The sequence below is a fragment of the Lonchura striata genome, chromosome 2 (genome assembly GCF_050655825.1).
Source record: "Lonchura striata isolate lonStrDom1 chromosome 2, ASM5065582v1, whole genome shotgun sequence".
NCBI lineage: Eukaryota > Metazoa > Chordata > Aves > Passeriformes > Estrildidae > Lonchura > Lonchura striata.
This window is the reverse complement of record NC_140704.1, coordinates 30,910,374-31,039,772: the sequence shown is the minus strand read 5'-3', so window position 1 is coordinate 31,039,772 and position 129,399 is coordinate 30,910,374. Positions and strand designations below refer to the sequence as shown.

The 129,399-nt window shown below is 38.1% G+C and overlaps 2 protein-coding genes across 6 annotated transcripts; both read left to right on the top strand.

Moving 5' to 3' along the window:
* Positions 1 to 78,562: 78,562 nt before the first annotated feature.
* LOC146768170 (uncharacterized) lies at positions 78,563 to 86,943 on the top strand. The gene is made up of 2 exons (XM_085573134.1): positions 78,563 to 78,969; positions 85,159 to 86,943. Exon 2 carries the CDS (start codon positions 85,166 to 85,168, stop codon positions 86,522 to 86,524), a length of 1,359 nt encoding a protein of 452 aa, XP_085429260.1. The 5' UTR covers positions 78,563 to 78,969; positions 85,159 to 85,165; the 3' UTR covers positions 86,525 to 86,943.
* Positions 86,944 to 104,620: 17,677 nt separating this feature from the next.
* Positions 104,621 to 124,385, top strand: TMEM196 (transmembrane protein 196). 5 transcript variants are annotated; one of them, XM_021538271.3, is made up of 5 exons: positions 104,623 to 105,003; positions 117,185 to 117,241; positions 119,079 to 119,333; positions 121,223 to 121,296; positions 123,554 to 124,385. In XM_021538271.3, the coding sequence occupies exons 1-5, from the start codon at positions 104,845 to 104,847 to the stop codon at positions 123,558 to 123,560; spliced, it is 552 nt and encodes a 183-aa protein (XP_021393946.1). In that variant the 5' UTR covers positions 104,623 to 104,844; the 3' UTR covers positions 123,561 to 124,385. The 5 variants fall into 5 exon arrangements, with proteins under 5 accessions (XP_021393949.1, XP_021393946.1, XP_021393945.1 ...); XM_021538270.3 differs by having other exon boundaries at positions 104,625 to 105,009; XM_021538272.3 differs by having other exon boundaries at positions 104,626 to 104,991.
* Positions 124,386 to 129,399: the final 5,014 nt, after the last annotated feature.

Sequence of the window (129,399 nt, the reverse complement as noted above, 5' to 3'; positions counted from 1 at the left end):
AATTGGGTTTGTACATATTGAATATACTGTTTTTAGGGAATATATGACTATTGCCAATAACAATTATTTTAAAAAAGTGAAATTCTGTTTGATTACTTAAAAATACAATAAGTACTGCAATTACCTGAACTATCACATTACCAGCAGAAACCATTAAGTGCTACATTTACTTTTTCCCTGATCTGTTTTTCAATTGTACCTTAATTAAAAATAAAGTTAATTTAAAGGATACTGTCAGTCTCTCCACTTTTTATTTGCACCAGTGTTCCTACCAGCAAATAATGAACTGTATTAAAAGAGAACATATTTTAAAAACTGATGTATCTCCTACTAATCATTGCTCAGATTTATTGTAATACAGTGTGCTGGAATATATTATGAAGGCAGGAGCAGTCAGAAAACCTGGCTGAGCTTATCTTGTAGGAGAAAACGTGGGGGTTCATTTTCAGGAATAACCTAGCAACGAAGAAAAACCCACTGCTGAGGTTGTGAGGGCTCCACTTTTAAAATGCCACACACCTGGCTGACCCCACTGTAAAGCACAGGAATAGGGTTGATGACCTTTTAAAATGCCTTCCAATCCTATTTTTCCATAATCCTATAATTTCATGACATATGATTCTGCAAAATGTATTGACCGGTCTTTTAGATTATTTAAAATGAGCCAAAATACTCTGGAGTAAACATCCACTTGCCTCTAATCCAAGAACTAAATTTTTGTTTTCCAAAGCTGTATTCATTATATAAGCAGACAATTTGAGTGATTAGGAAAAGACTTTCCAACAGCATTTTCCCAGCTAACTCTGAAGAGAAGCTACAGTTTAGGCAGGGGAAGGGAAAAACTGTTTATGTAACAAAATTCAAAAGAACATTAGAGCAGGTTGCTGTGATTTTCCAGATGTAATATTAAGAAAAAGGAATCAAGGGTCACAATATGGGTTTTTTGCAAGCCCATTGGCTGGTATTTTTGAAGAGTGAGAGGTTACACATAATTATTTCTGTGGACTGCTCTCTCTATACTTATACCGCTGCTGTCTCTTAGATGTCCAACTCCTACATTTTTAATTCCTCTGTGATGAGAATATATTCCTATTATAAATATCATAGATCTGATACGCCTGGATGGATTCATTGCTGGATTTCCTAGATGCCACAATGAACAGCAACCATAAGATACAAGGAAGACTAGTTCCTCAGTAATACAGGCAATTGTTAAGTGAAGTTTTCATAATTTAAGCTTTCTAATCTGTGCCTAATTTTCATATTCAGATCTTCTTTGACCACTGTGTTACACATCTTTCTACAACTATTTTATAGCTCAGATAATCTCTATGCAGAGAAACTCCTTTATCAGTGCTGGCATGTCATGGCACAGTTATAGGGTGGGTTGTGACCAGAATTGATGTGGACACATAAAGAACATTAAAAGCTCTATTGCATGCCTTACAGACATTTTGATTTCATGCAAGATTACTGATGTGCCTGGCTACCTACCATTTCTGATCAGTTAGTTGGTAACATGTCACTGGGAGATGGTGAGTTAGTCTCAGTTTGAGTTAGCCTCAGTTACAGATGTGTAAGCTAGTACTTGGATGTCCCACATGGATATGAAATGAATACAGAAAGTTGCATTGCACTCCCCAGGATCATATTCCTTACACTTTATACTCATTCTCCATACTGGCCTGAACTGTCTAGCAGTGAGCACTGGAAGACAGATCAAAGCTTAGATCCAAGGACAACCAAAACCAGCTTGTTTCTCCAATATGATGGGCATCTGTACAAGAATGGAAAATATTTGTGCAAGGGACAGAGATTTATGGGATACTTCTATCTTTTCCAGAGTGCCTATGCATAATATGACCAAAAATAAAATAAAAACTGAATCTAAAAAGAACACCAAAACCATTCCCCCAACCCTCTTAGAAAAAGTACAGAAAAAAAAATCTGTCAAACTCCAACTTTATATTATTCAATACTTATGCAGGGACAATTAAGCTGCAGAACAAGCTGCAGTTAAGATATTATTTGATATGAAACACTTTGGGTATCAAGCTCAGCAGTTTTCATTAGGAAGGATTTCTCAAGCTGCAGAAAATTTTTTTAGTCAAAACTATTGACCTATTACAGATACTGTTTTTCTTGTACTTTGGACATTCAGGTGAGAAGTAAGAAACTTTGGGTTCAAAGCTAGAAGTGTCATAAATCAGACCAGGAAATCTGAGTTGTATTGCCCGTTCCATGCTTTCATGACTCACGTGCAGCCCAAGTTTCCTTACTGGGTATTCTGGATTAGATTTGATAATCCAGTTTTTCAGAAGTGGGAGAGAGCCCTTAGGAGTGTTTTGCTTTCATCCTGTTGCAGATCAGTATTGCTGATCAGTTGCTGATCTAGAAAATAAATTTTCTGGAACTGTCATATAATCTGTAAGGCAGAAATAACATTATGCCAATAGCAGCAGGAAAAGTAAAGGTGAGAACATTTAGCAGTATAAAATTCAGATCTGGGTGATGCCCCTGCCCTCCACTGTATGATGCTGAGTAGCTTGGACAAGAGTTTTTAGTGAAAACCCCAACTGTAGTACTTGCTGGATCCTGCAGGCTGAGTGATGGCCTTGGGCATACCAGATAAAAGAACAATTCTCCTGTATTTTTGTGCAAAATGCCAAATACATCTGTGCTCTTCAGGTTTGTTGTCTATGGTAGACCATTTTTCCAGTCAGATTATCAGACACTGCATAAAGCAATATGTTATTTTAATGGATTCTGCACCACATTAATGATAGTTTTTCAGCTGCATAGAGGTTGTTCTGTGCCAATATTCTAATTTGCTAAATTTGTCATTTCATAGCCACAGTAAGGCACAAAGGCATGCTTCAATTTTTTTTCATTTTCTCAGGTGGTACATTTCTGCAGTGCTGAAATTAAAGCCTTCATTGTTTTTAGCTTTTTTGTTTTCTGAGAGTATGAGCAAAGAATATAGACTGTAGATTAAAGATTTCAGTAGTTTGAAGTCATGTTGCTATGTTGCATCTCCTACTTGAAAATAAACTGAAAGCTTTAAAGCCAACATTTTGTACCTGATATCTCACTGACACATCTTATCTCAAATTTTCATGGTTTCCTAGCCATTAGAGTAAAAAAGAAAATTGATACAAAGTCATTACCCCCTTCAGTGTTAGAAAATAAGCCCATTATCATAGGTCACTTAGCAGCTAAAATCAATACAGCACTAACTAAGAAAAATTTGAACATCTAAACTCTGAAAAAAAAGTCAGAATAAACTACCATTTCCCAAGCAGCCAAACATTATTGCATCTGTGGGAAATCAGGAACGTCTTTGTGCTTAAAAATCAATGATGTGGGTACTTGAGCTTGAACTCAGCATAGAATCATCTTGAAAGAAATGTCATTAATATAAAAATAAATCTATTAATTATTTCTACAAGTCAGATGAAAAATCCTAACAAATTCCTCTGCTGGAGTGTGCAATCATATATATTGCTGTGATAAAAGACAGGACACTGATCTCAAGTGCTCTAAGTGGGCAAGGTGAAGAAATGGGTAATTTTATTTTGCTTCCTTGGCTTTTTCAGTAAAGCTGGAAAAGCCTCTTCTGTAATCATGAGAAACCAGCTACACAACAAGGTGACCCTGTTTGAACACCCCTTTCATCTACTTAGTGCTATAATGAAAGACATCCTTTAACAGGATGGAGTCTTTCAGTCAATACCCAGGACCTGTCTCAAAGCATAACAAACACTTCTCAGACTTCTAAATAGATAAAAAACTATATTACACTTATAGGAAAAGAAATTATCTTTCATAATTAAGTGTGTAATTTTGGTACTGATTTAAAGAAAAAAAAAACATGTTCATATTAATGAAGTAATAGTTCTCCCAAAAGAGAGAAGGCTTTTCTGTAGGAAATTATGTTCCCTACAAGCTGTAGACTTATCACTGGCTTCAGGTATTTAAGCAACAACCTCTAAAATAAACTTTACAAAACGAACATAGATTTTAAAAACCCTTCTAAAAAAATTTCATACAACTATTTTTAAAAATACTGTATGGAAACTTATAAATAAAGGCTTAAAATAAGAATTTGGCAGAATTGGACTTATTAAACATTTTATCAGGGTACTAGTCCTAGCATCTAAAACCAAGTCTAAAAGATGTGCATGCAACTTGAGTTGATATTAATATTATTTTTTCCTATAGCAAGTGAACAATCCAGTAACTATAAGTTAGTCATAAATTGGATCTGTTAACCATGTTACATTGATCTTAACTTTGAATAGCATATCTTGCCCTGCATCTCAGAAAGTCAACATTGTAGATAAAAAGAAACCTTATTGTTTAATCATTCCCATTAAAAATTTTTTAAAGGAACATCCCCTTTGTACCTGCTATTCTCTTTGAATTGCTCCATCTTTTTCCAGACAGCTCTGCTAATTAATGCATAATGAAAACAATAGCAAGTGCCTTTTTCCAGCATGGAAAATAAACAATCTTAAATCTCCAATTTCTTTTGCTGCCTTTTGATTTACCTCTTTTTAATTATTATTTCATCATTTTTTCATGGTAAAGAAATGTAATAAAATCTCCTTAAAACACTTCTTGTTATTTGTTTGCATCACCACTGGGCTTGTTACTGGTATATGAAGAAGAAAAAATGGACATCCTCTATATTACATTGTGACTCCAAATGCCATAATGAAACCCCAAAATTATTAATATAATGTTTCTATCACTGCTTTTAACCTTTCAGTTACAGACAGTGAATTCTGTTTATACAAGTCCTTGAGACTTAAAGAAAATACTGTGCTTAAATCTTGTTTTTCCCCAGTGAAATGCACGTCTGAAAATTGCTAAGCATTTTGCAGCTGATAAAACAAGTAACTCCTGAATTAATCTCAATTTATTTTGTGCACTGACACTTCTTGCTGTGTGTTCTGAGAGTCAACCACTTAACTGAATTTCCTTCTTTTTGAAATAAGTCTGATGGGGGTTTCTCAAGGTTACAACAGTGGTCCCAAGTTACAAGGCACTGTAGAAGAACTACAGGTCTGTATTTTACAGGAGGACAAGATCATGATTTCTCTCAGTTTACAAGTAATTCCATGAATCAAAGTGCTTTGTGCAATCCTGAAATGAAAAATGCTACATAAAAAAAAAGGTTTTATTATGAGGTTTTGCCTCAAAGCTGTTAAAAGCTCATATTTCTTTTGGATAGAAGTGGTTATGGGATTTTAGCTATAATGCAAAAGTAAATGCCTTGCACTCTGTTGAGTTTAATATTGGCTGGTTGGAACTGGCATAGCTTCCTCATAAACCACAGTGACCTCCAGAAGAATTATTTGCTCAGTGATAAGTTTGAAAGATCTGTACAAGTGGACTTATATATATCACACTGGGACTTTAGCAATATATACTGACATTTCCCATAGAAAATAAGATGGAATGGGGACATATAAGAATTTGACCTTTACCAATACTTCAGAAGTATTATTTCAAGTATTGGTCATAAATCACATGCATTTGATGTAAGTGAATTTGTCTATAGGCTCCAAACCCATGGAACTTCAAATGGACTCCACATTCCATAAATGTTTGCTGGTGTATAGACACCAACAAAATGAAGTGAACATCACGCTAATATTAAGGACACATTGATTCTATCATGTTATTTTAGCCCAATTATTTTTGGACGGGAAGTTTATTGGAACAGACTTGTTTTGTTTAGACAAAACAATAAGGTTCATATTTTCCTTCTGGGACAATTGATATATGAAAGCTCTGAAGTGCTGCTGAGCAAAGTAAAGGTATATTTTCTTGGATGCTATAAAACTGTCAGTTCTGGCTGAGATGTTTCTGATAGTCTAACTACTGAATGTTAACTTTTCAAATACCATCCTGATATTCTGCATGATCTGACTTGCCTTAATTATCAAAATCTCCAGTGTTTCAGTAAAGCATTACAATAACGGAGGTCTAAATAATCAATCTACTTTTTAATGCAACACCTCCACATACATCTATAATTCATCTAAAAGATTTCTGTAAAAGTTTATGAGATTTATGGTGACAGTAGCTGAAGGCTTCAGTTTCAGTTTCAAGAAAACCCATAATCCCGTACCCTGGCTCTGAAGGGTTTGTACCTGGGCATGAGCTGGAGTCCAAGTGCCCATGGAGCTGGGGCAGGGAGCCCTGGCTGTGCTGCCACACTGGCCTCCCAGCCCAGATGCTGCAGGGTCACAGGCCTTGTGGCCCACAGTGTTCTCCCTCTTCTGTCGAGGTAAACACAAACCATCCTTAAAAAAAAAAAAAAAAAATCTAAGTATGCCACAGTACATATTTTCCTTCTAGGAGCTATGTGCAAGGCTGGCCATTCTGCAAAGGGTTTTCACAGCAAGAAGGAGGCATGGAAAACAAGATGTGTATTCATATTGCAGCTTTCTCACTCTAAATTTACTTCATCGCCCAGGAGCTGTTTCTACATACATACATTGCTTTTAAATATTGCTTGCAAATATAGTAGGAGAGATTGCTATGTTAGTATCTTAGCATAGCAAAGTGAGGGAGAAGCTCCATGTGTCAAGGGTGCAGAAATTGCTGTCCCATTTCTCAGGTGCTGTCTCACTGTTAAATGAACAACCAGTATGCTCCAACACTAACCACGTGGGAAAAGCTGGAGGTAGAGCCAGGAATCTGAAAGTCCTGCAGAAAAAGGACTTCTTGTTGTGGGAGGTTAAAAATAAGCAAATGTATCAACTACAAAAAAATAGCACCAGTTAAAACTCATCCTAGAGCAGCAATTAATGTTCCTTTCTGAGGGTCGCTGCGGGCTGGGTAATGTGTTGCTGGTGTAGCCCGTGCCAGGTGTCCCTGGGCAGCAGTGGACTGTGGGCAGTGGGGAGGACCAGACACTGCCTGGGTGAGAGTGGGGGAGTAGCCTGAGAGCCACTGCCTGCCCGGGACTCCCCACACCAAACCACCCTCCAGGGTTAGTGTTTCTGCAGCAGCACAGTTTGATCATCTAAAAACGATGGGATGGAAATTACATGCCCAAAACCAGTAACACCACTGTCACTTTAGCCAGAAGATTTTTAAAACATTTCTGTTCAAGATACCTACATTATTCATGCCAAGTTAGGGCATTATAAGCTATATAAAAATTTTAAAGTATGAGTTATAAATTTCTGTGACCCTTTGTGCCCCAGTGCCTCTGCCATAAGCTAGGCTTTCTGAGGACTGAATTTAAATATAAGGTAAGGTAGCTGTGGAGACTGAAACCTGACTTATTTTTTATTATTCAAGAGAATTCCATAATTGATCTCTTAGGGGATTGGGAAAGCAAGGATTACCTATTTTTGAGGCAGTGCCTACTGTGCTGAGGTCCTAGAGATCTTTCTCTGCCATAGTTTTGTTTTGCTACTTCTTTATAAGGTGTTGTGAAGCTTTTGAATAGTAACCCCTGCATAATGATCTCCCCAGTGGCTCTGTCTCTCCTGGGTTACAAAGGCAGTGCTGGCATTGCCGCAGGGTCCTCTGCGAGCTCTTCACTTCTCAAGTCCTTGTGAACACTTTGTAGTTTAGTCACCTTTTCTCCTAAGCTCCACCAGGAGTTTTTAAAAATATCCCTCATAAAGTTTTACACCGATTCAGCATCAGGTCTGCAAGTAACAAGGACCTGCATTTGTGGAAAAAAAAAAAAAAAAAAAAAAATCCTAGCACCTTTCAGTACCAGTTTTTTACCTTTTTTTTTTTTTTTCCCAAATGTTAGAATTAGTGGCTGCTTTCTGCAGAATTTACTATTTGTGACTTTTGTTGGAAAACCACTTTGTTTTTCTGTAGCTTTCATATATATTCATGCAGACTGCACTAAGATATTTTTTTGAAAATAAAGGAGCAATTAAGCCAAACATATTTATATGAAAAATTCTATTTTCTGGTAATAGCACATGGATCAGTTGAGAAAAAGTTGGTCAAAATGATCAGCTGGGACAAAGCTTGTGACTTTATCCATTTACTAAAGCCTCCACTTGTTTATTCAAATGGTGAAACAAGGCTTCCTTGTATGTGTGTTGCAGGATTAGCAGTGTATTTTAAAGGTAGGTCTAGATTCATACATAGCAGTCCCTTGCTAGTTGTAAAAGTGACTTTAGAAAAATAGCTGTTTTAAATCAGCCTGCTGGCCACTGTTCATTAACAGTAAGGAATGCTGATATTCCACTTGTCCCTTTGTAAATCAGTTCCTTTTATATCATGAGCTCCTTCCTTCTTTTCCTCCCTCATAATTTTCCCTTTAATTTCTGCTGGTTGTTCTGGAATAGCAAGCCAAATTTGTTTCTTATTTCTGCACAATGCTATATCCAGACTGAACAAGAAAAAGGTAATTGAGGAAAGAGGATGAAAGCGCAAAGCTGGTGAGGTGTCCCAGGGGCAGACTCTCTCCAGAGGGACTTGTGATATTTTTTCATAAAGTGTGACATTATGTTCACTCTTTCCCCCTTTACATTTCCACAAATACACTCTAGATTTACTGTTTAAGTCACAAAATATTTCCTTTCCCATGGCCAATATTTCTTGAATGTTAATGTTTCAACATTTTTCTTCTCAGCTGTGCAATGAGCATTTTCCTTTGAAAACTTTCTCTGACCCACCTGTAAGGACACCCTGGAGTGTCCCATCTCTAGATTTACATTTCTTACCATTTCAATTATATTCTGCTCACAGACAGTATGCATGTTTCCTGGCCATTTTCTATTTATGAGAAGTGAACAAACATCTTTCTCCAATTACAGCTTAAGTCCATTGTTAGAACAAGCCTGATTAGATAATCAAAACTTGAATTACACAGGAAAGGGGGATGAAAAAATGGAAGTGAATAGGAAAAGGGAAAAAACACACAGGAAATATGAGGAAAAAAAATTCAAAATGAAAAAGTGAAAATAATTATGAAATGGAAAGAAGGCAAACCTCCAACATATTTTGATTTTCAATGGAATAAGAACACAGGTCTGACCCAAAAAGCCTACTGACCAATGTTATGCAAATTCTAAACCCTCTGCATTCCATGATAGAAGGCTTATGGAAAAACCATTTCTAAGTGATTTTCTAGTACATGACAAACACTGTTACAATTAGACTATAAAATCTACATTTACTTCTGCTGCTTCAACAAACAGTTTGAGGAGTTCAAATCTGTGGTTACTGAGTTGTTGGTGAAGATTGAAACTTTATGAGGAAGAAATGTTTAGATTACATTATGTTGCATCATATACTTCCCTAATGACTGTTTAAAAAAAAAAGAAAAAAATATCTGGCAAGATGAAGGAGAAAGTCATGAACTGTTAAGTCTAAATCTTTCCTGCACTGCCATGGCTTGGTCACTGTCCAGCTACCAGCCAGCAGTAATTTAATACTGAAATGAGGTTGTTTGTACTTGTTGAATATACTGTTTGAAAACCCTCTTGGTATTATAAAGCGGCAGACAGCTACTGGTGAGGTTGAGAAACCCTGCTGTTCCTGGAGTCTGCAGGAGGGCAAGGAAATTCGGGGAAGGCTGTCATTCTAATTTTAGAATGACAGTGGTTGAAACAGAATAATCCCCTTGCTACCCTTGAGCAGCGTGGACTCTTTGCCAGTACAAGGTAAGCTTTGCCATAACATGCCGCCTGGAGCTGGGAGAAAGCACTGGAGGAGATAAAGCCTCAGTGTTGGTTTTAGAAAGAAGGAATATTAACTCAAATGTAAGATTCTAACCCCCAAAAATCTGTGCTGTATTCTGAAACTTCATGGTTAGAGGGCAAAAATGAAAGCAGAGATGAAATATCCCAGCCTTGTAACCTAGGAAGTGAGGAAAGGATATGACGGTGGAAAACCTAAATTTATCTGGTTTTGTTTGTATAAATATAATAATTATTTTTAAAATTCAGGGATGGAATAATACATTCCCATATCCCCATGGAGCATGCATCTTAAACAAGGTCTTTTCTCTATCAATTAGGTGCCCTACGTAATTAGCCTGCCGAGTCATTCATGCAGGCATTCTTAAAAAATAATTTAATTCTGGTTTCTAAATCTGATAGAGGAATTCCCCTCCAAACTTGGAATTTTCCGTCTTTGACGTTTTTAGAGCAGGTTGGGATCCTTTCTCACCTTTCTCCACCCAGGAGACATTTCCCACCTACTTGTGGCATTCAAAGTTTAATAATTAGGATGAGGGAAGTTGTAGAAAATTATTACAGGGAGTCTGTCAAAACTTACTATAGCTGGACAGTGTTTATATAGTGTGGTATTTTGCACTTCCCACTGCTTTATTTCTGTGAAGTAGTAAAACATCTCCATCTAAAACATCCCTTGGAGCAGAAATTTTTTTTTGCAACATGGCAGCCTCTCTTTGCCTTGTGTCAGCAACAAGAGTTCTGACTTCTCTGTGTTAATAAGCTCTCTGATACTGATACTGCTGAAGAGGACTACTTGGATTTTCTCAGTTTTCCTTTCCTTCCAACACCTTAATGTTTTTTTTTTTTTCTTTCAGACATCTGTACCCTAGTTTTTTATACTTAAAAATACTTACATTGTTATAGATAGAGTATTTTTGGTCAAGAGCAAGGAGCTAATCTGACAAACATAATGCATTTTCATTTCATTCAGTTTCTGAAACATCTAATGGCATTAATTTTCACAAACGTATCCCTGCGTTACCTGGTTAATCCATATTTTATGCTAAGTCTTATAATTAAAGACTGACTTAATAAGAAGTAGTGATCTAAGGGTTAGGGTTAGGGTTTAAAGAAATTTTCAACAGTTGCCAGTGTTCTTTCACTGACCACAGTGACAAAAATGACAGTAGAGGCACAGTGCTCTTTTGCCTAATGCAAAAGGTCTGTGTTTAGAAAACATGCCACAATCCAAAATGAAAATAAGAAATCCAGAGCCTCAAAAGAGCCCTAAACTCCACCAGACAAAAAGCAGTCTTATTAAGAAAAAAACCCAAATAATTCTGAACCTCAAGTTACTTTTTAGTTTGAAGGCTTCTGGTTTTATTTCCAAAAATGTAAAGTGAACTCAGAATAACTTTTCAAACTTTACCATGCAGTCAAAGCCTAGAGATTTCACCTAAATGAAAGCAGACAGTCTTACAATCACCAATCTTCAAGAGACAGGTCATTTACTTAAACAGCAAATGTCAGGAGACTTCATCTTAAAATCACAAAATTGCAGAAAGGCACGTTCCCTGCAAATCAAACCTATAGAGTTCTGGCACATTTGGGTTCAATCGTTTTTATTTTTAGCACAAATCCATTTCAAAAAATAGCTTTAAGAGTATCAGAATAAAAATCACACGTCAAAAGGATAAGATTGGTGTGGAGGCCCATGGCAAACTTGGAAACTTTGCTTACCATCAGGGATGTGGAACAAGGGTACAGCTGTGCTATTGGGGGCTACCGCTGCAGCTCCTCATGTGGGGCAAGGTGGGAGCAGCAGGGTGTCTCAATAGCACCCAGAGCTTTGAATACTGCTGAAGAAGTATTATATATTTTTGGAAAACTTTAAAACTGTTGAAGGACTTTTCAAATACTGGAACTGCCTGAGACTGGAAATTCCCCAAAAGTGAGTTGATGGTAGGCAGTAATGATCAGGTAATTAATAACCTTGAGCATGACTGGGAGAATGTCAATAAACCTTGTGTTTAAAGGGAGATACTAAACCAGATAAGTGCAGGAAATACTATTAATGCTCAATAATATTTATGTTCTCCACAGACATTAGATTTCCCTAAATCAAATTGTGTAGAAAATGACTACTATATTACTTCAGTTACAGTAGCCATTCTAGTTTGACAAGTGCATAAAACACAATAAAAGGCTATAGTAATTTGTAAATTCCAACCAAGTCCCTTGTATGAAATTTATAGTTTTGAATACTGTGAGGAAATAAAATAAATCTGTACAGAAGAAAAAAATCTATTCTCCCTTGAGAGAAAAGTGGACCTATTAACTTACATTCAATATTGCTGCAAAAAAGCTCTACCTTTTTGCTTTCTTCTATAATTCAGCAGACTCCTTTGTACTGCAGCTTCCAAATTTCCATAGCAGAGTGCAACAACCAACAACAGGAGTTTATGCTTCCGTTGCTCATTGTCATGTGTTGCAACTTGTCTATGATTTGCATTAATTAAAATGCCAGAGGTTTGCCACGATGTAGGCAAGCAGTATTGTCTGGACTCAAAGAAAACCCCACCAAACGCCAAAGCAAAATCTCCTGCTGGCTTGCCTTAGTAGATCTTTTTATTTCTGTGCCATAGACACAAGCTGGTCTGTGCATCTTGGTATAGGCTTGGTAAATGTGAAATTTAGGCAAGGTAATTTTGATTTTTTTTTTGTACCTTGGGAGAAGTATATTCTTTCTAATTTTTTATTTTAAAGCAGGATTTACTGATACCATCCAGCTGTTTTGCTGTGAAGACAAAATTTGGAGCATCATAGTAAGTTAACTCACAAGCCAATGAGTTCCTACACATGAAAAAAACTATCCAGCTGACTTAATGTAAGACAAATATCCTTGTTCCACTAGCATGTAATCTTGGTACTACAGCCACAAAATGAAGGCAACGATCAACAATAGGCTATTTTGCACATTTCCCTTCTTAGAATGCTGCTGTGTATGCTGCTGAGGTCACTTTGCTCCAGATGAATAAACATGGATATGTTTAATACCTCTGGTTTGATAACAACAGATGTTGTTCTAATTAGAATCTACTAGGTTTTGCTGTCTGTTTATACTCCTTGATAAGTTTCTTACCAGAAATATTCAAGATACTGGAGTGTCTTGGAACAGTTATATATGAGACAAATTATGCAGAATTTAGAAGACACAGCACTGATACATTCAGTTGTATGTGGCAGAGATGGGAACTTATGTGGAGCATAAATCTTTTGTAAATAACAGATTTTCTTCAAGAAATGGTTAGACCACTTCTCTGAACTGATGCCTTAAGTTTAACTTTCATATTTTTCAAATTTTGTAGTGCATTAGTACATAACTCTGAACTGCATGTAAAGTGTTGGCAATTTCTCTTCATAGTTTAGTTAGACAAATCCCTTTCCAGCCTGAGAACCAAGGACATCATTGCAGCTTCAGGCCAAAAAGTATAAAAACAACAAATTGAGGTGAGCAATCTGGGAGGATGTGACTTCATAGCCTGAAGCTGTAATTGGACAATTAACCCCAATAGGTAAATACACCAAAACTTATAAAAGTGTGAAAACTCGTGACCCGTTGTCAATCTTGGGTGTATCCTTTGAAGGCCTTTTTAATAAATACCTACTTTATTTCTTTACCAGTGTCTAGACTCTGTTCTAAGTCTAGCCTCTGTTCATAAGGCATCAGGACCATTGATTAGAAAAATATAAGCACTGTTTCTTCACTTACTTTATTTGTTAGTCCGAAAAGGTCTTGCAGGGTTTTAAAGCCATCCACCATAAAGTATACTGGTTATATGTAGTAAGAGAAAAAGAAACACAAGGAATTTTATGCTATAATTTGAAATATACCTTTTTGTGTACATTATCTGCTGATTCCAAGGTGTCAAGATGACCTTGCGTTCAAAACTCTTCATAAAGCTTATACTGGTTATTCTACTGTTGATTGCAAATCATTTCTTTGTTTTTCAATGCTTTGCTGTAGTAGTATCAGAATGCCCATTACAGCAAGTCCTGGATGAAATGTTAAGAGAGCCTAACAGGTCAGAAAGCATATGGAGTGCAGAGCCTGACATTTCTAGCCATAAGACGACTTTCTTCCTATTGGACATTATTTTCAGGACACTAGTGAAAAGAATTAAATCTAGAGAAGATTTTTGTTAGAGTCTGCTGAAGCCCCCTAATGGATCTAGAAATCTTAGTGTTTTAAAAACACCTATCCCCATCCTAATTAAGGTAGAAAATATAGTAGCTTTCCATATTGTGAAAAGCTTTGGAGTTCTGTAGAAAAAGAATAAAATAAAAATTCAAAAATGAAATAGGCAATCAGCAGCAGCAGCAGCAGCAAAACCCTAAACCAAACTGCCAACAAAGTCTTCTTTGAAAGTTATGATCTGAGGCAGACATATACTGCCCAGAATTTTTACTGCATAGTACGGTACACAGGCTTCATTTTCTTCCTGTTTGTAACACAATGCTGTCCCTGGAATTCCAAAACTGTGAAATCAAAAACCAAGGATTGCTTTGAAGCGGTGCAGTGCACAATGACAGCATCCTGTTGGAACTAGTGGATTTTTATTCTTCTCACTGATTTTAAGGGCCTGTCATCATTTCATCCAGAGGTTTGTATTAAAATACACCAATATTCCCAGCTCTCAAAAGGGCAAATGAGAATTTTAAAAACTGGAGAGAAACACAGCATTTTCTATGTGAATGGTGGGCATCTCGTCTCCCTCCCTTCCCGACAGATCTGCTCTCTCCAGGTGGGAGAGGCTCTGGCCAGGGGGATTTGCTCACCATGCTGAACAGCTCTCTCTGCCAGCCACAGATGACTCATGTGCCCTGAAGGAGCCCCAGCCTGACATCTCTGTGCAGATGTCCCAGCCACTGAACATTAGGGTTCTGCACTCTTTGCAGCCCTCAAATTTAACACCCAAGCTAAAAAAGCACTCATGATCATGCTTTTCATCAACTGCATAGGTACTGACTTTTCCTAATTAGAGGATGAATGCATAAAAAGTGACCCTTCCAGTCTCCTGAGGGCATTATTACAGCAAAAGCTACTATCTAAATCTAGAAATCTATTTCTATTTTAAATATATATTATTTCTCTGACCCCTCCCACACTGCTTTCCAGATGAAATCAAAAAGCCTCTTAACTGGTTTTTCCTGATTTCCTTGAAAATAAAGGGTTAGATTTGAATTTGAAGCTAGTTCCAATTCTGAGTAAGAAGATTTAAGTCATTGGAGACAAGGTAGATTATTGCTCATATCCTTTTATGAACAGGCAGAGCATGAAAAGACATTTCTATACAGCAAATCCACGTAATAAACTCTTCTTTTTGACAACACACATTGCTTCAGTCCCTTGGATTACTGGCTTGTGTGACCTCAGCCACACACACACACACACACACACACACACACACACACACACACACACACACACACACACACGACAGAGCCCAAAATAGAACAAGAAGATGAGTCATGATGTTCAGGAAGGATTTCAAAACAAATGGACCTATTTACTTGTGCATCTGTCTCTCAAAGCTGGTACTGTTTTACAATGGTATTATTGATTTGTTCTCATTATCTGCATTTGAGAGGTTAGTTTGCTTTTGTTTTTGACTGGGGGGGAATTTGCATTAGGCAATTAAAATAGCAGTTTAGTTCTTCAGAGGAAGCATTTCAGGAATAAATATGACACACACATTTTGGATGATCTAAAATGGTAGCATCATAACTAAGATATCCTCAGCACTGTAGGAACTGTGCTTCTTTCTGCCAAATGCCATGCAATTGTATAGCAGTTTATTTCAGTATTAGGATATATATGAAATAAAATGCTTTTATTTTGTCATTGCATGAGGGATGCTCCATGCTTTCACAGATTCACAACACTGCTATTTGGTATACATCCTAACAATGTCATATTCATTATTATATTTACTTAATATTATAATTTCTGTAGGACTAAAAGAAAAGGTCCAGTCACAAAGTGAGATTATGAATGTTTGTATGAAAATATTTTTCGGGTAGACAGAGACCTGTTTTACTACAAGTCCCACTGCCTTCCAAAAGGTAAAAAACAATTGTCAGCCAGATTCTCAACTCTTTCTTTTGAACTAGCACTATTTTACTTTGACTAAAAATTATCTTGTATATCTTGTAAATAGAATTATTATTCTGAGATGGTTCTTGCATTTGACTGCCAAACTCATAATGTTTCATCAAGCCTAATTATCTCCTTAATATCTCCTACTTTAATACAAAAGCAAGATGATGCTTTAATTTTTTATTACTTTTATTATTATTATTTTTTAATAAGTTCACCCCTAAAGCATTGAGCAACTGCTCTTGGCATGATAAACCGTGCATTAACTTCAGTGGAATCTGGATCAGACCCTAAAAGCAAAAGATAATTACTACATAAATCTCAGGACCTTGTTAGCTACCTTCCAGTGTAGCTAACTAAAATGGCAACATTTCTGCAAGGATGTTATAGATCTAATTATTTATTATGGATTCATGTTAGCATTGCCCCATATGAAAGATTCACCATTTGTATGATAGAAAATGAGAGGCAAACAAACCTCCAGTGGACAAAGTAGTAAGAGCTAACATTTACAGCTGATGTTTATCACATGTAAGCCTTTCCAGAAATCAGCAGGTTGAAATTAAAATAGAACATAAATAATTGCTTTGCTTCATTAATGAAAGAAATAATGAAGGAAGGCTTATACCAGTACTGCTTGAACCATGGACTGAATATCACCAGGAATTATCTATTTCCTTCACAAAGGCTTGAGCGAAGGGTCAAAATTTCATAAGTCCTTCATTCAAGAAAATATTAATGAGAAGAATTTACCTCTAAAATATGTCAATGTCACAAAAGGCACTGGCTGATTTTTATTTGATGTGCAATCTAACGTACAGCCAGCAGGCAGCAGAGTGACTTCAGAGGGACTGTGATTCACTGAAATTAAACTGAGTTTTAATAATCATCTCTGAGAGCTTTTGCTTATGGAATTTAGCATTTGCATTTGGATTAATGCTGTTTAATTTACTAAGAAGATATTTATATTTCTGAATTATGCTGACCAATAACTGAGTTGATACAGACCTTGTTTGTAAAAGGCTTCATTCTGACTCCCTTAGGGTATTTCAGACTCCCAACAGGCAACAAAAAAGCCCAAATAAACAGTCTGAATACTGATACAAATACACATTACTGAATATTGTATACAAACATACATATATCACTGATTACAATAAAATAATAAAACCCCCCTTTTGTTAATATATTCAACTAGCAATTGTTTCCTTTACTAAAAATCACTTGTTTCCACACTCAGCTTAAGGACTCCTGAATTTTTTAAACAAACCCAAATATCACCAGTATAAAATGATGATCAATAAAAAACATCATAAACCCCTCATTTATATTGGTAGATGTAGTCATAAAAATCATCATTTTTGACTCTTTTTGTGTTTTGATTTAACCAGTGAAGTCATAGGTGAGCTTGCAGAATGCAGTGGTTCATTCTAAAAATAGGACTTTGGTAAAGACAGCTTTAGTTCACTCAGCAGGCTATGCCTGTTACTAAGCAAACTTATTAACAGGTAATGTTTTGAACCCTTCTCTTGCTCCTTTTATCTCTGGAAATTTATGCTGCTTATTTTTACAGGTATAGAGTTAGAAAATTTCTATTGCATTTCATCGATTTTTTTAATAGCAGACTAGTTGACTTCACAGTGTTTTAAATAATATTTTACTAACCTATCTATAGATGAAGTGCTTACCTTTCCTTTTCCTTTGAGTAAATTTCCATGGAAACTGAACCCATTGTATCCTTCTGGTGGCTGCAGTTCTTGTCTACCTGAGATAGCACTTTGATTAAATGTGTTTTCATAGTTAACTAGTTAAAACCATTATGAGGCTTCTCCAAAGTCATTTCAAAATAATGTTTTAATGTTTTGAATTAAATTTAACATATGTGCATGGAGAAAAAGAAATAGTATTTTTTGACCTAGGTCAATGCTACTACTGCTCCACTATTTCAGTGCAATTACAGAATTTCAGCAATACGTGATGGACTGAGATCTATCATCAGCTCTTGATACAAACAGCTATGATGTTAGCTCCCTACTTTATTAATTGTGCCTTTTTTGGTGCCAACTGCTCCCACAACATGTTTTCCCAATCCTCATTCTCCAAGGCTCATCCTCTAACTTGTAGACATCACCAGAAAAAAAACCAAAAAAACAAAACAAAAAAAAAAAACCAAAACAAAACAAAAAAAAAAAACAACCAAAAAAACCCAAAAAAACCAAACCAAACAAACAAAAAACAAAACAAACAAACAAAAAAAACTTTATACAGCAATTTTTCCAAACCATAACAGGCTGCTGCAATTTTCCAGTAATGTTCCATTTTAGAATGTACAGGTCCTGCTATGAAAGGAGCAAGATGTTCTGATGATGGTGGAAAGAATTTCATTATAGGTACACAGTCTAGGAAGGACAAAAATAATCTGTGAATGGCATTTATGTTGTGGGATTAATAGACTTGTGATAGATGCCACAACACCCCAATAACTAAATTTAATGATGATAACTTTTTTATTTTTTTTGCCAATGGAGCCAACCCCTCTACTCCAGAAAGGTAAATTAATTATAATCCTAAATAGTAGATTTTTTTAAGAAGTCTACGACAGGAACTTTTACACAATAAATTTCATCTATTTCTTCCTAGTCTAAGTCCTCACAGGCACAATTTTAATTGTACATTTCCATGAAGAATTGGGGCAGGGTGGCAGAGTGTCTGTGTGTGAGCATTCTTGTGTGAGGATTGAGGAAGTAACAACTTTCCTTATGCATAAGGAATGACAATTAGAAGTTACACAGTTTTCAAAAGTAGGCAATAATAAACTGATTTTAAAAATCTCAGAGTTTTCCACCATAGTCCCCTCCCTAGGTCTTAAAAGTGTAGCAAGAATTAGTCTCTTCCAGTTTGCATACTGGTCACTGAAGCTGGTCATGAAATCATAGAATCTGTGGGTTGGAAAGGACCTTCCAGATCATGTAGTACCAACTTCTTTAACATGGGATGTTTAGCAAGAAAGAATGAGCTTCAAGATTAAAAAAAAAAAAAAATGCATTAGAGGTCCTGGTGAGAAACTGGTATCTGTGCTATAGTGTGAGCTAACCCTACACCCCTTGAGTTCCAGGGCAGGAGCAATGCCATCATGAAGCCTGGATCCCTTACCACTATAGAACTGGAGCTACAAATCTGCTGTTAGATTGGTCATGGAGAAGGCAGATAATGCCATTTTATTGATCTATCTTTTCATGCTACTCATTAATAACAACTGTATGACTTTGAGACAGTCTACTTCTGGACACAAATGGTGTAGATTCCCATGTGCTACATGCTACAGGAAACCCTCAGTTATACAACTGGGAAATCCTGATCTTAAAGGTCTCTGTCACCCACTGGAGATAACTGATAGTGACTAAAGGCAACAAAATTATGAACTTTCTAAAGCCAGGTGTTGTCTCTAGGTACACATGGACAGTTTTTCTTTCTAATAGTCAAGGAGCAGCAAGGGCAGGTACTGCTCCACAGCCAGAGGGAGCAGGGATTGGGGAAAAGCCCACAGTGTCTGAGCATAGAGAGCAGGTCTTGGATGATAGCAAGATCATTCAATAGTCCAGTCATTATCCATCTAGTGCATAGGGATGAGGCAGGTCTGAGGACAAGCCAGAAAGTCTTCAGTGAGTCATGGTGCTGTGCTTGATTTGACTGGGGTATAATTAATTTGCTTCGTAGTGGTTATTAGGACACAGCTGGGACAGCTGACTCTAATTGGCCAAAGGAATATTTCATGCCAGATGGTGTCATGCTCCTCAAATAAATCAGGGGGAAGAAGATAGGGGGAAGATTTGCAGTGATAGAGTTTGTTTTCCCAAGTAGCCATTATATGTGACAGAGACCTGCTTCCCTAGGATTGGCCAAACACCTGCCTCCCCGTGGAAAGCAGTGAATAATTCCTTGCTTTGCTTTGCCTATTAATCTTTATTTCAACCCACAAGTGTTCTTACTTTTATCCTTCTGATTCTCTTCCCCATCCCACTGGAGGGGAAAAGAGCAAAAATCTGCATGGTGTTTAGTTGCCAGCTGGGGTTAAACCACAAAAGAGGATCAGAGCAAGGCAGATAAAAGAACATTCACAGAGAAGGCTGCACTTTAGCTCAAGAGCAGCCCCTGAACAAAGTGGGCTGGGGGGTAAAAATGGAGAAAAAGCTCTCACAAGGCTTCTTGGCAGAGCATTCTCCAAGTGTTCAAGGCTTGACACTGGCACCTTTACCTCTGTGCATGCTATGTCCAGGCAGCCAAACCCAGTGTGCTTAGTGCTCTAACACTTGTGGCAGCCGCTAATGGAGCAGGTATCCATATTTATTTTGAGGAAGGACAAGGACAGCCAGATGCTTAGGGATTGTCATCTCAAAGATGTCTCAGATTCTGGAAGTTATATACACCTGCCTCTGAATAAGTGCTTTTGTCCTAGAAGTCATACTTTTCAGATTTTAAAATTTGATCCAGTGTGATGTGTTGGTTCTTGGAAACCAGCCTGTACCTGCCTTGTTAGCTGTGTCCTCAAAGTCCAATAGTAAATCTTTCTGCAGCAAAGCTAAACATACAGGCGTAGTGCAAGAATATATCAGTGCACTGTCCCTACAAGGCTAAATAACTTGTGCAGATAAATAAGGATCTGTGGAGAGGATTAAACAGAAGAGAAGCATGAAATCACTGGAGTCCATACAAACCTGAGAGTTCTGGTACTGACATAGAATAGAGAGGGATGGAACCTCAAGAAGCAGTAACTTCTTTGTTCTTAGTCTTCTTCAGAAAAGGATCTGTTTAGCTCATCCCTGGGTGAAGTCCAGGTATGCGTTAGCATTCACCAAGTGGATAAACTGGGTCCTAGAAGGTCAGTGCAAAATATGCACAGCTTGGATAAGTACACCTCTATAATGTGTAGGTAATGTTCTGGCAGAGAATGAAAATGACAAAAGAATAGAAATTTTAAATAGAAAGAATGCAGAGTCAGAGTATAATCTATATATAGTGTGATTTTATTACAAAATAGCATTTACTGCTTTTGGTTAAAAGAAATCTCAGATAAGAACCTCCAGTCTGCTAAAACATTTGCAGTCTTTGTTAGTAAGGACAAAAGTGAATAAAAAGACATAAAAGACAAGACAAAGACTGCTTGGTATGATTTAATGTCCTGAAAGCATGAAATTAATGTTATGCTTCTTTGGAAAATGAACCAAACTAATAAACAAAACACAACAACAAAAAAAAAGGAAAAACAAAGCTCCACAAAACCCAACACTTGCAAACAGTAGTGAGTCACAATAGGTTGCCCCAGGGTCTCGTAGGGCTGTTACTCCAAACAAACAATGTTGTCAGAAACTTGTGACATCTTCCTCAAATCTGAAATGCCATGGAATCTCCCACTTTACTTGAGAGTCACTGCTAACAACTGACAGAGACACCAGATCTGAGTTGAAATAAGTGGACTTGGGAGTGGTCTGAAGATGTACCAGAGGAGATTTAGGTTAGATATTAAGGAAAGGTTCTTTACCCAGGGTGTGGTTGAGCTCTGGAATGGGCTCCCCAAAGAAATGGTCGCAGCACCAAGCCTGACAGAATTCAAGTCTTTGTGCAATGCTCTCAGACACATGGTGTGACTCTTGGGATGTTCTGTGCAGGGCTCGGAGGTGGACTTGATGATCCTTATGGGTTCCTTCTAGCTCAGAGTATTCTATGATTCTATGACTTTCCATCTCCTGATAAAGTTGGAAATAACAGCAGACCAGCTCTTTTTTGTGAACTCTGCATGCCTAAGGCCGGATCCCTTGGGAGATAACTGAATCCTATAGATAATTTGGTAAGAACTAAAATTAATTATAAATAATTCATAAATTTTGGGGTTTGAATCTTAATACTCTATCTTCAAAAGAAATGCATGGCATCAGGGTGCCAAGTGGTAAGAATAACTCTTGTATCAAATGTGATGCAACACTTGTGCTCATGGATAGTTCAGCACAATATAAAGCAGTTTATTAAAACCCTGATATAATTAATGATCATTAATCAATTCTCTTTAGACTACATATTCACTGTCTTAAGCACCTTCAAAGCTCTTAAGTCACTTTTATAAAATTATAACAGTAACTGTAATTATTTGAGGGTACTGTAGAAAACTGGATAGGGATGATGGTTAGAGGGACTCTAGACTTTGTGTTTGGTCATTGTCTGGCCTCTCAACTGGAAAAGTGCCATCAGGAAGGGCAAAAGTGGCTTCAAAGAAATACACCTTTCCTAGGTGTATTTATAGTGGCTCATACTAGCCACACCATCCCATTACATCCCTTACATCCTGTTATTCTTCATGATTTTTGTTTACCAGTAATTCGAACCACAGGAAGAGTCCAATCTAATTCCTACTCTTTCACATGTGCAGCACAAAATCTTCACTTAAAGATGGAACAATCTATTTTTCACACTTATGTATCATGGCCTTCTTTTTTCCTTGAAATTTCAGGTACCTCAGCACTCAGTGGAGCCTTGGTTTTATTTTGTGCCTATTTTTGCAACATTTCTGCTTTGCCTGCAGAATTTGATAAATGAGCAGTTGTAGACTTGCTTATAAGAATATGATTACACAGAATTAAATTGTCAGGCCCATTAATTATTCTGATGAAACACACAAAGCCAAACAAAGGAATTTCTGTGCCCCCTACAATGAATTGTGGAGAGCCAATCTGTGGGCATTTTCACTTTTTATACTCTATTAAATGCCTCTTACAATGTAAACACAATCACTGTAGCAGAGCTGGAGTTTGACTCCTGCATTGGAACACTGGTATTTGCAAGGCTTTCTAACTGCTTAGTGAGTTCACCAGGCACCCTGCAGTGCCTGTGGGGCCCTGTGCACTGCTGTCATTGCTTTCCCTGCACGCAGCCTGCCTTCATTTGCAGTTCACTATGCAAACATGCAAATCATCCATTTTCACCATTATGAACAATTATCTTACATGGGAAGATGAAGAAATATTTTGTCTTATATCCACCCATAATTATTCTGAATGGCTAAAGAGAATAGGGGAGAGCAGGAATCTGTAATCTAATTCTAATAAAAATACTTATCACACAAATAAGAAGCATTCTATCAGCTACATTTTCTTCTGAAGGCCCTGACTCACTTGGTATTATTTAATTGCAAATCTTACATTGTGGGTAACCACTACAAATAAAAAGAGTTTGTAAGATTGCAACCACAAAAAGGTAACAATACAATGAGATAACAGGAATAATTGACATAGACTATCATTTTCAGGTGTCCTGGGAAGACAGAAGATTCATTGCTTTTAGATGAGAAAATGACCAATTCATGTAGCAGCCAAATTAAGAATCTGATGGATTCTTTATCATTACTGTTGCTACCTACCAAAATCCACCCCAATAAGGGGCATGAGGAAGGACAAACATGAAGTATCAAAATGTTAGGGACCCTGATGTGCATTTCTGTCTCCATAACAAAAAGGATGAATTTTCCTTTGAGGAACAAACTCTTCTTTGTCTGAACTTTGAAACTGCTGCAAACACTTCCCCAGAACATAAAAAGATCCAGGACAAGAATCAAAACCAAGCAAACAGCCCAGAAATACTACAGATGGTAAAACCCCCCACACTCCTGAGCTCAATATTAAAGGTTTCTTAAAACCCTAGTAAGAAGTCTTGTTTAGCTCTGTGTTTATAACTTTTCCTGAAGTCAGTCTAATAGCTCATTATATAATTGTGGGAAGAAACAACTCTTTGGGGACTATCTTTCCATCAAAAGTATGTCACTAAAGTATATTTAGCTATCTAAAATATATAATTTCTCCTCTTTATCACCTAAAAACTTGGAATATTTTATTCTACTCTTAACTCCCTACTTGCTGGGCCCCAGTTCTATAAAGAACTTAAACCAGTTCATCTGTGCAACTGCATATAAAAGAGACTGTAGAAAAAGCCATACTCAAGTTTTGTGCTGAGCTCCAACACTTCTCATTGCAATTCTGATTATTTCTGTTCTAATTATTTATGTTCTCTAATTCAGTAAATCCCAAACTTTTGTGCCAATAGACCATGCTAAATTCAAAACTGTCCATGGAAAAGTGTCACTATTGGACATGAAATGAGTACACAGAAGTTTGATAAATTCAAAAGAGAAAAAGACCTAATTTTATTTCTGACCTCGCAATATACAGAATTCTAAAAGTGACGGTGGATTGGAGGATGAAATTGCCACCTCTCCAACCACGCTGGCCAAACCAACAGTCCATCAACTGTCCATCAACTCCCACAAAGAAGAATGCAAAACAATCATTGTTTACATAAAAAGTGCGTGAGAACTCCAGTAGAAATATGTAAACATCAGAGGGTATAAAAAACTTTTAAAAGAACTTTAAAATTTTCAAAATAACTATAAATGAAAACTTAACACTTTTAAAAATCAGAGCAACAGAAAAGCACATACATTTGCCTAATTTATGACTTAGAAATTCATCTGGAATTTCTGGACCTATTTGTTTTACTGGCCAAAGGGAAGTTTCACAGCTTGTCAGTCTTTGCCCACCTCAAAAATTTTGAGAGAAGAGGTAAAAGAGAGAAGGGTGATAAGTTCTTCTATTTGGAATAAATATAAGAAGCGGCTTTGAAACAGCAGAAATTCTGACTTGGACTCTGGAAGCAGAAGGAAACCAAAGCAGAAGGAGGTCCAGGCTCACACGTTAGCTTAGAACTCCCTCAGATCATGGGGCTCACAATTTTATTTTGGTGTAAAACAGAAAGGAGGACAGCCATACCTGGATTTCAACAAGAGAAATTTCATTTCACTTTTAAGCTTCTGAAATAGCTTAGACAAATACTTTGCAGGAAATGTAGCTCTCAATTCTACATCACAACTAAACTTGAACGTTTTAAGAAATGTTTATATATAGTGTTTGCAAGTCTTTTGATCAGCAATTCATAAAGTAGAATAACCTTATTTCTTCCAAGCATAAAAGTTCTGGCTACCTTCACTAAGAGCCTTTCTGTCCATCTCACCATTTTATAACTCTGACATGCCATTACTTGCTGTAGTTTCAGAGGCTTGTTGGAAAGCTCTGCATAGGGCTTTCTGGCACTGCTAATACAAGGTAATGTGTGTCTCTCTAACTTTGACCATCTTCCTCTGGGAGAAATCTTCCACTTCATTACTCTAAGAAATGCCTGGGGATTTTTGCAGTTCTGACAGTAACTGGAATCAAAATAAGAACTCTTATCAGCAAGGCTTTAAGAAGAAGTTTTTGTTTGAGCATTGCTGGCTGCACTCTGACAGCTGACATGAGCCCTTCACTAGCATGCAGGGAGAAGTGATTAAGACTCACCAAGAGATAAATCCCACAAGGATTACACACATATTCTTGTCACTAACAATGACATGAACACAGTTTTATTGTAAGATGAATCAAAGGTTATGCAAGAAGGCTTTTTCCATATCCCATTTCCCCATTTGTCTGGAGCTGTCTCCTCTTACACAATACTTGCTAGATACATACCAAAAACTACAAGTCTGGGAACACATCCCATTCACTGCTCACAGCAGCATTTGTGCTGGTTTCAGTGAAGATTTTTCTTTCAGGTAATGAGGGGTATACAAAGATCAACACTAAATAGTGTATCCAAATCCTGTTACCATTTCTGTGGTGTTGCGTAGGACCAGACTGGAAATCTGGACCTTTGCAGCAAAGCTGTAGCTACCAGTTCAGAATCAATGAGTTTCAAGGGTCCAAAACTCCCCATGAGTTTTTATGGTCACAGACATCAGGGCCCTTTATAACAAGCAGGGATCTGTGCAATGCAGTCAATTTGTAGGGTGGCAGAATGACCTGAAGTTAAGATTCCTTATGAGGGCAGTAAAAGTACTGCCCTTCATTAATGAGAAGTACTGAAGTACTCCCTTCAGTAATGGGGAAATTCTTATGAACGAGAAACATGTTTTAATTCTTTCTGTTTACTATCTTGCAAACTAATATTCCCATTCATTTTACCTGCACTCACTTCTGTGAATCATATCCATTAAAAATGAATATATAGCAGATGTGTTTTCTTTCCCTTCTATGTCATTTATAGTTTGTTACCTTCCATTTTAAAGTATATATTATTGAACAGACCAGATGATGAATTTTTGATGAATTCTTGAAACAGGAGCCAGACACAGAACTACTGATTAAGTAAATTACACCTATAAATAACTTCATAACAAGGTCAAATACACAGTAAAATGAAGTTTGTATGAATATCTCTTGATTTAATGCCAGTTCTTCCTCCCACTAACCTAAATCTCATCAATCACTGACACACTGGGTATGGTTTCTTCAAATTCTTTGCTTCTTGGTCCAGTAAATGTTTCCCACATGGTTGTGATATTTCTTGTACAAACAGAGGATTAATGTCAATTGATATAAGTGTGAAGTGTTCCAGAACATTTTACTGTTGCTGGACTTCATCCATGTAAAAAAGAATGGGAATCTCTTATGACACATATCTTCTTGGAAGTTTGAAACAATCATAGGCCCTTAGTTATGAATTTCAATATTTATATTTCAGGAAATTCTGTGTAATCCTGAGTAAGCAAGGAAGAAATGAACAATTCCTCATTTCTTATGCAGAATGAAATCTCTGACCATCAGTGCTATTAGAGAAGGAAATTCATCATCATTCCGATATGTTAAAATGTGGTTGCAAAATATAGCTGACTTTCCTTTTCCTTTTCTGTTTATTAAGTCCTTCCTGATTTTATAGCTTGTATCTACATACCAATCTGTGAAATAGGTGGTTTCGCTCAGAGTAGCAATTTCTTTAAGTAAAAAGTGACAATGAAGCTGGAAGAACGAGAAAGGAAAAAAAATCTAATGGAAGAAACAGTTCAGATAAATTCCTATTTTCCTTTTGTCTAATTCTAAATCTAACATAATGGCAAATGCAGATTTACCTGAATAAGTTTCCTCACAGTACCAAATTTGACAGGGATAAAGCATATAGCACCTAGAATTTGCTGAGGTAAGTAATCTCTACATTTCTCATCCATCGCTGTTTATTTGTAATGTTTTATTTTTTTTTAAGAGTCAAAAATGCAGCATGCAAAAGTGGCAGGAAATTATTTAGTTCAGTGATGGTTTTATATATCTTAATTCATGGTATTTTGCAGAGTTCACAGAAAGAATATTTGTTCATTATATGTCTTTCTTATCTACACATCTTCATTTTTCCCCAGTTCTTAATCCTGCATGAAAGGAAAATCAGGAAAAAATACTGTAAAGAAACATTGTTGATAAATTATGTTAGTTTAACAACATTCATTGTATGATGTTTGCTGTTCAGAAAGATATCTGGTTGTTTTGCTGCTCCCTCTGTCCAGGGTTCTATCTGGTTGTTTTGCTGTTCCCTCTGTCCAGGGTTCTATTCTGGCACCATAATTTTTTTATGTGATCTTTCAATTTACTTTCAAACCTCATACACATCACTTTGTGTGTGAATGAAGGAGATCCCCAAATTTATCCCAAGTTCTGTATCCCTTGCATTATAAAATGTTACTATTTTTCAGAGTCTTTTGCAGTTGGTATGATCATAATTGATATGATTAATTTCCCTGAGGCATGTTAACTATTCCTTTAGCTACTCACCTTGAAGAGGCTCCTGAACTTCACTTGGATTGCATCATCCTTCCTTGTAGAGGGACTATCAGCATAGTGACCATACTTCTGTGAACTCTCTTTACTGTGTTTGTGTTGTCCTGCTCTGTACATCCATAAATAAAGACATTCGCTGTCATATGAGGCACGTGTTACCTCAGAGTTGCCAGTTTCGTGTCATGAGAAAGTTTGTTTCAGAAAATAACTATTTAATTTGCTCAGTTTTCTTGTAACTCTGTAAGAATGCACAGCCCATGTTCTCTGTTCCACGTGCATCTTCTGTGTTCATTTAAATTTTCAGATTACCAGGGGACTGAGACAGGGACAGCTGGACCATTTATAGGATAAGCTGCAGAGGAGAGATGCATGTGTAAAAACTAGAACAAGTGTTTCAGTAGCTATTCTTGTGACAAGTTATTCACCAGAGTCTCACTGCAGCAGCCAAAGCTTTTATCTCTCACACACACATCTGCTAGGCTTTTTGGAAAACCATATTATAATGGTTGCATTGGATAATCAGGTCATTATAAATAGTCTTAAAAAATAAGTTAAAATCTTTTTGTCACATTTAGCTAATGGCAATAACGATCATGTTTTAATTTGCAAGCATGTGAACCAAAACCGGAATTCCAATCAAATTACAAAATAACCCCAAACAAAGCAAACCAAAGCCTCCCAATTTAGTCTCATAATTAAAAATAAAAAAAAAAAATAGAGGCAGAAGAAATGAGTAGAACAGGAAACTTGCAAGTCAATTGGAAATCTAGTTTGGTTTTTTGGGTATTTTACCCTTAAAATCAAATGCTAATAAAGAGGATTTCTTAAACTATCCTAGAGCATGCAGTTCTTGGTTAACCAAAACTTAATAGAATCTATTTTCTACAGATTTTTCTGAATTTTTCAGGACATATACATGCACATTTAATTTAACAACACTGTGTGATTCTCTCGCATTAATTGGAGAGAGCCATTTTGTAAGCAGTTAAACATGTTAAAGTCCTTGTAGATGTATTTATAATTAGCCTTCCTTGGACAAGAAAGATTTTGCTTGAATAAAATTGATTTTAATAAGGGGCACCAGACAGAGTAGTTCCCTGTAAACATTTAGTCTTCACTAGTTATTGCTTTTTTCCTGGGAAACTTGGCATTTGCAGATGTTTGGAATAGAAAATAACTCCTGTCACAGACCTCACAGTGAAGCAACCACAGCTAAAACTGTTCTTTCAAATACTGACCTTTCAATTTGTCTCTGTGAATGTAGCTGGGAAGATATTATGACCTCCAGCTACAAATTAATGACAAATTGCTGAAGGAGTTTTGCCAGTAATCTTATCTTCTTGTTCAAAAGTTCAGGTGTTGATCCAGAGTCCATGTAAATGAACAGAATGAATTCCCCTACTTTCAGCTGCCTACAGACTGTACCTGAAAGTCATACTCATATTGTTAAGTATATGGAGTATATAATCTCTATAGATACTAGAAATCCTGAATTGCCTTAGAAAATATTATATTAGAATACTAATTTAACAGTGGAATAAGAAAAAAACAAATAAAATGCATACAATTTAAAGAAGAATAAACCTGAAGGAGAGTGATTTTCTGACTAACAAAATGCATTTATTTGCCTTAGTAGCATAGGAAGATAATAGGCTAATGGGATAAATAATTCAACCCACTTCTTGGTTTCCATGCTGTAAATTCTGTTGCCAAGCTATATCTTTAACTGTAAATACCATAGATTTAAATTTTGTCTCACTGAGTTTGCAGTTATAATTTCTACTGATGTCAAAGGAATGGGTATGGTGTGGAATATATCAAATGTAACATTAATACCTGAGAAGAAAATTATGTGGTATAGTCAATTGTTGGATACGCTCAAAAAGTCACAACAGTCTTAATGTCGAATGACTCTTATTTATGAAGTTTTCTGAGGCATGTAATTTCTTGGATTTCATGTGAAACACATGGATTGATAAAATTTCATATGCCAAGGTATACACTATAATCTGTGTCTGGATAGACAGACAGATGCCTACACATATGCACACACCCAGCAACAGAGAGTGTAAGGTGAAGGTGCTTGGCAGATGCTTTAAACACCAAGAATTTTCTCTTCAAGGAATCAGCTGCTACTAACTGAAGAATGTGCTTGACATTTTATTACTTAAAAGTTACAATAAAAGCCAGAATGAAGGTGGGCATTAAGGTTATAATAAAAGAGTAGCACTTTTACTGAAAGTTGCATTATTTTTCAATAACTCATGCTGAGAAAATGTAAGTCCATAAGACTTTTAATATCCACTACAATTCTTCTTTTAATACTCAGGCAGGCGAGATCATGGCCAAAACTATCTGTGATCTTTTTCTCTTCCATCTACTCCTTTCAATATGATGATTCAAACCACAGAACAGCTTGGGTTGGAAAGGTCTCTAAAGATCACCCAGTTCAAACCCCACCTCCTTCCACAGGCAGGGATGCCACCCCCTAGATCAGGTTGCACAGGGCTCTATTCAACCTAACTTTGAACACTTCCAGGGATGTGACATCTACAACCTCTCTGGGCAACCTGTTCCAGTGCCTCACCACCCTCACAGTGATTAATTTCCTCTAAATAGTGAATCCAAACCTACTCTTTTTCAGTTTAAATCCTTACCTTGTCACTCCATGCCCTTGTAAAAAGTCCCTTTCCAGATTTCTTGTAGGCCCCCTTTAGGTACTGGAAGGCACTATAAGGTCTCCCTGGAGCCTTCTGGTTTCCAGGCTCAACCCCAGCTCTGTCAGCCTGTCCTCCCAGGAGAGGGGCTCCAGCTCTCCGCTCATCTTCATGGCCCTCCTCTGGACTCCAACAGGTCCAGGTTCTCTTATGGTGGGGCCCAGATCTGAACACAAGACTTCTTTATCAATGGATTGCACCTCATGTTCCCCTGAAGTTAGATATTATTGGGTTTGGAATAAGGGATATAAACCAAAACAAGATATGGTTTCTTGTATTCTGTTGAATCTCCTGTTAAGAGACTCCTCTTATGTTAAGAGAATTGATTGATGAGTTTTAGGCAATTGGGAATTGTAGTAAGAGGAAAGAAAATGGTAGCCATCTCAAAAGGCAAGAACTTAGCAAAATGAAAGATAAGAGCACTAGAAAACAGCAGATTGTTTTGGTCCAAGGGAAAAAGCCACAAACAAACAAAGATCAACAAAAAAACCAACTTATTGTTATTTAAAGTGTACTAGTGAACTGAAAACAAATAAAGCAAAAGCTGAACACTGTTGCTGCCCACTATTTCATTTTTGCACTAGCAAGCAACTTCTTTTTCCAAAAACAACCTCAGAAATGCTAAGGAGTAATTGCCTTTGACTACCTGGCCTAAAAATTCTACGATACCCACCCCTCAAAAAGTACAACAAAAACCCCAACAAAAGTAAATTATAATTGACTGAAGAAACTATAAACATAGCACCTGCAATATTCTCAGTATTTCACAGGTTTCTTCTGTGAAAAGTCAAACAAATTTAAATCAAACAAATTTTTACAGAGGTAATCCAAATAATTGATTTTCCAAAGTTGCATCTCTGCTTATTTTCCATTCCATTTATTCTTGAGATGGGAAAACAGAAGCAAAGAGATCTGATTTTAAGTTATAATAGGCCCCTTCTCATGATATTCAATAGGAAAAGTGGCCTTAAAGAGAGACTAAATTCTATTTTGGCCTATTTTAAGGGTCTGTTACTGGTGGATCAAGTAGTACGGTCATGCTAATGTAAACTACACAAACAGCCCCCATCGGAGCAAGAAGTAAATCCAAGACTCCCAATCTTGTCTTGGAACCCAGTTCTGTCTTTGAACCTCTCGTCCTTATAAAATATTACTTTTGGAGGTTTTTTTTTAATATGTTGTCTAAGACTTTTTCACCTCCTACTTGCCTGATATTTTGCTGAAGAAGTTTTAAAATATAAATTTGAGTGCTTTAAAATACTCATTTGAAAGAATAAAATATGTCCTCTTCCTAACTGTATCTAGATCCTTTGCAGAGCAGTGTAATGCTCTTTTAAATTGAAACAGAGACAATTTATATCAAGCCACATGTTTAGTCACAACAAAAGCAAAAGCCATGGATAATGCTGTAAAATTAGTACATTGTTTTTCTAGGGATAATTAGTTCAAATTAAATTAAATTATACACTCTCTGAAAGTTTATGAATTCTGATTTTGTTATTTTCCTTTTTTTATGTGGTATTCAAAGAAACATTTCATCCTGAAAACAGTTCTTATTTTACAGGGAGACATAAGTGATAAGGAGCTATCTGCTTTAGCATGGATGGTACAAAAATTGAGAGAGCGATATTTCTAATAGATACCAGAAACTGATTAAATGAACACAGGGTCAAACCTTCAAATGTGAATGAAATTTTAAATAATACAGAAAGCATAAAATTTTTCCTGACATATATTTCAGCAAATCTTACCATATGTGAGATCTACTTCGTGTAAATAATAAGTATTCTTGATAGTAAATGCTGTATTTAAATGCCCAGATCTTTAGATATGGAAATCTGGGATCTAGAAATTCAAAGTGTATATAAAAATATAGAAGAGCAGATCTCATCTCACATGTCAAAGTAATTTGCTCTTTAGTGACTCCTAATGAGACTATCCAGGATAAACCACTCTGAATTTCCTAGTCCAGCAAGCAGATATCTAAAAAGAAAGACAACCTACTCACCCCAATTTCTAAATACACGTGCCTAAAACCAAGTTGCATTACTGCACCTGGAACAAGAGAGGTTTCCCAGGAAAGCATTATTCAGAGCTGTACTCTGACCTGACTTGGAGGGACCCAATCATTTCCTATGCCTAATAACTGTAGGAAGCAAAAATAGCCTGTGGGCAAGAGGCACCCATTGACTAGTTTCAGCCACAGAGATGCTGGCCAGCTTTTTCTTCTGAGAAGGAAAAGTAGTTCTATTCCTGTGTGGCTTCACAGAAAGAAAACATGAGAGCACATTAGCAGAAGTGCTGCCTCATCAGGCTGACTGCAGTCCTCAACCAAGACCACCATTTCTGAACTCCTGCTAACATGGTAAAAGAAGTGTGCCTGGCTTAATAGACACATAACTAATTCAAGAATTGCATTGACTAAGTAATATAGATTATCAAATAGACACAGTTAAAATAATAGATCTCAAACAAAAATAATCAAATAAAACTATAGCAGTTGTCCTCATCTAAACACCAAACCAAAGCCTTTAGTCTTCTCTTACACTTGTTTTTACTTCAGAATGGGCTGACAGCTATGTTATGAAATATTTACATTTTACATAAATCTGATCTTTAATCACTTTGAGATGAGTACTTGCAATCCCCACTGCCTTCAGCAAGAGCTGTGACTGCCAACATATCTGCAAGTCATTTTACAAGCATAAAAGAAAGCAAAAAGAACAGTATCTTGATAGACGTTGGAGCTCACTTCGGGGTTCCAGGCAGTGGTACAGCTGATGCAATCCTGTGGGCTGTCATTCAGTGGCATCACTGTTCTGTGGCAGCAGAGCCACATGTCTTCACCCCAGCCCTCTGCCTGCACACAGCTTTGGGATGCAAGCAGGCTCACCTCCATGCCACAGCATTTAAAATCAGTCAAAGTGTTTGGTTTTACTCAAAGGGTACAGTTTAAATCCCTCCCCTAAAAGAGAATAATTGCAGAGTTCTAATATGTAATGAAGAGTTCTGTGAGGCATATACATTAGCAGCATATGCTTAACAAAACCTTATCCGAAGACACAGGAATGCTGTTGGCTTCTATAAATCTAAGAACCTGGAAAACAAATATCCTTCAAAAAAATTAAGGAAAAATACAGATCTTTAATAAAAAGAGTCATTGTTAGTGTTGAACTGTAAATATTTTTATAGACATGAAGGTTCTGTGTACTAAACATTTTCTTTGAATTTGTTTATTAATTTCATTCCATACTTTTCTTTATCCAATGAGTTTCATCATTTTAGATGAAAAGAGTAGATTATAAATACCAGGATATATTGGACAGAATCCTGATTTTTTATGACAAAAAGGCATTTGTTTTGTGGATCTTTTTTCCCTTCTCTGCCTCTTCTGAAATAAGATTATATAACTTCTATTACTTTTAAAAGAGATTGCTTTACTTACATCAAACAATAAAGCAAGAGCTAAACAGGCTATGAATACAAGAGCCAAGCATATACAAGCCTGATACAAGTAAGAGAAATGCTTTTCCTTGATGATGCATAGCAGAATATAACACTTATGTGATGTCTGCTGGTTTCACTCAGATCAGAGCTGGAGTTCTGCTGACATCAGGGAGTTGGACCCCAGGACATGCAGTCAGACAGCCCTGCAGTGGGAATTCTCCTTTTGCACCATGACAGGAACAATGAATTATGAATCTCACATCCATTCCATAGGGGATTCCATAAATAGACAAACAAAATGTTACAGTCTATTAGCCAGTGAAACATTCTGTGTGTGGGTACAGGTAGACTGGTAAATGTATGCTTCGTATAGCTGAATCAATCTGTGGTTAACTCCTCAAGTAGGATTGAACCAAACCTCACATAGGTCTGTTGAGTCACAGATAAAACTGGTTGGGTGGTTCAGCTCAAGAAATAAAGGAAATCAAGGGTGTTGGAACTGCACCAAATTAAAGCTCCTTGGTATATTTTTAGAGAAAGCATTATCTCTTTTTTTCCTCTGCATTTTCTCCCCTCAAATGTACTTTAAAGAATGATGTATCTTGACAGAAGATTCTGAATAAATATGTCTGGAATATAAACACTTATAGAGCTGGTGGATCACACGCACATAGTACATATTCTCTTGGCACAATGGTTCTGCGTAGAGGCCATGCTATGACATATCTCTCTTTAATGGGAGGGACTTGTAGAGCTCTCTGTACAAAAACCCTGAGATAAATTCAGGGTGACTTAGGAGGAAAAGTTAAAGAAAAACAATTATTGGTGTTCAGCATAGCCAAAGAGTCAATAAAACAGAATGATGTAATTTAAATTGTAATGCTTTTTATTTTCTGCAGTCAGAGCAGCCTTGATGATTTCTACACTTCTAAGTCCCTGAGTTGTTTGAAAAACATACCCTAACATGTTGTGACATCTTCTTGCTGTCTACTATTTTTCAAACATAAAATTGCTCTGTATATGAAAGATTGGATACCAGATAAAAGTAAAATAACATTTATTAATGGAAGAGCTTATTCAAACTGGCATTTTTATGTAGATCTGAAAAATAAAGACTTGCAATTACCAGTATTATAAATTGTGTCCCCATCCTATCAGGTCTCCATAGAAACACATTCAGAAATTTATTTTTCAAACAGATAGTAAGGTAGGGATTTAAACCATGGAATCTGAATATTACTATTCCACAAAGAACCTGTCTTAGTGAAAACAGCAATAATTCTGTGGAATTATGTAATACTATTGCATGATTAAAACCAGTGTTAAGAATTCAGGCTCTTGAGAAATAATAGCAGGCTTCAGGGAATAGTTCAAAATTTTAAAAAAAGTTGATGAAGAGCCCCAGGGATGCCAACAGTGTAATTTCCAAACTACATAGTTCTCACATTAAATTTAATGTAGGATACACATGTAACCATATAAATACTCATGGAAAGATTTTAAAAGGAAGTGAGATGAGAATTGAATAGGGCTGTGGTTCTGTGGCACACAGAGTGTTGGTCGTCAGTGCTCAGTTTGAACTTGGCTTTAACCTTTAGCTCTGGAAAGGGGTGATATTTAAGAATTTTATTAGTCATTGCCTTTTTCTCAGTGGCATAAAGTTGATATGATTTATTGGACTGCCATGCTGCCTACCACACTGCAGGGGGAATCTGAAACCTAAAGCAAAGGGATTAATAATCTAGATGCCAAAATCCAGGCTTCTGTTTTCATATTGAGGATGAGGTCCATAAAACCAACATTCAATTTCTTGTCTTACAACAATGCCAGAGGTTGTGACTTTGCATGCAGAGCTACCAGAATTCTCTTACCACCATCCTGACATGCACAGCAAAGGAGGAAGCAGTGACTATCTTTGCTTTTAAAGTCAGAGCAGAGTGGAAACCAGGGGACTACCAGTCTAACACAGTTGAGTTCAATAAATAGTCTCAATGAAAATCTCAAATTTCAACTTCCTGGTCCCCCAGATGAGCTCAACATAAGTATGACATAAGCTTGTGTCCTTGTATGAGGGAAAAATAATGTAATATCCTGGTTATATCGAAGGAATATACACATTCTACATTGAAAATACTCATAAATTTAAACTCCCACCCCTGCCAGTGGGTGGAGTGGTTAAAAGCATCTGATCCTGCACACTTTGTACAGGCCCTGCATCATGGATTGACACACCTATATAAGTTAGGAGGCTTTTTAACATCTCCAAGACAATAAGCCTCTCAATCCCCAGCCCTCTTTAAAGATCTTATGGTATTTGATGCTGAAAAAAATACAGAAATAAAAAAATTCCAGATGTACCATAACTGTTTACTGGGTTTAGCAGAATCATTAAGTTCTGGGAATCATTATCTGTCTTATAGCATGTAAACGATATTTCTCTTTTGGTTTCAGAAAGACAAATTTCTTTCTTTCATCTTGCTTTTAAGTATACCTATAAAATGTAGCATCATGGATATGCTTCATGGTTCCATTAATACACAGAAATTTCTTTTTTTTGCAGATACAATTTTTATGGATTTATGCAGTATTCTTCAGCACTTTATCCCTGATTTTTCTACTATCTTACTGTTTTAGAAGCAATTCAGGGGACAATGAAATAACCTTAAAGTCTTACCTGAGAATCTTTCCTTTAAAATCCAATGTTATAAGCAAGATGGCTGTAATCACCAATGAGAGTTAAGCTTGATAAAATTGTGATTTCACATTTGTCTACTCAGAAGGTAGTATTCCTGCAAGGTACCACGTTACACTTGACTCTGTAGAGACAAGATGCACAATTTATTAAGTACACCTCTACTGGCTTCAATGCACACTGCATTAGACCCTAATTTGATATATATCTCTCTCTCTCACTCCCTACATATATATATATACACACATATATATGGATATCTATTTCAGGTGGTATAATAGTACCTCTAAAGGTGCTTGAAATAATACCTAAATATGATTTTCCTTAGTTCTTTTATTTTAAACGCAGCATCCTTTAGCTAAGCTGACTTGTGGACTGTGTTTTAGAAAGCTCTTCAGAGAGGGATAACTCAAATGAGAAAAGTCTTCAATGTAGCAAGGCCTTTGAAATAATTCCAAGCAGGTGGTTATATCTGAGCCCAGATGTACTCAGCCCAGAGGCCCAGTGGGTCTGACTCTGCTTTTTCACTGATTTAGCCATTAACTCAATCTCATTTGTAGTTCATTAAAAAAAAAAAAAGTATCATTTTCCTCTCTTATGCATGTTCAGTCTCAGAACACTGAGATTGTCTAATGAAAATTCTCAATAAGTACAAAGTAATGAAATAAAATTGTGCAGGAAAAGTTAAAAAAATTGCTAATGACGAGAAGGCAGAAACCATTTACTGTAGTTTCTTGAATCACTCAAGCTGTTCATTTCAGCATGCCCAGCTTACAATAAATTCAGTATCAGCATTCGTCATATGAACTGGTTATGTCATTTGCAGATGTTATACATGACTGCAACATAAAATCTCCCTACGTGTAAAATCTTAAGATAAAATTGTGAGAGGTACCTTTTGTTAATTATACATGTTATCCTCTTGCAACACTGCAGAGCCCCATCAGTCAGAGAAAAGTGCAGCTCAATACACTTCACTTGGGGTATCTATAGTTGAAAGCAGCTGTAATTCTTGCATTCTTCACAGAGAATTCATTAGAAATTTATAAACACCATTTGACACATATAAGGAAAGAACAGATTGGTTTGGGCATAGGATGAAAAATCATATTTCATTAATATTAAAACCATATAGTAGTTTAAAATATAGTATATACAGCTAGTACACATATACATACTGTTTCTATAAATATATATGCCCATTTATAGTGCATAGAGTAAATATAGAATTCTGACAGAGAACTAGCTTTTATTATGGTGTATTTGGTTCAACATTATTGTCATTGGTTCTGTTGCACCAAGGATAAGGGGGCATACAACTTTCTCCTTCAAGGGATGGACAGTTGTTTTCTGTACAACTTGCTCTAGAGATCACAGGGCTGTTGCTGTGCTCCTCCAGTCTCCAGCTTACTTTTCAGTGTTTAATTCAGAAGAATATCTTGCATATTTTGGTAAGAAGCAATCTTGATCTCAATTCAGCCCTTGGGTTCAGTGAAATATTTTGGAAGGGAGGACAGATCTGGATCTATCTTTCCCAGAGCAACTCCTGAGGCTGAAGCCAGAGCAATGACTCTTCAGGAAATTGGGACAGATTTGGATTCTGCTGTGGCTGTTGGAGAGCAGAGTCGTGGGAATTTTGTGCTGTGAAGGACAATGAACAGCAAGGCCTTGAGAAGAAAGAAAATAAAGGCCTCAAGATACAGAGGAGACCAGGTAGGTCCAGGGAAGGCTATGGACAATTTTTCCCTTAAAATGCATAATTGAAGGGTCTCCTCCATGTCCCACCAGCTTTCTTCTCTCTATTCCAGCACATTTGGCTCTTCTGTGTTTAAAGATAAAAGTATTTCTAGACCATTATTTGTGTATCCCAATTAAACCTCGCTATAGAGAGTGTCTATTGCTGGTGCCTTAAAAGGTACTCACATACAAGGAAAGGATGGAAATAGATCCACTTTCTCTTCTGAATAATTCTGGTCTATATCAACAATGATTTCTGCCTCCCTGGAAACACTCCTGCATGCCTGCACAAAAAGATGTCAGCCATTCATTTGTTCTAGTCAGAAAGGTACATAAAGACTTCTGTAACATTACATCCCTGGGGGCTTCCCCTTTTGGCAAGATTTCTGTGGCTGTAACAGCAACAAGAGCACTTAAAAGAACTATTCAAGACAGGTCATGATAACTCACCACCTTCCTTCTTGCCTCCTGTACATATGATAAGCTATATCACAGAATCACAGTCTGTGTGTGCAACGTGTCTATGTATAACACAGGAGCAATATTGTCACTGCTGTGTCAGTAACTGTTCAGAGTTGGTACAGAGCAGGTGCTCAAAAATTAAGCATATCTGTGACTGTCATGTGCAGGATCTTATAAATGACAGCTGGGGTTTGTGAGTGATTTTTAAAAAAAAGGGGTGTTGCTAGGAGTTTTCAGATGAAAACAGACTTTTTTTTTTTTTTTCCAGAGGAAAAAGCAAGGGAAGCAACGAGAACATGTACAGGCAAGAACAAGGAATATAGCAAGGTACTTGTTCTGAAAGATGCACCTCAAACAGAGTTTACTGATTTGAGATATGAATGATTTGGCTTACAGCTTATGTTCTGCAAGAAATCCATCTAAATAATCACAATAGTCCCATAGTCCCTCATAGGTCTAAATATCTATGAATAAAGAAACATAAAAGTGAACAAATATGTAAATGAATAATATCTCCTAGCGCATCAATCCAGCACACCTTCTTCATAGTCATTGTGTCACACTGGCTAAAATTAAGATATTAAACTGTAACAATCACAGGACAACTGAAGTACAGATGTGTGCTTTATGAAATAAGATATTCAAAAGACTCAAATCTATCTGGCCAAACAAGGATTTTATACTACCAAACAAGGTAGCGCTGCTATACTATTTTTTCTTGAAAACTGACTTTGGACCATTTTATTTCAAACTTCTGTTGTCAGTGTGACCATTGTAACCACTGTGTACTTCCTGGACTCGTGTATTGCAGTGGACCTTGGAGAGTTAATCACTTAATTTTTTCTGAAACTTGAAGTCTTAAATCTCAAGATATCTTTTCATGTTTGACCATTGCCAGATGTAATCCTAGCTGTGATAGAAGATCCTTAATCCTAGCCTACAAACAGGGTTTACTTTCAGAGTTTATCCTGATTGCTTATTCTTTGCATTGCTACTGCATAGTTGTCACACTATGACACAATATAACTTACACACAGACGTCAGATGTAGAAGAGAGAAGAAAGGAACTAAAAGAGAGCTTTATTTTCTGACTCTACAATATATAGCAACCTAAAATGACAGTGGATTGGAGGGTGAAATTGCCATCTCTCCAATCCCACTTGTCAAACCAATAGTTCATAAATTTTTTCTACCTACAAAGAAGAATGCAAAACAATCATTGTTTATATGAACAGTGTGAGAAAGTTCTAGTAGAAATATGCAAACATCAGAAGGCAAAGAAAACTTTTAGAAGAACTTTAAAACTCTCAAAAGAAGAGAGCAACACATAGTGTGTTCAATTCTTATTTAAATTATATATTGATTTTCCTCTTTTGTTTTCTTCTTCAGCTGCTAAAAGGGGCCTTAAACAGACTCACTGCTGGGCAAAAAATGCCAGCAGAAAAGAGAGGAACAAGTCTGTGCATTCAGTCAGGTCACAGACCATGGGTTTATCCCCAAAAGGTGTCACTAGAAAGCAGTGGGAGTGGTCTGTCATGCTTCAGAGATTCTGAGGTAAAACATAGCTTTTGTTGCTATTGCACAAGAAGTGATCTGAGCTGACTGTGCTGACTCCTTGAAATATGGTATACTTGCTCTGCACTGAATGTATTACAGGTTTTATTCACTAGAAGTTAGGCTGAGCAATCAGCATTACTGCAGCAAAACATATTATCATGTACTGGGGACCAATGAGAAATTAATGAGAAGAAACAGTCAGAAATCAGCTGAAATCAACAGAAATCAAGAGTACATACAGAATATTCATTAGTTCAATTACACATGCATACTTCCATTAGAATAACACTACTGAAATGATACAGCCGAACACTTGCAAGTTAAGAAATTTCGTAAAAAATGATGCCTCATCACCCGTCATTAATTTTATTTCACATATACATTTGGATATGTTCCCATGCTGGTTTTTTTCCACAAAATGTCTGTCTCCTCCTGTGCACAAAATTGGTAATGCTCATTTAATGACTAATTATATAATATTTTTATGCACACCCCATCATTTCTAGAGCTTACTTAATTTTCAAAATGTGTTTTGAAGACATAATTATAAGGTGACTGTGCTTAATGTTGGCAAACATTACTTAGGAATCATGGAGTTCATGCCCTGAGCTTGCTCTGAAGACCCTTAGAGCAATTGAAATCAGCAGTAGCTAGGTCTGGATCTCCTTCACAAGCTCTCAGCTGGGGCCTCACTCAATCAGGTGTGCATTATTGACTGAATCTTCTCAAGATCTTTTTGAGATAAGAGTGTGCTGTTGCTATGTGTAAATGCAAGGCATCTTAACTGCAGGCATAAAAATTAAATTGAAAAATAACTGGCCCCAAAATTTTTCCATTAAATAGGCAGGTAGTACCCACACTATTATGATATGAAGCACAGTTTCCATTGGCATGAGCACAACTCACACATGCTAAACAATTCTGCAGTCCAGACCCTCAGTCCATACTCTAGGCAGAGGAACTTTACAGAAATAGTGATTTCTTCCATTTCTAATTGGTACACTACTGTGGTTGCTCACAGCATCTGCAAAAACTGAAGTAGGAATTTGGAATGTGATGGTCAACTTAAATATAAAACCCCAATCCATCTCCAGAGCAGTTATTTCATGTCCACTGGAACACACTATATTTTTTCTTTGTTTCCCTTGAAGGGTGCTTTGTAAAATCATGGTGCAAGGGATTTCAACTGTGGTTGGAGAGGGATTTAAATGGCTAAGATGAGTGTGCTTTCACTTGGTGTTTCATCTTCCTGCACAAATTTAACCATTCACCTGCTTTTTTACTTTACCCATTTTGCTGAACAGATATATGCCTCCTGACTTAAATTTTCTCTGTAGACAAACTTTCTTCTGGTGATTCCTAGATATGCTGTAAAAAGAAAAACATCATCTTATGTTGACTCTGAATGTTGTGCATTTCATCAGCAGAGTAACAGTATTTAGATTGATGTGAATTTCTGCCATTTGAGAAATTAAAGTGACTGGTAGCAACAATAGTTATCCACCAGAAGACCAAATTGTTGTTTAATTGTGAACAATATTGTGAAATAAGGAATACCAGGTTCCATGTAAAATTCCAGAGAGCATGTACTCTAGTAGGAATAAGGTATACTTGTTTAACTTCTGTTTCTGAGTATTGATAAATTATGCCTTAACCTGCCCTTTCCCCTTGAGTCCTTTGTCCCAGTCCAATATCTTCATGCTTATCCTGTCCAATTCTCAAGCAGTTCTAGCTCAGTCCCAATTTCAGGATGTTGCAGAGATAAAAATGCAAGATGAATTACTGAAGAATGTCTGTGTGCTGTAGATGTCTCCTTACTAATCTTAGTTGAAAGCTATCAGGAAAACATAAACTTCTGTGAAGCTTTACATACTGAGTGAATTAGAGTCAATACTTAATTATAAACTGGTATAGCAGAAAGAGTAGTGCTTAGCAAAAAGCCCAGTGGCAGAGAAATCTTGGAAAAGAAAATATTTTGAACTTATTGGGCTGACAGAAATGGGGAGACAAACCAGAAAAGATTGACAGCTTTATTTGGATAGAAGGATGCTATGTAGGGTGCATCAGTATCAGGATAGCAGTTGAATTTGGGTCAGAATGGGTCTGTGGGGACAATAAAATATGTCAATCACCTATTAACCTATTGAAGCCCTGGCAGAAGGAGAACAAATGGAAATTATGGAGATTGGGGGCAGAAAAAGACCAGGTGGAGCCAGGGAAGGCACATGCCAAAAGTAGGGTTGTGTAAAGCATGGCTGTTAGTCCTTCCAGATGGGGAGAGTTCTGCATTTTGGCTGCGACAAAGCCATAGCAGATGTTGCCAATTCAAAGGTAGGCAAGAAAGCCAACTTGAAGTGAAGCAATCGAATGAGTCAGAGCTCTGCAAGCTGATGTCAGCCATGAACAGGAGTCACCAGGAGAGGGGCTGCCAGAAACCTGAGCAAAGAGAAGACAGCATTGCTATTCAGTGCTGTTCAGAAGAAAATAGGGAAGCAGGTGAGTGGGGAGAAAAGAGAAAGCAGAAAGATTTCCCTAAGTGACAGAAGTCATGACGTTTCTTTTTGAAATGGCTGCTTTGTATTGCCTGAATGTTACCCTAGTGTGAAGAGTACTAAATCTTGACAAAATAACTAGAAAAATAAAGTAAAATATTTGGAAATTCTAGATAATTGGCACACTTTTTCATGTAGATATTGGTCCCATTATGACATTTGTGGAAGTTTTGGATCATTTATTTCCAAATTTGCTTTTAAAATAACTTCTATTTTAATACAAATCATGGGTGTTTTAATCATAAAATGTTTAGAAATTTTTATAACAAAGGAATATGATTGTCCTAAATGTTTTAAATTATATTCTTGAAAATATGTTTTATAGGTCATTTTAGTTCCATTTCATAATGGAAAAAAAAGAGCAAAATGTCACCATTTCGTGAAGACCAGAATTATTCCCTCCTGACCTACTTCTTTGCTACTTCAAAAAGTATTGTGCAACTTGGAGTGGAAAGAGGAACACTGAACTAATTAAAGTTAAAGTAAGAACAGCAAGAATTAAACAAACAAAACTGAGCCAAATGCATACAGAATATAGTCCAAGAAACATCCAAAGAAACAATGTTATATTTCATTCAAGCAATCAAGACAAAGGACATCAAGGTAACACTCCAACAGAGTGCTGCTTGGGAAAAACAGTAAATGTCAAATACAAAATTAAATCCCGCCCAAGACAATATATATACAGAAAAAATAAAGTTCTTGCAAGGCTGAAAATAATATTTCTGCCAAATCTCTTCTTATGCTTTCCATACATTTCCTTATTGTCTCCTCATTCCCACTTTAGCTGCCACCATCTGATTACATAATTTTGCTGGAAAAGCAAATTTTAAAATATTGCTGCTATTTAATAATAAAAAACTTCAGAAATAAAATAATTCCCAATTTGTGAGTGTTGTTGCTCCAAATAATTTCTGAAATAATTTCTGAGTGAAATAACAGAAGGTGGAGAGATCTTAAAAGAGGTGAAATTTCAATAAATTGTGCTAGACATGTTATATTTACTCATCTCAGGTTAGTAACTTGATACATAGTTTCAAACACAGATAGACCAGTTTCTGTTTAAAAAATCAAGATGTATAGAAGTTGCCAAACACAATAGTGTTTAACTTCCTAGTACATATTTGTTAGACTATGAAGAGCAAATGCAAGGAAAAGCATAATTTAATTAAAAACATTGACACAAAACATAAACCTGCTGAGGCAAAGAGAGATGTCTAGTACAAGTAATTTTTTTTTTTTTATACTGTATAAATTTTTGCATCTCTATCACCATACAGTGACCATCCCAGAAAAATGGATTAAGGAAAAGTATTATCAATGTCATTATTTTTGACTACCTGATTTTAATACAGAGAGGTGGCACTAATAAAAGTGTTTCTAAGAGAAAGATGGTGATGAAGACAGAAGAAATGGTGTGTTACAAGCAGGAAATACAGTCATGGCTACTTGAAAAATAGTAGAATCACAGAATGGTTTTGTTTAAGGAAGGCACCTCAGAGATCATCTAGTTCCAACTTGCTGCTGGTGGCAGGGACGCCTTTCACTGGACCAGCCTTCTCAGAACTTCATCCAGCCAGGCCTTGAACACCTCCAGGGATGGGGCAACCACAAATCTCTGGGTAATCTGTTCCAGTGTATCCCCACCCCCACAGTAAAGAATATTTTCTTTTTTTCTAATGCAAACCTCCTGTCTTTCAGTTTGAATCTATTCACCCTTGTCTTGTCACTACATGTCTTGCAAAAAGTCCCTCTCCTTATTCAGGTACTGGAAGGCTGGGATTAGCTCACCCTGAAACTTTCTCTTTTCTAGCCTAATGAAAAAATCTAATTCTCTCAGCCTTCCTTTCTCTACAAAGAGAATTAAAATTGGTGAATGGGAAAGTTTAGCAATCCCAATGAAAAGACCAAGGATTGTATGTTTACCCCGGAGTTAGTGCAGAGCTGGTGAAATTTAATTAAGAACACTAGCATTGAAGGAAATCGTTCAAGATGTTTAAAGGTCTCACAAAACCATTCCAGGAGTATTTTGTCAATTTTTTTTCTCATATTCTCTTCTTAAATTGTAGCGTTTTCTATTCATTATGACTGTTTATTTCCTCTAACTCTATAGTGTATGTGAGCAAAGGATGAATGCTACTAGCATTTCCACAATGAGACTGCAGATATCTGGAGTGGTGACTTGGCAACTCAGAATCTACCAGGTGCCAAACCATTTATTCTCAGCTTCTATAGCAGCATGTATTCAATGTAATGTATTTTGTACATAGCAATTTAGAGATTTAGAGAGGAAAGAAATTAAGCTGTGTGAAGAGAAAATGAAATAGGTCCTTCAGGCCAAATATCAGAAAAGCAAAAACTAAGTAATTATGATAAAACAAAACACCAATGGGTGGATAGCACAGATAGATGAAGGAAGCAAGGATCAAAAATAGTAGCAAAAGAAATAATGAGAACCATAATTGGAAAAATACTAACAAAATAAAATAATTTAACTGTGGTTTAGCCTTACACAGAATCACAAGATAAGATGAGAAGGGACTCACAAGAATCGAGTCAAACTCTTATCTCTGGACAGGATACCCCAAGAGTCACACCAGATGCCTCAGAGCAGTGTTTACACCCTTCTTGAACTCTGTAAGGTTGGTGTGTCACCACCTCCCTGGGGAGCCTGTTCCAGTGCCCAACCACCCTCTGGGTGAAGAACCTTTCTCTGATCTCTGACCTGTCTGAACAGGAGCCCATCCCATGGTCACAAGTCCTCCTCACACTACTGCAGTGTGGGTGCACTCTTCTAGGATTTGCAAGGACAGGCTGATCCAGTGTGGGTGTCCCATGGGGTCACAAGTCCTACCACCAAATCTGCCTCCAGCATGGGCTCCTCTCTCTGCAGGTTCCTGGAGCGTGTTTCAGCACAGGCCTTCCACAAGTTCCCAGTCTCCTCTAAGGCATCCACCTGCTCCAGCATGGGGCTTTTCCGCAAGCTGCAGGTGGATCTCTGCATCCCCATGGTTCTGCATGGGCTCCGCTGCTTCGTCATGGTCTGCATCACGGGGTGCAGGGGAATCTCAGTTCTGGCACCTCCTGCCTTTCCTTCCTCATTGACTTTGGTGTCTGCAGAGTTGTTCCTCTTATTCTCACCCTGCTCTTCTCCAGCCACAGTTACAACTGTGCAATAACTTCTTTTTTCTTCTTCATAAATACGTTAACACAGAGGCATTGCCACCTCTTCTAATTGGCCCAGCCTCAGCCAGGAGAATGTCCATCTTAGAGCTGTCAGGAATTGGCTCTGCTGGATTTGGAGGAAGCTTCTGGCAGCTTCTCGCGCATCTTTTATTTCTGTCAGCCAAAGGACAGACATGCTACTCAGGCATTTGCAAAGCTTTTATTTTCATGGGCAGTTGTAAAGCCAAAGCTCTTCTCTCACACAGCTTTGGCCTACAGCAAATGAACTTTACCTGGAGCAAGCATAACAATTTGTTATTGTTTTCTGGATATATTGTAACATGCTGATTTTCTCAAAGGCTTTTAGTGCTGTACAGACATTTGGGTTATAAACTCCTCAGTTCTAGTCTCAGTGATGGAATTTTTTCCAGAGAAGAATCCCAGAATAGACAAAGTTTGTGTTTGAGGGAGAGCTCTTCTGATCTATCCCTATCCCACTGGCTTATAACCTGACAGAGAACCATCTGGTTCTACTAATATCTGCTGCTTTGTGTGGCATTCTTCAGTAGATGGAATTGGATTCACTCTCTTTTCTCCCTTCCCCGAACAATGAAGATTCCTCTTCTTTGCCTTCCCATGGCTTGTCTGTTTTCTTTTATCTGAGATATTTTAGTGCTCTCTGAAACATGTTGAAATTGCCAAAGGAACTAATGAAGAAGCTTTGAGGTAGGGCATTGGGAGAAGAGGATGTGGGGACACAGGAGCATGGCTGCTGATGGAAAGGGAATGGGGGACACTATTGACTGGGATTTTGAGAGCTGGGACTGGGTTGGGGGCTTAAAATTTGTTAGAGTGTATGCAGGACATGTATGCTTGAAAAATCAGTGATTTCAGTATCAGTACTGTCAAATGATCATTCAAGATTTAAGAGAGATTTAAGAATCAGGATTGATTAACAACTAGGCTGGAAGATTAGCTGTTGACCTAGAAAATGCTAAATGTGGATGACAATAGTTTCTGCAAAACTGTGGACCTAAAGTAATCTTGTTCAAATTCCCTCTAGTTGTGGACTATATTAAATATACTTCACAGTGGCAATTGCTAAGGGAAAACTAAATATTAGCTGAGAGATTATAATGCCATAATCTAATTTAAAATGCCTAATGATATGGAAAGCAGAGGTAATACTGCACTTCTCTGTGTTTGTTTTTCTCTCTTTTCTTAGTCTGACTCATAACAGTTCAGTTATTGAGCTTGGAAAGATGAAGATGCATCAAATAAAAAAGACATGATGATATTTTAAAAGGCTGATCTTCTTAGCATACAATTTATTTACAGTGCATGGAGATAGAATGAATTTCTCTTCCACAGACTGACTCAGAAGGGATGCTTTGGAGGCGTATAATGCTGCTCCCAAAATAATAATCAATCTATATTAAAACTTATAAAATGAAGAAGTTACTGAAAAGGCAAAAAACATAACAGAGAGAAAGAAATAAATTATGAGAGTCCCTTACATTTTAGCACAAATTTTGATGTAAATAGTAAACTCTGGATTGAGAAAAAGTATGAATCAGGTAAAACCCTGCCAGTTTTGACCCTTGTTAAAAATGGTTTTTAATAAGTTTGCTCAAGTGACTTCAAAAATTCTAATGGGAAGATTTTTCCTCCTAAAAATGAGCATCAAGAATTTGCCACAGTGAGAATATTATCTGGTTTCATGTTTCTCTGCTTATCAAAATAATATGAGTTTTTTTAAAATAACTAAAAATCTACTTCTGCCAAGAACCCAAATTTAGATAGAGATGAAAGAATTAGCAGTTATTAAGAACATTAATCAATCTGAGAAAGCCTGTCTGCCTGAATCTTGTACAAAACTGAATTCCATCCTAAACTTATCTAAACTACTGGCTTTCAAAAAGTCTTAGAATTATTGAAAATTAGAATCATTAAGATTGGAAAAGTGCTCTATGATCATAGTGTTGATGATCAAATATCAAGTTTTGAATTATCATAAAAAGAGGTAGTTCTGTAAGCAGGATATAAATTAATACAAACAAAAATTTTTAATTAATTTATTTATTTTGTTGGTTACTTAGTTCTAGGACTTCAGTGCAGTTATACTGAATGATGAACAAGGCAACAGAACTCAGGAATATCGACATGTGTGCTGCAACGGAAGGCAAAACATGCAACTGTGACTGTATAGCCTGTGAACTCCATGTGGACACCACATGTCCTAGCCAAATAACACACAGAGCTGCACAGAAAAATTGTTTAATCATTTCATGTATTGTACTTCTCTTCACACTAACCTTCCTGGGAGGATGTAGCTCATAAGTAGGTCTAACAGTGCTCAAAGAGAGAGAGTGGATCTTTTTCTGGGCAGGCTGGATGCACTCTGGGCAGCCCTCAGCAAACACTGCACTCACTACACTACAGAAGCCTCAGTTTCTGCATGCACAGCACACATAAAGGAAGAGCAATCACAACTCTCTCAATTTACAGCAGTGCTGAGTCTGACCAGAGGTCACTGTACTTCCTTGCAGACCTAGCACTGCCAGAGTTGTGGGTATGTCAGCTCCACTGGACACAACACAGCAGAAAGCAAAACTAGGTCAATGTTTTTACTGAAATTAAACTAACCTGAAATTAAGTTGTATTTTGCACATAGAATATATTCTGGCAAAAGGTAGAACCACTTTTATTTTGCAGTTGAAAACTTGATTAATTCTCCTTAGTTATGGGTAATGAACAGCATGAGAAAAAACATTTTTCCTACTTTGTTTGCTGGGAAAAGATGTGGATGTTCCTACCTGGACTTTAGTAAACCCCTTGATGCTATTTCCCACAAAATTCTCCTGGAAAAACTGTCTGCTCATGGCTTGAATATATGAACTGTTCCCTGGGCAAAAACTGGTTGCATTTTCAAGCCCAGAGAGTGGTAGTGAATGGAGTTATATCCAGCTGGCAGCTGATCACAAGTGGTGTTCCTCAGGGACCAGTGCTGGGGCCAGTCCTGTTTAACATATTTATCAATGATCTGTATGAGAAGATTGAGAGCAACCTCACTCAGTTTGCAGATGACACAAAGTTATGTTGGAGAGTTGATATGCAGGAGGGTAGGAAGGCTCTGCAGAGGGATCTGGATAGGCTGGATCAATTAGTTCTTTGTAGCTACCTGAAAGGAGGGTGTAGCGAGGTGGGGGTCAGACTCTTCTCCTGAGTAACAAGTGAGAGAACAAGAGGAAATGGCCTCCCTGTGTCAGGAGAGGTTTAGGTTGGATACCAGAAAAAAATTCTTCACTGAAAGGGCTGTCAAGTACTGAAACAACCTGCCCAGGGAAGTGGTTGAGTCAACATCCCTGGAAGTATTAAAAGATACAGATGTGGTTCTTAGAGATGTGGTTTAGTGGTTAACTTGGCAGTGCTACATTAATGGTCAGAGTCAATAATCTAAATGATTCTTTGATTCAATGAGCCTATGATACTCTCTCTGGTTAATTTGTTTATGTAATTTCTCTCACTTATGACTCTTGATGACTTTGTCCGATCATGATAATTAATGAAACAGTAACATTTATGCTGCATCATGTACAGTACTTATATGAGTCAAATTAAGCATCTTCAAAGCAGTGGTTGTAATTTCTCCCTCAAAACGGAAAGGAGAAGAGAAGGGAAAAATAAAATTCTTCAAAGTGACTAGTTCATCTCTGTTAAGGGGCTTTGAGTAATAGGTCAACCCTTGAATTGAACCGGAAATTTTTTCTTTCAGAATTGTGTAGCAGACACAATTTTTTATCCCATCATTCATACCTGCATTTAAATCAGAGGCAATTTAGAGGAAAAGGAGATAAATGGCCAGGGCCAAAGATCTATGGATTATTTTCCATCAAATTAGTTTTTCATGCTTTATCCTTCATAAGATTTAAGATACCTTCTTTGAAAGACAGCTTTTAAAGTTCTCTCAACTTTAGCTGCTCTGATAGCTGTGTTATTAAACTCTTAGTTCATCATGATGGAAATTCATACGTGAAACCTGATGTAGTTAAGAAGTTAACTGGCAGTACTCATAAATTACCCTGATTGCATTAAAAATAATCTCAAAAAGAGAATGCAGCATTTTTAAAACACCAACAAATCAATGTCATGCTTGTCCAGTGACATTTAAAGGGTTTTGGAAAATGAGGTACATTATGACATTTTGCTTTCTTGTGTAACTTTCAGGCTGAGAGAGACACACTTCATGTGGTGGGATAATACAGCGGTAAAAAACAGCCATGAAGGTAAGTAAAAAGAAAATAGGGGAAAACTAAATTGGTAAGTTAAATCAGTAAGTTAAAAGAATTTAAAAGTTCAGGCTTTACTTTTTGCTTTGTCTTAGTGTGTGAAGTCATCTCACTGAACTATGCCTCACTTGCTCACTAGCAAAGTGGGATTGGTTGATCCTCCTTAGATATTCATGTCTTGTCTATCCTAGCATTGCCAAAAGATACAGTTGTATGGACAGGTCCCTTGATTACTACCAAACAATCACCCTCCCCCAAACAATCACTTGTAATCTCGGGGTTTAGAGCCGGCAAATTACCACCTGCAAAGTCTGGCTGATAGAGGCTGTCAGGGTGAAGGTCCAAAGAGATGTATCTCTTCTCCCTGAACACAAACACTATCAAATTATTTGTCATGCTAGATTAGAAGTGTTTTATAGCACAGTAACTTCCAGTAAATCAGCAAATGTGCATCTCTTACTTTCAAGCAGATCTACTTCTTTATCCTCTAGCATATGGTAGTACTGAAAAATATGGAGTCGAGTAGGTTTAAGAGGCAATTTTTATCTGAAAACAAAAGATCTATGTAAACTTTGTTCTGTAAGATTTTCAGCAAATTGTATGGGAGTGAATAATAGAATATTTTAATGTCTATATTTCTTCACTTGTCTTCTAAGGCTATACTCAAATTGTAGCTCTGTTGATTTTAAATTGTCATGCTGTAGCATAACATATTCATGTCAATTGTCATCAACATTTTATTTCTTACAATAATTTGTGTCCTTTTATTATTTCTTATACATAATCTTGTATTCACTCTGGATGTGATTTGTATAGAAAAAGAACCTGTGAAAAGTTTGCAATATTTATAGGATTTAATAAATGGTCTTAATGTCTCTCATTTCAGATAGTATGACTACAATCAGAGTCACTGGGTTTATCACCAGTGTAGTAGAAATATGTTGGAATATCAGGGTTCTATTTTCTCTCCTATGGAGCATTTGTACTAACATTTTGTTGAATTTACACCCCATTTAATGGGGTTTAGAATTGGAACTGCACAGAGTAGAATACAAAGAGCCACAAATCATCCCAGATCACCAATAACAGCATTTAAGTAGAAAATTTGAGCAAAAATGAATTTCATGAGTATGAAGAGGGATTTTTAGTCAGGTAGAGGTTGTAAGAAAAACAGATGCTGAATCAAAATGGGAAGAATAGGCAACAGCAAAGGAAAATGTGATGCATAGCAGTCAGTCAGACACAAGATATGTGACAGGTCTGTTTGTTGCTGTTCCAGTTATTTTATTCCACATATGACTCCTAGCAGGCTAATACTGGAGACTTTCTGTTTTACCTCATTATCTTCCTCCTGATAAGACTTGGTGGGACCACTTTTGTCACTGAGAGTGGACTCCTATTCTTGAAAATGCACAAACCCCTATAGTGATCATTCAGTCTCCAGTGGTCTATAGAAAATTTTCTACAAGCCCTAAAGGACCCACTCTGTAAAGCATTTTATAAAAATTTCTAATAAACAATACAAATTAGGTTTGAAAATTGCAGCCAAAAAATATCACAGGAAATGGGAGAGGTGGTGGATGAGAGGAAAGGAAAAACTCAAGGTCACTCCTGAGAAGTACTTAGAAGTAACTGATAGTGCTTAGTATGCTCCAGATCATCTGGACTGTGCTTTGGAGCTGAAAACAGTAACCGAGGCACTGCCAATTCTCTCTATCCCGTGAAAAAGAAAGTTGAAATTCTTTGCTACATTTTGATAGTATTTACATTTAGTTAGTACACTCCACTAAATTCAACAAAGACTAATGATTTCTGACAAGTTCTCTTTCATTTAAGATTTGGAAATTTTGAAAAAGGTTTGGGGAGGGGTTGGGCATTTTATTGTTGTTCTATATTTTGACTTCATCCTCTGTTCTTAAAATTTTCAGCTGCAAGAATTCGGGAGGCAAGAGCCTTCTGGATAAAATATTTATTAGAAAAATACTGCCTTTTGCTGCCAGGATCGCTTTCAATAGTAGATGCTAGATTTTATATTCCTCAGATCTTCCAAGCTTCATTAATAGAATGGCATTTTTTGTTTGCTAATAATTCCAGACCGTGAATTTATTATGTAATTTTCCCTGACTAAATGTCCCACTCTAACCCTAGCAAGTGAAAATGCAAAATTTGTCAGGCTGCTTATTCCTAGTAAAAGAAAACTAAGTCTAGGTGTTGGGAGAAGAAGCTATTTCCATTCTTTCACAAGAGTTCCCTTATAAAGGTGGAGGCCTTTGTAAGCAGCAAAAGTATTCCAGCTCTTTGATATCCTTCCCAGCTTAGATTTTGTTATTTTTTTTAAATAAACATTTTTATGTCATGTTTATAATCATAGTATGCCAGAGAAGAGTTTGTGATTTTACTTTTGTTCAAAGCCAAGATTTCCCATAGTTGTATTAAATAATTTTTTAGAAAAAAAATAACAGCACAATTTCTGATCTAATTTTTAAAGTAATCTTGCTTGATAGTCTGCAATTTAAGAGAATTCAAAAGTGTAAAGTTTGAGTTTTTTAAAATGGGAAATAGGCCATTTTTCCTAAAGGATTGAGCTGTCTTTGTGGTTGGTGATTATATAAAGCCACAGTCACACCCACAAATAAAGAAGGTTTATATTAAGGTATATCCTAGTAATTTGGCCAGAGACAATGGCATCAAGTAGATTCAGAGTAAAGAAGTCCTTCTAGTAAGATGCAAATTCTTCTTAGAGAAAAACAACTAGCTAATGGAATTATATCAGGGGAATTAAATAAGAGTATGACTAAGGAATCTTTGCAGGGTTTTGAAACCTTGCCATATTTTAGCGCTTTTCTGGGCTGTCTCTATAGAGACCAAAGTGAACTTAGTAATGCAGAAGATCTGTTTTCTTCAGATGTGCTCCAGGGAGCAAATATTGACAATGTGGAAAAAATTTGGACTGTGTAATTTATTTATTTTTTTTTCATTCCTGACTTTTCTAGTCAATGTTGTTCATTTGGCAGCTTTGGTAAGTACTAAATTTGCCATTAAGCATAAATAGAAAATCAATGACTAACAGCAACAATATGATCTACTGTGACTAATGACTTCAGCTAATCTGTGAATATTGAAGGTCTCAGGGCACTTACTGATGTCAATAGGAATTGGAGGTGATGCTGGTATTGGAGCAAGTATTTCTGTGTCTTGTTCTTCAGGCAAAAGTCACTCAACAGGATGGCAATTAGTAAAATTTTGTGTTCTTATGAAATATCAGTGGTATCTGAGAAACTATTTGAAAGCTTTTTGTTGCTACCTGCAGGAAGTGTGCTAAATTGGGCCTTGCTGTAAGCTGCTTCTTATATGAAATATGTGCTTTGAGTTGTCAGAAAGAGATTTATGATAAATGGCAAAATAACAGCCCTTGTTAATTTGCACTAAGGTATATATGCCACTGTCTTGGTGGCATACTTGCTGCAAAATGTAGTGGAAAAACCCCTGCTTTATCTGTACTGAGAGCAACAGCAGAGAAGTCTGCTCCTGATTTTGGGTACCAGTGCTCCAGCTTTGGATTTCCTTTTTAAAAAAAGAATTCAGGAATACAAAACTGCCTTGATAAGTAAGAATAAAAATAGAAATAAATTCCATTCCATATATTGTTCTCTCTCTGTTTCTACATTAATGTATTCAAGTAGTGTCTTTTATTTCCTGAGTCTTAAAATCAATGATTTTCATGTAAGCACCTTAGCTGTTTTAGGTAACTATTCAGTGGATGCAGGTCTCTTTCTTCTCCTGGCTTTCTTTCCCATTCAGGTTTGTGAGTTCATAAATCATAAACCTTGTGTGGAGAACCAGCTGTGTCACTGTAACTTTGAGAGACAAACAAATATTGATGTATTCAGCACCTGGAAGCCCTTTAGTCACTTTCCTAGGGCATATGTCTAGCATAAGAAGAACATGAACCCACAAAGCAGTATAGAAGTCCAATGCATTTTGTGTCTTTTGGACCCTGGCCATTGAACGGGTTGGAAGACTCTTCAACAAGCTGAATTTAACACTCTGCAAAAGCAGCCTGCATTGCAGTGAGCATGTTTGGGAGAAGGGGCCGTGCATGCTCTATGAAATCATCCTGTGCACATTTCCTTTCTTTGGCTCAAGGAAAGCTGCCTGGAATGCACAGCATGGGATGTGCTGCTCAGGCAGAGTGTCTGTCTTGGTTTGAAAAGACCGATGTCTGTTAAAGAAGGCAGGAACCTCCCTTGAAATAGAGAATGTAAACCCCTCCCTCCGAATTATTATAATTTTGAAATTAAGAGGTTCTCAGGCCCTTAATATGATATGGGAATAGGAAGAACAGTTCTTTACTAGGAAAATTCAAAATAAATACAAATTCAATAGCTCAAAAGACAAAAACACCGACAGAGTCGGAATACAACCTGACAGCTTGTGGGTCAGGATGTTGGTAGCAGTCCTGATTTAAATGATGGCTGCAGTCCTCCTGCAGTGCCAGGTGTAGTTCTGTTGGAGCAGGGATCCTGTAGAAGGGTGGGATTTTCCTCTGAGGGTCCAGTGGTGGTGTAGATGGGCCTGGTCTTCTTCTGGGAAGCCAGTGGAGAAGACAGCTGCTCCTCCAGAAATCCAGTGGGAAAAAGGTGTCTCTGGTGTTCCAAATCTCACATTATAACCAGGTAGGAATGCTTGGCTCCTCTCTCTGGGTGGAGTTCTCACAATGGGATGATGTAATTTTATCAGTAAGACTCAATGACCCATTAATAGAAGGTATCTCTCTGGAGGGAGGATTGGTTGTGGAAGAGACAAAGAAAAATTGCCCAATTAATAGAAGATAACTCCTTCACAGATGGCAAATAGAATACACACCCCCAGCCTAAGACAGTGTCTTAGTGGGGCATTTTGTTTCCATAAGATCAGCACAATTAGAGTCAAGCCTGCAATGTTTCAGCAATTTTCCTCTCAAGTTGTATTCTCATTTTGACATGAGAGCATTTGGTATGTAACATGCAAATTCTGGGGGAATATTTGTTTGATGCCAATTTGGTAATGAGTTTCTGCTTTTAAGCTTGGCAGATGAGGAAGAGGAAAATTGTGTGGGAGTCATGAGTAGTGATGCATTTTTTGAGGCAAGGAGTTCCATGGTGCTGGAGGAGTACTTCTCCAGAGTAGGCTTCACCCCTGGGAAACTGTTCCTGTGAGTAAATCAATCGTGTTCCCTTTGACTGGGAGGAAGGAATCAGATGAGATGGACCTATTGGAGGTTTCCACTAAGAACTTAGAATGAAGAACAAGGAGAGTTTTGTCTTTTAAGCATAATGCCTTTCGCATTCAGGTTGTCACTAATTTATTGTTTTAGGAGGTGAAAAAACTTGAGAGATCAACAAATGTAACAGATACTGTCAATGTAACTTTTTTTTTTTAAATTGACATTGGAGGATCACCTTGGAACTTTCAGCTTTTTTAATTTTTTTGCTAAATTGCATTTACTATTTTATGGTTACTCAACAATAAGCATGAATTGTGACCTGAGTGCTCCTCAAAGAAATAATTTTTAAATAAAGAAAATTGAAATCACAAATATTAGATAGATGTCTTTCATAAAAACTTGAGTCTTAAAATAATGACATTCTCTACTTCATTATTTTTCTGTACGTCATGTAGAATAGACACACAATGTTATTGTAAGTAATCTTTTTCTTTGATATATTTCTTTGATAGCTTCTTCAGCCTTTTATTCGGACTAATTTTTTAATGTAATTTCTTAACTAAAACATGTTCTTTGTCCCATTTTCCCAAAGGAGAAATAATGAAAATGTTTATCTTTTTATCTTTTATACAGAAAAAGTTAGTATACAAGTATCCTACATATAGGTATTCTATACATGTGTGTATGTATACCCATGCATGCCCATGCAAGCCCATAAATTATAGTTTATACCCTGTGATATGGTGGTTATGGTGAAGGATCTTCATGAATTGTGAACTTACAATGTTTGAATAACTTTTTGCTTCCACAAATACCAAGTTCCTTACAGTATACTTGGGTAGAAGATATGTTTTTACAGCTATTCCCATCCTTTTGTTTATTTTTTTTTTTTATTTTAAGGTTGTTCATTTTTGCAGAGAACTACCAAAAATTTCATCTACTCTCCATCACTGAAAAGGTAATTTAGCATGGTCCTTTCCAATATGCTATAGAATCATTTTTTGATGGCAAAATACTTATAGAGTTTCCTGGTGGCCTTTTTAAAACTCATTTTCTTTCCCTGTTTCTATATGAGGCCTCTGTTTATCTTCCAAATTTCTCTGTGTCAGCAGTTGACTCAGATGCTGTGTGCTAGCTGGTGTACCAGCTCTTTGACCTGAGCTAACCCTTTTCCAGCTATTCTTCATTTGCATCCTTGCTACTCTGGCTTCTCATCCAAGCAGTGATTATTCTTTATATTCCATGAAGTGAAATATGATGTAGTGCCAATGTGATGAACATTAAATGATTTACAGAGGACTGTGGAAATGAAAGAGAATTGTATGAGAGCTGAACTCTGAACTCAGTTTCTTGTCTAACTGTAGACTGACCAACCTTCCTTTCATGTTCAAAAAGTAAAGCAATGAAGCCTTCTTGCTGCTTACTGTAAACAATGTATATGGTGGTTTCCATAAATTTGCATTTTGAATCTAAATCTCAAGGAAATGGAACAGGGAAGAAAGCAATGCTTTCAGGCACAAGAAAACACGTCAACAAGCTGAAAAGGGACATCAGCTGACTGGGGAACAGAGACAGCGCAGCTGGAGTTATTTTCTAAATTAACTACTGTTAGGCATTGCAAAGACTTTTTTTTGAAAGTGGTATTAAGTATTTTGCTTTTTCAGCACAGAATTTTTTTTCTGTGAGCCTGCAGAGTATTGTTGTGTGTTACTTGGGGCTACAACATTTGCATTAAGTCAATGAATGTTTTGTCATGGGCTTTGTGGGAGCTAAACAAATTTCTGATTCCACAGCTTAATGACTACAGCCCATTTCCACATCCATTCCACTCTTTTCCATACCCAAAAGCCTGGCAGTAAGTGAGAAAATGAATGTTTTATTGTTTATCCTTCCCTTGTCTCACTGTGGTATGTGCTGTCAAAACAGGTGCTCTACAAATATACAAAGGACAGTCTCATTAGGATAGTCCTGTTCTGCTTTTCTTGATTGTTAAGATGATAGTGGAGGGAATTAAAGAATAGAGCTCCTTTCACTTCCACAATAGTAGCCATCTCTGTGTAGCCACATCCACAAAAGGATTTTTGCTTGATGGGGATCCAAGGCCCACAATTAGAGGGCTGTATATGGACTGTATATACTGACATGTCTGACCTGAACTCCTAAAAATTACCAAAGCAGCTGCCATATTTTTATTAAAATTGTGAGACATCCCAAGGAAAATGTGTATTTTCAGCATACCTGCTGGATTCATGGAGGAGTTCTTCCACCTCTGGAAATCATAAGCATGTGCTGGAGCAGTTACGGTGCCTTTTTTTCCCCAAAAATAAGAGGTTTTGACTGTAAAGGGAAGTTCTAGATTTAAATTTTTCTTCTATTTTTGAACGTTGCTATTAGTTGCCTCAGAGATTGGAGCCTTACCAATTTTTATTTTTTTATTTGATAGCTCTGTTAAAATTGACTAGATGTAACTTAGAATCTGCTTAGAATCTGTTCTTTTTGAAAAAGCAAAGATTATTTATTCTGGAATGCTAGAAAGTGGTTGTCTAAGTACAGTAGTCCAAGTTTTGAGCTCATCACCTTGCCATGGATGGAATGACATTTAATTTGGTCGTTTGTGGCATTTACTTTCAAAGTCAGACAACTGCTTAATGTGAATGAAATATGTATTTTCTATAACACCGACATTAAAACAGTTACCAAATTCAGAAACAAATAGGTTATGGGGGATCACTACCTCTTTTTAACTTCCTGAGTCCTGGACACTGCCCACTATTCAAGTGATCTGGATTTGGAGACAAGCCTCTTGTTTTATATTCATGTGTTTTTTCAGATTGCATTGCATCTTCTCTGCAAGATTTCTCATAATTTATAACTTGATGATAATGTTACATTGCACTTAGAAAATGCTAGTGCCCCTTGGGTATGGCTATCTGGAGCCATCTCCTGTTCAGAGAGTAAACAGACTATGTTAATGACCTTCCTTCTTAACTAATACTTGGAGGGTTTATTGATTTTGAGTTGTTACATTCTAAGTTTCCAGGTGGGATCCAAACTTTAGTGCATAGTCTTTTGTGTATGAAATCTGTAATTCAGGTGTAATTGTATCCTGGTTAACAAACTTCATATGAGCTTTGTCTGTATAGATTAATATTGCAAATAAATATGATTTTAAATACCAAAACCCTGTTTCTCTATTCTTCTGATTTAATAAAAAGATCACTAATAATCTAATTTAGACAAAAAATACTTTTCCAAGATACCAGATTTCTCCATTAGTATTAGTAATATATTATGGTGATTGAAGAATTTAGTTTGTCTATGAACTTAAATTTCCTACTGTCATGTGTTCTTTATGGGAGAAAATTATTTGGTCTGATGCAGATAGCTCAGGTAAACCTTGAATTCTTTGTATTTGACAGCCACTAGAAAGTGTGCAGTGTTTGATTAACAGACAAGGACTATTACTAAATAAATTATAAGAGCTTTTTTATGCTCTTTATTGGAGTGAACGAATACTTCAAAAATCTGAGCTAAGGACATGCTTATTAATACAAATGACAGCTAGGACAAATGTAGATGTCATGGGATTGTAATGCAGAAAATAAACTTAGGATTCATAACTTTGTCATTGAGAATTAGAGAATTCCCTCTGTTCAGAATCCTGGATCTTCTGGGATGTTTCTTAGCCAACTAATAAACATAGCTGCCTATGAACACCAGCAGTCTTCCACAAGACTGGCTGTGTTAGTCTTAATGCAGTCTTAGAGATCCATTGCAATACCTGACCAGCACTTGGAAAAGCTTGATGAGATTGTTGGGTTCAAGGTGCTCTAAAAGTGTGAAGAAAATGCTGCACACAAATGATTTTTTGTTTATTTTGCTTGAATAGGCAGATATCTGCTAAAAATTTCATTTAAAATATAATTTTGAGTATGAGACCATGGACGTAGAGTGTAAAATGCCAAATAATTTTCATTCATAATGAAGTGAACACAGGGATATGTTGGAAACCTGGCATCTCTCCACAGCATCTACTACTAGAAATAATGTATGTACAAGATAAAAAAAATCACTACTAGTAATTGACAAGAAACAATTCAAGAATTCAAGAGATCATGAAAAAAAAATAAACCCTTTAAACTTTTCATGCTATAAATAACATCAATTACATTCCTGTAAGGTGTAGCATATCAGTATCTCTGCCACACTTCAAAAGGAGAGTTTAGTATGAGGAAAGCTGAAATTCAGACTGTCTAACTGAGTCAGTAGGGTGTCATTGTGTACGAAACAAGAAGTGCACCTATCTGATAGATACAAATGGGGCTCATCAGAGGTTCATGCCTGAAACAAATGCCCGTCTGCCTCCCCAGCAGTGCCAAGAGCAAGTGCCTCTGGAGCCCCTTGTAGCAGCTCTGTCAACATCACTGCTAGGATCTAAAATTATCACAGCAGGATCTCTTTCTGGAAAATTGTTGTCATGTGGACTAGTTTAGGAAATTTTTTGCTGATGTCTGGGGACTGGTTCACTGGATGACTAGAAGACGAAACTCCACAGGGATTGCTACCCAATATCTCTGTAGCATCAAGGATATATCAAAGCAGCCCAAGCACTGGGCCTCACAGAGCAGCATCTGAAAGTTTTACCCTGTTTTTATGTCCTCTCTTTACATTTCATGGCCTATTTTTGCTGTGCTTTTTAAAGGGAATACTGATTATAATTTTCTCCCTGATGTGGTGCAAAAATGCATGGATCCTTCTAAGGAACATGCTCCCAGGTTGAAAGGAGACCTGTTCTGTTATTTTTTCTAGGCACTAGTTTTCTTGCAGGCAGAGACAAGTAACAGTAATGATGGTGCAGGATTTTGAGAAGTGAGATGCCATGTCTAGGTGAACTGTTTGGGGGCTGTTGATGAAAGAATCCTAGGCTTTAAACTAACCTCAAATCACTCCTTTGTGAAAGTCTGCACTCAGTGTGGAGGGGAAACGGCAAAGAAATAAAAGGCAGCAGTGTTTAGTGTTTGCATAGCACCTTCACAGGGAGGTTAGAAGGTAGCACAGCAGAAAGCCACCCCTGCATCTGCTCAGCTATTTATCTGCTAGAAAATGAAGTGCAGTTAAGGGACTACTGGTGCTTTGCAGCTATTCTGTTTTGCTCATACATTTACATGTTGTTAATTTGAAAACAAACCTACGATGCTTCAGATGGTGCATGGGTTTGATAAAGGAGAAACATGATAGATTAAAATATCCTCCTTTCAGGCATAACCAATTGCCAAAGCACTTGTATTTAGGCTCAGTGGGTCATTTGTCTTTGAACTCCACAGCTGACTCGGCACGGTGGTGGGTTGAGAAGTAAGCAGTTTTGACATTTAGCAGCCCAAGGCTTCTTTTCTCCTTGAGAGACTTGCATGTCAGCTCTGTTAGTTCTTTTCTGCTGCTACTCTTTCAAAGCAGATGGTTAAACCTCACCTCAGCTGGCTGGTTGAGACCCTTGCAGCATTTAGCAAGGCTAACCAATTGAATTACAACTGATTGTGCCTGTGGGTATCGAGTAGCATATGATTTATGATTATGGTGCTTTAAATATAGTCTGTGGAAGGTACCAGAGCATAGCACTGAGAATATTTTGAAAATCTGGAGAAAAAAACACTGACTCACAGAAACCCAAACACAGTAGTTCAGAAAAGGGTCCCTTCCATTACAGCCCCTTCATAAGCATTTTGTCTATTGCAGATGTGCTCCTGCATATATTTAGTCTTCATTATGTCCTGAAATTATTTAAACATAGGATTAGCACGGAATTTAGCTTTTTGTTGTTATGTGTGCAGTTTAGGAGGGGCAGATTTCAAAGCTGGAGTCTGTATAGATGCTGAAGTGATAAGCCCAAAATAGCAGAGTACATTCAATGAGGTTATTGCATCGGCACCTCAGCAAGCACTGCTGTTCAGTTAGGCATAAAGCCTGAGGGTAAAGTAACGACCATTGTGGAATCAGCAGTTCTATTTTTAGACAGCTCCTTTCCAGACCTCATCCTCTTGCAACGCAATATTTGCTAAATTGGAAATAATACATCCCAAACAATCTGAATAACTAGAGATCATGACAATTCAGGCTGCAGTTTAACAGCAATATATATGCATCTTTCTTAAAACAACATTCCTTCAAAGGAAATGAAAATGTGTTTATTCATAATGAATGCTACTAAATAAATGCCTAGCAAGGGATATCTTATCTTCATCTGTTTAGTAATGCTGCCTAATTATGTCCCTGCTGAAACTGGAAAATGTTGTACAGAAAAGATGAGCATTTGCTGCAAGGTACTGTTGTGAATACAATAAAAAGCTTCCAGTCTCTCAATAAAGACTGTTTAGTAATATACAAAATCTAATCTGACGTGTACCTTGCAAATGACATTTTTAGTTGCATGATCTACATTTCCTTTGCATTGGCAGAAGACAGATGAGGTCTGCAACTTTACAAGAATTTAGTGAATGTTTCACTGAAAATAACATAGAGGACAAGTGTAGCCATTTTTAGTTCACAAACCATCAGTGAATGTGTTGAAATGGGTGTTCAGTTTTTCTGAACGCTCTGATAAAATATGCTTATCAGATAGTAAGCTGCTCAGTAGGGGAGCATGCTGTACATGCTCACATGGCGTGTGATGGGCATTATCAGGACGTTAAACTTTGTCTGCAATCCAATACTTACTATATGCTGCTCATCAGTCTTCACTACTGGCACCATAGGTTTAATCACATATGTTATCTCCATACTGCCCTCATTTTCCACTGGGATAAGTTTTGGGAACATAGAGTTCTTTAACTGTATTTTCTTTAACTGAAGTCTGCTGTCAATTTAGATTTATTCATGAATATTTGCTCACATTAACATTTGTGAGTGAGCTACAACTAAACATAAAGAAAGCTGCATGGTTTGCAGGTGTAAGAAAAGCAAACTCAGTGAAATGTCCCCAGCACTCTCAGCATTACTTCCCTTTAGTTCCTACAGCCTGCTCATACATGTTTTGGTGTTTTGAAGGTAAAGAAAGCAGGCAAATGCACATACCTTGCTTAACATTCTGTTCACATTATCTGAATAATATGTATTATATGTATCATCTGGAGATACTTATATTTTTTTTTATTGGAACAGAAAGCAGAATAAGGTCTCAAAAGTTATAATGTACCACAAGCAGAGCAGAGCAGAGGAGAGATCAAAAAGGTAGCCTTTCCTCCCAGCTATCCCCCTAAATATCTCTTTGTCCATCTGACCAGACAAAAACACCTTCCTGACCACAGCATAGGAGCCACTTTAACCCTGACTGAGTGAAGAAAGTGCTCCACAAGGCTCCACAAGCAAAACCAACGTTTTGCTTCTTGAAGAAACCTAGGTGCTTTCAGGCAAAACCTCATCTTTAGTTATGTTCTGCCACCAGTGCTTTGCAGAACTAACTGGCCTGAGATGTATATGGAGATCTGGAGTCCTCATAAGAGCGATAAAATTCCAGACTTTGGGCTTAGTTTTCCAGGAATATTAGTGAAAACTCAAATAAAAATATTCCCAAAGAATGTGCTGCACTAAAACATCTTTCTAGCTGTGCTAAAGCTTTAAATCACATAGTATAAACAAAACTCAGCTATTTATAGTGGTCAAAAAAACACATCTTGTGGTTGCATCTAACCAAATGTTTTCTTTGAAAGGCAAACAGTTTGTCTGTTAAAGGACATGAGCAGAGTCTGTTTAAATGAAAAAAAAATACTTGCTTGTATTTCTAGAGTGCTAAACAGCCCTTCCTGGGAAGTGTGAAATGCCACTTGAGAACTGAGATGCTGAACTGTTCTTCATATTCCTCCAAGTTGTTGGTTTGAGAACAATGTTACAAACACTATTTCATTTGTAAGGGATAATTTTAAAAATGCAAAGTTATGAGGCATCCCTACATTAATATATTAGAGAAGCTGAAACAGCATTTAAACTTGAAATTTGTCTGAATTTTCACCAGTTAGGGACATAGAAAACTTCAGACATCCTTTTGTAACATCTGACAGTGACACTTCTTAAACAGAATCAAAGAATATCCTGAATTTACAAACAGATTTTAAAGAGCTCAAAGTACGCAAGTTACACTGGTTTTTTATTACCAGTATAATGAATTGCACAGATACACACATAATGTTCATTGAGACATGGAATTTTTTTGATTCCTTTCATTTCATCAAGTCCTGATCAGTCTCAAAGGATAAACAGCACCACAGTCAAATAATTTTTTCATTTCCTCCAGGAGGTTAAGTTGTCATTACCACTTGTTGGCATTTCTGATTTGGGGCTTTTTGCCTTTTTATTTATTTCAACAAAGCTGGATCCAATGCAAGCCTCCACAGTATCACGTTTTAACCTCAGCTGGCAACTAAGACTTCCCAGCTGATTACAGACCCTCCCTGGCCCATAGTGGGATGGGGAGAGAATGAGAAAAGAAAGAAAATCCAAAATTGGGCAGAATTAGAATCTATATCAACCTTGGGAATGAAGAGGGAGCGGGGATGTTCTGCTATGACCTGCTGCTCTTAGCCTCTTGTAAATCAAAATTTTACTCATTCCAGGCCTCTTTCACTGAGCTGTGGTTTTGGCAGTGGGAATAGATCTGCCAACTCCATGGAAAACAAAGTAGGGTGGCTGTGAAACTAACAGATGTTCAGAAAGGGTAATGGACAATGGTTGAGACCTCAGTGTTAGATGAGAATACATAAGGAAAAAAGGCAAACAATAACAAAACTCTCTTTCATTTCAGCAGGAAGAAAAGTATATCTCAAGCTAATTAGGAAAATTATTCTTATAAGAAGAATTTGATCACTGAAACTCAAACAAGACTAATTTTGTATTATTTAGACCACTTAGAAAATGACTCCTGCTGACTGTTCTTTCCTACATCAGTACAGTGTACAAGAAAGAAATAACACTTTTATTAATTGTAAGGAATTCTGCAATCAGGCAGTGCATTATGCAGTCACAATGTTAGGCACTAAAGAACATAGTATCTTATGGCTTCTATAAATCTTCTAGACATTAGCAGTTGGGTTTTTTTCCCTCAGCTCATAAAATAACTTTGAAACTTTCAGTTAAACTTTTTTTTTGTTTGTTTCTTCTAGAACATTTTCTTTTTCTATACTTCAGTGGGACAGCTTAATGCTGTTTGCCACTCCTGCCCAGATCCTTGGTGTGACAAAGCAGACTTGATTTAGTGTAAGTTATAAAGCTTGTCTGGGCTCTGTAAAGTCTTGCAGAACATACTCTGAAGATATCAAAGTACGTATTTTAGTGAGAGAACTGGGTAATAGAACTGTTTGGCTGTTAATTGAAACTCACATTTCTCATTAAAAGAATGTGAAAAAATAGATAGGAACTTCCTCAAGAAGTGCATAAATTATGCTAGAGAAGGTACAAATTTTGTTCCTTTAAAGCATTCCATAGTTTGAATCTGATTGACATCTAAGTAATGCTAAACATAGACCCAAAATAAAAATATAGTAAAAAAAGCATCAGAAATATTTTATTCTTGATACTTAGAAAAAAACAAACAACAGTATTATTCAGACATGAAGCTTATCGAGGACACAGCACTGTTCCCTGCAGGAATCTAGAAGTGGTCTCTTCTTCAGTCTCATGGGAAAGACAGATTTATGTTTGCTACAGTAGTCCCCTTTTGCATCACCTGACTCTGTTATTTAGATAAAAATCACTGGCAGCCAAATCAAGAGGAGCCAAGAGATCTCCTTTTCATGAGCCTGTTGTTTTCCTGAATAGAAATTTGCCAATTTTTTTAGAGACACAAGAGCCTCACCTCAAGAATCCATTTTGCTAATTAGCTATTCAAACCACGAAGTTTTTTAGTGTCTAGACTAAATATTACTTGCTGCTTGAATCCAGTGCTTATTTATTTTATTTGAAGCTTACTCTTCTTCTTTTTACGGTTGCTTTTTATTTTATTGATAACTTGCCTTGCTAATAGATCTGTGGCAGACAAGGGAGGTACTGTAAGGTATTCTCCACACAGAAGCAGACAGATGACTAAGGAAGAAAGGACAAGCAGAATACAAGAGGCAGCTCTTGAGATACACATAGCTGGTTTATATCTTCAAACCTTTTCCACATACAAGTGGCCTGTGCCAGCACATGACAGCTGCTGCTACCAGTGAGGTTATCTGGAAGGTGAGGATAGGGGCAGGCAGATATTATATATATATATATATATATATACATACAAAATATACTCTGTAACCTTCTTGAAGGCATCCAGGTCCTGCTCCTCGACTTTGGTGCACATGAAAAGGCAACATAACAGGATTAGGGTTAGGTCAAGATATAGGGTTTTCCTGGGAATGCCAGGGAATGTGAGCTGCAGCTGCTGCTGGGCTCCCAGAAGTTTTCTTTCTGACTCTTACATCTGGTTCTGCAAGGGGAAAGGCAAACCTGACATGATTGGTTTTGGAAAAACTAATGTTCTCAATTAAGGACTCAGTAATGCGGGAGGGCTGAGCTACAGTGTAGGTAGGTTTGCTAACCTGTCTTAAAGGTCCTAAAATTTGATGAACTTGAATAATTTGTCTAGAAATAAATCCAATATTATACTTATAATCCTATATGACAATATAGAATTCCAGGGTACTACTTTGGAAGCAAAGTATATATAGCATTTGCTATTCTGTATATGAAAGGTCTGAGCAGCTCCTGTTATTTTAGGATCTAGTGATCTATAGTCAACCTAGGCTTATAGCTGGTTCCATAGGAACTAAAGAAATATTATTTCTGGATATTTCCAGGGTATTTTCCCTGGATTATAACATGCATAAAATATTAGGTTTCTAATGGTGGTGTGATTGAAAGAGTTAGAATATGGTTAGGATTCTGAAATGTAGAGAGTTCTGAGATGCAATTAATTCAGAGTTTAGAAATGTTCACTTTAGGGCTTGTACATGAAAGGAAGTAGTATGGTAAGTGACTTTGCACCACTTCCATTATATTGTACCAGAGTTAAATCTGGAGTCTGGGATAAAGAATACAAAGAGATTATGATTAACTTTCATACTCTAGTTAAAATATGTCAGGGCTAAATTTAGGACATAATTTGGACTTACGAGATTTTCATTTTGTTTATAGTTTTATGGGGTTTTGATTTGGTTTGGGTTTTTTTTGTTTGTTTTTTGAGCTAACCTTCATAAAGCAGGATTGGCTATAAGAAAAATCTGCTGTTATTTTGGCACCATTTTTGAAAAATTTGGCTTTTGAAAAATTAAGTTGATAGTCCATATGAATTATTTCAGGTAGGACTCAGTATGAAATTAAAATGCCTAATTTATGCATTTAAGTGTATGTAATCTTTTGAGAGTAAGATGCCTATAACATTTTTGTAGTCAGCAGAGATCCAGTTAAAAAATGATTAATCTGAGACTTCCTTCATAGTGAATAGTCAAAGAAGTTATTTCAGTTCTCAGGAACAAGTGACTGCTTGGTTCATTCAGGTTTAGGATTTGAATTTGGTATGTCTAGGGATGGGATACAGACATGCAGTAAATAATAACATTTTTCACCTTGTTCCCTTAGTTCAGAATTGAGCTACTGCTTTAGTCGATAGTGAGAATTTTTTCTTTCACTTTGTAAAACCTGTAACTTTTGACTCAATATTAAAATAAAACTTAGTGTGTTGGTACAGGAAACTAATGCTAGAATTAGGTTAACAATATTTTTCAAATTATGGGCTGAGTACTGTTCAGCTTTCACTGAACATATAGCAATAAACAATTTTAATAGCAATAGTAATAATAATAATAATAATAATAATAATAATAATAATTTTATTTTAATTTTAACAGCAGTGCTTTATCAATAAGCCTCTCTCTTTTCTTCCTTCTTCACCCCACTTAGACAACTTCAGGAACAAAGCTGAATAATTTTAATGACATCCAGCTGGTCTTATTATTCCAGCCAAACCATGCTTTCTGCCAAGTCATTCATACAATAGATATCTGACTGGTTTCATACCTCTGCATAAGGGGAAATCGTAATAGCCTTAAAATGGTTTTGTAACAAACTTCACAGAATGAGTTACTCATACATTAATGACTCAGTCTTCACACTTAACATTATTACTTGTTAAAGAATGGATAGCTTCTGTACAGGTTTTTTAATCTCTCAGGAATAGATGTCTGGGCTACATTATAATCTCACATTGAACTTTATGAAGTTGCAATTGGGGTCCTAAGATTGCAGCTCAGAACTTCTTTTCCATAATATTTTGAAAATTGCCAATCTTTTAATTATGAACCTTTTAACAAAACAAAAGGTAGCATTTACAGATAACCTCACTGTATCACTGAAAAGTGCAGTTCTAAAAGCTTTTATTTTAAATTCAACTAACCCTCTAAATTATGCCTCAAGACAAGGACATTTGCAAACCCTTAAAGACAGAATAACATCATCATAAATACAACAATACATAATCAGAGAGTGCTCTTTCTGGTAACCTTAATACCTGTTAATGAAGAGCCTATTGCATGATTTTAAGCTTGGTAGAAGTAGAATAACATTAACTTGCCATCATATTGAAAGGATTGCAACCATGAAATCATTATCAATTCATCATTTGTCAGTGTAAAGCCTGACCCTTCCCTGAGCTTTGTTTGGGAAGATATTTTTGACACTTTCAGTGTCACAGCTAAGGCACAGCTGAAGCTCCAAACCTGCAGCTCTACATTTAAATATGCACTCAACATTGAGTCAGTCTTTCCACCTGCATAATTATGCTACTTAGATGAGCTTTTGTACAGACTGGAAATTGATGTCCTCATAACAAAGCATCAACATGCTTCAATTTGAAATACTGGTTAGGATTAAGGTTATGATGGAATTATGATCAAAACACAGATTACTAGAAGGTAAATGTGACAATCATGTACAACATCATGTTTTGGTCTGGGGTCCCTGCCACAAATACCTCCTTCACTGGATGAGAGGTAGAAAGAGCTTAGTTCCAAATGCAGGTGAAGTAAGTGTTTGTCTCTGTGGGGAGTAGCTACTGTGACCCTCATCCTCTCAACAGCTCCATGCAGCTCATGAGCATGGGTGGGCAACATAGACAGAGAGCATCAACACTTGCTTGGTCAGGAGTAAAAAAATATTTCAGGAACACTGAACCAAAGGTCTGATTTCCAGTCTTCACACATCAAACCATCATCTCTGCCTAGAAAAGCTGCAATGTTGTGAAAATACACACACGTGGTAAATTTTTGCATGCATCAAGACTTCCCAAATCTATAGAGAGGCTAACTCTTAGTTAATACTTGGAACTTTCTAGGGAGAGCATGCTAGCCTGAAATCATCATCAACCCCAACTAAATCAACCTTGAGAGATTAATTGCCCTAAATTGCATCAAAACATGATGTAGGCACTGAAATCACCTACCATGCAAATGGAAATGCAAGACAAATTTGAGACAGCACTGATACAAGAAAAAAGCTTTTAAAACAAGCTATATTTAATTCTATCCAACAGCAACCATAAAACTGCTTGCTTGCTGTATTTCTCTTAGTAAGCATATCCTTCAATGTCAAGTTTTCTTCTATTGTTAGCTCACATATTAAATGAGGATTAGGAAGAAAACTGTGATGTTTCATAGCACTACTGACTATGTGTTCTTCTGTAGTTCATCAATTCATGACTGCATATAAAAGAGAGCAAAACAACAGTCAAGCAGGTATTAACAAGACCAAAAAAAAGTACTCAATTGGTATCTCTTCAAATGTCTGTAAAGAGCATTTACATGCATAAAAATTTGATGACTCTCCCTAAAATAAAGTGAATTGTATGTTTACATAAGTGAAAGACATTCTTTGAAACTCTTGAAACACTGCCTTTGAACTCAGATCTAGAGAAAGTAACCTGTGGGGCTCTGTAAGCCTATTGGTCCTGGGAGACCTGCTCTCTAATCTTTTATTTCTGAATTTACACTGTGTAGAAATCATTACTCATGCCAGGTTGTTTTACTTTGGAGATTGCATGTATAGGAACTGGAACATTACCAGCATCTTGAAAGTTTAAAATTTGAAATATAATTTACTGAAGAGAGTGAAAAGTGTATCTAAACTTGTGACATGCAGATCATCATGCAGGTTCAAAGTGATTTGCCATTAAGTTTGCTGCTATTTTGGCATAAATAAGTGAATTTTCATGGAGCATTTTTCTGTGAGTGCACATATTTCTTGGAGCAGTTCCAGTTGCTCTCAGATATCTATATCAACTGCTTTCAGACAATTTATATATATTTTCCTCTTTCTCTGAGGCAGGTCCATGGACTTCTTGTATTACAGGAAGGAATAACTTCTCTTACTATCCTTGCAGAATGATAGCAAAAAATTCCTAGGAAAGGTTTGTTTTGACATATGAAAATAGTTCTTTGTTATACATTCCTCATTAATCATCTTTTCTCCTTGAGTAAAATTTCTTGCTAAGCTCAAAGCAAGTATATATATATATTGCACTTAATTATTTTTCTGTCTTCTGCAGCAAAGTGTAAGTGTGCAAGATAGGTATCTTGCATTTTAACAATTTTGAAATTTCTCTTTTCTTAGCTTTACAGACTTCTGTCACTCTTTTGATACAATTAGCAAATGAAGAACTCATGATATTCCTATTGTTAAAAAAAAAAACCAAGTCACTCATGAAAGCTATGAGGCAAAAATATACTTAAATTCAAATCCAGGCATCACAGGTAGAACTAGTAAAACAGATAAAACCCCAAATGCACAAGTATCTAAAAACTTCATTGAAATTGCATGTCACATGCTTGTCTTCCTTATTTCCTTTTTCCTTTTCCCCTTCTTTGTTTTTTCTCTTTTTATTTTTCTTTTTTCTTTTTCTTTTTCTTTTTTATTTTTTCTTTTTCTTTTTTCATCTTTCTTTTAGGCTTTTTTTTGGTTTTTTTCTTTTTCTTTTTTTTTTCTATTTTTTCTGACATTATGGATGAAATAACTAACTGTGCTAGTGTTCCTGTCAGAGTTGTAAAGAGTTTATAAATCTTTATAATTATGCTGAACTTATTGTGATGAATTGTAAAACAAATCTCAGCAATACTTTTCACAAAATTCTGAGTAATTTTGAATTCTGCACTGCAATGCTTCAACTTGTTTTAAAGTGTTTATAATTGAGTTTTGTATTAGGTGAAAATTTGCTTGTATCTATGGAAATGTAAAAAAAAGTAGCCAACCTTTTCCACAGTTTTCACTGAATTTAGTTGAAAAATGGAGTCATTTTCTTAATCTAATTTACAAACAAACTAAGCACAAAACTACCATATTAAAATGCTAGTTTGAGGTGTATTGTTAGCTACCCTACTACCAGGGAAATTAATGTAGAAGTCTTAAATACAAAGATATTATGCTTTCTACCTTACATAATTTAGCATTCTAATAGATTCTGTTGGCCAGAATCAATTATTGCAGAAGCCAGTTTAGATTACAATAGAAGGAAAATTTGAATTGCATGGCACACATTCAGGAGGTCAGCATTTATCTCTGTGTTGGTCCCTAAACATCATGCCACAAACAGACTGTTTAAAACTTACAATATCTTAATTTGTTTTTTCTTCTTTTCTCCTTTCATATCCTCTCCATCACTCAGCACAGCACTATGTTTACCTGATCTTTGCCTCTCTGTAAAGAACATTTTTATCCTGCTTCTCACTTAACCTTTTTCCTAGACTTAAATTTGAAATTTGCAAAGCCCTCCTCCATGTAGCTGAATGAATAATTTATGAGAAAAATTAAATTCAGATGGAAAAATTACTTTCAAAATTTTCAAGGTTCAATACCAGCTTGTGTTGCTTCAGAAGTGTTTTCTGAATGGCTGAACAGGGATTCTCAAGGAACTGCAGAATAACTTTTAATCTGTAACGTCAACTTTATAACTTATATTCTTTTCTTATTTCAACTTCTGCTTTCCTATAGTTTGGGGGGGGGGGGGGGTGGTGGTTCTAAAATCTTAGCCATATCTCTCAGTCACTAGTATTACAATCACAGCATCTGTTTAATATTAAAAACCATCCTGCATATTTCACATTGTCCAAGGTATGTGATGCAAAAGGTCTTGGGGGCAATAAGAGGTATTGGTGAAACATTTTCCATCCTTTTATGTATATAGAGAACAAAATTGCACTGTAGTTCATTAGTGAACCATTAATGTAAATGCTTATGCAATGTAACAGAAGAAAAACTTGCTTCTCATTGAACATGAAGACTAACAACATCCTAGATAGGACAGCCAAATATTCAACTATCTACCACCCCAATACGCACATTTTTGAAGAATACAACAGTATAGAATTGATCTTTATGGGCAATAATGAAGGCCTGGGTTACTCACAAATCGCATTTTAAACTGAACAGCAGAAGTTTTTGGCAGTTGTCTAATGACAGTGCCAGCCATATTCAAAAACGTGACAGTAAGAGGATATTAGTTCAAGAGTATAATTTAATGCAGAAGTTCTGTAATTTTCCAGAAACCTTCCAAAAATCAGGAGCTGGGTGGGTTAGTTGTTTTGTTTAATTGGAAGAGAGATACATTTATTTCAAAGATACTTTTTTGGTGTAAGGAAGAATGAAATTTGAACAAAGCTGAGGGCTACTTTCCTTTAATGATGCAAAGCACTGAGAAATCAAATATTTTCAATAGTAGTTTGAAAAAAAATGTTTCCTATAAGTCAAAAATAACCAATGAGAGGATACAGTAGTTAGACAATGAGCAATGTGGAGTGAGGAAATGAATTTTCCTGCAATCTACATGTCTGATTCTATTGTAGGTCTACAAGATGTAATATAAGATGCTGTATAAGACATTTAATACAAATTATATTAATTATTCTATCTAAAATTCTGCTTTTCCACTTTCAGACTTTCCAGACTTTCCACTTGCTCCTTTCTCTAGCTATTCATTCTGATGACATAGGACAGCAGATGTTAATTGAATAACATTTCATATTTACTGTGCAAAGGAAGCACACATTTACAGGGAATTCAGAGAAGTTGGTCTTAAGATTTCTCCAAAACTCATAATATGATGACACTAATTTTTTTTTTCAGGATTTTGCTTCCCTAGTAAAGACTGTGGAGTAGCTTTTCATTCTGCTTTAAGACTGGACAAGAAATTAGGACTCAACTTTTTTCTTAAAATGTTTCACTGCTTTCCTTAAAAGAAGCCAAAACAATCAGGCTCTTTGGAACTGCTGCTCATACTGATTCCATTATCACTTTCTGGGCCATGCTGAGCAAAGGAGCTATACAGCTGTGGTTTTCAACCACTTGTTGGTTGAATGTTTTCAACCATTTTAGTGATTTTAGTACTGTGATGAGCAAGTTCCCAAGTAAATTTAAGTGTTGTTCTAGCTCTCCTAGGAATATTCTTCTGCACAAAACCATTGCAGTATGTTGTACGGAAGCTTTGTCCTTTCTGGGGAATTCCCAAATGCTGACTAAACTGGAAGCTGCTTACATACAGCAGATGTAAAATCTTTCAATAGTAGTCCAAGATGAAAATGGAATTTACTGAGACCAAGAATATAATGACTTTTTTGTTTATTCTTACAAATATTGGACCATCCTACTAGATGGTTCATCTCAGGTCATGGTTTCAGAAAATAGAACAAAATTCCTAGATTACATTCATGTTTGTACTTCAGATATTTTGATTTGGTGTTTTCTATTCCTTCAGTTAGATTATCTGACCAGTTTCAGAGAAAATAACCAATTTGGGCTGGCCCTGTTGGCATGAAGATTAGCCCTAAGAAGTTGCTTTTTTTCTTTCCTTTGGCTAGGCATAACTGTCTATTATTCTATTTATACCTGATAGATGAGAAGATGAGAAGTAGAAAGAAGCTGTATTTCACTATGGTTGAGTCTTAAGAAATTGTTGTAAATTAGAGCAGTCTTCAGGCAGCCCTAGGTTGTGTTTTATGCAGCAAACTAAAATACCTGCAGTATACAAAGTTCACTTTCAGTGACAACTAATGTCTCCTGCACCTACTGGATGTAGGTTGAGGAGAGGATCTGGCTCAGTGTACTGCAAATTACTGGAGACAACCATGGAATGAGTTCTGCTTGGCAGCTACAGCACTTCAAACCCTTTACCTTTTCTGTCTTTAATGCCTGATTTTCATATTGAATTCCTGCAAAGTCAGTGGGTTGGATTTCCTCTCTGATAGATCTGATTTTACAGCCAAATGCTTTAGCTTCATTTTGTTACTTTGAAAAATGAAAAACTCAATTGCTTTCCATTTGTGGTCAGTAATTAACTTCTGCATGTCCCACTACACTACATCTGCAGAGGGATTGACATCCAGGTCAAGCGTTAAATAAGACACAGAATCAGCATATGAAAACTCTGTAGTAACCATGCTGGCATGTCCTTAACCAGTTTGTTCCTCTGATCATTCCCTGTTTTTTAAGACACTTGATAAACTTTTAATGCCATTTTTACTTTCCTTTAGCTCACTCTTTTATTGCTCTCCACACTTCTTTTTTATGTTTTATAGCTGGAACATCTGTTTTCATGTGTCCTGTCTTTTTAGATTGTCTTTTGTAGCTTGAGTGTAATGGCAAACAGGTTACTGGAAAGAGGAAGACTCCCAAATCCTTCCTGACTCTTTCATGTCTGTACACTGCATTTAGGAAATAGTGACACTTAGAGTTTAGGCTAACTGAAGTTTTATAAATGTTACGTGAACCTTTTACAACTGTATCCTTAAATTTCCAATTTGAAATATTCATTGCAATGGATTACTCTGCTCCATGTAAAATTCTCTAGAGTAGCCATTCATGTTTCCAAGTTGTACTTGAATTATTCTACTTTGAAATTAATAATACTTTTATTTCCCCATGGTAACAGTTCCTAGATATTCTTTAACTTTACGATTAAATTATTACAGGAAAATTACATAAACTTATACCCTTTATGACTTAAAATCATTGGGATTATTTGAATGAGAAAGAAGGCTGTATAAGTAAACTGGAAAGAATAGCTGATACAGATAAGGGTTTTTTATATAATTTAATCTTATCCAGAGATTTATTTACAGTTGATATATTTAAAAGACTAAGCCATTCATCATCAGATTTTTCCTTTTCTTTTTCTTTCAGTGATATAAATTATTTATAATATATTAAATTCATATATATCATTTATAAAAATGGTTATAAGGCCAGTAAAATCAGACTGCTAAAATATTTTTCTGTATAGTTCCTGCCTTGCCTGTCTCATGACTTTCTGAGCCAGAAATGTGCTTGATCTTCCTGCCATGTGCACAAGTTAGCAATCATTGAACACCAGCTAAAACTTCTGAAATCAGAAAATCCAGTTTCTTCAATGTGAATAGTCTGAGGGACTTTAATAAATTTTTCAACTGTTTCATTTTGCAATGTTTACATTTGTGTCACTTCTTTGCAAATATTATGATAAATGAATCCAGTTTCAGAAAAATTTACCAGAACCGTGACTTCTAAGAGAGAGTCACAAAATGTTTTTAAAAATAAAGTTTATGTTTTGTGACTGTAAATATTCATGCCTGAGTTAGATTAATGTACTCATCCAGGAATAAGGCAGAATCACACTATGTGATCTATGTGCTGAATCATCTCAGATTCAACTCTTTCATGATTAATATTTTTATAATTCTATAAAATACTGATGTAAGTCTCTTTAAACTAATGAATTAATAATTTCTAATGCAGTTTGAGAAGCCCGTACTTGAGTTTGTCAGTTTTATTACTAAGGTTTGCTTTCTGAATGGCAGAACTTTCCTCAGGGGAAAAAAACCCTAAAAAATAAACCACACAACAGGACAGATCAGGGCCCTAAGTGTTGATAAGCAAGAATCTGCAGTAGTAAATATTTCCTTCTTCCTATTCTCATGAACGTGTATTGAAAGCCACCCTAAAATCACAGGGCACTACAAGTCAGGAAGAGACTTCAGGAAGCCTCTTAACCAAACTGCTGCTCAGAGCTGGAGCAGCTCAGAGATCAGACCATGTTGTTTCAGGTTTCTGTCCAGTCTGATACTGAAAACTTCCAGGGCTATTGACAAAACAAATTTTCTAGGCACTCTGTTCCACTGCTCAACTGTTTTCACGATCAGTATTTTTTTTGTCTGTGTCATATCCAGTCTGAAGAGCTCTCTGGAGCCTCTCATCTTGTTCACTTTGCCTCCCAGCCTCCCACATTCACAACTGTACATACAGCTGTTAAGAGCCTGACTTCTCAATAACTTCCCCCCAGGCCCAACCTGGGGGCTTCCAGGAACTTTCTTTTCTCCAAGATGGACAAGGCCAGTTCTGCCAGCCTCCCCTTGCAAGGCAAAATCCTGCAGCCTGCAGATACCATGGTAGCCCTCCACTGAGCTCATTCCAATTTATCAGAATCTTCCTTGTTGTGAGGATCCCAACACTTAATGCAATATCTGCATCTAATGATTTGTGGTCTAAGAAATGCTAAGAAGAATATTTACTTCCCTCCATCCACTGATTCTGCTGCTACTTACACACTCTCAGATATTGCTGACCTTCTTTGCTGCCAAGGGAGCACTCCTGTCTCATGTTCACAGACTACCAATACCCCCAAAATTACTCTGCAGCCTGGAAGTCCCTAGACACTGGTCTTCCTCCATCCACAAATCCAGACAGATCTACTCATAGCTGTACATTTCACATCAGTTCTATGACATGCCTCAATAATGACCAGAGCAGAAGTAAGCTTATACACTTAAATTGGAAACAAATAGCTTAAAATGTTGTTGGGAATCATGATAAACACAGATCCCTATGTGATGTAAATTAATACTTATGGCAGCTAAGCATGGGTTCAAAACATTTAGCATTCCATTGTTAGCTATAGACATTAATGGGATATTGGTTGCATCTTCATGTCTTTCTCCACTAACCTGTTTTAATTAGATACATGCATGTTTAACATAACACTTAGTTCTTAAGCTCTCAGTGAGTTAGACCTTGTGTTATATTAATTTCTGCTGTAATTTTATTCAGGTAAATATCACAAAGTGCTCTGACTTCATAGACAATAATGCAGGTATATTAACTTTGAATATGATGTTTTTTCCCCGCTTCATTTTACTGTTGGATATAATTCTTTGTCAATATATTTATATGTGTTACACAGAAAATACTTACTATGCACAAACATATGTATGTGCACATATATAGGAGGAGCACCTGTCAAGAGTCAAGCTATATTCTACAACTCCATCTGGAGTTCTGTATTGTCTCAGAAAAAGCTATTTCATATACAAGATTGCATAAAAATATGTCATGGTTTTGCATTGTGACCTTTGGAGAGATGATGCCAGAAATGTTTTTTTTTTTTAATTGAGCTCTGCTATTTTTCAAGATTGATGTTTTTAGTTATGATTTTATTAGATATTCTTTTGTTTTGATACTTACTCTCCTGTCCAGACTTTTGCATTCTTCTATAAATTATGCTACCTGGAATTCTCCTGCTAGAGACTACAACCTCCTTCTTTTCTCCCACCTGCTTAAAATTAGAAGCCCTCTATTTTATTTTTCTCCCCCAAAATGTAAAATCCCATAGTTTGTAGCTTTGTTGACAGCTTTACTAAGCTGAAAGATGACCTTGGTGATTGAAGTAATGCAGCAAGCTTTTCATTTTAACAATTATTTTTTAGTTTAGGAAAGTATAGCACATCTCATAGAGTACACCCAGTATCCTTCTCCCAGGGCTCTTTTGTGGTACATTTTGTGGTACAAAATGAAATAAAAATGAAGAGGGATGTTGATTCCTCTAGGCTAAAGATTATTTTTTATTATTATTCTTTGTGTGGAGAGAATTCTTTAGGATGATTTCTTCTTTTATATATTCTTCCTTATCTTTGGGAGAATGTTTGATTTAAAAATACTTTTTGAACTTGATTAGGACTTCTCAAGACAGGAACTTTAAAAACTGATGCTGGTGCATTGCATAAAAGGGTCAGCATGGCCTTGTACACATCATGTGCAGACTCTTCCTACCTAGGACACATTTTATTCTCTCTTCATGAGACCCAAAATATGCTGGCTTAATCATTCAAAATCTGTCCTTTTGAAAGTCTGCTTTGATGGTTAAAATTGTCCAGCTGCATTGGTGTTTCAGGATATGAAGAAACAAAGTTCAGATATTTTCTTAAGGATTGGATTTTACCATAAATCTAAACCAAATGTTTAGGAGCTGGTGTGACAATTAGAGCCATTTCTTCTGTAGACTCAGTGATTAATTTGCAGTGTTACTTCGGTCCATAATAGTTGCCTGTGGTTTTGATCATCATTTATTATAACCTCACTGAGATTTGGGGCAGATCTTACAGCTGATTCTTATCATGTTTTGCTTAAGCTCCACCATTGCTTTACATAGTCATTCTTAGAAAATGAAAAATAAGCTCATGAGCCACAAAGGAGGAGCTAGTAGGAAGGTTATAACAATTGTGTCTATTTCTGCAGCATTCACACGAGTTACCTGCTTCAGAACAAGCAAAGGCTCACAGAAAATGTTTTGTTAGCTTGCTGTGAGCCATCAGAGAGAACTGATTGTTTCTCAGGCCAGCCTACAATTACTGATCCCTCTGGATTATCTCCAGTACTATTTAGAAAGACTTCTTCAGGTAAGAAGACTTCCCAATGTAATTTACAGTCCAGTCTGGCTATCCAGACAGATCTTTGATCTCCTGAGTAATGCAGAGAAAAACCTCTCCCTTGTTCAGGCGAACTTCTTTTTTGCAGAGGTAACTTTTCTTGGGAATACTGTTAGACTCTTGTGGGAGGGGACTTGGGAAACTGTCCCCCCGAATTACCCTGGGAGGTGACAGGTGTGTAGTTCCCTGCCTCCCCTGTTATCAATCAGTATGTCTGTCATCCCTTGGTGCTAGAAAATTCTTTGTTCTTTATACCTCCATTGGTTCCTTCCCTGAAACCGCTCTTTCCCTTTACCCTCATTGGTTATAACCCTGCCACTCGACCCTGACTCTGCCCCCGAAGCCTTCCCTCACTGAACGCTTCTTGCCTGGACCCTCCCTCTCTTGTCCCCGTTATAATCCCGATTCCGCCCCCTGTTCGACGCTCTCAGAGCGAGCTCCCTCCCGGAGTGGTTGTTTTCCCTTCGCTCCCTGAATTGCTGTTCCTCAATAAACGCTCTTGGAAATAAAGCCGCCTGTGAGCCGTCCCGCCTTCATAGAGGAAGATTTCATTACGCTATCCGGCTTCCGAGGACTCGGCTCTCTGACAAGCAGAGTGGTCAGAGACCCAGAAGCCGCAACTGGCGCCCGAACAGACTGGCCCCTCTCAGGAGTCAGCCGCAGAGCGTCTCCTCGGCTGCCTCGGCTCTGTGATCCGGCTGCCCGAGGACGAAAAGCGCCGTTCGCCGCCAGTTCCACGAGCGGCTGCTCTTCGTTGAAGAAGATCGCCTACCTCGCGGGCTGCAGACACCTCGTCCTGGTTCGACTTCGAGTTTGGGAGCAGACTCCGAACGGGACGAGACCTGCAGCGCTTCCTCTCCCCCTCAGAGGCTTTTTCGTTTTGACAGCGGTCTTTTTGTGGTGAGTTCCTGGTGCCCTGTCTGGCACCCGACCCTGTCTCTTTTCCTTTTCGTTTCTCTCTTTGTCTCTTTGGGGATTTCCCTTTTTTCTGCAGTGAGAATGGGCAACCGCTTGTCTCCTGCCCGGCGGGATTTTTACCTCCACGTTAAATCCTCCCTTGTTTTGGGTAACATTTCTTTTAAAAAGAGGGACCTTAAGGCTTTTGTTAATCTTATTTTCGATAACTTCCCTGACACCTCCAGGGATGATTTTTCTTCTCTTATTTTCTGGGGAAATATTGGGAAACTGTTATACGCATTACAAGTAAAGGGGAATTTTTCTGTGGGGCATTTTTTTCCACTTTTTCATTCTATTTACACTTTATTTAAACAAAAGGGTGAGAGTTGGGTTCCCGGTTCTCCTAACCCTCATTCCGCCCCCCCCACTCCTAACCCGGTTTCCCCTAAGGGTGGGTCGGGCAGCAGATCCTGCCATAACCAGGCACAGGGCTGCTACCGTCTCCCTGCTGCTCCCCGCCCCACTCTGTCCTCTCCTCGTCCTGGGACTGGCCATCCCAGTGCGACTCTTTCCTCTCCCCAAAGCCCTCAAACCCCTGTACCCAGTTTAAAACCATGTTATTCGATTCCTGATCTCTGTCACCACACCTCACAAAATGGCGCCGGCCACATGGCCGAGCAGCCCGCCACCGAGGGACAAAATGGCGCCTCCTCTCTACCTCCTCACTCCCTTCGGGCCCCTGCCAGTCCCCCTCAGGCTCCACCTCCGTCGAGTGCCGCCCCTGCGTCGGGTCCCGCCCCTACCACCGCGTCGATTGTTACGTCGTCGGGACCCGCCCTTCCAGCCCCCATGGCCACACCCCTGGGTGGGCCCCCGGTGGGAGGGACCGGCCTGCAGGAAGGCCACGCCCCGGCGGGAGGGACCGGCCTGCAGGAAGGCCACGCCCCGGCGGGAGGGAACCCCCTGCCGGAAGGCCACGCCCCGGCGGGAGGGACCGGCCTGCAGGAAGGCCACGCCCCGGTGGGAGGGACCGGCCTGCAGGAAGGCCACGCCCCGGTGGGAGGGACCGGCCTGCAGGAAGGCCACGCCCCGGTGGGAGGGACCGGCCTGCAGGAAGGCCACGCCCCGGTGGGAGGGACCGGCCTGCAGGAAGGCCACGCCCCGGTGGGAGGGAACCCCCTGCCGGAAGGCCACGCCTCGGTGGGTGAGCCTGGCCACGCCTCCCCTCAGGCCTCTTCTGGTTCCCAGTCCACCGGAACCGGAAGTCGGCCTGGCCGGAAGCAGGCCATCTTGGCCTGCCGGGCTTCATGCCACCGAAGCCCACCGGCCAAGGGGAAGGTCCGAGCCCTTGCTCGTCCTGCCTCATCCTCCGATGAGGATGAGGACAGCGACAGCCCCCGGCCCACACCTAGGCCGGGAGGTGGGTGGGCCCGGATCAGGGCAGAGGCAATTAAGGATGGGGATTTAGAATTCGCAAAAGATCTGGGGCCGTTCGCAGCACCTGTGGTGAGGACCAGGGGGCAGCGGCCACACTGGGAGCAACTCCCATATGTGGAGATTAAAGAACTGAGGAAGGCTGCCAAAGACTATGGTCGAGACTCTCCTTTCTTTAAGAATGTATTGGACCTCACTTTCTCGGGCCATACATTGGTCCAGCATGACGTTAAATATATTGCCAAGTCCCTGCTCACTCCCACCGAGCTTTTATTGTGGGACATTCAATGGAGAAAGCTCCTCAAGCCTCTTCTGAAAAAACACAATTTAGCAGAGGCAATTGGAGAGGGAGAGGAAGCCATAGAAGCCCTGGCAGGGGAGGGGGAGTTCAGCCAGCCAGAGGACCAAATACTGTTACCCACGGAGGTCCTAGATGACATCAAGGAGGCTGGCCGAGCGGCACTGTTAAAAATCCCCGATGGGAAAACCCCGCTCCAGAACTTTTCAGCTATTACCCAGGGCCCAGAGGAATCTTTCATAAAATTCGTGGACCGGCTGAGGGAGGCCATCGACCGGCAGATAGACCATCCTGCAGCGAGGGAAGAGCTCCTGAGAAAGATGGCCATGACCAACGCGACAGCCGAGACAAAGAAGATATTAAGGACTTTACCTCAGGACCCCGAACCCACCATCGCACAGATGGTGGAGGCCTGCACAAAAGCCGCCTCCACCGAGACCACTGTCGCCCTTGCAGTAAGTAAGGGGATTGGGGAGGCGATGTTGACGATGAACACCATCCGGTGCTTCGGGTGTGGCCAGATGGGCCACATACAAGCCAACTGCCCATACTGGCCCCCGGAGCAACCACACTACTCGTACACACCCTCCCCAAGACCAATACCCAGGAACCCGATGCCCTACCATCAGCAGGCGGGAAACGGGTCGCGGAGCGCGGGGAGGGGCCGCGCAAGGACAACAAGTGGCCCCTCACAGCGCCCAGGCCTCCCCACCATCCGGGAGGACCGGTGGCCCAGCGGACAGTTCCGGAGGGTTGGCGGAGCCACGACGACGGGCTCCGCCTCTTCCGTAGAATCCGCAACTTAAATTCAGACACTCACCGGGTCCTCAAAAGCTCCATCACTGTGACTCTCCAGGATGAGGACCTGGTGAGAGTTCCCGCTGGGTTCCTGGAACCCCCTTACCGTAATTGTGAGGTAACAGTGTTAATACTCGGAGATTGCAGGCTCACACCAGACCGTGTTACCGTCGTTCCTGAAGTGGTGTGTTTTCAGCCGGGGTCCGAGGTCACCGTCTCAGTCGTCTGCCATCAACCACCTTGCACCATCACCAAGGGGCTCCCCTTCGCTGCCATGTACCTCCTCGACGTGGCCGACCTCACCGATCCACCAGCACAGGACTATTTCGCTGGACATGACTCCGGGGAAGACAATTTTGTCTTCCTCACACAAAATGTTTGCAAATCCAGACCAATGATTGAGACTGTTTTATCGCTTCAGGGAAAGTCCATCAAACTGGACCTGATGGCAGACACCGGGGCAGACGTCACCATCATACCCCGGTCAAAGTGGCCCCGCGACTGGGAGTTGGTGCCTCCTTGTGGCACAATCTCCGGAGTGGGAGGAGCTGTCAACTCCATGCGCAGCAAACACCTGGTAAGTGTGGAGGGCCCTGAGGGACAGATTGCCACCATTCGGCCTTTTGTTGTTTCATCTAACATCATGTTATTAGGCAGGGACGTTTTGTCCCAATGGGGTGCCCGCCTCGATATCCCTAGCCCTGCATGGGATTTTTAGTATGGGCCACTGCGGAGCGCACCTCCCCACCGCTGAATTGGAAGACCGATGTTCCAGTGTGGGTGGACCAGTGGCCCCTTGTGGAGGAGAAATTAAAAGCGCTCCATGAATTAGTAGAGGAGCAGGTCCGCCTGGGGCATTTAATACCCTCCACCAGCCCCTGGAACACTCCTGTCTTTGTTATTAAAAAACCTGGCAAAGACAAATGGCGCCTGCTCCAAGACCTGCGCAGGGTCAATGAGGTAATCGAGGACATGGGCCCCCTGCAGCCTGGCCTTCCCTCACCCTCCATGCTTCCCCGGGATTGGCAGCTCGCAGTCATTGACATCAAGGACTGTTTTTTCAACATCCCATTGTATCCCGGAGATGCCCCCAGATTCGCGTTCTCCGTCCCTTCCATCAATAGGGCGGAGCCTTATAAGAGGTACCAATGGGCCACTTTGCCCCAGGGAATGAAAAATTCTCCGGTGCTCTGCCAAACTTTTGTGGCCCAGGTGCTTTCGCCGATCAGGAAGCTGTTCCCTGAAGCGATCATCCTGCATTATATGGATGATGTCTTGATCTGCGCTGAAACACAAGCTTATCTGCAGATCACACTTTCCAAAACTGTTAAGGCCATTAAAGCTGCAGGGTTTGAAATTGCTGAAGAAAAGATCCAGCTGTCAGCGCCATGGAAGTATTTGGGCTTTCACATTACGGGAAGGACTGTCGCGCCCCAATCTGTCACCGTCAAAGACGACCCACGGACCCTGCGGGATCTCCAGCAGATCTGCGGTACCATCACGTGGATCCGACCTCTCCTGGGACTCACCACGGAGGAGCTGGCGCCGCTCTTCAACCTGCTACGAGGAGATGGCGACCTAGCTTCCCCTCGCGAGCTAACACCTGCCGCCAAAGGAGCCCTGGAGAGAGTCGCTGAGGCCATACGATCCCGTCAGGCCCACCGTGTGGATCGGCTCCTTCCCGTCACCCTTGCCATACTAGGTAAGTGCCCAAACTTCCATGGTCTGCTTTTTCAATGGGACGCTGGGCGGAAGGACCCACTCCTTATCATTGAGTGGCTGTTTCTCCCGCACCAGCCAGCGAAAACTATTTCAGCTCCTGCAGAGTTAATGGCTAGAATAATAATAAAAGCCAGACAACGCCTCCGGACCCTCGCAGGGTGTGACCCGGCGTGCATTTACCTACCTCTTAATTTGGAACAATTGGAATCCCTGCTTCAGACAAACGAAAGTTTGCAAATTGCTTTAGACAGTTACCCTGGACAGATTTCCATTCATTACCCTAAACATAAAATATTCAAAGACACGTTATATTTGGCCCCAAAGTCATTCAAAAATAAAACACCTATTAAAGGTGCTCTCACGGTGTTCACCGATGGGTCGGGAAAATCCCACAAATCGGTGATCACTTGGAAGGACCCGGAGAGTCAGAAGTGGGAGTCTGACATCCAACTGGTTGAGGGTTCCCCCCAGATCGCAGAACTTGCTGCGGTCGTGAGAGCATTCAAAAAATTTCAGCAACCTTTCAATCTGGTAACAGATTCGGCTTATGTTGCCGGGGTAGCAGAACGGGCAGAACACGCCCTGCTCAAAGAAGTTCAAAACAAACAGTTATTCGATTTGCTCACGGAATTAATCTGGCTGATCTCCCACCGAGAGCAACTCTATTATATTATGCACGTCCGGGCTCACACAGACCTGCCAGGAGCTATTGCAGAGGGGAACCGGATGGCCGACCTCCTTGCAATGACATCTCATTACTCTGCACCTGCACCTTCATTAACCTTACCAGACATCTTTGCACAGGCAAGGCTCAGCCATGCGTTTTTCCATCAAAATGCACCTGCCCTTGCCCGACAATTTAAAATATCAAAAGAACAAGCCAAAGCCATACTAGCCACATGCCCAAGCTGTCAGTCCTTCGCCCTTCCACCGCTGCCAACGGGGATAAACCCCCGAGGGTTGGCAGCATTGGAGCTGTGGCAAACAGACATCACTCACTATAATCCTTTTGGCCGCCTGAAATACCTGCATGTGTCCATAGACACATTTTCTGGGGCCGTGTTCGCGTCACTCCACACTGGTGAGAAAACAAAAGATATCATCAAACATCTATTCATGGCATTTGCCACATTAGGAGTCCCAAAAGCCATCAAAACGGACAATGGGCCTGGATTCACCTCGACAAGATTTGCACAATTTCTACAACAATGGGGAATTGCCCATTCCACCGGCATTCCCCATAACCCCACAGGACAGGCAATAGTGGAACGCTCCCACAAAGAGTTAAAAAGGCTGCTAGAACAACAACACGATTCGGCTCTGGCCATGACACCAGTTGAAAGATTATGCAAGGCACTTTATGTTCTTAATTTCTTAAATTGTTCTGACCGAGAGCCGAATCCCCCTGCACTCAGACACTTTTACAATAACACCAGGGCACTTTTAAAAGAGCGTCCGCCAGTCCTCATCAGAGACCCAGAATCAAAAATCATCTCAGGGCCGTACCCTCTGATAACGTGGGGGAGAGGGTACGCTTGTGTTTCCACAGCCCAGGGTCCCAAATGGATTCCTGGAAAATACGTCAAACCGTACCTGGAGAGCACTACCACGGACCCCCCAGCGAGGAGCAACCCAGCGACCCCATCACAATCACCACCAGATAATGCAGTGGCGTGGCGACGGAGAAAAAAGAAGAGGACCGGAAGACCACCCAACATCGTCTCCCGGGTCCTCATCACAAGGACATACCTACCTCTGCAAGACTTAACAACTTCCGCCACCCCATCCCCTCCTGTGCCGTTCCCTCTACCCTCATACCTAACCCGTCATCCCTTTACCCCTTTGTCCTGAAATTTATTTTTATTTTAACCCAAAAGGGGGAGCTGGGGGAGGGGAGGGAACCAAATGTATGTTGGTAATATTGTTTTGTTTAATTTTAGTACTAGGATGGCTGCCAGAACATCATTCACCCAAAAGAAACAACAGAAGATGTCCCACTGCGCCCAGCTGGTTGCAGCCACGCTTTCCATCCTCCTGTGGCTGCATGTAGCAGATGGCTGGGTGGTACCACAGCCGAAAGAAAATGTCTGGATCACGCTGGCAAAGTCCTTGCAGCAGGATAACCTATGTCTGGCCATGGGCAACGTGGACAATCCCCTGTCCACTTGCCTGGTGGGGGTCCCCTTGGTAGCTGATGATTGGCCGGTATCCAATTCCGACCTGCTCCGAACCACGGGTAGGAGGCCTAACCCGGTCGATACTTGGGATGAATGGACCAAAATTTTGCCCAACAGCAAAGAGGAACCCCAAGAATTGGACTTACTGGGGTCCTTCACAGCTAGATATTGTGTCAAATCCTATTATAGGAGGCCAAGTCAAAATTGGCACGGAATTGACTTGGCCAAAAACACATACCGGAAAGATGTAACACCTATCAGTAAAAAATATAACAGCCAAACCTGGTGCAATTATACTAGCCAGGTGATTTCAGTTTCATCCACTCATCCCAAGACATTGCCCAGGGGGATGTTTCTTATCTGTGGGGACAGAGTATGGTCGGGAATTCCATCTCGGCTCCAGGGAGGCCCATGCAGCCTTGGCAAGCTTGCTACCCTCACTCCAAACAGAACTCAAATTCTAGATTGGAAAAAAGAAAGACAATTGGCACGCACCAAAAGATCATATGCTCAATTCGACGAAAATTGTGACTCCGAAATTTACGATTGGGGAAAAACAAAGAGGGTCGCTGTATCCATCTTTTTACCATGGTATGCAGCAGCTAAGGCCCTCGGTGAGCTTTCTCACCTGGAGTGTTGGATAAGCAAGCATGCCAACGCCTCGTCTGCCGCCCTCTCCGATCTTCTGGCAGACCAGCAAACCACCAGGCAAGCCACATTACAAAACAGAGCGGCTATTGATTTCCTGCTGCTCGCCCATGGCCACAGCTGCGAGGACTTCGAAGGATTGTGTTGCTTCAATTTAACATCACGGAGCACTTCCATCCAAGCCAACATCCAGCGGATCCGGACCGAAGTACAGGACATCAAAACGGAAACTTCGGCTGTGGACCCCGTCCACAAACTATTGATGCAGTGGGGCATTCCCGGGTGGGCAGCCTCCATTTTAAAAGGACTCTTTTGGATTTTCATAATTATCCTTCTGATTTCAGTTGCCTTAACCATCTTCAAAAAGACGCTTACCAAGACTTTGGCAAATATTTATTTAATTAACAAGAACGGGGGAGATGTGGGAGGGGACTTGGGAAACTGTCCCCCCGAATTACCCTGGGAGGTGACAGGTGTGTAGTTCCCTGCCTCCCCTGTTATCAATCAGTATGTCTGTCATCCCTTGGTGCTAGAAAATTCTTTGTTCTTTATACCTCCATTGGTTCCTTCCCTGAAACCGCTCTTTCCCTTTACCCTCATTGGTTATAACCCTGCCACTCGACCCTGACTCTGCCCCCGAAGCCTTCCCTCACTGAACGCTTCTTGCCTGGACCCTCCCTCTCTTGTCCCCGTTATAATCCCGATTCCGCCCCCTGTTCGACGCTCTCAGAGCGAGCTCCCTCCCGGAGTGGTTGTTTTCCCTTCGCTCCCTGAATTGCTGTTCCTCAATAAACGCTCTTGGAAATAAAGCCGCCTGTGAGCCGTCCCGCCTTCATAGAGGAAGATTTCATTACGCTATCCGGCTTCCGAGGACTCGGCTCTCTGACAAGCAGAGTGGTCAGAGACCCAGAAGCCTCAGACTCTGTCTAAAAATTTTTATGTCTTCTGCAGCTGGATTACCAAAGCACTCACCATTGATCAAACAGTCCTCCCACCAAGGCCAGCAGAACCACAGTGAGCCTATAAAGAAGAGATTCTGAAAAATCATGTATCCTGTTAGCCAGAGTGCTCTTAGCTATAACAGCAGGTACTGTAGGCAGCTATCAGTGTTTATGATTTTCACCCTAAAAGCATCCAAAACATGTCCTACTGTGTGTCCACACCCCCATAAAATCAGGCCTGAAGGACTTCTTTCCCATTTTGGCATTGTTTAGCACCATCAGTTGTTTCCACTGAATCCTTGATTCAAAGCATTTACTTAAGCTATAAAAGTAGAAGATTTCTCTGTGTTCAATAGATAAAAATAGCTTACCTTGGGTTGATGCATTTTATTTATATTCCACTTGAATTATTTTTAATAACTATTTTATTTTCTGAAAACAAGATCTATTGGTTGTGCATTGCAATGCTTGCAGAGCTGGAAGGCTAGCACTAAGATTTCATCAACATTTTAATGTGGAGAAACTATTTACCCAGTAATCACATTGGACTAATATTGTGAATGTTTTACTTCTTGCATTTAAGTAAACAGAAGAAAAGTCTACAAAATTATGTGGCCAGGCAAATAAAATTATTTATTTTGTTTATTCACACTGATTTAATTAATTTTTAATGTGCATTTTGTAGAAAATACTCCATTAACTCTACCAAGCTAGAAATCTACTGTCCAGGAATACAAATAAATGTGATTAGTTAAGTGGACATGTATTATAATTAAAAATTTATCATGAGCCAATACATTTTTTTTTTTGTTCTTTCAGTTCTGTCGCCTGGTAGAAAAATGAATTGCACCATTGATGGTTCACTAACCTAGGGAAAAAAGCAGGCAATGGGAGCTTGTTTAGCAATTTCACCAAAATTGAGCACATAGTAAAATAATTTACAAGGTCAAGCAAATAACCAGAGAATAACAGAGGGTGAGCTTTACTGAAGAGCAGAGAATTACATTTTTGCATTTAAGCACAGTATCAAGCAATCATTCTATTATTTGGCCAGATCAAGACTGAGCATATTGCACCCTATGTAAATCAGCAACTAATATTCCACAGCCTCTTCCTGTGCACACATCGGATGCTTTGAGGTGAGCACCTTACCTGAAGACACTGAGAAAAACTACTGGAGTACTCAGTGTGCTTAAAATTTTTTTTTTTAACCTGATATAACTTCTAATTTACCTGGATTTATTTAAGGCTTTCTAGAAATAACATTGCAAAATACTAGTGCAGGATGTTTCATTATACACAAAATGAAACAAACATCATTATCATTACCACTACCATCATCATCAGGTGCCTGAAGCCCATGAGACAGATTTAATTATGGAAAGGAATAGCTACTTATTAACAGAAATAAAAAAAATAAATCCAAAACAATTAAACTCTTCCAATACTTCTCCCTTTTTTAAAAAGGTAAGGCAAACTCCTTACTGTCTCCAAACCTTTTTATTTTTGTCATGTTCTTTGTAACTTTACCACTCTTTTCAGAAGATATTTTTATAGTAGATGCTTCTTCCCTCTTTCTTTAGATTTCTAACCTACCAGTTCAACTGTATGGGATCTTGGTGATATAGAATGTTTTCTGAAACGTAGGACCTTTTTTAAAAAACCCATTTCTTTGTATTTCGAAGTAACTGCACAGAAATGTCCCCAGCTGGACAATCACTGATGGAAGACTACTATTCCGGAGCTCAGTCTTAAAAAAAAAACACTTAAAAAAATTTAAAATTGAGTATTCTTAAACAAATTATGCAGCTCGTGACTTTCACAAAGTTGCCATTATTCTTTTCAGAGCAGCTTTCCTTAAATAATAAAGATGCCATGAGAAGATGATCCTCAGAATAAACAAAATGCAATTACAGAATGAAATAACTAAAAGGCAAGGATAAACAGAGGTGAAGGGCACATCAGAGAGAAAGGAAAAAACTTTTCTAATTATATGTGGAAAGGAACAAAGAGAGAAATAGACAAAGATATCCTGGATCATTGAACAGACTTGCTGCAACAATTTTTAATACTGATTTCTTTTTCTGCACACAAAAGGAAAGAGGCTACTATACTGCAAAATCCTGGGCATGTGCAGTGTTGAAATAAAAAAAATGAGCAATATCTCACAACTTGTCATTGGAAGAATTTAACTGTTATTGTTGTATAGAGAAGAGAAAGGGCTGGACAAATTCTGCCATGGATTGAAACATTAATATCTTACCCTGATGTTGACAGCTGTCTTCTTGCATATTTGTATGTCAACTTCTTCTGAAAATTCATATCTGTACACTTAGAAGAAAACAACCCCTATAGGCAACTTTGAATTTAAATGAAAATTATGTAAGTGTAACTGAAAACAGAAGAAGAAACATTTGAAAATTGTTATTAGGGAAATAATGCTTATCTTTCTGTCAGTAAGTCTCATCCATATAGAAGCATCTTTAAGTGGTTAAAGTTTCTCTCAGAGTTTATGGAACCCAAGTACGTGTTCATACCTTGCATGATGCCTGCCATGGGGCTCACCCATATATCTGGTACTATATAGAACTAACAAACTATCTACCCTTTCCCTGGTTCCATCATAAACTACTGTCAAATCGACTTTCTTTCACTTTGAAAGGAGTAGAAATATAGAACAAATACAAAAAACAGCCAGGAAAAATATAATCCTTAGAAAAAAGGAGCATTACATGGTGGGTTGGCCCTGAGTTGCCAAGCACACAGAGCTACTCACTCACTCACTCACTCACTCACTTACTCATTCACTCACTCACTCACTACTCACTTGCCACCTTCCAGCAAAACTGGGGAGAAAACAGGAAGAACAGAAAACAAAAGAAAGGTTATGATAAAAAAAAAAAAACACTCAGCAGTTATGACCATAAGCAAAGAAGACTTGGCTTGGGGAATTTAACTAATTTACAATATGTAATTAGTGTTTCACATATTGGGAAACAAAAATGATAAACATTTAAATACCAAGGGCTTCCATGGGCGCATCTGCTCTGGTGCAGGCTCGTCCATGGGCTTCAGTTGCCTTGGGGGTGTTCCTGCTCCACTACAAAGCACCTCCTGCTCCTCTGGCCTTTCTGTAATTTCTGAAATATGATTTCACTGTGTCACTGCAAACTTCTCTGATTAGTTCAGAGGCAACATCAACTCCACTGTTGGACTGAGCTGTCTCCTGCCATGGGTCCATTTATTTGGCTGGAACTGGCTGTGTCTGGTCCAGGGCAGTCCCTGACTTCCTCCCACGGAGGTCAGTCATTAGGATCCCCATCCAAACATGTCATTTAGCAATATAATTGCAGAGCATCAGGTTCTGTGAAGCCATGCTTTTGGAAACCAATTCACCCCATGCCTAAAAAGGGCATGGCATCTCTTACGAGACCAATGTTCTTCTCAAGAATAAAGTTGAACCACAGGGTACAGATTGCCAGAACACGAGTCTCAGCTCATTTGATCTTGAACAAAGCCTCATGTAGGTGACTGCTCTTCAGCAGTGGTCCTGTAATCCATGAGGACCTGAACACAAGCAGGAGTTGGGTGTTAATGGAACTGGGGACACAATGTACTCTGCAGAGCTCAGGAGCTGGCCCAGCTGGCTGGCCTGGTTAGTCTGGCTGGCACCAGCGGTGACGTGGCCTTTTTTCCCCTTTTTTCCCCTCTAGTATTAAGACAACCTACAGCTATGTTCAATCTGCAATTGATCTGAAGGTTATGCAGTTCAATGCAAAGCTGTTGGTGGAAATTGAAGTCTGTTACTGACAGGCAGAACTAGTATAGCCAGTGTCATTAGGGTGAGTAGATGCATAGTTATACAAATGAATGGCATTGTTGTATCAGTTATGCTATCAGATTGCTTTATGCCAATCTATGAGCAGGTATCCATTAATGCTCTGCAGACACAAAGAACATTCCATTGGCTAAAATGAGCTGCAGCGCGAAAGTAGATGCAGGACCCATTTTTCCAAGAAGCTGAGAGATCAAAAATTATTAGCAGATCCAATAATTAACAATGTTAGCTCTTTAGGACCACAATCAAACATTGACTCAAACCTTGAGGATCTACTGAGTTGGTGCAGTTAGGGCAGAACAGACTGTGCAATGAGTGCTGCATGGGGAATTGCATCAGCCATCTGGTTCTTACTCCTGGGCTCCAAAGGATGAGGAGGAGAAATGGTCCTCAGTCTTTTGGTACGGGTTCACATCAGTATGTGCCATTGACAGACACATTTGTTGTTCTGTCCTACAGCTTAGTGAGGAAAAACCTAAGAGGAAACTCCTTAGAAAATCAGTTTCAGAGTAGCTAATTTTAGAGTAATTGGTTTCCACAAAAATGATAAGAAGCAAACTTCTTTATTAAAGATTCTTCCTTACAAAGGCTTATTAAAACCAAGAATTTAAAAATTTAATTCCATATAAATACATACTTTAAGTAGTTGATACTGAAACTATGTCATTAGGAACTTTATTAACTTTCTGTGACGCTTTAGCTCAAGTTATTCTCCACCTAAAACTTTGTCTTCAAAATAAATAAAATGTCTCCTGTACTTTGCAGAATCAATATAAAATATTTTTAAAAGAAAGTGGCATGCTGATAAATGCATGTGATTCCAATTCTTTACATACTTAACTGAAGTTTTTCTTAATATGCACTTTTCCGTAGAATTAAAATGTTTAGAAAAAAATTAACCAGGAAGACCATGGAATAAAAATTAACAGCATTGGTCTAAATAATTTATTATAGGGAGGGAAAACCTAGTTTAAGATTTAGAGAATTGAATCCACCTTTACTGTGCCAATGAAAAGAATAAACACAAAATAAGAGTATCAATACTATGGCTCAAAAAGCAGAACTTGGTCCACAGCTCCACTGCCTGCTAGCTTTTTTTTGTCCATGACACATATTCTTGAGATGAGATGCGATGACTTTATTCCAATTTTTGGACATTTTAGAATCACTTCTTACTTTCTACAAGCATGAACTTGGCAGGTGCAAAATAGAAAAGAGTGAGCTCAAAGACCTATTCTCTGCTACCAGGCATGAGACTTTAGAAGAGACAGCAGAGTTAGGAATGTCAGATGCTTGTCTAAATAATTGACAACTACAATGAAGTGAGGGCAAAAGTCATTCCCAACCAGACTATATTTAAAACTGCTAACCTGAGAAGGATTCATAGTCTAGGGAACCTGTCTGAGATACATCTTAAAAACCCTGCTGTGTGTTTCCAAGTTCAGTCATTGGCTGTGAAACAACTTTAAATTAGAGATGTACCAAGCCAGTCACTGCACAGAACTGGCTATATGGAAAGTTACATTGTACTAATAAAAACACAGCATCCTATGTCACATTATGGCACAGCTGATTTAGAAACCATCTGCATTCACACAAAACTTCTAGTCAGACTTGCACATTGAAAGGAATTGGTGTCATTTTGATTTGAGGTTGTGATTTGCTCAGAAATCAAGCAAGAGCAAAATTAACTGACAATATACTGTTAAATTATAGTCAATACATAGTCAGATGGAGCAAGACCACAAGATCCAAAGGGTCTGGAGATTGTGTGCCAAACCACTAAAACACCAAGTTCAGGGGTCAAATTCTTCCCGTTGTGAGTATCCCCTACTCCTGCCAAAGCTGGTGGGAGCAGCATGTCTACACTGCAAGGCAGAGTGTTTGACAAAGATAGATTTCTGTAAAGAAATATTTCTTGTGTTATTTGCAAGTATTGTTTGGTACTGTGGTTTTTATTTTGGTCTTTTTTTATTGTTGTTGCCATTTGTTTGTTTCTGGTTTTTTTTTGTTTTTGTTTTGTTTTTTTTTTTTTTAATAAGCCTGAAAAATGGTAGAATGTTGAGAAAATTGATATTGAATGAAATCCTTGTTTCACTGAAGTCATTGGGAAAATTCCTATTGACTTTCCCAGGGTCAGCTTCACTGTACAGTACAGTCCCTTGTATATCCTTTATTGGTGACACCCAAATAAAATGTGCTTTGCTTACAAATCAAAACATTTTTATAAGCTGCTAGCTCTTTGAGCGCAGCATGGTGGATGAAATACAAGCTGCGCTCTTCTCTGCATCTCCTATTATTACCTGTCATAAAGAATCCACAATTAGGGTTTAGCTGGCAATTTTGCTGCTGATACACAAGGCAGATAAAAATCCAGATTGTTCTTCCAAATCTGTTTTAGCTCTATGTTACTGATACAATAGCTTGTGGTGGTGAAAGAGTAAGCAAAGATTTACCTTAATCTACACTGCCAGGTAAGATGCCTAATGAAAGAGGTGGGATATATTCCCACACAGCAGAAAATTAATATACTCCACAATCTTGCTGTCACTGAATTTTTAAAATCTTCCATTTGGGTGTACCACAGCAGCTATTCCAGTGTACCAGATCTTGGCAGACATTTTTGAATTATTTGAGGGACAGCAGGTCATATCTTTGAGAGCTGACACCAGTTCCTGCAGACACACACAGGACGAAACCAATAAATTAAAGTATTTTTTCAAACAAATGTGACTTTAAAGAACACAAATGAAAGAGCAGTAGTCAATATCACAACACTGGTACTTCTAAAATACTACAGTAATTTGTTGTAAAACTTTTACCAGCTATGGAGATAGAAATGGAAGATGAGAGAGAATGAGTAGGGAACAAGATGTGATGTTCTGAGTATGAAGAAGGACAATTTTCTCTTTTGCAGATTGACCAGAAGCAGAAAATCCCTTGGGATTTTAAGTAAGGCAATTTCTTTTTGTGTGGAAAACTAGTTTTCAAGTTGTATGAAGAATAGACAAACTAGTTGGCCTAAACCTTAATCTCTCTAGCTGTGGAGCAAAACCAGTATGGTAACTTGTAGAGGGTGTAAGAAGCACCTTCCTTTTTGAAAAATGCTTTGGTTTTTTTTGGTGGTTTTTTTTTTTTTTTTTTTTCTGGGAAGAAATGCTTCTAACTTGATTTCTGTTCTGTTGGAACAAAGTCAAGTTAAAATATTTTCTTTTGTCACAGCAACATCAAGTTAATAGTTATCATTACATAGAGAGTAATTTCACATTGATCCATAAAAAAAATGGAAAACAAAATGACTAGTAGAAAATAAAGCAAATATGTAAATTATTTTAATTAAAAATGCTACCAAAATATAGTATTTCCTATGTTGTTTATATTTTCTCAAAGGAGTGGTTCTCTTAAAATTATTTGACCCTATTTATAGACATTGTTTGTTCTCCTCTTGTTTCTTTTTGCATTACTGTTTAGATAATTTCAAATTTTGATTTATGTTTTTATGGCAACACAAAGGGTTGAAGCCAGTGACATCTATTAAAATAGCTTGTGTCATAGATCACGCTATATTTCCTTCATCTGGAGGCATTTTCCTGTGATCTCTTTGAATTAGTTTAATTTGAAAAATGTTGTTCTGGAGTTAAAGTACAATGAATAATAGTCATTTGTTTGGAAACTGAAAAACAAGAAATAACCAGTGCTTTTTTAATATACTAATTGTTTTGTTTATTCAAATTAAGAGAACTGTATGCCTACAGACATGTTACGAATTCTCAGGAATATGCAACATTTTCTCTGCCCTGCAGCAAATATTAATAAAATATAATCTGTAATTAGTTTCTTTTCACACATTTTTGTAAAGGGAGAGCAAAGAAATTTAAACCAAAAGGCACAAATTTATTTCCAAATAAGGAAAACCTAATTTAGTGTTTCTCCAGTTAGCTGAAGACCTTTTTCATCTTGAAACAAGAGGAAGGTCAGGAACATGGTCTGTTCTGAAAAGCCCAGGTGGGTATAGTGAAGCATCTCAGAAGGAAACCTTAAAGCTTAAAGAGTTGTGGCCCTTCCTTTTAATGAGGATACTCTGGTACTGACAGGCTGTGGGCTGAAGCATCACCACGTCTGTCCAGAACCACACAGTGCTGTGCCTTAGGCTGGCACGGCAGCCAAACCTCCTGATTCAGAGCTGGGGTGAGAACGCTGCAGGAACCCGTCTCTGAGAGAGGCCATGCTCTAAAGCAAATCAGACAAAAAGAAAAGCACAAGGGATTTTTTGTCTTACAAATGGGAAAGGTTGTTTTCAGAGAGTGGCAGATTCTTTAATAGACTCAAAATGTAGTGAGAAGCAAATATTCTGATTCTAATATATACTTAAATCTCCTTATGCTGCTCTGGAAACATAGGTGTCATACATGAGCATGTGGTGCAGAAATTACCTACCTCATCATAGAAGCACTTCCCCTCATTTTTACATCTGCTTATGGCCCACTAGTTTCAGCTGCATATTCCTGATTTATAGTGATATAAGGGAATAGGAAGTATATCTGAATGAGGCTTTTTTCTTATTTAACTTTAAATATTATTATGAATTTTGCTTGCTATATCACTAGCCTTGTAGATTTTAATCTGGTGAATGATTTCTGGTTTGGGGGTTTCTTTCCAAGTTATGATGCCCTTGATTTTTGTTGTTTGCTTTTTTTTAAATGAATATTAAATAGATTGGGCCACATAGAAATAATTTACCTGTGTTGTCATGCTAAGGCAGATTTCAGTAAAGTGTTTAGTTGTTAACGCGTAACATCATTTGGTTTATATATTTACATTATTTGAGCGTTTAACCATGGCAATCATATTCTTCACTGTGAAAAATTTCCTTCTAAAATAGTAACCAGAAAGAAACATTAAATAATTTGATGCAATGATAAAACAAGTATAATATAATAAGAACATTGCATAGTAAAAACCTGTTTTTTTCCCCTATATCCTCTAAATTCCCTGTCTTGGTTTGTAATCTGTATCTACAGTGTGTGGGAACATAAATAAATTATGAATGACAGGACAATCTTCCAGGGGTGACAATTTTCCCCAAGGCCTTATAGCTCTGAGAAATAGCTGACAAATAAGAAGTTGTATCTGGTGTGGTAGGAATTGGTAAATTTAGAAACCTTAATTACTCTGGTGTTAAATATGGGTGAGGATGTTTTTATTAACGTATATTCCTGCAGGGTAGATTTTTGGGTGATAATTCACTGGTTCAGCTCCACCAGATTTAAAATAGAAAAATGCACTCCATGATTAATTTGAAGCCTATTTAAGTCTGTAAATGACAGAAATTTAACTTTTTAATGTATGTTGAGTTGCATTTAACCACAATAACTAGGAACCAAATAAAACAAACTTATTTCAACAATATTTAATCTTGTCCTTCCAATTCCCAAACATGATGTAGCAGGCAGAAATCTATGCTGCTATTTCTAGAGTTCTGTTGGAGGGAGATGAGGTAGCATGGCGAGAGGAAACACATGTATTCTGTTTATTATATTGAAGGGGCTTCTCTTTCTTTCTTCAAAATATTTTCACATAAAAGCATCTATTTCTGAACTGTCACCATTTTTATGTAGGCATCTTACAGATGTGATAAAATTTACGTTATTTTTTAACTTTAATATCAAAAATATCTTCAAGATATTTTTATTAATTGTACATACATTTAACACTTTGTTTTCAGGAGGAAAGGATTGTTTAAGAGGCATTTAATTTAATCGAAACAATTTTAAAGAAAAAGATACAGTTGAAACATGTAAAAAATTATTTATATGCTTGGGAGAAAAATCTCATATTGAATGTACTAAAAGAAAAACATCCTCAAATGGTTGGTAGATTGTAAAAATTGTTTCCACTTACCTTCTTATGGTAGTTAAAACAGTCAAAATAATCTAAAGCATGATCAGTGACATCTATGAATATTTAAACTGAGAAAGTTTGGAACAAAGCTGAGGGAAATCATACTTTCACAAGAGACAGTCTGTTCAGTCCCAATGGAAAAAGAAATACAAAAATCAAATAGGAATGGTCTCCTAGAGATGGTTGAGATGACCTAAGATCTTCTGAAGGTCTGGTGGACCCTCTTTCAATAGCAGAATCCACGTCTGAAAGGAAATGTCAATCCCATGACAATAACCTGCTCCCTTCCAGCACAGACATGAGACAATTGGTGAAGGTCTTTTAAATACATGCTTCTTAGGTTACCATTGTCTTATTTTAAGGTGGTTTGATTTTTCTCCACACACGCACAAACCAACCCTTGAAAATTATTATGCAGTATCAGCAATTTTTAAAGTAGGTTAGTGTAACTATCATATATAATAGACAATGTCAAAAAATGTATTGGAAACACATACTGGGGAAATAGATTTGAATTAGAAACCAAAACAGCTCTGTGCTCACTTTCCCCAAGCTAGAAAGCACCAAACAGAAGTGAAAATACTACTGTAATACTACTGTTAGAAATTATTACAAAATCAGTCTTTAATATTAGCCAGAACTCACTGTTCTGCTGGTTGGGAAGGTATGAGATCTTTTTGATTGCTCAACTACAGTAATTGCTGCCAGATGGATGCAATTTAAAGATCATTATTTATAATCCTTCCTGTGCCCTCAGTACTTTATCTTGAAACAATTGCAATTAATATGTTCCTCAGCATTTTTTTGCTGAGATAAATTCTTTTCTTGCTCACCCAGGATAAAACACTACTAAATTAATCATTGAACAATTTAGCTAAGGAACACAGCTTTGTTGATGTGCTGTTGTTTTTAACATTTAATTAGAAGGAGTCTGAGAGCTGATTAGCTGATACTGTACTCAGTATGATAGTACAGATCATTAAGAGTCAGATGCAAACCAAAGCACAGTATCTTGTCTCACCATGTGCAGAATACTTACCTGAAGAAGCAAAGCTCTCCTGGTGTGAAGTATGTCAGTACTTAGGTGAAAGGAGATTTTGTCTATGAGAAAAAATTGTCAAGTATGTGTGTGATCTGAACAAAACATGAGGAAACCAAACACACCAAGGGCAACCAACAGCCCAGAAACATTTCTCTAAGTCTGTTTGCTTCAGCTATTTCTTGCTTTTCAGAGCTGTATAGCCAGAATTCTAATTTATAATATAATATCTGTAGCATATATTCTTATAAAGTCCAAAAGTGACTTTACCAAGTGAAAGAAAGAGCCAAGGTAACTATGGCTTCTTCCTGCTGTTAGTATTGGTCATTTCTGCACAAGGCCCTAATTCCCTGACACTGATGTGACTGGACAACTTCCCCAACCAGACTGGGTCTGCTGCTGCTAAACTATCAGCAATCTACAGATATTACTGGTGAAAAATAATCTGAGCTTTGTAGATGGATGTAACAGGATTTTAGTCTAGCAATATACCCTGTGTTTTTACAGAATAGCGATAACACATTGATACCAAATTCAATTTACATTTCAATTCAGTTGTACATTTTTTTTATTAACTAGACAAGGAATTGGGTCAGACTACAGATCTTCCATCATATGTTACAGTAACTAACAATTTGCTGGGTATAGTCCAAAAAAAACATAATTCCAGGCATGTTGACAAATCACTCTTTCAACTCTGTGCCCTCTGAGCTTACTATTTTGGATTCTTTCTTCACTTTATTCATGAAGTGTGGTTTTAATAAAAGTTATTATTACAGTTTGGCAGAGAAAAGGGGATGATGAAGGCATGAACAGTTCAAGGAAATTCTTTTTGTTAACCATTAATTCCTATTTATGTCTAACTTTGAAAGAATGTGAATAACTAAACTTTAGTCCCTAAATAATTTATTTTTGATTTTAGACTGCTAATGATTTTTTTTTCTGTACTCTACCTTGGACACAAAAATTTTAACAATTGTTTTTCAAAGAACAATACCATAAAAGAAATACTTGTTTCAAATCTTCTCAAGTTGTATCTCAGATGCCCCATAGTCAAGGACATTTTTCAACACAATGTATCTCACCACTAGAAAAAAATTACTCAGTGGGAGATAGATAAATTCTGATCTAATTAAAAGAGATGGTGAAGGAAAGAAAAAATAAACACACTCCTTATTCTTAAGAAAAACGATCCTCTGAAGCTTCAGATTAGGACTCTTAACAGGGTTCCTGCCAGCTGTTATCTCTTTCATGACTCATCCAAAAAGTATGAGGAGGCAACGTCTGGAGCTTGGACTCTACCTTTTTCTACAGTGTATTGGATGCTAAAAATGGGAGCAGATACTGGTCCTGAGGTTCTTGAATGCTAGTTCCTGAGTCGGCATTATTCCTGGTCAGTGTAGCAGCACAAATTCCTTTCATGCATGAGTTATGTAGTCTGTCAGGACACTTAACATGTGCAGGTCTGTTCTAGCCCTCATTCAGGCTGTGCTCCGATTTGGGCAAACGTGAGCTTTGGGACTCTACATGATGGAAGCTGTAATGCCTCCGATTCAGCAAAGCATATCTAGTGCACATTTAGCTGTACATGTGTTAGATTCACCCTCATTCAGAAAAGTGTTATTAATAAGATGAAATCTGAACTCATTTGATGACTGTACTGTACGAAGGCTGATATTCCTAACACACCTTCTAACCTTACTACCTGAAAGTGCTGCAGGATTCTAAACTTCAGTGGCAAATCTACAACATATTGAGGTGTTAGTTAGACATCCATTTCAAAGCCTTTTAGGTTTAAGAATGCTTTATTACAGACTTCATTGTCAGAAAATATTTTGACTCCATTTAGATCAGAAGAGTTTAAATAAATCTTGATTTAATGGGCTTTTCTGGAATATGAAACTTACTCCAAAAAAGGAAGGCCAGAGACTGAAAGCTGGCAGAATGTCAGACAGGTTATGTAAGTCATGCAATTCAAAGCACATGTTAATTTACTATCCTGATGGGACTGTTTTACACTGTTTATATAGCAAGACAATAATGATATTATCTCGCTTTTGCTTTGTTTTGAACATCCAAGGTTAATCACAAAATTGTAGAATAGTCTGAGTTGGAAGGGACCCACAAGTCCAACTCTTAAGTGAATGGTCCATACAGGAATCTAACCTGCAAACTTGGTGTTATTAGCACCATGCTCTAACTAACCAAGACAATAAAACAAAAAGAAGGTAACGAAGTCACAATTTTACCTGGTTGTTGCTTCAAATAAATTATTTGGATTAAAGATTTATGCTTATTTTCTATTTCGGATCAGTATTCCCAAACTGCAGAGGAAATGGAGGAGACTCTTGCCAGCAGTGACAACAAGAATGTCACTTGAAAACACTCAGTTTGTTGCAGAGGACAAGATGAAAATGAGATGTGTTCAGAGGATGTCAGTGAGATACTCATGACATAGCTATAAACTGTACCCAGAACTTTAGTATGCTCACACCTAGTATGGTAGTGAATTATTGAAAAGTGCCATTTCTTCATGTAGGCAGGTTGCAGCATGGTTGAACAAATGCTCACTGTCTAGATTTAATAATTATTGAGCAATCCATGGCGATGGTTTTTCTCTTTGCTGAGCTGCTATATGCTGATCCTCTTCAGCTGATCACAGTGATCCCCTCTAACACCTTTCCATAGATCCATAACTTCAAGAGGAGAGCTATGAGATGTACTATAGAGCTGTGGAATAACTTTCTGTAACTATACAGAGAGTGAGAATGAAACTATGTGCTAAGTGCTTTTAGATTATGTAATCAGATTCTTCTGTGTGTGTTACAAGCCAATGCCTTAATACTTGATCTAAGAAAACCAGTTGTGACCTAACAAGCTTAACAGTCACTTCAGTGACACAGATCCTAGCTTTACTGAGCCTGAACTACACATTCAGCAGAAAATTTGCCTGTGTATTGAACCTCGAACAGACAAAATCCCTTATCTTCTTCTGTACAAGTTTTACAGGGGGTTTTCTTCCCATTTTAGAATGCCAACACATACTAATTTAGAGTATGAACAAACTAAGGAGCAAAATTTACTAAGTCTATTCTGTACCAAAAAAAAAAAAAAAAAAGGAATGCTCTAAAGGCTGTTTTGCACACATTTCTATAGATAGGATGCAATTGATACAGCTGGTTTTAGAATGAAATCAATAGGCAACTTTTTGTAGAAGCCAAGACAGTGTCACACCAAACACTTAAAAGCTGTTTGTCAGCATACTGGTTTTCCTTGGTTTTCCTTCAGTCAAACTGAATTGATGGGATCCAGGTGACAAAGAAGTGTAAAGAAATAGAATCTGCCAAGTAAGTTCAGAGCATAAAGTACTTGTGAAGAGAAGAGGATTTGCAAACTGCCCTCGAAGCTGAATTTTTCCATTTCCCAGAGAACATCCTGGTAGAAGTCATTCAATCTATGTCAAATATTCCAAGATGGCACAACTGATATGGCTTGGTACTGACTAGAAAAGAAATCCATAAGGAAAAAGAGTAATCCATCTTCCAAGATCACTCAGTTATGTTTTTTTTGTTCAAAACTGCTACCTTATACCTGCATATTAGCAACACCAATATTTAGGGAATATTTCGCCTCTTGGACTGCACCAGCTTGTTTCTCATTCTCTAAGCAGCTATAGGATGGTGTACAGTTTCAATTTTATTCCCAGATTCCTAGGCTGAATTGGATTCAGTGGCCTCAGTTCTGATTTAATGCTATAGGACCAGTCCTTATTCATAATAAAAATCTTTACAGTATTGTTTTAGAGACTCATGGAATTAGGAAATCAATAAACTGAACCACTTGAACAGAATGTACTCAGCTATGAGTACATGCTCAGAAGTGTTACATAAAGCTGGTAATTTCCAATGGAGAGGCTATAACCTTGTTAGGGTCTCTTGGTCATCAGAGACATGTAAAAGGGACTAAGTATAAATGAATATTTTTGCTCTAATTTCTACTTATTCATTGCCAGTACTATATCATCCAATTACCCTTCATCCTGCTGTATGTTTGTAATTTTTTTTGTCATGAACCATTTTTAAAGTCTCCAATGACAGAAAAAAAGAGGAAAAAAAGTTTTCCTTCAAAGTCAAGAAGAACAAGATTGATGTCTTTTGTTCATTAATCCAACAGTTTAAATTAAAAGATCCAAAGCCCTCATGACTCTAATTAATTTTACTTTGGAGATGGGATTTTAGTATTTGCCGACTTTCTGTAGTTATAATGAAAACTTGCCTGCATATTGAATGATTTTTTTTCCTTTTTCCCCCCCTTTTTTTTCCTTTCATCATAATATTTTTGTTATTGGAAGCACAAATATAGGAAGCATTTGAAAACCAGCCAGTTGAGACATCAAGCAGTTAAATAACTTAATGTTGCAAAGATGTAAGCATGTGCTGAAATGTATGTATGAATAGTCCCATGTGTAAAGTTAATTGCCTAGATTAGCACATAATGATGATGCAGCACCATAGTACAAATAAACACAAGTTATATGGACAAAGACTGTATCTTTTAATTTTAAAAAGGTAGTGATTAGAAATTTATGTTTCCTTCCTGTCTTTATTTGAAAGGGTGCTCCTCCTGAGCAGTCATTAACTCTGGCTGTGGTCTTGCTCAGCTCTTCACCTCTCCGTAGCCTGCTGATTGGAAAGCAGGAACCCAGGGCACTTCCTCTCCTGCTGTTGGACCCTAGTTTTATATCTCTGTTTTATTAACTGTTACATGAAGTGATCTCCATCTAGGGCACACTTTTCACAAGGTCTCTTTCCCTCCATCTTTCTGACAGCTTATTATGACTGAAGTGGAAATGTTACATAAAACAAGCTGTTTATGGAAATCTTATTTCTGTCACATGAGCTCTATTCTGATGTGACAGGCTCTCTATCTGGCTGCAAGCGTTAAATATATTAATTATGTCTGTCATTATGCAATTCCCCTCTTATCACCACTGGATTTTAAAGACCTAGTAAAATATACTCTGAGCAGTAAAATCATAGCACCTAAGCACACTTCAGCGTTTATAACAATCTGACATAATAAGGATACTGTCATTGAAGAAACACCTTCCTACACCCATGTGGGTACTTGAAAATCTGTGCTTTCTCCATCCTCCTACATAAATATAGTAGCTTAGGAACTTTTATGCTGTGCCTTGATTTTTAATGATTAGAGATGTCAGGTACCATTTAAAACATAAGAGATTAAAAGGGACAATTCAGCTTTAACTATAACAGAGCTTTCCTTTAGATGTAGTCAATTGTTCTGATTCTGTGAAGTGGGATAGGTGTAAGAAAATAAGAAACCAATTAAGCATTAAACTAGAAAGCATTAAGATCCTGTCTCAGGACCTCTTACTCTTGCTCTTGGATACCTAAAAAGCATAAACACTGTAAGGTGACAGACTTTGATGCCAGTCTATCTCCACTCACCACAATTAAGTATTGAAGATTTCTACAAATGAGAACTAAACTCTGAGCTGCAGTGGTGGATCCAATCTTCCCAAGTGTAATACCTGTTCTCAAAACACAATATAGGTTGTGAAGTCCAACGAAAAATATTTGGTCAGGACCTTGCTAATCTTGTGCTCTTGCTACCAAATCGCACCATTAAATACTGGACAAGTCTAGAATGCCATTCTGGATTCTGACAGAATAAATGTAGGATTTATATATAGGTTAAGAATTGCAGATATTTTTATAAAAGGAAAGATTCCACATAAGATTTTTAAGAATAAGAAACATAGCATGTATATAGAGGAAATAATTAAATACTGCAGGATGCCAATATTTTTTTGAATCCTGGTATAGACTTGGGAGATATAATTGTCTAAGTCATTCTTTTGCCCTCTTGTTAAAGTAGATATCCAAAAGTTGGTGATCCATATCTAGGAAAGGCAAGGTGCTAGACTGAGTATCTGTGTGTTATTACCATGTTGTGCAGCACATCTGGATTGTAAAACTGTAGTCAGAGTGGCAAAACATCTTCTAAGCAGTGTCTAGGCACAGTAATAAGGATTTGTACCAAGCAATCCAGCAAGGCTCAAGTTAGCAGCCCTGAATCTCTTGTTCTCCTTTGCTTTATCACTCATTTGCTTTGGGACTGACACAGTTCTGGCCATTGTGAGTGACAGGAATGGCTACAGAAATCATCAATTTTGGCAGTAGGGTTTTGCAGAAGACCAGAGGTTTGCAGTGGCGAGACACAGCTTACTCCAGCCCTTTAGCTGATACAAGAGGAAGACGAGCTTCCTCCTGAATTTTGACAGCAGCACCTGGGAGGAGGGAGGCCTGCGGACCCCCCACTCCGAGAAGGGTCACCTCTCAGGGTCCGCCTGCGGCTGGCATCGGCTGCCGCGCCCCGCCGCCAGCCCGGCCGCCGCGGGACGGCGGAGGTGTGCGAGCGACGTGCCGGGGGAGGACCGGGGAAGGTGCCGAGCCTTGTGGCCCTGGGGCGGGGCTGCCGTGCGCCTTGCCCGTGCATTGGGTCTGGATTCATACATAAGTATAGCCGGGCTGGGCTCGCCACACTCCCCTACCCCCCGCCCCCCAGCCCTGGAAGAGAAGGGAGAGAGAAACAAGAAGAGGGGGGGGGAAATCCCGGTGAGGTCATTCCAATGAGAGCGCAGGAGGAGAGCGGACAAGGTCGACTTTCCCGGCGGAGGAGCAGCCCCTAGGAGCGCGGAGCCGCGCACCCACCGCCGGCCCGGCACCTTGGAGAGCTCCGCCGCGCCGGGGCCGCGCCGGGGCCGCGCCGGGGCCGCGCCGGGGCCGCGCCGGGGCCGCGCCGGGGCCGCGCTCGGGGCCGCGCTCGGGGCCGCGCTCGGGGCCGGCGCGGCGCTGCCTGCGCGGGGCCCGGCGGCGCCGGGGCCGCCCCGCCAACTCTCGGTAGCGCCCGCCGGCCGCGGATGAGCCGCTCCGCCCCGGCTGCCTGCGAAGGAAGAAAAGTTTGGGGGCGACTTAGGGCCGCGGGAGCGCCCGAGGAGGAGGAGGAGGATGCGCGTTTTCCCCGGCTGATCGGGAAGGAAGGATGACCGAGGGAGGATGTGCACCAGCAGCCAGATCATCGGGAGCCTCCTGGTGCTCTCCGTGCTGGAGATAGGGTTAGGGGTGTCCAGCGTGGCCGTGGGGGCGGTCAGTTTCAGCCTGGTCCTCACAGAGCATAAACCGCAGCTGGGAGACTCTTCTCCGGTATGGAGCGGGGTGTGTGTACGTTAGCCATTTCACTCTCTCTTTAACTCTTTGTGGTGATGATCAGACCGTGCTTAGGCATCCCCTTTTGCCTCCCCTTCCCTTCCCTTCCTCTCCCTGCCGCGAGTGCATGCTGCGCCGACCTCGCCGGGTCCATTTGCGATGTGCTTGGGTACGGTCCTGCAGAGTCTGGGCGAGGGGGAGGCACGGCGGGGACAGATGTACGTGTCACGGGCGGGGGGACACCTCTTCTTTCTCGCTCCTTTCCATTTTTCAGTCTTGCTGTGAGCAATTGAACTTTCTCTGAACCCCTTCTCACACCTGGGAAAGCTCGATGCTTCACGTGAAACCCGGGCCATAGCTTACGGTCCTTAAATTGACTGTGAGTTTTGCTTTTTCAAAAGAACAGCCCTGTCCATGATGAGGAGGCTGTCAAAAGGTGCTTTGAATTAATGTCAAGGGTAAGCTGAGTCTTGAGTTTTTGGAGGAAAAATAGAAAGAGGCGTTGGGAAAGAAAAGGAGAAAGATGTTCTCATGTACTGGGTGCCCTGATCTTCTTGTAAAATGAACAAAAAAAAAAAAAAAGAAAATCCAGTAATGGGTCAATAGAAGCAGCATGTTCATAACACAGAGCATTTTTTACTTCTCAAAAATGTTTCTTATTTTTCCAGTTTGAGATATGCATGTTTCTAGGAGGAATTTTCCTCCAAATGGTTATTTATATTTAGGAAACAAAGAATAGGAAATGTTGAATATTCAGTCTAAACATGAGTGGGCATTTTTGAAGTCCAAAGCTGGTTTTGGCCAGCTTGTATTGTACAGCAGTATTTCTAAAAGGATTGTTTACATAGCTTCAGATAACATGATAAATGTAAAACGTTCTTGATTATTCACCAGCATAACCTCCTCTAATTTATAGATTAATTCAGACAAAGTGCTTCATTTAATATTCTCACTGTCAATAATTATTAATTATTGACAACAGTGATAAATATTTTTGGCAGTATATAAGCACTCATAATTCTGCACTGCAAAACAGGTAGGTGAGAACTGAAATTAATACTAGATCAGACAGGTAATGATATTACCAGGCCAACAGGTAATGCTATTATCAAAATCACTTCAGAAAGGGAGGTTTCCGGTCATTGTTAATGAAGAAAAAAATTATTTTAAACCACATGTCTGTCTGAAGATTTATTGGCAGAGGTCAGTTTCCTGGGTTTTACTGAGGTTAAAGAGCTTTGGTCAATCAGTGAGATCAGTATTTTATGCAGTGATTGCATTTTGTGACAATGCTATCACAGCTGATATCATTTCGTGACGATGCACATTTCCTGCATAACTGCCTCATTCATTTTTATGCTATTGCCCCAGAGTTTGTACTAGGCATAGATTAAGATTCTGTAATATTAGATGTTGGCTTTCAAGGACTTTATAGTCATAGAAAGAGACAGATACAGCGTAAAAGGGTGTAAGTGAGTATGAAGAAAAGAACAAACCAAAACTGAGTGGTATAACAGGTGGTTGTATTAACACACCAGCAGTCTGGCTGATTTAGAGCTGTTTATAGGTAGAGTTTTAGAGAGCAGTAAGACAGAGGACAGTGAAGAGGTTTACAGGAAGATATTTATAGGAAATTATTCTCACATGTGAGTGCAGAGGCATCAAAGGTAACCCAAAGGGACTTGTCTGCAAATGTAACAAGTGAGCAAAGGATGCCCACAACCAGAGCCAGCAGAGGCTGGGAACTGAGCAAAAACTGCAGACTGAATAGGCAGAAAGAGGCCTCAAAGAAAATGCAAAGTGGAAGAAGGAATCTTATACTTCATGTAGCAGAGGAAATTAAAAAATCAAAATGACATGTCGCATGGGGTAACATGTTTCTAAAGGCTGACTTACTTTTCATTGAACTAATGATCTGTGGTCTAAATTGTCACCATTATACCTCTCTCTTTGTACTATTCCAAGAGTTCAAACTGTTAGGTTGCATTCTTCTGACCGGAGGGCTAGCAGGTCAGGCAGGCAGGCCAAGAAAGGGGCCTGAGATTTACTGTTCTCTAAGGATACTTAGGGTCATGGGTAACTACTTTCAAATTTAAACAACAAGACAAAGGTTTGTTTGGACAATCCTGCTGCAGAAGTGGCATAAGCATCCTTTCTGCTCATTGTAGCTTACACTGAGCTTGTGTTGACTGTATTAAAGAATATGTCTTGCATAAAATAGGTGATTTTTTCCAATTTACACCATTGAATCAGAGTCTTCCTTTGAAAAGTGAACACTAAGGAAAAGAAGGGGACATTAAAAAAAAACTAATTCTTTAACACGTTAGATACAAAACACTTAACTTGAACAGTATCATTCCTGCTGTTGCAATTTGACTTGCACAGAAATGCAAGAAAATGCAAGAAAACCTTTGACCCTGTTCTATCCTTTTATGTGGGTGGAACTCAGCAGAGACCCAAGTTCATGTAGAAGTAGATGAAGATAGCATCACCATGGAAACCTTAACCTGAATTCCTAAAATTTGGGCATCTTAAAAATCATGCACATTCTATCTTCTATACTTGCCTCCTTATGATGCTTCGCACTTGACAAACATCAGCTTTTCTATTAAAAGAGTTGTTATTGTTCACTGCCTCCATTCAGACAGACGATTTATTAACATACCTGATTTTAACCATGTGGATTCCATCCGTAGCATTATGGAAATAAGTGAAGTTAAGCATGAGCTGAAGTACCCTGATCATTGCATGCCCTACATTATGTATAAGCAAGCCAGGGAAAGTAGAGTATGCCAGAATGAAGAAATTGAAAGCCTAGGCAATGTCTGTATCAAAAAAATACATTAAAATAGGGAGAAAATGAAGTTTCAAATCTGTTGTTCTCATTGGAGTCGAACTGGATTAAGATAGTACAACTTGTTTAAAAAGTAGCCATAAGAAAACAACTGAAGGTGTGACTGTCTTCTCAAATTATCTGGAGCATGTGGAGACAACTATCCAGTTTACATCATCACCAATCTGTTCTTTTTAAAATAGGCCACGGCTGTTAAATTGCAAAAAATGCTAAATCCAAAAACAAACCCACAATAAAAGTAGTCCCAAATACCCTAAATTGCACACACTGTTGATCTCTAAATTTTCTTTCTGTTTATTGTTTGTATTGGGATAAACTATTCTACAGGCTGTAATCAGTATCTCCCAGATTTCTTTGTTTCCCAGAAACTGAGGGATATTTCTGAAATCCACCATTCCAATTCAGTTATGTGACGAACTATAGAGTAATTCAACCAATGAGACTGCTGAACCACTAACAATAACATAGTAAAAATGACAGCATCCATAGCAAAGGCTTTTGCACAAACAACAAAAGTCAGAAGACAATCAACCAAAAAGTATTCACATTTTTTTTTTAATGGTCACATACTTCCCCATCTATATTTAGAACACAGTGGTTTCATCACTCTCACTATGAGTAGTGAATAGGTATTCACACATACACATACATTTGTGTAACTTATCCTCATTTATTCTGCAGTGGTGAATAAATCCTTGCTGTAAATGAGTCTCCCTCACAGAGAGAGAGAGAGAATGAGAGACAAAAGCCACATCTTTAGAGAAATATGCCATCTATCTTCATATGTGAGAGAGATACTCGATGATTCACTTATGGCTGTGCCCCTCAAGAGTAATAATTTCTTCCCTTATAAAGGCAAATATCTGAATGTATTTGAGAGATAAGCACTTTCTCTATGCTGGTCTGTTTGACTGTCTGTAGATAGAGGCTGAATAACTGTTTCCATGATTTGTGATTTTATCACAGTGGAAGTCTGCCTACCCATTAAAAATCTGCATTTGGCTACAGAAATTAGTTTCAAGTTGGCACTTGAAATATTTGATTTAAATTACTTTATTTTTTTTTTATCCAAGATTTGAAGGAAAAGAATAAGTGTCAGTATGTATGGACTTTCCCAGAGCAAGAAAACCCTTTTAGATTGGTAAATCAATGTTGGTGGCCTGAAATTTTAAACCACTAGATTTTGCATCTAGATTTTACTGTTGCCAAGTTTCCTTTGGAAAGAATAGTCAAATTTTTTTTTTTTCCAAAAACAGCACTAAAAAAAATCACATTATTGTTTAGCATGCAGACAAAATGCAGATCCTACTTTATTTTAACATATGTATTGCATTTTCATCAAATTGACTGTATTTCTGTCTGGCTCCCACTCGTGGTGAAATTAATCACAGGACTTTCAGTGAGCTCAGTAGAAGCTGGAAAGAGTTCTGTACCTATAGATAGGGAAGGACATACCAAGGGTGGAAGCTTCTTGCATTGCATGGAGCCAGGACAATTCACTGAATTCAGCTGAGGTCTTTCAGTAGGTTTTTTTGTCATTTGGAGACTCCAGAGGAAAAAAAACCTGGAAGAGGTTCCATCTAGCTCCTGGGTTGTGTTTAGAGGATCTGTTGAATATAGACTGACTTAAGTATATGCTTAAATGGTTTACTACTATAAGACTGAAGTTCACCTGCAGGGAATAATCTTTCATTTATTACTTTTTTGAGATGTAAACAGTCACACTGTAAACCAAATGCTTGATACAAAACAAACAAAAAGCATTTTTTTAATTTGTTATTCTGATAGGCTCTAAACAAGCAAAAAGTAAACATTATTATTTTGCGCTGAGATTTTAAGTGTTTTTAGAGATGGATGGAGGATTTTTGAATCACTGATGTCAGATTCAGAAACACACTTAATTTCCTTGATTGTTTCTAAAAACTATTCCCCGTCTCTGTAGGTCTATAATCAGATGAGTTGAAACACTAATCACAGGGACTGTGATAGAATTTAGCCTGCTTGCATATGGCTTCAATCAGTGGGAAGTGTAGCAGCACCTGATCTGATAAGACCCAATAGCACAATGCCAGACAAGGTATTGACTCAGATTAGACATTATTTAACACTATGCCTCAATTATAACAGAGCCTCCCCTCTCAGCATGACAGATTTGGTGGGACACAAGGTTGGGTTTTGGCAATGCTGTTGCTTCTGGTTCTGTGTCTGGATGCCTTTGACCACCTAGACCTTCCTGTCCCCTCAATCATTTGCATGGGACAACAACATCATTAGAACCTTCCATCCCCCTTTTGCAAAAGATTATTTTGTTTTTCTGTGGAGGCAATAGGCAAACCTGGTGCCTAGGGTTGATCCTCTTGCCTGTTGTAATTTTTATTTAGTTTGATGTCTTTGTTTTCATGAGTAGATTCTGTGCTCTTTATGTCTGTGCTAAGAACATTTAATCCTTGTTCTTAAATACTGCTTAGAAAAAGAGTTACAATTAGAGATATCTCTTCTGCTTAGTTCATCCATTAGAGATTTCAGCTTTTTTTCTCATTTGGATGGAGGTGAAACAACATCATTAAATAGAATCTTTCTTTCTTTACATTACTGATTTCAAATTTCTGGTTATTCTGGAAGTCACATGTTTATGCAGCTTTAGTGTAAAACACAGAATTGTCTAGTTTACTACCTAACAAGAGTATATGAAAGTGAAGCTTTTAATTCTGTCTTGATGGTTTAGTCTTCCAAGTAGAGTGTCATTTGAGTAGGTATGATGAAGAGATACACTTGCATTTTCACTGTGTTACATTCCATTTTGGAATTATTTCCCTTCCTCAGTTTCATCAGATACATATGGATGACCCACAGAGGGCTTCCCATGCAGTGTATTCAGTTTAGCTGTCTTTTTGTCATGAACAATGACTAGGGATCAAGCTGTTCTTATATTCAACAGCTTTTCTCTACTACTTTGTTCAGCCTGTGTCCAGAAAATTTTTCTATGAGCAGTTTTAATTTTTTCAAGGGAATTACACTTACCATTGCTTTTGCCTTTTCAAAATATAAGAAATGTTTCTTAGCTTCAAGATATAAAATAAAAATAGTTTCTTTTCTTCTGCATGGTGGAAAGAAACAAATATTTGGCTTCCTGCAAATTAGCTAAAACTGAATCTTTTTCAGACTACCAGGGACAAAGTACCCATTTTCCAGAAGGAAGTGAAAGAAGCCAAGTCTTTTGTTCCAGAAAATATTAAATAGGGATGGATCCAAACCACAAAACTTGAATAGAAATTGAGATTTTAGCCTTCTTACCAAAATTTATGGGGTTTTGGATCTGAGGTTTTGTTTCAAGGCAATATTCAATATAAAGTAAATTAAAATAGTTTCAAAAGAAGCATTCTCCTTTTCTAGGAGGTCTTTGGGGTTCTTTTCCAAAGTTCAACAGACAAAAAGACACATTTTCCAATATGAAAATGGAACATTATCAGGTACAGCTGCAGTGTGAATGACAAAAACACCAGACAAAGAGACACTACTGCATCACCACTGCAATCATACTGGTGCTATCAGAGCAAGTCTCACTTTGGTGGGCCCATGGTAAATCATCACTGAAAGGGGGATTGAGGCACTAAGTCTCTAAGTAGCTTTTGTGCTTTGTACTATCTTTCTTTAGATTTTTTTACCATTCACCCAAGAGGAGTTATGCCCCTATGTTACCCCTTGGTGATACTCAGAGAATTCATAAACTCAGAGAATCACGGAATCATACAAAAAGGATTGGAAGAGACCTTAAAGATCATCTAGTCCCAACTGTCCCTGCCATGGGCAGGAACACCTCCTACCAAACCAGGTTGCTTAAGACCTTCTATAACCTGGCCTGGAACATTGCCAGGGTTTAGTCACCCGCAGATTCTCTGGGCAACCTGTTCCAGTGCCTCATCACCCTCACAGTAATGAATCTCTTCCTAACATCTAGCCTAAATTTCCCCTCTTCCAGTTACCTCTTTACTCCCTGTCCTGTAACTACAGTTCCTGATGAAAAGTCCCTCTCTAGCTTCCCATATATTGGAAGATTGCTATGAGGTCTCCATGCAAACTCAATGATACCTGTGGATCCCTTCCAACTCAGCATATTCGGTCAATCTGTGAATCTCTGAACTTCTCTACTTCCAAATTGGATAGCCCAAACCTTCCCCACCTAACTTCTTAGGGGAGGTGCTCCTGCTCTCTTACCAACTTCCTGTCCCTTCTCTGGACTTGCATCAACAGTTTCAATACAAGACTTCTCTGCAAAGACTTGATGCAAAACATCATGTATGTATAGGAAGTATGAATAAGTCTGCAACCAAAAGTAACCCTACAATCAATAGGGTCTTGGTGTAATTGGTGATCTGTGTAGGTTTTTAAATGAGCCTTTCAGTCTTTTAGCATTTATAATTTTTAAAATTATGAAGAATAATTAAAATGGAAGTCCAACAATGAGATATCTGTTTAAAAAAGTTCCATCTGAAGTTCCCTCTCTGGCTTCCAGGGCATTTTTTAGGGCTTATTAGCTTAGCTTATCCTTAATAAAATGTTTTAGCCTTATTCTCTGCATGAGTTATGAACACTTGAACAACTGAGCATTCCTTACCAGAAGCTTATCTTCAGTGATATATTCCTTTTCCACTCCTGATTTACTCTATTTTTAGTATGTGTCTGTTTGCCTAACTTACCTCAGGTAAGTTAGGCTACATGGTTAGAAAATACATAGTTAGAAAATAAAACTACATTTAAAGAGTCCATGAGATTGGCTGGTAAAAATTTATTAAGGATAACCAAAGATCAAGTAGGAAGAAGCAAGTCCTCACCATGACAACATTAGTTAGTCAAGGGTAAACTGTAGAGTAGCTCACCAGTTACAAACCAGGTTTTACTGTTATAACATATTGACATGAAGTCTTTCAGAATAGTCAAGAACAGAGAGAGAGTGTGTCAAAACAACAAAGCCCCTGATGGCTGCATTCCAGTTGGCAGAATTATAAAATAAAAAGATTCTAAATAAAATACACTTTCAATTTGATTTTTACTTCATCCTTCTTCTGGGACAAAGAGCCAGTGTAGTTTCTTCTGTCACTGTCGAGGCAGGACAGGAATGAGAAGACTGACTCAGAAGGCTGTTGAGAGTAAAACTCCGATTTATTCAAAATGCACTGCTCTTTTATACAGAGCTTCATGAGGACCAACTCCATTGGTTCTGGTATTGGTGCAAAGTATTGGTGCAAAGTGCTTGATGCACAGTGATAGAACTTAACTATAAACAATGTGAAAAACAAGAGATAAAGAATTATTTACATTCTTTCCCAGCACTTTCCCAGTCTTTTTGCCTGGCTAGAAACTCTGTTTCTTTCTTTGACTGAATCTGAGACCCACATTCTTCCATCCACTTTTCACTGCTGCTGATCACAACACTGAGACATCAAAAATTTTGTAGAAAATTCCTATAGCATCACAACAACAAAAAACAATCCCTCCCAACCCATCCCCCCCCCCAAAAAAAATACCAAACCAAAAAAGCCCCCTAAAAAAAGTCTTTAGTCTCTATTCTATCAAAAAGCAGAGAATAGTGTCAATAGTGAAATCCTAACCATTCTAGATGTCTCCACATTGAAAATCTTGGCTAAAGAAACTAAATGAGCAGTGTTTCCTGAGCCATGAGTATTAGTAATACTCTCTTCATAGAGCAGGCTTCCACTGTTTCCAGTGAATCAGCCTTAGAAGAGAGTTGTAAACTTGGCTCAGAAGTTTCAAAGCTTTGCATGAGCTAAAAGTAAAATTTCCTGACCCTGTGGCACAAAGTCATCTGTTGGTTTTAATTGCAAAATGCGTGCTGACATAAATACATATCCATACTGGGTTTTGGGCAATCCTTTTCTCTATGAATGCAATACACTGTCATCTTAAAAAAAAACCCCAATGTAAATAACATTAATCCTTTGCTACTGCTCGAATGCTTTTCTTCCAAGGTTTTTTAACATATTCAGGCACTTGAGTGCATTTGGTTTCACAACTTATCTCATAGCCATACGGATTATAAAACTTCAGCATGACCTCAAGATTAAACAGAAGAATGTGGAGAAAGCATGAATGTCCAATTCCTCTAAGTAGGAATACAAAGAACTCTTTTAGCTCTCTAACTATGGAACATTCCTTGCCTATATGTACAAATACTATAGATGTAGAGAGAGACAATGCATACAGAGTATACATGGCATGATACAATATTTTCATAAAATCATAGAATTTCTCAACTTTTAAAAGACTCATAAAGACCACCAAGTCCAACTCAATGCTCCTGTTAGGACTACCTAACACCAAATCATAAGACTAATAGCAGCATCCAGAGTGCTCGTTGTCCTCTGACAGACATGGTGCCATGATCCCTTGCCTGGGGAGCCTGTTCCAGTGACTGATTACCCTTGCAACAAAGAATATTCTGATGAAACTTCATCCATTGCTTTGTGCCCTATCATTGATAATCAAAGAGAGTTCAGCACCTCTCCCTCCGCTGCTTGCCTTGAGAAAGGTGTAGACTGTGTAGAGGTCATCCCTCAGCCTTCTCTTCTTCCATCTGATTAAACCAAGTGACCTCAGCTGCTCCCCGTAAGTCTTGCCCTTGAGGCATTTCACCATCTTGGTCATCCTCCTCTGGACACACTCTAACAGTTAGATGCTTTTCTGATACTGAGGACTCCATCTCAGCACACAATGCTCAAGAAGGAGCTGCACCAGAGCAGAATAGGACAATCACTTCCCTCCACCAGCTGGTGATGCTGTTCTTGATGTACTCCAGGGCATGGCTGGCCTTTTTTGCTGCCAGGGCACTGCTGACTCACATTTGTCATCAAGCCAGACACCCAGATCTCTTTCCCTGTGGCTGCTTTCCAATCTTTTCACCCCCAGTATAACCAGGATTACACTGTCCTAGGTGCAGAATCCAGCACTTACTCTTGTTAAATTTGACATGGTTGGTAGTTACCCAGCTCTCAGGTCTATTCACATCTCTTTGTAAGGCCCCTCTACACTTAATAGTCTATGGTATATCCTAGTCTCATATCATTAACAAATTTAATGTACATTTAACTACTGCATCCAGATCTTTACTCCAGGTAGTCAGATGCTTCAAATATAATAGTCACTCCTTGTTTTTAGAAGCTGATACCTTGGGGCTTGTAGATTAGCTTCATTGACTCAAACTGGAGCAGAATAGCATTCCTGAAAAAATGGGTGACCTTCTCTTTCTTACTCTTTCAGCTCTGAAGGTAAATTATCAAACCCACAGTTTTTTAAACCAGTTAACAAGTTAAAATTACCTATGATGATATCTTCCAACACTAATTAATTTTTCTATATACAAAAATTTCCTTTCAATCCTATTCAATCACTACAGAGAGAAAATATATTAGTAATCCACTTTATCAAATTTGACTGAATAGAACTTAATTACAAAGATGTCTTCAACAAATTTCATTTGAGGTTTCTGCATTTTGAGAAATACAAAACACTATGTGTGAAAATCTGAAGCATGCGTTCAGTTGAAGGCAATATGCAATGGCAGGCCTGGGAGTAAAACCCCAAAACTTCACAGAAAGGTTGAGTGACCACTTACAAAGCAGATGTGTTGAACTGATATCTTCTTTGCCTGTGGGAAAGTACAGAAGGAGCATTGCCCCTGGTGATTTGTTTTATTTTATTGTTATTCCAGTCAGTGGGTTCTAGCAGTAATTACCACTTGTGCCTTCTGGTATGTCCTGAGCCATTCAGCACCATGGTCCAACCCTCTCTATAATCGGTATTAAATTCACATCCCATGCTTAGTATAAAGGTAAATAATATACAGAATTTATTCACATTCATTATGGGGAACTGTTTTCATGGGTCTAAGTCAGAGTAAAAAGATACCTCAAGGCTTATTCTTAGCTATATACATGAACTACTTTAGTTAGAGGGGGATAAACTATGAGTTAAAGCAACTCCTCAACTGAAATAGTGAATTTGAAAAGTTTTAGAGCTTAAATAAGAAGTACCTGCAATATATATTCACATATATAATATGTGAATATAATATTCACATATTATATATAATATGTGTATACAGTATAATATTCACAGACCCTGAATGCTTCCTGAATGCTTTATAGAACTTCTTCAGTTTTTGGTTTGTTTGGGTTTTTTGGTTTTTTTTTTAATTTCTCATGTAACAGCCAGGTCTTTTCTGTGATTTAATTCTAAATCAGGGTCAAACAAAGCCTTTTGCTAGAAATACCATCCCAATGCAAAAATAGTATGGAAAAATCCAGTTTAAAACTATAAAATTACTTCCCAGTGGGGGAGTGCGCTTATCTTTATTGAAAATAAGTAGCATAGATTTCTTTATAAAGGACTTCATGATGCATCAAGGAAATTTTTTTACAGTATTGCTAATATCTGGAGAAGGCCTTATTTCTTTCATACAACTACTGTAGTTCCTACCCTGATTGCTTCCCTGGGGACTATTCATTGTTTTACTTATTAAATTTTTCTTCAAGATGAAAAATATATCAGAGGACATCACTGGTCTTTGACAAAGGTCACTATTAAGCATTATCATATGTTTTTATCAGCTGGCTTTTCTGGTTTTGTTAATTAATTTTTGCCTAATGCTTGATACTACAATTACAAAATCAGTTTGTGTGAGGGAATGGCATAAAAAAAAAAAAGGACAGATACCTTCATTCTCTCTCTTGTATATTGAGCTATCAAGAGTCTGAAGCAGATCCTTCTGCATGCCCAGAGTAGTCACACAAACAGACGTACTGATATTTACACCTGCACCCACAGACATGACTGAATTATATTCTTGCCCAGAGTTCCGCTGTCATGAAGACAACGATCCATATGTGATCCTTCAGATGCTTCAGATGGTAGGATCAGGGCATTAAGTCCCAATGCTATGCTTAGAAATAGATGATTTGGATCACTGACTAGTACCTTGCTAAATTCTTCTGAGAGAAAAAGAAAATAGTAAAAAGGCATTTTTATGCTTGCAACACTGGGGATTTTTTTCCAACTTGTTTATCTAAGGAGCTTAAAATTCAGATTTTCTTTCCTTTTTTTCTCGAGTTATTATGGTCACTTGGACGTCTCATTCCAGTTTCTTATCCGATAAGAGTGCTTATGGTTGAGTTACAACCTCCTGAAACATAAGGTTTGTGACAAAAATGATGACAACTGTAACTATTGCCTAAACTGTGGTCACCACCACTGCAACACAGTGGGATTTGAACTACGTACCTTAAATGATGGAATAATTGTTTGGTATCTTGTTTTTTGCAGTTCCTGCTTTGCGGTGTATGCGGAATATTGTGTGCCAAAAAAAAATCTGGACTTGTTGTAAGTTTTTCCACTGAATCCATAACACTTAAGTATTTGAAAGGCTTACTTATCAAATTTGAACTCTTTACTGGGGGTTTTCTGCATCCAAGGGTTTTTGATAAACAATTAGAAAAATTATGAGTTGGCAATCTAAAAAAAGCAATCAGCACTTTCGAATAGTCACCAAAAAAAAGGCAGTTCTGAAATGGCCTATATAGGTCATGCTATTTAAGCCATACATCCCTATTTATCTGTATATGGATAAACTTTGATCAGAAATCAGTTGACATAGATTTATGTCAAGTCAATAAATGCTTCTCAATAATGTCACTGGACTGTGTCTTCTCTCCTTCAAAGCCAACAGTGGGTTGCCATCTCAATAAGGCTGCTGACCAATTTTGTTTCTAGATATTGTAGCTGTTAAGTGTTTAGGAAGTTTGTTTAGCAATCTGAAACACATGAATGTAAGTTTTAAAGGGATGGGAGATACCTCTTCATGTACAGTCATTTTCTGACTGCAGCAAAATGGTATTATTACCCAACAAGACACAGCAGAACTCTATGTTAAAGACATGATCTTACTGTAAGTGATAATGCCAGTCCTAATATTCTGTCAGTTTGATTATTCTGCCACATACAGATGGAAGTCACATAAAACAAGCATAAGTATGATAGGAATCAAAAGTTCTCTCCAATTATTTTTTAATATCAATGAGTTATCCTAAAGTCTGTTAAAATGACAGTCCCATTTCTTAAAAAATGTGTACCATAACCAGTTTCTAAAAGATATCTATTCCAGAGGTCTCATGGAATTGTCACTTGCCAGTGGACTGCAATATACATTCTCAATGCCACATTCCTGAGGAAATTCTCATCCTAGTTGTAGTACTTTCCTAAAGTAGTTTGTAAGAATCCATAAAGTTCTGCTGCCACAGTAGATAAGTACAAATACAAAGCCATATCAAAAAACATTAACGGTCCATCTAGATCATCTGACAGGTCAGCAGTATAAAGGAAAGTGAATAAGACAATCATTTAACACAGTCTCCATAAGGTCATTTCCTCCTGAATCATTTGAGATTAATACACATCCTGAACCAGAGTAACATCTTGGTGACTAAAAGCAATAGGATGTGTTTAAAAATGTCTCATTGATTGCAGCCTGTTTCACAGATTTCTAAAATTCCCAGGAACATTTTAGTCAAGTTAAAATCAACCAAATCAACCAACCAACCAACCAACCAACCAACCAACCAACCAACCATATGTTCATCAAAATTACCTTCTGTAAAGCAGCTTCACAAATTTCTTTATTGTTTATTATGCTTCTTTGACAAAAACATTCACCTTGAACACTTTCAAAGACCCCACAAAAGCTGCAGAAAACCTCCAATCTGCTATCTGACTGAATAAATTATAACTGAGCAGGAGGCACAGTCAGAATGCACACAAAGCAAGAGAGATTCACTACAAATACATGAGGCATTCATTCCTGAGGCAAGGTGATAAACTGCACAATAGGAAATTACGGCACCTTCTGTCATGTTACTGTTTTGCATGAACAGCTGGAAAATAGTTTTGTGTCCTAGCAGTCCTTCCATTGAATAGGTTTTAACTTTACCTACTCATTTTACTCAACGTTTTTTTACACGCAACATCAATCTTAACTCTTGTATAGCAGAAGGTAATATATTCCTCGGAGCAATGAGGGAGCTAAGAGAGTTAAAAACATGCCGTATTTTGCAGTCAGTGATGATATCAAAGAATTAAACTATAGTTATCTCATATTTTATATGCATTAATCTATGTCTGAAAAATATTATTGTGACATAACCTGTCTTGTCTCTCCTGACAGATGATACTTTTTTCTGCCTGTTGCATCTGTGGACTAATAGGAGGAATCTTAAATTTTCAATTTCTTCGTGCTCTGACAAAGAAGTCATCTGCTCTCTATTCTTTGCATCTTGCCTCCATGTCTCTTGCATGCATTGGAATTGGTGGTTGCACCCTTTCTTCATGGCTCACTTGTCGGCTAGCCAGCTATGAACAAAGGCGAATGTTCTCCGAAAGGGAACATTCATTGCATCACTCCCATGAAATGGCAGAAAAAGTGAGTTGTGTGTCCTCCCTTATTTGTTCTGCTTCTCCCAAAATGTTACTGTATGCGTTAACGTTTACAATTGGCAAGGGATGTATTCAGTTTTCAGTTTTATATGAGAAACAGCTTCTGGAAAATGAAATGCTGCCATTCTGTGTAAGCTTTATTATGTTGCATTATATGGAGCTATTTTTAGGTACTGTATATTTGCAGTACATCCATTTCAATGAAGCACATCCATTTTCAACATAATTCCATTGTACAGCTATTCAGGGGCTTAACTGCTAAATATAGCACTTCCTAAATAATTGGATGCCTTATTAATATGAATTATCATGTCTTGTACTGTAAAAAAAAAGCACAGAAAGCTTTCTGTAACCACATCATTGCATGCTTCCAGGATTTAATCAATTTCTTCCTCTCCCAAGTACTCAGCTTATAAATTAGGTTATTTAAACAGAAATGCCACAGTTTACAAATATAGGTGACTTAACCTAAGCATCTAAGAGCATATTTAGACACCTAAATAAAATTTGTCTCATTTGCAGCACTGAGCATTTACTTCCTTTCTGTATTAACAGGAAGCCTACCAAGGTGTATAGGAATAAAATTAGGTGCTGAAACTGAAGCTTCTAAAGCTGAGCACATAGGATCAAAACAATTAATGGACTAGAATTCTTGAAATCATGCCCTTGTCTTAAGAGACCTGAATAACATTTGAGGAGTTAAGTGTTTGCTGTAAACCTGTGCTTTGCATTTGGATTTAGTATCTAGCCAATGCCTTTCATTTGAGAAATGAGCAGAAAAAAGAACAAAAGTCAAGTGGACTGCCCACCTTAACCTCCACATGCAAGTTTGCATTACTATTAAGTTCAATAGTCTGTTATCTACTGAAACCTCTGAAGAGCAGAGTAAGGATTAGTTTGCTCATACTGTAGAATTGTTTTCAGACTCCCTGAAAAACCTGATACAGCAGTTAAAAGTGACTCGTCACTATTCTTTAGTTTCTTAACTGAGATGAGACTCCAACTAGAAACATAAACTGAATTAATCTTAGATGATGTTTGAAATGGCTCTTAAAAACACTATGTTAGAAACATTTTTAAAATGTTTGAAACATTTTAAAAAGATTATATTTTAAATATGTCTTTAAAAGCTAAATAGTAGAGGTTACAACAGTAACATAAAACGGGTGATAAAATCAACAGACAAGATCCATTTCTCCATCTCATTTTAAAATGAAGAAGAATTCTGATGAGCTATTAGGCAAATATGATGGTCTTGCTGATGGAAGGCTAGATATTGACTTTCAGAAAGACTGTTGCCTCAACAAGGACAAAGATGGGAGTAAAGAGGGAAAGGAAGAAGAAAGAGCTTGGAAAGAAAAAAAACCTTTCAAAATAAAAAAAGCTGCCAACCCTATCAATTTGGGATGAGGATGACTATGTGTAACAGTAATTCACTGCCTACCTTCCTAACAAGTTGACCAACTGAGCTTTTTGACACTTAGCAGCAAGGACTGCCAGGTGTCCACTTATCCTGGGTGAAGGGCCACTATGTATGTGCAGAACAACCCTACTGTACACACTCAGCAGATCTGGGATGCGCCCACTGATGGCAAACTTCCAGCATGTCTGCTGTAGAGCCAAGTATGCATGTACACATGGCCTGACTTGGGACTTCTTAGACCCACCGACTGCCTGCTGCTGGCAGGGTTGAGTACACTAGGTTAAGGCACAAAAACTTACATTGAATTAGACCCTAATTTATAAAATAGCTTAGAAGTGTTTTATTTATTTGACTATATTGTATATTTATACTGATATACAGTAATGTAGACATGTACTGCATGTGCATTTGTTTGTGCTATATTTATTGTATAATTGTTATATTTATATTAGAGATTGAGGGGTATTGAAATAACCGACCTGCCCAGCTGCCCGGTGATTCCCCCGACACCAGAGTTACCTCCAAGGTACGCTGAACACTAGGGAGCGACCATGTTGTTATGTCACTTCAGGAAGGGCCACCTCTACGAGGAAGTCATAGCTTCAGCTAATCAAAGTTGGCTGATGCTGTGATGTTACTCTGAGGCAGGAATGGTGCTTCCAGGTAGTGACATAACTCTATGTGGTGAACGCTGCAATGCGGAAGTAAGTTGAGTATTTGAAATATTCACCCTAGTTACAGGCATCCAAATACTCTTATTTGGATGTAGCCACCATTGATTCACTCTGCTTCTTATCTGTGTGCTCCTTCATTCCCCGAATTCAGCAACTTTTTTTTAATTAATTTTTTTATAAATAGAAATAGTGGGGAAAATAAATGGGTTTTGATATTTTCCAAAACTATGGTGATATTCTAATAGCTGATGTCTGCAGACAATTCAAGTGATGAAGCTTACAAAAGGAAAGTCATTAGTAGCCTTCTGACAGATCATTACTATCAAAATATGGCCGATAGTTAGTAATTGGTATTCTTGGTCTCTTTTGGCTTTGGTATTCTTTCCCAGCTGACAGATACCTTCAATGTAGATCCAACAAAGACTTTAGGAACCCAGAAATAAGCAAACCATAGTGACAGACAACCCCCAAACTGGGATCCATAGACCAGTGTTAGGCATGCATGTTCCTCTTCAATATATCAGGAGAATAAAGCACAATACCAAAACATACAACACCATCATCTGCAAATGGAGACATGGGTTGTAGAAAATACTCAAAATTAGTTGCACACCTGATTTTCTCTGAAGTTTATGCTTGATTTGGGAGTGTTAATTGGCAAGGCTTCTTGGTTTGGTGACAATGTAGGGAAGACTAGAATATCCCTTCTTTCAAATATCCCTTTCTTTCCTGTGATTTTCTCTAAAATGTAGCTGGTAACACCTGAGAAAGGAGGCATCAGTTCTTTTTAACTTTATGTTACCTTGAGTTATGGTCTCTGCTTGCCAAATATTGTGGATTAAAAGAAGAGAGAGATGGAGTAAGACTAGTAATTAAGACCAGGTGGTATAATTTTCTTCTCTTTACCACGAATCTCAGCTACTATGCTATAGAGCTGGATTCTTTCTTTCTGTCTTTTTTTCTCTCTCTCTGTCTAGCCCAATGAATGTTGCTTCACCTTTTTTACAGAAGCTTCCAAAGGAAGGGGACAAACAAATCCCTTTTATTCCATGTTTTCTCCAAGTGTACCTAGGAGGAAGAAGAGGTGAATTTAATCTTTCCATGCAGAGAAGACCCCTGGTCATCATGCAGCTATTTTAGAACTAGTCCAGCACTGGCACCTCCACCTCACCTACTTGAATTTTAGAAGTACACCAAGCTGCATTTTTACCTGTACCGATTCCTCTTGCCCTAGCTGAATGATCTCTGTCATTGGACATAAGCAGCAGATCACTTATTTCTGCATCCAGATTCAATCTGGTATGAAATAGGCCTGGGATTGCTGACAATAAGGTAGTTCCAGCCATAAACTCAATGTGGTTTCGCAGCCTTGGAGATCAGGGAACTGTTTAATTAATGTAGCCATCTCCGCGCTTAGACAGCTGCTAAGGGGGTTTTGTTTGCATTTCAATTTGAGAGTTAGAAAATCTATCTCTGAGCAAATCTTGGTGGAGGTGCTTTAGGATTCTGACTCATGAGCTGGTCAGCTTACTCTGGGATGACTCACCTGCCACTGGAGAAGCAATCCCTGAACTGCTAAGAATTGTAGACTGGCATAATAAGGGAAAACTAAAATCAGTCCCATCCCAAGGGAAAACAAGCAGTTAAAACCCTTAGGTCCTGTTTGGATCTATATCTACTTCCCAAATGTCTATTTCAGCAAACATTGAATGGCATTTATTTGTAGCATGTCAGCACAGATAAAGGTTTGAATGGAAACAGAGACTTAACTACCATTTCATTCTTTTGTAGATCAGCACACAAGCTTGAGTTGATGCAATTTCAAAGGACATCACAACTAGTACTGATGCCATCACTGTGGTCTGAGTGTGATGTCCAATTCAATCACTATCAATGAATCTATCAACTTTCAAACATACCTAATTCATGAAGGAAAAAATCTGATTTTTTTTTTATAATAAGGTCTATCAAGCTAAATAAAAATGTAAAGTGTTTCTGAATGTTCAAAATTCTGAGTTTGTTCAAATTTCATCACAACCTTAGATAACTGAATTTTGAATATCTTACAATACTTCTAATTTTAATTAATATTTTTTATTCTTGTTCTAGGAAATGACAGACAACCTAAGCAATGGTGGCCCACATCTGATTTATAATGGAAGTGTATATTAAGAAATTTTTAAAAGTTCCATGGAAGGAAGTGGTTTTAGAATTTTCTTCAGGAAAAAAAATAGACTCCAAGAAATTAAGAAAATGAAATTATCTTAGCTTTTATGGCTCAAATGTCACAACTGCAGACCAGACCAGCACAGTTGCAATTCCCTTTTAGAACCATGTTCAAAATTTGTCTCCTAAACATTTTGCGGATATACAATATATATTCACTGGCTACTCTCAGTTTTTTTGTCTGAATAATCTTTCTGAATTGTGATAGTATTTGAAATCAACTTCGCAAGACTCTTACTCTCATGAAGACTCAAAAATCAGAAAAATAAAATAAACTGAACTGCATTTAGCCCACTCAAAGGAGAAGCAGAGGAAGAATGGCTCAGGGGAATCTTTTTCTCCTCTCCACTTAGCAGCATCTGGTTTAATATGATGGCTTCAGATCATGGCATGGTACAGCAACACATCTGCACAGTCCCTCTCCTCACATTTTGAATGCATCCTGCCTCAGTTTTCCCAGTAGATCATATCAAAAGAGAGTGCAAACTCCTCTTCCAAAAGCTCCCATTTCACATCCAGAGTATAAAATGAACAGTGTGCTGAAAACAACACCGATGTCTTTGTTTTGAAAGACAGAATGCTCTAAGAATGCCATAAATCAAAACCTCAATAATGCCTTGTTGTAAAGAAATTGTAAATACTACCAATTTGTGAATGAAGTATATTTCGTAATTTGTTCATAAAAGATGACAAATAAAATGAAATCTAAACCAGAGGTTTTAGAGAGATCTTTTGGATTTTTTTCTTGTTAGAAAGATCTTGCAAAGCTGAACTGTCATGCTTGCAGTTTAGCACAATATATTGAAAAGTTTCTAAAAGAGCAAGCTCAGAAAGGAAAAAAAAATGAAGGCTGAACAGAGTCATGGTCGAGGTCAGAAGTTACTGGCAATTCTCCACACCAAGAATACAATAAAGCAGCAAGTATGCAGCTTTGACAGACCCCAAACTTTATTGTAGAACCTTGTGGTTTGTACAGCCATGAAAAATGGAAGATATAATCTGTAACAGAATATTTACAGCATAATATGATTATTAAATTAATATTAAATCACTCATATGTAACATAGTGAGTCTGTGACTTTGCAGTATTGCCCAGAATGGCAACATGAATTTTAGATGTGAGCATCACAGATGACTGGCAACATTTGGTGATTCATACCCATGATCCCAGACGGGTATGAATAGAACCCTATTATCAAACTATGCCATAAAAATCTCTATACATTACATCAAATTGTTTTGTGACTCTATATGGCATAAAATAATCTTTAAATTGACTATTTTAGAATTGTTGAAGTCTGTAAGGGATTTTTCTCATCTAATTACAACATGGGGAATGTCTTCACTGCAATTTAAGTCTCTCACTTAAACTCCAAGCTAATTAGTTGGATGGCTAAGCTTATGAGTCAAAAAATGGTCCACCTTACAAGGCTTCTCTTCACTTATTGTCCCAAAGAGCTTTTGAATTTTCTCAGAGGCCCTGACATACTAGTATTCATTACATACCTTAGAAGTTGCTAACAAGATTGTTCAGGTTCATAAAGAATACAGATATTGTCATAGCAAAATAACTAGATGTTAAGGTATCTCTGCTCAAGGAGGTGTTCTCCTTTCCAAGTACTTCCAGTCTTTAAACTACGCAACAGGTTGTTTGTGGTCTTTCTAGGTGCCATTGTCCCTTCAGTTTGATACTTTTCCTTTGCAGCAGGAAGCATGAGATAAATCTGTCATCCAGTATAGGCCCTTTATGGGAGCATTTTTGCTGCAACTCTGGATACAACCTGCCAAGGCAGGACCATGGTATAAATGGATGCAGAGATTCACATATGTTGAAAAATGCACATTGAACATACAACCTGGGGAGGTGGTTCTGTAACTTTCCTTCCCTCATTGCCTCAGAAAAAAACAAGGGCCTTATAAAATAAAATCAAGAGTAAATTAAAAAATTACCAAAAATTCCACCTTGGAACTACCTGGCTGAGATTCATCACAACTATAATATCACAGTTCACCAGAGTTTATTATGAGATCTCAGGACAAGGAATGGTGGCTTCAGATCCTGGAGCAGTTTGGAGTTGCAGTTCAGAATCTGCTCAGGAATGACATGAAACTACTGACCATAACACCACCGAGTAATTTATCACAAACACCTAATTTCCTGGCACGTTAGTGAGAGTATGGGATGGTGCAGGGAAATAGGTGATTCTTCTATATCCAACACAGTAGTGCAGTACAACAGCCACTTCCTCCTACTTTATAAAGGAAAGGAGGATACACCCTCTAAGCTCATAATGCTTGAAGCCCTGCTGTAAATTATTAAATGCCACCACATCATGTCTGCTCACAGAGGTGCTGGAAAGAGAAAGAAGAGATCTGGGCCCCAAATTCAATTGTTAGGGTTTTTTTCCTTTTTTTGGTGCCAAGCTTGTAGAATGTAGAAAAACTGGCTGGTCCCTACATAAATAAAAGCCTTGAAAATGCAAATATGGAATTAAAAATACCTAGGAACAAATGTGACAAAGAGTACTCCTACTTAAGACATAAAAAGAGGATCAGGATTCAGAGTAAATTACCACAATATGTGTATGTGGTTGGAGAATTCTGGGAAAAGTTTCACTTTGTTTAAGGGTTTCTTTCCATAATTGCATACAGAATTCAGCTGTAATGGAAACATTCTCTGTATGTTTTTGTTACTGGTACAGATGAAAGAATATTCATTCCACTTATCCAACTAAATGAAAACAAAATTTTCATTTTTCAGAATGTGACCAGCCAGTGTAACTACACCAATAGCTTGAAGGCTGGGCACCAAAGTCCTTTTCAATCTAAATAGGATGAAACATGTATTGCTGTTGACATAGTTGTCTGATTCATGCTGCTGTAAAATCAGATGCTGGCTTAGATTCTCTCTGAGATATTCAGCTCTTATTTACTAGGTCAAGCAAGACTTCCTGAAGGAACTTACTGAATTTTGTGCAGAGGACTTAGCTGGTATGACCTTGATGCATGCCATAATGCCTTAGGCTATATTTTATGCTGTACTTTGCATTTCATTGAACCTCAGCTGATGAGAAACACACACATTTTGAATTTACAACAATCAGCAGTGCTTACCGCAAACTGTGCAGAACAGTGGGTATAATATGTTTTAAATCTGTCTTGCACAGTCTTCAATATATATTTGTTGTATTAGGACATATGATTTTTCCTTCAGATGGTCTGGAGAGGTATGAAAAACAGTGAAGGAGGCCACATTCAATAGGAAATTGATATACATGAAGCCATAATCACAAATAGTCATGCTCATATAAAAAAATTTCTCTGATAGTGTGATTTTAAAGATGCAGTGAAATGAGATGCAGTAAAATTAGAGTGAAATGGTTTAAGCCATTTCTAATCCTTTCAGATCCCATTCCCAGAAAGGTTAAGGAGTTAAAAGGAATTTTTATAATTAAATGCTTAGAAATATCTAAAAGCAAACTAGTATTAGACTACCATATCATTGCAGATATTACTGCATAATCTTCCTGCCTAAAATGCTTCTATCTAGCTTTTCTTTATCAAAGTGACATCTTTAGCTTCACCATAAACCTCCAACATAATGTACAACCAAAGCTGTTGTACATGCAACTGGAGACAGGGTTTGACGAATATTTTTAGAACTTGTACAAGGGCTAAACAGACAGACTTGGAGTTGCCAGGGGGCAGAAAAAAAAAAAAAAAAAAAAAAGAAGAAGAAAAATGCAGAATATTTTTGGGAAAACATAATTTCATTGGAGTAAAGACGCTAAACCCATTGTAGTTTAGTGTCATCGGCCTAAGGAGCTCTAAATGACATTGGGAAGCTTGCTCAGAAAGGCCTTTTAACTGCTAATTATAAAATTATGAGAATGTTACTTGGTGTTTTGAAGGAAAAAAGGGAACTGAGATTACTCAGTAGCTGGGATTTCAGCAGAAGGTGTGTGCCTGGAGAGACTAGCTTGGCTATGAAATTGTTCTGCTACAGAAAGAAGCAGCTTTGACTTGGAGCAAAAAGTCCAGTGGACTGCACCAGGAAGTCTCTTGCCACCTCTCATCAAAACAGTCCAAAAGACACAGCATAGACACACTTGCCAGAGAACCAACAATAAGCTGTACAGAACACCCTCACTATTGCTCTGTGGTCCCCTCAAATGAGCTCCCAGCATATAAAGAAGTGGCAGGTTTGTTGTTTTTACCCCTTATATTGCATTTGATTTGCTGCAAGGTATCTTTTATGTTTTTTAACCACAAGTCATAGCAGGCTGCTACAGTGACTTCCACATCATTCCAATTTTGCTTCATGACCAGTAGTATGTTTGTTTTGTTTTGCTTTGTTTTCCCCAAGGTCTCTCTGAAATGCACTTAAATTCCTGCCATAAACCCCAAAATGTGTCTTTAAAAATGTGGTAGTTACGGCATTCTGAACAGGTACGAACATTAATTAAAAATACCTTCATCTGCATATTGAAAACAGCTGTTTACATGAACTGGCATAATGTGCAATGGCAGCATGCACATTATGCATGGGAGAGATGAAGGGGCACCATAAACACAATGAAAAGCTGCATATAATTCTGCTGATATAAACCAGGTATAGGAGTCAACACATCCTTCTGCACCCTTAGGAAATCATACATACATTTAAAAATATCTAAGAACCATTAGGATTTCCTACCCTCTTTCCTGAATCCCATGGCTAGTAGCTAGAGTGAGACAAATCAAATTATGTTACCAGGCCCACAAACTCATTCAGCTCCTCTCCCACATCATTATGTGAACCCTATTTTCTCTCCCTCCCACTTCATGCTGGTTCAGGCTAGGAGACTGTGTCTTATATCTCCCCTTAGCTCTTCTCTTCTGTTAAAATGCAGCTGTATCCTTTGAAGTGTTTAACATTGAATCAGTTCTTACCTTTCTTGCCCAGAGAAAGGAAACCATAATCATTGCCTTCATTTTACAGTGAGATTGCAAACAAGGCAAATCTAAATCTAAACCATGAAGTCCAAACATGCAGACTGACACTATTAGATTCCTCTGGTTTGCTACATTACTGATATTATTGCTGTCTTCCACCCTAAATCCAGGAATAAACTCCAGGAATATTGACAGCTTGTATTTTTAAGGAATATTTATTAACTGTGTAGCACCCTGGAAAAGTGTGTGTCAGAACTGCTTTTTTTAACTATTACACGTGAAGAACAGTAGGTTAATATTTATATTCACACTATGGTGGGAGCAGCAGAGATCTTGAAATGGTCCAAGGGTTCGGGATCTAAAAGGCATGGGATTCTGCATGATCATATTTATGCAATGGATTCTTTTGCTTCTATTTTATGCTTGCAAAAATAGTGTATAAAACTATGAAGAAAACTATAGTTTGCAAATTTAGATATACCTGAAGAAATACCTGAATGGATTTTATTATTAACTTTTCCTTCTGTGTAGCACAAGACAGGGTAGTTAATCTGACAATCCTTTTATAAATAATATAACATATTTCAAAGCAACATACACATTTCCATTAAAATATGCAATCTATCACCTCCCTTATTCCAATGACCACAGACTTTCTCATTTTAAAGTAATTTGTTTCTCTGCAGATTTCCCAGGCACTGGCTCTCACTATGGTATCGTATGCTAAATTGAAGAGCCTAGGACAAACTGGAATCAAGTAATTTCTTAACCTTCTCTTGGGTTAGCTTCTTAAA

Coding starts and splice junctions, on each gene's coding strand:
- LOC146768170 (XM_085573134.1), top strand. CDS start 85,166: ATGGCTGCCAGAACATCATTCACCCAAAAGAAACAACAGAAGATGTCC.
- TMEM196 (XM_021538270.3), top strand. CDS start 104,845: ATGTGCACCAGCAGCCAGATCATCGGGAGCCTCCTGGTGCTCTCCGTG. Junction 105,010..117,184: donor CGGTATGGAGCGGGGTGTGT/GTACGTTAGCCA, acceptor TGTTTTTTGCAG/TTCCTGCTTTGCGGTGTATG. Junction 117,242..119,078: donor AAAAAAAATCTGGACTTGTT/GTAAGTTTTTCC, acceptor CTCTCCTGACAG/ATGATACTTTTTTCTGCCTG.